Below are 144,179 nucleotides of genomic sequence, written 5' to 3' on the forward strand. Positions count from 1 at the left end.
CTTACTTGAACAAGAAAAATTCAAAACATTTTAGAAGCTCCATAGATCTGAGTGTTTGCTTAGTGTAAGAAACATATGTGCACAATAGATTTGTTTTTATAATTCAAGATCACTGCATATGATTATGTGTGAATTTTGGAATTTCTAGATTGCCTTTTTATAAAATAAAACAAAATTCATGATGAATCCATTCTTTATTAAGCCATAAGGATTTGGATCTGGACACTACTGCATCCTGCATGATATAAAAGAAAAATAACCCAGAGGAAAATTGCAAGGTAAAGCTCTATTTTTGTTGTTCGAGATCTACCCAATCTTCTTACTATTAAATAATGCACCATTGTTCTTCTCCCTCATTTTCCTCAGAGGAGATAGAAGTTAAAAGGGTTAAAAGACTTAGTGAAGATTACACATTTAGTGAATGCCATAACTAGACAATTAGTGAGATGGGACAATTAGGGATAATATTTGTCAAATGTGTCTGGTGTGTGACAACATTTTAAACGTATTTCTATTTAAATGTCACCACTCCCCTATGTGATAGGTGTTATCCCATTTTTGTAGACAAAATATTGAGTCTCAAGATAAGGCACTTTTCCTGTGTCATACAGTAAGTTGTGCAGAGTTGATCTCATTGATTCCAAACCCCATTTTTGCCCATAATCCTATATTTTCAATTAAATAGCAAAGCTAGAATTAAGTAAACCAGGTGCTGCATTATAAAGCCAATAATATTTTATAACTATGCCTACTTGGCAAATTAAGGCACCGGACCAAGTACAATGCCAAAAAGAAGCTACTTCTATTTATATTATAATTACGGTATTCTCTCTTATTCAGAAATCACTTATCCAGAAATAATTAGCTATATGAAAAAGGTCTAAAAGCTAATAAAATTAAAGTTTGTGCCATTTTTAAAATTGAAATATAGTTTATGTACAATATTATGTTAGTGTCAGATGTGTTATATAGTGATTTGACATTTACATACATTCTGAAATGATCATCACAATAAGTCTAGGGACCATCTGTCCCCATACAGAGTTATTATATATTACAGACCATATTCCTTATGCCGTATATTACATTCCTGTGACTTATTTTTTTATATGTATTAGGGCCACACGTGTGGCATATGGAAGTTCCCAGGCTACAGGGCGAATCGGAGCTGCAGCTGCTGGCCTGCGCCACAGCAACATAGCATCCAAGCAGTGTCTGTGACCTACACCAAGGGAGGCCAGGCATTGAACTGGCATCCTCACTGTTACTAGTCAGGTTCATTATAGCTGAGCCACAATGGGAACTCCATGACTTATTTATTTTATAACAGGAGGTTTGTACCTCTTAATCCCTTTCTCCTATTTTCCCCTCTCAACCTTCTCTCCTCTGGCAACCACCATTTTGTTCTCTGTATCTAAGAGTCTGTTTTCATTTGTTTTGTGTGTTTTGTTTTTTAGAATATGAATATAAATGGACCATGTGGTATTTGTCTTTCTCTGTCTGACTTATTTCACTTAGCATAATATCCTCTAGACCCATCCACATTGTCACAAATGGCAGTATTTCATTTTTAAGGCTGAGTAATATTCCATTGTCATATGTGTGTGTGTGTGTGGTGTGTGTTTCTCACATCTTCTTTATCCATTCATCTAAAACCCATGCTTCTTTACAGCATGCTGTGTCCTAATTCTGCTGATTTCTTCTACAGTGTTCCATACTCATATCTTTCTGGAAGACACAGAACAATTTCAGCAGAAACATTTTCATCCAAAGGGTGAATATGTTCCTACACTGTAAACAGAATGAGAATTATATGATTATTGGCAAGGTTGAGAAGATAATGTATCATTTGAGCAACAGGCAGCACTGACTCAGGCCAGACCTAAAACAGGCAGAAAAAGGCAGCTCTGAGTAGAGAGAGCATAGCAAGAATCATCATACAAGTAGAAAAATGTGGACTGGAATTGGCAAATGAGTTGAAAAAGGGCAGTTGTGGGTCCCAAGCATGACTTGGTCTTTGTAATTTTTATCCTGTTCTTTTTCTCCAGATGACTTTCTTTTTTTATATAACATTAAATTCACCATTTCAAAGTGTAAAATTCAATGCTATTTAGTGCATCCACAGTGCTGTGTAACCATTACCACTATCTAGTTCTAGAACTTCATCATCTTACAGAAAATTCATACCCATTAAGCATAGATTCCTTTCTTTGAAAAGTTAAGTTAAAGAATAGCAGTTCAGGCTGGGATAAAAAAATAGCCATTTTTAGCTGTAAAATAGCAAGTGCTCTGCTGAAAAAAAAAAAATCCTCAAGACCATCTCCATATTTCCCAGTCATTCAATTTCTTCCCTCTGCTGCAATATTCAGGGTGGAACTGTCGCTTGAAATCCAGCCCCTAATAGATCAAAGACAGCTATCAAAGAAACAGTTCTCTCTGGTCGGTCCATAGGCCCAGACTGACAGCTGGAATTACTAAATTCCAGGCTTCTTAAACACTCACTCCACTTAAAAAAAAAAAAAAACTATTGAAGTATAGTTGATTTACAACGTTGTGTTAATTTCTGCCATACAGCAAAGGTACTCAGTTATACATATATACTTTTTCATATTCTTTTCCAATATGTTTTATCACAGGATATTGAATATCGCTCCCTGTGCTATAAAAGTAGGACCTTGTTGTTTTATCCATTCCATATTTAACACTTGCATCTGCTAATACCAAACTCCCAGCCCACCCCTCCCCCAACCCCCTCCCCCTTGGCAACCACAAGTCTGTTCTCTATGTCTGTGCATCTGTTTCTATTTCATGGATAAGTTCATTTGTGTCATATTTTATTTTATTTACTTATTTATTTTTATTTATTTATATTTTTAGTGCCGTACCCGCAGCGTATGGAGGTTCCCAGGCTAGGGGTCAAATCAGAGCTGTAGCTGCCTGCCTACACCACAGCCACAGCAATGCGGGATCTGAACCAGGTCTGCGACCTACACCACAGCTCATGGCAACGCTGGATCCTCAGCCCAGGGAACGAGGCCAGGGATCAAACCCGCATCCTCATGGATGCTAGTCAGATTCGTTTCTGCTGAGCTGCAATGGGAACTTCTGTGTCATATTTTAGATTACACCTATAAGTGACATCTTATGATATTTGTCTTTGTCTGACTTACTTCACTTAGTATGATAATCTCTAAATCCATCCACGTTGCTGCAAATGGCATTATTTCATTCTTTTTATGACTGAATGGTAGTCCATTGTGTATATATACCGCATCTTCTTTATCCATTCATCTGTTGCTGGGCATTTAGGTTGCTTCTATGTCTTAGCTATTGTAAATAGCGCTGCTATGAACATAGGGGTGCATGTACCTTTTCGAATGATGGTTTTTCTGGATGTGTGCCGAGGAGTGGGATCGCTGGAGCACATTGCACCTTTAGTTTCTTAAGGAACCTCCATCCTGTTTTTCTTAGTGGCCACACCAATTTATATTCCCACCACCAGTAAACACTCATTCTTGTCGTGAACAAAGAGAATACCATTCAGAACATGATATAAGACTCCATGGGGATTGTGCACTTTGGTCATTAGACCTCCCTTACTACCCAGGCCCATAAAAACCCAGACAAAACTTGGTATGTGTGGGTGGAGTGGGGAGGACGCTCTCGTAGCTATTGCTTAAAAGGAGAGAACAGAAGTTTGTGATGAAATGTTAACACATTGTTTAGTGTTTCTAGACAAAATGAAATAAGGAAAGCACCTAAACTGTTGAAGAAATATTGCACAGCAGTGTACCAGAGGAACAAAAGAGAGCAACAGGATGAGGACAGCTGAGACATTATAGCTTAAGTCTTACAAAAAGTTTAATGTCATGGAAGTTACAACATAGTCGGCTGCAAGTTTTCTTCAGTGGTACAGAGCAATCCCACCTCCCATAGAAAGAGAAAAAGAAACTGATAATTGATTTTCTTCCCCAACAGGCAGGGCTCCATTCACAGGAACTGTGCAGGGTATTGTCTGCAGAAATCCAGCAGATGGTCTGGGTAGAGAGGGAGAATAAGCAAGATGATACGCGGGAATACAAATCAGTCACTGTTATTGCAGCATTGCTTGGAGTTTGATGGGAATGGCAGACGGCAAGAGGTTTTTTATTTTTTTTAGTATTCATTTGATATCTTTCTTTGGGGAACCAATTTATTTTGATATTTTACCTCAAACATCAAAATGATACACAGAAGCAAAGGCTCTCAGCAGGGTTTCTTAGCTTGTCCCCAGAATGGGGTCAGATTCAATCTCCCAGCCTCTCAGGTTACAATTCATTAGAAGGGAGAATAAGACGACTGACAATTTGAGACAAATGGACCAGACATCTAAAAAGAATGAATATTCAACCATTCTGCATACACTTCTTGGAAATTTTCAGTAGGCAGAAGAGAGTAATTTTGACTTTAACATGGCTTCAATAATTTTCTTAGTGGACGACATTGTCTTAAATAGTCCCCTTTTAGAATACCAGCAAAGAGTGCATTTATATCTTCCCAGAAAGAATATGATAGAGGAATGGAGGCCATTCTCCACCTAAGAAAATGGGTGGGCTGTGACACTGCACCGTATGCTGGTTGCTTAGAATTTGTAATACACTTTTTAAAAAGACAATTTACAGAGTAAGTTCACAGGTCAACTTCCAAGCCCAGAATGTAATGCAAAAGTAAATCTGAGGTCCTGGTTTTGGGTCATGAAATAAAGGAATGAGAAAAGAGATGGAAAATAAGAGATTTTTCACCCTCTTTTCAGGGTGAATGATCAGTTCAAGGTAAAATTTGAAAACAAGCAAGATTGGTCTTTGGTTTGGGACACATACCAGTGTCCTCAGAGCCACATAAACTCTATGTCCTCAGACTGCCCTAAATAGTCCCCCTGCCCACTGCTGTGGGATTCCAAGCAGGCCTGACCCGCTTCTAAAAATGCTGCAGGATCCAATATTATCTATTTTATTCACCTCTAATAAAATTGCTTTCCTTTCAGGTAATTCATTTTCTACCCCAAGAAGAAAACAATCTGCTTTAAGTCCCTTTTATTGCACAGATGATCAATAATCCTTTTGTTGTTGTTGGCATCGATGCTTAAATTACTTGAAGAGAATTCGTGTTAACCCAAAGATATCACTAATTAACAGACTTATTTGTGTTACTAACATGAGGTAAAAATATTCCAACAGTGTAAGCCACATTTTTTTTTTCCTGAGCCAGAGACCACCAAACAAGTTAATTATTCCTGAATGATTCTCTCAGGAGACATTTTCTGTAAGTTATTTCTGATGTTTAGTTTCTTCCTCTTTTGTTCCTTTCATATAAAAAAAAAAAAATAGGAGCGTCCCATCGAGGCACAGCGGAAATGGACCATGAGGTTGTGGGTTCCATCCCTGGCCTTGCTCAGTGGGTTAAGGATCCGGCGTTGTGGTGACTGTGGTGTAGGTCACAGATGTGGCTCAGATCTGGCGTTGCTGTGGCTCTGGCATAGGCCGGCGGCTACAGCTCTGATTTGAGCCCTAGCCTGGCAACCTCCATGTGCTGCAGGTGTGGCCCTAGAAAGACAAAAGACAAAAGACCAAAAAAAAAAAAAAAAAAAAAGAAAGAAAAAGAAAATAAAATCCTTTCACAGTGACAGAGCGACTCCTGAGGCAGCCATCAGTGATAACACTGGAACCTGGGACTTATGCAGAGATGAAACAGGGACATGAACGGCAATCCGGATTTGTGAAGTAGGTGTTTTAAAGTGGAGAAACTGACTGTAGCCCCTCTCATGATCAAATGCACTAGTTTTCAAAAATGATCTTAACAATGATAAGAGCTAGACATTCATTCTTGCCTGTCTAAATCCCAATGAAGCATCAGCCTTATAAAATCAGAACACGCAGCATTTGACAATAATAAACTGTAGGATGACAGACTAATTTAATATAGTTCTTGTGTGAAACAGAGTTGTATTTCCTCCAGAGGGGTGATTTGTGCTGGGATGTGCTGGGAAAGTCATAAATTTGCAACATAAACATTAGCACCTAAAAACTTAATTGCAAGGCTAACACAATTCAAAAAGGATGAATAGGAGTTCCCATTGTGTCTCAGTGTGTTAAGAACCCAATATAGTGTCTGTGAGGATGTGGGTTCAGTCCCTGGCCTGGCTCAATGGATTAAGGATCTGACATTGCTGCAAACCGTGGTGTAGGTCAAAGATGCAGCTCGGATCCTACATTGCTGAGGCCATGGTGTAGACCTGCAGCTGCAGTTCTGATTCGACCCCTAGCCCAGGAACTTCCATATGCCACAGGTGCAGCCCTAAAAAGAAAAAAAAAAGAATAATCAATAATAATTTCTAGAAAAATATGATTAAAGTCCATTTACTTAGTGTCCTAACCCTTGGTGAATCTTTAAAACTTTAGTATCAAATAGAAAGTATAGATGAAGAATAACATTAAGCAAGTAAGTATAAATTTACCTATTTGAGAAGCATCAACCAGGAAATAGGCTGGAGAAGTAGATGACCTCTCACCGGTAAGCCATAATGAAAATATTCTCTCCAAGGACCAATGGATTTATTCACTGTGAACTCATTTGTTCCTTAAGCATGGATGGTTTGGGGAGCGTCTCATGCTGCATGGCTTTCCTCTGAGGACAATCCTGCCTGTTGGGTAGTAGATATTTCCCATCCCTTCTCCAGGATGCACTTCCAGAGATTCTAAGCCTATGAAAATAATCTTGCTAATAATGGACAAAATATATTGTGTATTAACTCTGTGCTGGGTTTGGTGGCAATTCTTTTGTGCACATTATTGCATTGAATTCTCATAACCCCCTGAGATAAATGTTTTAACATCTTCATTTTACAGACAAGAAAAATAAGACAGTGAGGATGTGTCAATCCTGAGGTCACACAGCTGGTAAGTGGTAGAACAGAGACTGGGACCCAGATCTGCCAGAGGAAATCCGTGTTCTAAATCTGTGGCCTTAAAAGTGGGTACCCACACCCCAGATGGTGTGCAAGAAGATTCACTAGGATGCTAGACGTTAATAATAAATTGTACATTTAAGTAAAAACGAAAAGCACAAGTTTACCAGAATTTAGTATTATAGGTTGACATAGGAACCCTTACTAGATCCGCATGTCAGGTGGTCAAATAAAATGTGGTACATGACTTATTTCAGGGAACTGTGGGCATCTGACTATGTGGAGAAGGCAGTAGTACCTGTCACTTTGGGCATGTTGCCACATCTTACAACACGTGTGCTCATTTTAGTGCATTTATGGATGACATTATGCACTTTGAATTTTTTTTATTAAAGTACAGTTGATTTACAATGTTTCTTCAATTTCTGTTGCACAGCAAAGTGACCCAATCATACACAGTTCCTTGTTCTGTACAGTAGGAACCCATTGCCCATCCATTCCAAGTGTAACAGTTTGTATCCACCACCTCCAAACTCCCCATCCATCCCACTCCCTCCATCCTACTCCAGCAACCACAAGTCTGCTCTCCATGGCCATGATCTGTGTCTCTATTTTGTAGATAGGATCATTTTTGATTAATTTGAAGAAATTGTTTCTTTTAAGAAAATGTTGTTATAGGTAATATTAAAATGTAAGCACAAACAAGAAAAGATGGGGCTGACAGTTCTAGTATCAGATTTTTTTTATCAGTCATAAAAACAGAGTAAAAATGATGGTATGAGCAGGTTTGATTGGAAGATGGACAAGATTTTTAAAAAATTTTCCTGGATCTGTGTGAAATGCAGATGTATATCCACTATCATTAACAATGAATCCCACTCTAAATGTATGCTGTGTCATGAGCTATTAGCTATGATAGTGTAAGCCATATTGATTAGCAAAACATAAAAAATAAGCACTTTAGGGGAGTTCCCGTCGTGGTGCAGTGGTTAACGAATCTGACTAGGAACCATGAGGTTGAAGGTTCGGTCCCTGCCCTTGCTCAGTGGGTTAATGATCCGGCATTGCCGTGAGCTGTGGTGTAGGTTGCAGACGTGGCTCGGATCCTGTGTTGCTGTGGCTCTGTAGGCCGGCAGCTACAGCTCCGATTCGACCCCTAGCCTGGGAACCTCCATATGCTGCGGGAGCGGCCCAAGAAATGGCAAAAAAGACAAAAAAAAAAAAAAAAAAAAAAAAGCACTTTGAATACTAACACACTAACACATATCCCTACAAATACTTCAATAATGTTTAAAATCATTAACTCCCCATATATTTGAGAACATTTCTCTAAACTTAATCATAACTTTGAATTTTCTTAATATATTTGTCTATGCCTGTGACATCTATATATAGGCATATATATATACAAATTTTTAAAACTGATATGGGTGCATGATCAAAAATGTCTAGAGGTCAGTTTTCTAAATCCCTAATACCATATTGTTTCATTAGGAAAAATGAGGCTTAAAATTGTTCTGCGAAAGGACATTTTAATATTAAGAGAATGAAAACACGGTATAGGAATGTGAATTCTCAATGGACCACTTAAAACTTTTAAACTTTTAGCTTCTCCTTCAGTCTCTTTCATTTTTCTTATTCTCCATAATCTTAAATGTTTTTTAATACAGACTTACATGTCAGAACTATTCAAAACCGTCCTGGAATTAAAGTTTCATTACCCTATCTTCTTGAAGCAGTGCCTTCTGGAGTATTATTTAACATATAATTGAACTTGTATACTATAGTATGTTTGTAAAATCATATTTTACCTTATTGTCTTTACTCATTTATTTCTTGGAGGTTGGTTTTCTGGGTTTCCAACACTATGAAGAACTTACCAGCTGATTTTCTTCAGCAATTGTGAGATAATTAGATATGACTGGTACATTAACACTTTTGTGTTAATATATAAAATATATTTTGAAACACAATCTAGGTCATGTGTAATAATTTCCCTAACACATGACAAAATAAACTGACCTCTTGAGGCAATTTTACCTAACAGTGTTGTGCTGTCATATACCTGGTGGCAGCTCCTTGAACTGCAGCAAAGATGTTTCATGCCAGAACTGATGTACAATTAGCAAGCAGTAAGATGAGCAAAAGACACAGAAATGATATCCAGAACACTGAGAGTAGATAAATCCACTAGCGTAGGACATATGAGGCAAGGAAGTGCAAAACTGGGGAGAACTGGCATCAAGAAGGTCCAGAGATTGACATCAGGCATATATAGTGCCAGGTAAGAAACCCAGAGTCTCAGAAAAGACTGGCAGAAGGCAATAATGATTCAACTTTAGAATTCTGGAATCTGGAGTTCCCGTTGTGGCTCAGTGGTTAACAAATCCGACTAGGAACCATGAAGTTGCGGGTTCGATCCCTGGCCTTGCTCAGTGGGTGAAGGATCCAGCGTTGCCGTGAGCTGTGGTGTAGGTCACAGGCATGGCTTGAATTGCACGTTGCTGTGGCTCTGGCGAAGGCCAGCAGCTACAGCTCCGATTCGACCCCTAGCCTGGGAACCTCCATATGCCATGGGTGTGGCCCTAGAAAAGACAAAAAAAAAAAAAAATTCTAGAATCTGTGGGAAAAACCGCAAAAGGGAAAGAAGTTAATGATCCAAGGACTCTTGAAAATCAAGAGCATGACCCCAATTCAAGAATTGGAAAACAAAGGAAAAGCCTCGTGTCACGTAGTAAGCAAAAACTGAATTCACTGAAAGTAGGGTACATTTTGATAATATTGGTAGCACTTGAGCTAGCTTGATGCTCAGCTGCCAAGCTATGTATCTAAGATCATATATTCCTTATGCTTCAGAGTCAGCAATGGGTTGGGGTTAATTGACCCTAAAGTGGAGACCGATGGGAAGCAGGCTCAGGAAACTATGGTAGGGATTTGCTAATCAGAGGACGTGTCTTGCTAATCATTGCTATGAAGTGATGGCAAATTTTATGGTCCCTTTAGTTTCTATTTTCCAAATTGAATTTCAACTGACTATGTCCAATATAAGTGATTATAACATCAGTCTATATGATGAAATATTATTAGATCTGTCATTGAAATTGTATGCCCTGTTGCACAGGTTGTATTAGTCAGAGTTCTTGAGATAAACAGAGCCAATAGGATATATATTAAAGAACTGGCTCCTATGATTGTAGAGATTGGCAAATCCAAATCTGTAGGGTAGGCTGCCAAGATGTGCATGCAAGGAAGAGATGATATGGCAGCTCAAGTCCTCAGGAAGTCTGTTGGCAGAATTCCCTCTTTCTCAGGAGATGTCAGACTTTTTGCTCTTTTTTTTTTCTTTTTAGGGCTGCATGTACAGCATATGGAAGTTCCCAGGCTAGGGGTTGAATAGGAGTTGCATCTGCTGGCCTGCCAAAGCCACAGCCACAGCAACCAGGGATCTGAGCTGTGTCTGCAACCTACACCACAGCTCATGGCAATGCCAGATCCTTAACCCACTGAGCAAGGCCAGGGATCAAACCCACAATCTCATGGATACTAGTTGGATTCATTACTGCTGAGCCATAATAGGAACTCCACTCTTTTTGCTCTTAAGGCCTTAAACTGATTGGATAAGTCCTGCTTGCCCACTTACACCATGGGGCATAATCTACTTTTTTCAAAATCTACTTTATGTTAAGCTCATCTAAAACATACCTTCACTACAATATGTAGACTGGTGTTTGACCAAACATCTGGGTACCATGGCCTAGTCAAACTGACATATAAAATTAACTATCATCCACGAATTCTTATATGAATTTACTTCAACAAAATTTATTGTTTACTCTTTATCAGACTGTACTAGGTGCTATGAATCAATTCGAACAGGCTGAGACTGGAGGTGGTAATATCAGTTATGGGAATATTGCAAATGTTTCAGGCAACAGTTGAGGCTTGAAATAAGTAGCAAGGGGAATGAGAATGGAGAGAAATGGACAGATAGAACATAATTTGAAAGACAGTGTCAGTAAGACTTAGTGAATAATTAGATTTGGGAGAGGGTAAGGAGGAAGGTGTAGGGACAATTGGATGAATGAAGATGTAATTTATTAGAAGAAGGAACAAATTATGGGAAGATGAATTTATTTTTGAATCTGAGATGCCCTGGCACAACTAGTTGAAGCTGTTCATTGGGTAGATGGATATATGTTTATGCGAATCTGGAGGTCTGGATAAGGATACACACTTAACTAGTTGGTCAGGTCAAGAAATGAAGAATCATCTTTGACCACTACCTTCATCTAAATGAACAAAGATCTATCAGCTCAAAGCTTGAAATCGCTTCTGAATCATATACTTTTTCCTTATGTCACTGCTACCAACCTAGTCTAAATCGCCATCCTTTCTTGCCTGGACTATAGCAAATCTTTCTGCTTCTATGTTTGAACCCCCATCATGGTCTATTATGAATTAGCCACCATGACTTTTAAAATACAGGCCATATCAATGAACTTGGATATGTTCAAGTTCAGATACAGAAAGGAAAGATACAGAAAGGAAAAAAAAATTAACCTGCATGATCTCCATTATATACGGAATCTAAAAAGTTGAATACATAGAAGCAGAGAGTGGAACAGTGGTTGCCAAGGGTGGGGAGGTGAGGGGAATGAGCAGATATTGGTGAGAGAGTACAAAGTTGCAGTCATGTAGGATGAATTAGTCTAGAGGACTAATGTACAGCATGACTCTAGTTAATAATAATATTATATGCTGGAAACTTGCTAAGAGAGTATATTTAGATATTCTCACCGTACAAAAAAATGGTGACTATGTGAGGAGATGATGTGTCCATTATCTTGATTGTAGCAATCATTTCATTCTGTATATGTAAATCAAATAATCATGTTGTATAGCATCAACATATACAATTTTGACTTTTCAAAAGTTGAAAAAATATGTAAACCACATTGTGTCATGCCCTTGAAGAAAATGATAAGGAAGGCTCCCCATTTCACTCAGAGTAAAAGGCCAAGTCCTAATAATGGCCTCCGAGATGATTACCCGACTCTGTTGCCTTACCTAATACTCTCCTCTCATTCACTCTGCTCCCACTGTACTGGTATATTTCTCAAACCTGCCAAGCATGTGCCTGCCTCAGGCCCTTAGTGCTATCTGTTCTTTGTGCCAGGAATATATATCCATCAGTTATCTACACAAATCACGTTGTCATTTCATTTAAGTCTCAGTCCAATGCTAGCTACCTACTAACAATCTTCAGTGGCAACCCTTTGTAAACTAGCACCTTGATCTCTTAACTTGCTTTCTTTTCTTTCCTGTCCTTTTTTCTTTTCTTTTTTAATGGCCACACCCATGACATATAGAAGTTCCCTGGCCAGGGATTGAATCTGGAGCCTCAGCTGCTGACCCACACCACAGCTGTGGCAATGTCTGATCCTTAAACCACTATGCTGAGCGGGGATCGAACCTGCACCTCTGCAGTGACGTGAGCCACTGCAGTCAGATTCTTAACCCACTGTGCCATAGCGGACACTCTGTTTTATTTTCTTGTAGTACTTATCACCAATCAGTATATTTACTGTACCTTCACTAACTAGAATGTAAACTTAAGGAAAGACTTTATTTTGTTTACATCTCCATCTCCAGCATCAGATTCATCGAATATGAATAGTAATTGCAGTCACAAGAATGGATGGATCATATAAAGTGAGTGGAGGCCCCAGTATGGACACTGAAAGAAATCAACATTTAAGAGATAAATAGTCAAAAAACTACCCATTGAAACTGAAAAGTGACCACAAATGTAGAGAAGAGATGCCTAGAACACAAACCAGAGGAAGAAGACAATTTTAAAATGGGAGGAAAACAAATGAAAATAATAAGATACAATAATAGCTTATATTTGCTGTTTTTTGTTTTACTTTTTTATAACGATTTTTATTTTTTCCATTATGCCTGTCACTTTTCTACTGTACAGAATGGTGAACCAGTTACACTTACATGTATACATTCGTTTTTCTCACATTATGATGCTCCATCATAGGTGACTAGATATACTTCCGAGTGCTGTACAGCACGATCTCATTGCTTATCCATTGCAAAGGCAATAGTTTGCATCTATTAACCCCAAATTCCCCATCCATCCCACTCCCTCCCCCTCCCCCTTGGGAACAATAAGTCTGTTCTTCATGTCCATGATTTTATTTTCAGTGGAAAGGTTGTCTGTGTCATATATTAGATTCCAGGTAGAAGTGATATCATATGGTATTTGTCTTTCTCTTCTGACTTACTTCACGTAGTATGAGAGCCTCTAGTTCCATCCATGTTGCTGTGAATGGCATTATTTTGTTCTTTTTTATGGCTGAGTAGTATTCCATGGTGTATATAGACCACTTCTTCTTAATCCATTCAACTGTCCATAGACATTTGGTTGTTTCCATGTCTTGGCTATTGTGAATAGTGCTGCAATGAACATGCAGGTGCATGTGTCTTTTTCAAGGAAGGTTTTGTCCAGATATGTGCCCAAGAGTGGGATTGCTGGGTCATATGGTAGTTCTATGTAGAGTTTTCTAAGGTACCTCCATACTGTTTTGCATAGTGGTTGTACCAATTTACCTTCCCCCCAACAGTGCAGGAGGGTTCCCTTTTCTCCACACCCCCTCCAGCAGTTGTTCTTTGTGGACTTATTAATGATGGCCATTCTGACTGGTGTGAGGTGGTACCTCACGGTAGTTTTGATTTGCATTTCTCTGATAATCAGTGATGTTGAGTAGTTCTTCATGTGCTTATTGGCCATCTGTATATCTTTGGAGAAATGTCTGTTCAGGTCTTTTGCCCATGTTTCAATGGGGTTGTTGGCTTTTTTGCTGTTGCGTTGTGTAAGTTGTTTGTATATTTTGAGATTAAGCCCTTGTCCGTTGCGTCATTTGAAACCATTTTCTCCCATTCTGTAGGTTGTCCTTTTGGTTTCTTTTTGGTTTCCTTGGCTGTGCAAAAGCTTCTCAGTTTGATGAGATCCCATTGGTTTATTTTTGCTTTTGTTTCTGTTGCCTTGGGAGACTGACCTGAGAAAACATTTGTAAGGTTGATATCAGAAACTGTTTTGTCTATGTTCCCTTCTAGGAGTTGGATGGTGTCTTGTCTTACATTTAAGTCTTTCAGCCTTTTTGAGTTTATTTTCGTGCTTGGTGTGAGGGTGTGTTCCAGGTTCACTGATTTACATGCAGCTGTCCAGATTTCCCAGCGACACTTGCTGAAGAGACTGTCTTTTTCCCATTTTATAGTCTTGCCTTCTTGTGGAAGATTAATTGACCGTAGGTGTCTGGTTTATTTCTGGGTTGTCTATTCTGTTCCATTGGTCTGTATGTCTGTTTTGGACCAGCACCACAGTGTCTTGGTGAGTGCGCTTTGTAGTAGTGGCTGAAGTCTGGGAGAGTTATGCCTCCTGCTTGGTTTTGTTCATCAGGATAGCTTTGGCAATTCTGGGTCTTTTGTGGTTCCATATGAATTTTTGGATTGTTTGTTCTAGTTCTGTGAAAAAGGTCCTGGGTAATTGGATAGGGATTTCATGGAGTCTGTAGATTGCTTTGGGTGGTATGGCCATTTTTACAATATTAATTTTTCCAACCCAGGCGCATGGACTATCTTTCCCTTTCTTTGCATCCTCTTTAATTTCCTTGATAAATGTTTTATAGTTCTCAGCATACCAGTCTTTCACCTCCTTGGCCAGGTGTATCCCCAGGTATTTGATTGTTTGGGGTGCAATTTTAGAAGGTATTGTATTTTTGTATTCCTTTTCTAATATTTCATTGTTAGTATACAGAAATGCGACTGACTTCTGAATGTTAATCTTATGTCCTGCTACATTGCTGAAGTGGTTGATGAGTCTGGGTAGCTTTTGGGTTGAGTCCTTAGGGTTTTCTAAGGTGAGTCTCTTGTAGACAGCAGATTGTAGGTTTTTGCTTTCTTTTTTTTTTTTTTTTTTTTTTTTTTTGTCTTTTTAGAGCCTCAGCTGTGGCATATGAAGTTTCCCAGGCCAGGGGTCTAATGGGAGCTGTACCTGCCAGCGTACACCATAGCCACAGCAATGCAGGATCTGAGCAACGTCTGCAATCTTCACCAGAGCTCTCGCCAACGCCGGATCCTTAACCCACTGAGTGAGGCCAGGGGTCAATCCTGCAACCTCATAGTTCCTGGTCAGATTCGTTTCCATTGCTCCACGACTGGAATTCTGGTTTTTGCTTTTTTATCCAATCTGCCGCTCTGTGTCTTTTGATTCAGTCCATTGACATGTAAGGTGATTATTGATAAATATGTATTTATTGCCATTTTAAACCTTGTTTTCCAGTTGACTGTATGTTTCTCTTCCTTTTTTTTTTTTGATTGGATGATTTCCATTTATTTTATGCTTGAATACTTTTCTTTTCAGTTTTTGTGAATGTAATGTTCAGTTTTGATTTGTGGTTTCCCTGTTTTTTATGTATGTTATCCCCTTCCTGTATCTGCTTGCTTTAGCCTGATAGTCATATAGGCTCAAGCACATCATTTAAAAAAAAGACTATATTTTCTTACTTTCCTTCCCTACATTATATGATTTTAAAGTCTTTTTTTTTTTTTAACATCTTCATGTTTAGATCTGTATGCTGGCTTATTTATGTGATTGCTTTCCAATTGTGTTATCCTTCATCCTATTTCGTCTTATTTCTTCTTTTTTTTTAAATTTAGAGAAGCCCTTTCAGTATTTCTTTTAGAATGGGTTTAATATTGCTGTTACTCTTTTAGCTTTTGTTTGTTGCAGAAATTCTTTATTTCCCCTTCTAATTCTTGCTGGATAGAGTATTCTAGGTGCAAAATTTTTTCCTTTCAGCACTTTAAATATATCTTGCGGAGTTCCCATCATGGCGCAGTGGGTTAACGAATCCACTAGGAACCATGAGGTTGCGGGTTCGGTCCCTGCCCTTGCTCAGTGGGTTAACGATCCGGTGTTGCCGTGAGCTGTGGTGTAGGTGCAGACGCAGCTCAGATCCTGCGTTGCCATGGCTCTGGCGTAGGCCGGTGGCTACACCTCCAATTAAACCCCTAGCCTGGGAACCTCCATATGCCGCGGGAGTGGCCCAAAGAAATAGCAAAAATACAAATATATATATATATATATATATATATATCTATCTTGCCACTCCCTTCTGGCCTGTAGTGTTTCTGTAGAGAAATCAGCTGATAGCCTTATGGGGGTTCCCTTATAATTAACACTTTGCTTTTCTTTTGCTGCCTTTAGAATTCTCTCTTTATCTTAACTTTCGCCATTTTTATTATACTACGTCTTGGTGTGGGCCTGTTTGGGTTCAACTTATTTGGGGCCCTCTGTGTTTCCTGTATCTTGATATCAGTATCCTTTAGATTTGGAAAGTTTTTAGCCATAATTTCTTCAAATATGTTATCAATCCCCTTTTCTTTTTCTTCTCCTTCTGGAATTCCTATTATGCATACATTGGCCTGCTGTATATTATCCCATAAGTCTCTTATATTGCTTTCATGTTTTTTCATTTGGTTTTCTGTCTGCCGTCCTGATTGGGTGATTTCCATTACTCTATCTTCCAAGTCACTAATTCATCCCTCTGCATTATTCATTCTGCTCTTTAGTGCCTTTAGCTCAGTTTTCATCTCTGCAAATGAATTTTCTAATTTTTCTTGGCTCCTACATATATTTTCTAAAGATTCCTTTCTAAAGGAATCTGCATTACTGTTCATATCTGCTCTTAATTCCTTCATATTCAGCCTTAATGCCTTCAGTATTTTTGCTATCTCCCTTTTGAACTCAATGTCTGTCAGACTGCAGAGGTCTGTTTCATTGTTTGCTGCTTCACTTGAATTTGCCTGTTCCTTTAACTGGGAAGGGTTTCTGAGCTTCTTCATCTCCCTTATGTTTTTCTTTCTCTGTGAGTTTGGGGAAGCCAAACTGTAATCTTATAAGGCTACTTCTATGCAAGAGTTCCCCTTTGTATTTTTGGGGAGGTTACTATTTATTTTTGGTGTGGGAGTTTGAATATTTGCTCTCTTTCTTTGGTGTGGGCAGGCTGTTATTCCCAGGATGCTCAGTGTGTTTTCAGGGAGAAGGAGGCAATGCGTAGGGCCAGCAGTCAGTGCCTGGTTGCTGGGCTCTCAATAGCAGCAAGGACCTGCAGGAAGGTGGCACAGGCTACTCCTAGTTGCACGGCCCTGGGAAGTGGTAATGAGCTCTAGGCAGATCTACAAAGTGACCAGAGCTTTTGGCAGAAGCAGCAGCAGGATGCGTGAGTTCCCAGGGGAGTGAGAACAAAAATAGCTAGTGTTCAATTGCAATGCCCTCCTCTGAGGTGATTGGAACTGCAGGTGGTGCCTGTTCAGGGACCCCTAGTGGGAGCAGGCCATGAACGTCTCTAGAGTCAGTGATAACTGCGGTGGTTTGCCCCTGCCACCTGTAGACCATGCATGAAGCAACCTGTCTCACTTAGCCCACATAGGAGGTGCTGCACAGGCTGCTGCTGGTGCAGGGTCCTAGGAAGTGACAGAGATCAGGCATGTGGAGCATTTGGCAGTGGCAGAGCAGGGCAGTGTGTTCCCAGGGGTGTGGGAGCAACAACAGTTGGTGTTCAGTCTAAATGCCCTCCTCTGTGGTGCCCTTGAGGTGAATGGGGCTGCAAGTGGTGTCTGTTCACAGACCCCAAGTGGTGGCGAGCCACTCCCACCTCTGGAGCCAGAGATTACTGTGGTGGTTTGCCCCCACCACCTGTAGACCATGCATGAAGCAACCCGTCTCACTTAGCCCCCACAGGCGGTGCTGCACAAGCTGCTCCTAGTTGCAGGTTCTTGGGAAGGGACAGTGATCAAGCATCTGGGTACTGCCCAGAGTGTTTGGCAGTGGCAGCTGCAGGGCCGGTGTGCTCCTAGGGGAGTGAGCGCAACAACAGGTGGTGTTCTGGTTGCAATGTCATCCTTTGTGGTGCTCTCTCAGGTGGTTAGGGCTGCAAGTGGTTCTTGTTCAGGGATCCCCAGTGGCAGTGGGTCACACCCACCTCTGGAGTCAGAGATAACTGTGGTGGTTTGTCCCCGCCACCTGCAGACCACACAAGAAGCACCCTGTCCCACTTAGCCCAAGCAGGATATTCTGCACCAGCTGCTCCTCGTAGGGTCTTGGGAAAGGACAGTGATCAGGCATCCGGGTGCTGCCCAGAGCATTTGGCAGTATTCCCAGGCTTGTGAGAGCAATAGCACGTGGTGCTTGGTTGCAGTGCCCTCTTTTTTTTTTTTTTTTTTTTTTTTTTTTTTTTTTTTGCCGACCCCTGAGGTGAGCAGGGCCTCAGATGGAGCCCTCTCACAGGCCCCCAGTGGCAGCAGGCCACACCTCCCTCTGGCCTCCAAGCCAACCCCCACAATCAGTCCCTGCCACCTGTAGATCATGCAAGAGGCACCACATCGCACTTAGCCCCAGCTGCCTTTAACCCACACAAGAGATTCCTGGCCACCAGTAGCCTGCACAAGAAGCACCTGATCTCCCTTAGCCAGATCAAGTGGCTTCTCACCACTGGTAGCTTGCACCAGAGGTATCCCCTACGAGCCCGCCCCCTGCGAGCGCGAGGGCATGCGCATGCTCCATGCAGAGATTCCTCGGTAGGTCCACCCCTCTTCCTCCCACCCTCCCCAACAATGGCGCCTGGCTTCTCCTGCGGGCCCAGACCTTCTCCCGGGTTCCCTTCGCCCACTCCCCAGCCTGGAGCACACCGCTCCCCCACCCAAGGTACAGCACTCCTTAGCCTCTCAGGCACAGCCAGCCCCAGTCCTCTCCTTGGGACTGACCCCTGGAGCCAGTCTCAGTGCCCAGCCTCTGCCCGTGCGCCTCAGGCTGTGGTGTCTGATGCGGTGTTGCAGAGCATCTCTGCGGCTGGCACTCTCTGCTTTGCCCTCCTCAGTCCAGCTGCTGGGCTTTTCTTGGCGACTTTGAGGTAGGTCCCTTCCTCTCAGCTGATCTCCAGGTGGGTTCCTTTTCACCTTCACACCTCCCTCTCAGGAATGCTAGTCCTGTCCTGCTGCCTTTTCTCTGTCTCTCTTTTTCTTTTGTTCTACCCAGTTAGGTCAAGAGTTTCTTGCCCTTTTTGGAGGTTTAAGTTCTTCTGCCAGCATTCAGTAGATGGTCTGTGCGAGTCCTTTTTACATGTAGATGTTTTTTTGATGTGTTTGTGGGAGAAGGTAGTGACTTCTTACTACGCTGCCATCTTCCAGGTGTTTCTATTTTTGCCGTTTTCAAACTCAGTGACTTGTTATTAAGGCTATATGGATAACTCTGAAAGTAAGTTGACTAAAACTGCATCAAGACCACAGTTAACATTTACAAGTTGTTTATAATTATGTTATAAACTAGAAATATTGGAAAATGTAGTGGTAAAAGAAAATGGCAAAGTATTGGAAGTAAATACTTAGTTTAGATTTATTTTATATTATACTTGGAGTCTTTTCAAGGAGTACACTAGATTCAAGAATACATATTCTTAAAAAATGTATTCTTGAATCTAGTGTACTGTGACATGACTAAGCAAATTGATAAGGTCCATACAATGTTTTATTAGCTATAATTAGAGATTTTTATTATATGATGGCATTCATAAAAACTTGCCCTAAAATCACACATCATTTTGAGAGTAATCTCAGCTCAGAGAGGACCAGGGCATGTGTGTGTGTATGCACTGGAGGAGCCAGTAGAATTCCTAGTTGGTTGGACTGATAAGAGAGGGGTAAGCAATATGTATACGTATAGAGAAGGGACAGTCTGGGGAGCTGACATGCGTCTCAAGGGAAAGAGGCAAGCTCAGGGATATTCCATACTGAGGATTTCCATGCCCTCGAGTTGAGTTTATTTGAAATGGTGTTGGGAATGGTGATGATAGTGGTGGAGGTGGTGAGAGGCAAATGCTCAGGAAGGACAACATTTCCTCGAATATCCTAGGATTGAAATACATTTGACAAATAACATGGTGTGAATTTAAACAGACAATTCTCCAAAGACGACATACACATGGCCAAAAAACACAGGAAAAGATGTTCAACATCACTCATTATTAGAGAAATGCAAATCAAAACCGCTCTGAGGTACCACCTTACACTAGCCAGAATGGCCATCATCCAAAAGTCTACAAACAATAAGTTCTAGAGAGGGGGTGGAGAAAAAGGAACCCTAGTACACTGTTGGTGGGATTGTACAGTGGGGCAACCACTGTGGAAAACAGTGTGGAGATTCCTCAGAAAACTAAACATAGAACTACCATTGGATCCAGCAATCCCACTCCTGGGCATCTATCCAGAGAAAACCATGACTTGCAAAGACACATGTACTCCGATGTTCATTGCAGCACTATTTGCAGTAGCCAAGGCATGGAAACAACCTAAATGTCCATCAGCAGAAGAGGGAATCAAAAAGAGGTAGTACATATACATAATGGAATATTACTCAGCCATTAAAAGGAACGAAATACTGGCATTGTTAGCAACATGGATGGACCTAGAAATGATCATGCTAAGTGAAGTCAGCCGTACATTGAGACACCAACATCAAATGCTTTCCCTGACATGTGGAATCTGAAAAAAGGACAGACTGAACTTCTTTGCAGAATAGATACTGGCTCGCAGACTTTGAAAAACTTATGGTCTCCAAAGGAGACAGTTTTGGGGGTGGGGGGATGTGCTGGGGGTGTGGGATGGAAATGCTATAAAATTGGATTTTGATGATCTTTGTACAACTATAAATGTAATAAAGTTGTTGAATAATAAAAAAACCATGGCATGAATTTAAGGTGTACACCAGGTTAAGTTTTTACACTTCTGTTATGCGATATGATTTTCATTGTAGCCATAATTAGCACCTGTATCACATTACATAGGTACTTTTTGTGACTGGAATTCAGCTGATTTTTTAAAACCATCAAGTGACTGTGACAATAAAAGACGTGTATTGGGATCTGTAAAAAAAAAAAAAAAAATACCGTATAGGTTGGCAAGTAGAAATCAGAATGATCAAGAGAGAACAGTGTTAATCCACAGATAAAGCTAAAAGGAAAATCTTGAACAAGAACCAAGTATTAAAAGCAGAAAACACTGAGAAAGGATTTACACCAAGTCAATTGAGCATAAATAGTAGGTGAGATATTGTACCTGTAATTTGACTATTCCATAGTTAGTTTGCATCCTGTGATTCCCTGTCCTCTAGCAAAATGTCTCATAAACATTTACTAAGACATGATGTAAAAAAACCAAAAATGAAACAAAACAAAAAAAAAACACTGCAATGGTACTGGAGTTCTCTTGTGCTGCAGTGTGTTAGGGATCCAGCCTTGTCATTGGAGCAGTTTGGGTCACTGCTGTGGCATAGATTTGAACCCTGGCCGTGGAACTTCCACATGTCCCAGGCTTGGCCAAAAAGAAAAAAAAAATGGTACCTACTTTTCAGATGGTAGAAGCAGAAAAGTACCTACCGTTAATTGTTCTCTCTGTATATAGTGTATTCTTGATCTTTGAAGGAGATGTAATTGGTTCACTGATCTTCATCAGTCTGATCTTAGTGGGTTAAAATTATGGAACTTTTGTTCTCTCTCATCATTGCTCCCAACTATGCTGCTTCTGATATCTCCTCCATAATAGGTGATAAATGCCTTAAAATTATCTTGACCAGATGCCATGGTTTTCCGGTCACTGGCCAATTTCAGTTATTTTAATAAGTTATCTAATTGAAAAACTCCAATATTGAAAATCATATTGGATTCAGGGCCTTCCTCAGAGTGATATCAGGAGACATCTCTCCACCAGGAAACCTGCCCTCTTCCTCCTCAAATAAAACTCCTACGGGATTGGGAGATAGAAGAGAGAATAAGAGAGACTGTAGGGATCATCTTACATAAATAGTCTTCTGTCAGTTGCTGGTGACTTTTGCTAATAGTCAGGATTTTCTAAGCTCTGTTACACTAGTAAATAACTCCAAAATCTCAGTGGCTCACAGCAAAACCTTTTTCATTGATTTTACAAAGTCTTCTGGGATCTAGGTGACTCTCAGTACACATGCCTCCATATGTTGCCCCAGCATTCCAGGATGCTTCAATCAATATGGCGCCTCAACCATAAATACTTCTAAGAACAACCACTGCAGTGGGGAAAAGTAGGCTGCAGCACCAAACACTGGCAATTAAATTCTTCAATATGGAAGTGATATATGCCACTTCCGCCCACATTTCATTGGTCAGTGCAATTCACTCCACATGGCCACCTCACATAGCTTCAGCGGACAACCGTTCCATGTGTCCCAAGTTAAAAAGGATTTGAATATTGATCAATAATGGTAATGCCTACCACAGACATTTTCGGTTAGTTGGTTGGTTGTGTTTTTTTTTTTGGTTTTCTGGAGAGTGGGCAGTGGAGTATAATCCGTGAGCCTCCTCTTTGGCTGATAATATATACAAATCACAACCCAGCCCCTTCTCTGATTGAGATGTTTCCTCAATTTTTGGCTACCTAGGTAGCTTCACTGTATCTGTCCATCCTGTACCTTATACTCCTTTGTGTGGATTCCAGGGAACTGCTGAGGTCTTTTTCTGTTTACTCCAGTCCTATGGGGTACTGGGTAGTATTGTGTGAGGGTTCTCCTCTTCTTGCCAAAAACACCACACTACATTCCCTCCTTGCTCTGGCAGTATTAGCAAACTCTCTGCCTTCAGACCCTTCTGGGAGAGAAGCAGGCAACATATATATATCTACATATACCACACAAACTCCAGGAGGTATATGTAAAGCTCCCCCATAATCTCCATCACTACCCTCCACTACACTCCTAAGACAGTGCCACAGGCAGGCTATAACAAGCATCATGCCAAAAAATGCAATATTTATCTGCTATGCCTTCAGGGGAAGGAGAAAGAAAAGCTGCTGTAATTTGCCATTAAGGTCTTACTAAATGCTGACTTACCTTTTTGCTCTTATAGACTTTAGGAGTGGCCTGCAGAGGTATTTTAGGCTAAGAGAGTCATTTCAGAGCCTCTAATAACTAAGGGAGATATCTGGCCCAAATTATTGATTAGGCCTTGGAGGTCTTAAAATGTGGAAAGTTTAACCACTCTTAGTTCTCAGCTTTAGGCTGTATAACATTAATTCAAAGGCAAAAAGAAAAGTCACCCTCAATATCCTCTTATGCCTGTAGCCCTTGTTTATATTTTCTTGTATAATACTTGAAGTTTGAAAAAAATAAGTTCTCCCTCACACATTAATAATTTGATATCTAAAAAGTACAAAGGATTACACTTTTGGTAACATTGTAAATGTTGGTTTTAAAATTTTAGAGGAAAAATTTCAAGCCTACAGGAATAAGATGATGCACTCCCTATTCCCATCAACAATATTCAACAATACTTAAGATCTTCCCACACTTGCTTTATCTATCCTTCTTATTGTTATGAGGTTTTTGTTTTTTTTTTGACTGTGTCCATAGCATGCAGAAGTTCCTGGGCCAAGGTTCAAACCCACACCACAGCAGAGACCTCCACCACAGCAGTGACAACACTGGATTCTTAACCCACTAGGCCACCAGGAAACTCCTTTTTTTTATTATTGTTGTTGCTGAAATATTTTAAGTAGATCTTATAACCCACATCATAGTACACCCCTATCTTCAGCGTGCATTCCTGGAAGTAGGAACTTTTTATAAGAAAACAATGAAGTAATTTTCATAGTGGAAAAAAACCAATAATAATTCTGTGATCATCTGTTTCAGTTCTCTATCGCTGTGTGTGGTAGTCAGCATCCAACACAACTCTACATGATCCCCAATTTCTTGTATTCAAACTCTTGGATAGTACCTTCTCACATTGTACCAAAGTTAACTTATGTGACCAATTGCATACAGCAGAACTGATGATATGTCACATCTGAGATTAGGGTAAAAAAAGACTGTGGCTTCTGTCTTGTGTACTCTCTACCTCTTGGGTTACTCACTTTGGGAAAAATAAGCTGCCATGCTGTGAGCTGGCCTATGGAGAGGCCCACATAATGAGAAAGTGAAGCCTCTGGATAACCGACAGAAAGGAGCAGGGCCCTGCCAACAAACGTGAGTGAGTTTGGAAGCAGATTTTCCAACCCTAGCCAAGTTCTGTAATGACTGTAGCCCTGTCCAACAGCTTGACTTCAACCTCATAAGAGACCTTGAGCTAGAAACACTCAGCTAAGCTGTTCCAGGACCCCAAACTCTCAGAAACTGTGATGTGATAAATGTTTCCTGTTTTAAGTTGCTAAATTTTAGAGTAATTTTAAATAGCAGTAGAAAACCAATATACTATATAACACTGCCCCCAAAACTTAGTGGCTTAAGATAACAAAGTTTTATTTATTAATTTTATGAATGTGAAGTGACTGGGCTATTCTGCTGATCTTGCCTGGGCTCGCTCATATGGCTGCATTCAGCTGACAGGTTGTCAAGGGGCTTGACTCATTTGGAACATCTGGGATGGCTGGAATTTTCACTTCACATAGATTTTAATCCTGGTCTTTTTTAATAGCATGTCAACTTTAGGAAAGCATTTTAAGTGATTTAGGGCAGAATTTTCAAAGCTTTCTCTTAGGCTTAGGTTATTCTTACATTCAAGAAGCCCTATGAATACAACGCAAAATAAAATACTAATGAAACTACATCTAGGTGCTGTAAAACTGATGAAAATGATGGAGAAATAGCAAACCTTAAATGTATCCAGAGGAAAATAAAGGCAGATTGCTTCCAGAGGAGTAACATTAGAGGACTGCTGAATACTCAGCAGAAACAATGAAATTTGAAATTATGAAGATCATACTATCTGATCATAGCATTATTGAACTGGATATATTAAAATTCAAATAAATAACTAAGAAATATTCATATATCTAGAATTAAGAAATACAACTATGAATGATCAAATGGTTAAAAAAAAAAAACTAATTGGGAGTTCCTGTTGTGACTCAGCGGGTTAAGAACACAAGGACGCAGATTTGATCCCTGGCCTCATTCAATGGATTAAGGATCCAGTGTTGCCACAAACTGTCACATAAATTGGAGATGTGGCTCTGATTCGACCTTTAGCCTGGGAACTTACATATGACACATGTGTGGCCATTAAAAAAACAAACAAACAAACAACTGATTGTAAGTTTAAAATATTTTGAGCTGAATGAGAAATTTCAACATATCAAAATTTATAAGATACAACCACAGCTGTTTTTAAAATGAAATTAGTAAGAGTGACATCAGTGAGAAGTGTGGAGTAAAGAGTGCTCAATATCCACTCCTTCATAAAAATAACAAGAACCTTGGCAAAAATTGTCAAAATAAACTTTCTCTGAACTCTGGATATTAACCAAATGCTTGCAACAATCACAACAGTGCTTAATCAAGGAAAATGGCTGATGCTCAGTAAGAATAATGAGCTCTGTAGTGTTTTAACTTGAATTATTATCATCCTCTTCTCTCCAGCTCCATGAAAGTTTTGGAAATAAATGGCCCACAATCATGGTAAAAATCAGCAAACTAGTAGTCAAAATGGAATCCTCAAAATGGAGTTTTAAGTTCTTTCAAGTCCTCATTTTTGGAAAATTGTCATTATTTGACCCAAGAGTTACCTAGAACACTCTATAGGTAAGGTTCATCTTTGTTTGATTGGATACATAGATATCCAAGTTCCAATAGCTTTTGTCCTGAAAATATTTGTCTAAAACAAGAAGTAGCAGTTGTTTAAAATCATAGCTGCCTCAGATTATGTTAATAGGTGAAGCAAAAGGCTAAAAGGAAAAATGAACATAGGAGGCTTTAAAAATATTTGACTAATTCCTGGAAATCTTGAAGGCTGTACACATGTAGTACTGTGTATGGACTCAGGATAGCTCAAGGAAGGCCATAAGTTCTCACCTCTGCTAACCTTGAGGTGCTGTATAAGCAGGAAGTGAAGGCTAAGGCAGAGTTGTCAACTGCCTGACTGTCAATACATGCAAAGAGCTTCTAAACAGGTCATGGAGACTCACCAGTTTTGGGCATTTAAGGAAATCTCTGTCAAGTAATTAATTGGCCATTTAGATAACAAAGCAGAGACTTCAGAGGCCAAGCTAAAAAAAAATACATGCTTTATAGAATTAATTCTGGAAACTCACTAAACAAATGACTAAAACAAAAAAATAGTAAAAATAGGCGTTCCCGCCAGTGGTTAACGAATCCGACTAGGAACCATGAGGTTGCGGGTTTGGTCCCTGCCCTTGCTCAGTGGGTTAACGATCCGGCGTTGCCGTGAGCTGTGGTGTAGGTTGCAGATGAGGCTCGGATCCCGCGTTGCTGTGGCTCTGGCGTAGGCCAGTGGCTACAGCTCTGATTCGACCCCTAGCCTGGGAACCTCCATATGCCGCGGGAGTGGCCCAAAGAAATAGCAAAAATAAAAAGACAAAAAAAAATAGTAAAAATAATAAACAGAAAGGGAGGAGAATATGATATCCAAATTACCATATTATAACATTCAAAGTATGCAGTTTCCTATAGGAAAATTATGTGGCATTCAAAGAAACAAGAAAGAATGGCACATTCACAGGAAAAAAAAAAGAAATTAATCAAAACTGCCCTAAGGAAAGCCAAACCTTGGACTTATTAGACAAAGACTAAGTTAACTGTCTTAAGTAGGCTCAAAAATTAAAAGAAACCTTGGGCACAGAACTAGGGGACACCAGGAGAACAGTATATGAAAAATAATATCAATAAAGAGAGAAATTATAAATAGTAACCAAAAGGAAATTCTAGAGCTGAAAAAGAAAACAAATGAAAGGATCATTTTTTATAACCAATCTTCCAAACTGTATTTAATTGGTGAATTTTTTCTATTTATATTTAAAGTGTTGACTGGTATTAAAGGACCCACTTCTATCATTTTGCTATTTGTTTTCTGTATCTCTTATATAGCTTTTGATTCTCAATTCCTCCAACAATGCCTTCTTTCATGTTTGATTTCCTCTAGCATGCCATTTAAATTCCCTCTTCCTTTAATTTTCCTTGTGGTTCCAAGTAGATTGCAGTTAACACCCTAAGTTTATAACAATATATTTTGAATTGATATGAATTTAGCTTCAGCATCATTAACTGCATCTAAACATTTCTGCTTCTTCTTTATCTTGTTTTCATAAATTACATCCTGTTATCATTTGACAATGAACATGGATTTATAATTCTTATTTTATGCATTTGTATTTTAAATCATATAACAAACCAAAAAAAAGTGTTACAAATCAAAAATACAATAATACTGTTTTCCAACCATACCAGTCACTAACCTCCTGCAACCAATTAACAACAATAAAGCTAAAAACAAACAGCAAAATTTATTAGAAATGAAAGAGCACCATATACAAAAATTAAAATAAAAATTAAAATAGATCAAACCTGAATGTGAGAACTAAAATTATAAAACCCTTAGATAAAAACAGGGAAAAATCTTCATGACACTGGATTTGGTGATGATTTCTTGGTGATTTGCTTCACCAAAAGCACAAGCAACAAAAGAAAGAATAGATCAATTGGATTTCATCAAAATTAAAAACTGTGCATCAGTGGACCCTATTAAGAGAGTGAAATGATAACCCACAGAATGGAAGAAGATATCTGCAAATCATAGATCAGATAAGGGATTAATATCCAAAATATATAAATAACTCCTACTACTCAATTACAATAATAAAACAACAACAAAATCCAATACACATGCCAAAAAAAATGTGCAAAGGACTGGAACAGACATTTCTCCAAAGATATACAAATGGTCAATGAGCATATGAAAAGATGTTCAGCATCACTAACGCAAATTAAAACCACAGTGAGCGACCACTTCACATCCCTTAAAATAGCCAGGTTCGAAAACTGAAAATAACATGTTGACAGGGGTGTGGAGAAATTGGAAACCTGTGTACTGTTGGTAAGAATGTAAAGTGGTACAGCCACTGTGGAAAACAGTTTGATGTTTCCTCACAAACATGGAATTACCATATGATCCAGCAGTTCCACATCTAGGTATGTGCCCAAAATAACTGAAAGCAGGGACTCAGAAGATACTTGTGTATCAATATTTTTAAGCAACATTATTTACAGTAGCAAAAATGTAGAAACAACACAAATGTCCATCAACAGATGACTGGATAAGCAAAATGTGGCACATACATAGGATGGAACATTATTCAGCCTTAAAAAGGAATGTAACTCTGATACATGCTACAATATGGATGAACCCTGAAAATACTATGCTAGGTAAACTAAATCAGATACAAATTGACAAGCATTGTATGATTCTGCTTAAATGAGGTAAATCCATAGAGATAGAAAGTAGATAAGAGGTTACCAGGGGCTGGGGGGAGAAAGAATGGGGAGTTACTGTTTAATGGATATGGAACTTCTGTTTGGGGTGATGAAAAGTTTTAGAAGTGGATAGTGGTGATGGTTGCACAATATTGTGGATGTACTTAATGCCGCTGAATTATACACATTTTTAAAAAATGGCTGAAATGATATGTTTTATGTTATGTATATTTTACCACAATAAAGAAAAAAATCCAGGAAAAAAAAAAGAGCAGTTGACAAAACTACATTATTGTGGGATATTTTTCATAAGTTCTAATTGTTGATAGATTAATATATTGAATATTCATAAGATTATAAATTTGAATTATATGATAAATATAATAGATAAATATTTAAATTTTTACACTAACTTTATAACCAGATAGGAAATAATGAGAATGAGAAATTCCTTTTACAATAACAAGACAATATAATCCTTAGAAATTAACACAAGAAGAAATGTATGGAACTTACCTAAAGGACACTATAACAGCTTACTGGGGAAGAATCAACTAAATGGAGAGATGGAAAATTATACCTGGTTAAAAATACTAACTGTCGGAATTCTCTTATGGTGCAACAGGTTAAAAATCCCGCATTGTCACTGCAGTGGCTTAGTCACTGCTGTGCGGTGGGTTTGATCCCTGGCCGGGGAACTTCCACAGGACTCAGGCACGCCCCCCCCCCAAGAAATATTAACTGTCAAATTTACCCACATTAATTTATGAGCTAATGGAAGTTCAATTAAAGTATCAAGTTTCTGAATAAGGGAGGTCAATGAAACCACCAGGTCACGATGCTGGACAGGGTGTACATGTGGACCCTGAAGACCTTCACCTTGGTTGCAAGGTTCAGAGTGGAGAGAGAACCAGATGCTCGAGTCCTTAGTGCCTTGACCTCCCTGGATAATAAAACTGCTGCCCTCTGCTGGCGTTGAAGATGGGCAGTCCCCCAGGAGTACAGAAGTCGGATGAGGATCCCGGGCTCTAATGGGCTCTTGGATAGCTGATCATGTAATTACCCTGTTTGGAGGTCTTCAACCTTGATCTCCCTATTCCTAAGCCTTTGCAGGATTCTGTTATATAAATTGGATGCTTTTGGCTTTTCCCTTGACAGCTTAGGACACAGCTTTCTCCTCTCTGCTAAGTGATGTGCTTTTTATTAGCTCATTTCTGTGCTTTTTAGCTTCCAAAATGTTGCTGTAGTCTTCTTTCTTGTTTTTATTTTATTGTTGTTGTTTGATGTTGGGGAGATGTTGTAGGGGTTTTGTTTGTTTGCTTGAGGGTGTTTTGGGTCCTAGAAGACTTTTTTAAAAAAGAAAATAATTTTACTCTTGTTTTAGTAGGGCTTCAGAAAGGTCCAAAAGTAAATGCATGTGTTGAATCCATCATCTTTACTTCTGACTTAATTTTTATAATTATAAAAACTAATAATACTATATTCATTTTCACACACAACAATACGTGCTCTCTTTTTTATGTGAACAAGTTGCCCTAGCCTCCCACGACAAGGCTGGCTGATGGAATTGGCTGATGAGTGTTCAGTCATGCAGGCAATTTGCCCAAAGCCAAACACATCCTCCTGGCCAGGACCCCCCAGGGCTGTGTCTCTCAAAGAAAGTTATCACCCTACTGGGAAGAAAATTGTCAAACTGTTCTCTAAACATCATGGTAGGCTGGCATCCTCATCCATTTAAATAAAACATTTTAAAGCATAAAAATACAAATAAAAAGTTTTTTGAATGTCAACTTCCTTGGAGATGGAAAAAAAATGTTCGTTTGGAAGAATATATACAGTAGGTTAGACATGGACATAATTTTTAAAAGAAAAAAAGAAGGATGTCCTTATGGATTTTAAAATATATTATAAGGATATATATTTTGGAATTGGTGTTGAAATAGGTGAATAAATTAGAGGAACATATGAGACATTGCTTAAAGATACAAACCAGTATGAGCATTTGGTATTAATTTGTGTAGCAGGTATTTATTGATCTTTTCATATTTGCACATCACTCTCTAGGTACTGGGGATACAAAAACTGAATAAGAAGACAAAAATCTCTGCACACATGAAGCATATGATGATGAAGAAGACAATAAACAAGTATGTAAGTAAATACATAATTTCAGATAGAATTAAGTGCTAAAATGGACCAAGGAGAGTGTGATGGGTTGGAATGACGTTTTATTTTAGATGGAGTGTTCAGGGAAATGTTTTATGAGAGCATAACGTTTAAGTGGAGATTTGACATAAGTAAAGGAGTGATCCATGCTCATTGTCCAGGTAATAGCAAACATTAAATCCTTGTATGGGAATGAGTTTGACATATTCAAAGATTAGAGAAAATGGTGGTGTGGCCAGAGATGAATCTGAGAGACAGGGTGGCATTTTAAGCTAGTAAGACAAGTTTGTATGTTTCAACATACTCAGTGGACACACCTGGGAAAATCATACCACACTAATTCTATAGGAATTAAAAGTTTCTTTTAAATTCTAGAAAAGAAGACAGGTAGACATTGAAATTATCATAGAGTGGGCCCAGAGTTTCTAAGCACTACATCGTAGTTGCAATTCATAAAGGGTAAGACTGATAGATCTGTTTAAATACAATAACACAACTTCTGTAAATCAAACACTGCATAAACAAGTTGAAAACCAAATAAGAGAAAATATTCACAAACATGAATGACACAGACTTCCCATCATTAGTATAGAGTAAGTTAGCACCTACAATTCCATAACTAAAAGCAAGTACACCAATCCAAAACAAAAAGGCAAAGGACCCAATTGATGATAGTACAACGGGACATCAAAATGTGGGAGGAAAAAGTGTAATTTCCCTCTTTGACCATGGACCATGCATAGAGACACCATACATACTGCTAAGCAATAGTTCAAATCAGAACAGTCTTTTTGGAAAAGAGTTTGACAGTAGTATTTACCAAAGACCTTGAGACTAAGAACATATTCCTCTTTTTAAGAAGTAGTAGGAGAAGAAAAGCTGTGAATAATCAAACAGAATTTATAACTGGTCATATTATGTATTTGTTGTGTGACCTTAAGAAAAGTCACATAACTTCTCTGCTTCCATTTCCTCACCTGTACCTATTCACAAGTATAGAGGTAAATATAAATTTTTTTTAAAAAGCCTTTTTAAAATGCTATAGAAATCCAATTTTGTTTTATTATACAGAATTATCCAAGGTTAAAAAAAGAAATGCTTTAAAAATTTTTATATAAAATAGTTCTGATCTTTAATGACCAAAAATATTAGTCATGGTGAATGTTTTTATATAATGGTTGGTCTGGGGATCTTCGTACCTGAAAATATTAAAAGTTAAAATTAAAATCACGAATCCCTTATTACTTGTATAATGTTTAGTTTTCATTTGACCTTTAAAATCTGAAGGCTTTAAACTTCTGTGATTAATTTTAAAACATTATTTAAATTCCCTACCGAGCATGACTTAAAACATTTTTTTCTTTGTCTTTCATAGAATCTGTAATAAAGTGTAACTCTTCTTCAACTCGTTTAGATTTTTTTCTGGGATTTGGTGCCATCATGAGAATTAGGCATTTTATGGTTCAAGATCCTGAAATGACTTTCAAAGAATTTGTCATCTGAGAGTAGTCCATTAAACTTCAGAGAATACAAATTTGATTACATTTGGGACTAACTAAATAAAACCAAACAAAATATGAGCCCCTAAAAAAGAGCTTGAGCAGCAGAAATGCCAGAAAGCTGTGAATCAGCAAAATCCTTGCCTTTCTCCGTTTCACTCTGCCAGAATCAGTGGCACCAGCCTCATTAAAAGAGCCAACAGACAAAACCTTTGATAGAGTGGGATCTCCATCTGCTTGGAAAGCAGCAGGGGCATCTCTGGAGTTTTCAGTACAGTGATATATAGACATTATGCTCTACATTTTCTCTGCCATTTTGTTTTAAAAACTCTATTTCTGAATTATTTAACAGAGTTGTTTGGTTGAGGATTAACTCCTGAATTGCTGTTGGAAAGGATATTCCCATCAGTTTTCCAAAGGTCTGCACCTCTGAAAAGAGTTGTGTGACTGAAAGATGAATCGTCTAGTTGCATCTCTTTGTGCTGATTTTCCCAGACAACCCTGCATGAGGGAGGAGGAAAGGGGAGGGATGAGTAGGTATTGGTTAAGCAGGGGGAAGGAGCGTGAGGATTTTATTAAACATAATTAAAAATAGGAGAAACCAGAAATATGACTTCAGACCTCTGAAATGGAAGAAGATTTTGTCATGAGGAGAGACAGTTTTTCTGGTATGTGCGAGGGGTATGAAATAAGGATTAAGTTCTCAGAAGTGGCAACTAGAATCTCCTGCTAAGAGCCAGAAGGAACTGGCAAGAAAGCTACTGGCTTCTCTTCTTATTCACATCTGTGAGTTCTGTGTTAATTTGCAAATTTGCCTCAAAATAGAATTGTTTTTTCAAGGCTTATAGGTAAAGGTGCAATCTGCTCTCATATTTCCTATTCTAAGATTAAGGCATTTTTAACTTCAGTACTCTTCGTATCCATAATTAAAATGCTTCATAGTTCTAGTTCTGGCTAAACCAGCAGAGGCAATGTCACCCATTTCATAATTTATGAGAATGTTGAAAGATTTGATTCCATTAAATAAGATCATAAAAATCTGCTATCTGAGGTTATGATGCCGTAAAGTTTCAATGTAATTTGAAGGGAATTAAATATGCATCCCTGTTATAGCTAATAGAACATTGGTAGCAACAGTCCTTTGTAGGCTATTAGGAATGAACTTGAATACATCTTACCTTTAGAATTTTGAAACTGAGTGATGTTTCAAAATTCTAAAGGTAAGTCAATTTGTCTCCTGACAAATTGACTAAATTTCTATGATGGATTTGAGGCTTTTTTTTTTAAGTCAAATTATTTTGCTTATGTCCTTTAGTGGAAGGGAATAATATTTTTCTAAAAATGGCAGGATGAATATTGGGAATGAATATTGGGAATAGAAGTCCAGATATGTGAAAAAAATTTTAAAGAACACAAGAAGTGTTCTTCTAAATAAGTATATAGCTCTTGATCCAGGGGCATCGCACACCAGGGTTCTAAGAGATTTTATGGATGAGATTGCTCAACATGTCTCTTGATTGTTGAGAATGGGGAAATACACCAAAAGATTATACCAAAAGATTAGAACAGAGAAATGTCATTCCCATAGTCAATAAGAAAAAGAAAATGAGTCCTTTACAGACCAATGGATATGTGTTCAAATTTGTGCATGAACTGAGAAGGAGTTATGAAGGTATGTAAGCTCTTATTAGAGAAAGCAATGATCCAGCAAATCCACCACGAAGTCACCAAGAAAAATCATAACAGACCATTACTTTTATTGATGAAGGAGATCAGGGAAATTGCATAGACAGAGGCTACCCAGACCACAGTGTTTCACTTCTCTTCCTAGATATTCTTTAGTTACTTTTGACACAATTTACTTCTTTTTTTAAAATTGATAGTCTTTATTTGATTAATCAAAACTTTTTTTTTTTTTTTGCTTTAGGATTATATGACTTTTCTCTTAGGTGAATTGACTTATTAACTTTTTGTTGTTGTTGTCTTTTTGCTATTTCTTGGGCCGCTCCCGCGGCATATGGAGGTTCCCAGGCTAGGGTCCAATCGGAGCTGTAGCCACCGGCCTACACCAGAGCCACAGCAACGCGGGATCTGAGCCGCATCTGCAACCTACACCACAGCTCACAGCAACGCCGGATCCTTAACCACTGAGCAAGGGCAGGGACCGAACCCGCAACCTCATGGTTCCTAGTCGGATTCGTTAACCACTGCGCCACGATGGGAACTCCTGACTTATTAACTTTTTATTTTTTATGTAAAATTTTTAAAAACTGAAATAGAGTTGATGTCAATATTATGTTTCCTGTGTACTACATAATAAGATATTTGCATACATTATGAAACGATCAGCATGATAATCTATTAACCATCTGTCCCCATACAAAATTATTACAATATTATTATCATATTTCTTATGCTGTGTATTACATCCCTGTGACTTATTTATTATATTACTGGAGATCTATACCTTTTAATTCCCTTACCCTATTTCAGCCTTCCACCCATCCCCTCCCTTCTGTCACCAATTTGTTTGTTAATCTGTATCTAAGATTATTTTCATTTTGTATTGTTTGGGTTTTTTTCTACGTATAAGTGAGATCATACAGCATTTTTCTTTGACCTTTTTCACTTAGCATCATACCCTCTAGATCCATCCGTGTTGTCACAAATGGCAAGATTTCATTCCTTTATGGCTGAGTAATATTGCATTGTATATATAACCCACTCATCAATCAATGGACACTTAGGTTGCCTTCACATCTTGGCTATTGTAAATAATGCTGCAATGAACATTGGAGTGCATGTACCTTTTTCAACTAGCGTCTTTGTTTTCTTCAGGTAAATACCCAAAAGTGAAATTGCTGGATCATCATATGGCAGTTCTAGTTTTAATTTTTTGTGGACCCTCCATACTCTTTGCCATAGTGATTGTGAAAATTTACAATCCCACCCTTTTCTCCACATCCTCATCAACACTTTTTTTGTTGTGGTCTTTTTGATGCTAGCCATTCTAACCGGTGTAAGGTGATACCACATAGTGATTTTAACTGGTATTTCTCTGATGATTGGTAATGTTGAGCATCTTTTCATGTGTCTGTCGGCCATGTGTATGCCTTCTTTGGAAAAATGTCTGTTCAAGTCCTCTGCCCATTTTTTAAATCAGGGTGTTTGTTTTTTGATATTGAGTTGTTTGAGTTCTTTGTATATTTTGGGTATTAACTCCTTATGGGATCTATTGTTTGTAAATATTTTCTCCCATTCAGTAGGCTTTTTTGTTTGTCGATGGTTTCCTTGGCTGTGCACAAGCTTTCTAGTTTGATGTAGTCTCATTTTTTAATTGTTGCTTTTGTTTCCCTTGGCTGAGAAGACATCCAAAATATATTGCTATGGAGTTCCCACGTGGCTCAGTGGAAACAAATCTGACCAGTGTCCATGAGGTTGAGGGTTTGATCCCTGGCCTTGCTCAGTGGGTTAAGGATCTGGCTTTGCCATGAGCTGTGGTGTAGGACCCAGATGTGCCTCGGATCCCGCATTGCTATGGCTGTGGTGTAGGCTGGTAGCTGTACAGCTGTAGCTCTGATTTCAACCCCTAGGCTGGGAACTTCCATATGCTGTGGGCGCGGCCCTAAAAAGCTATATATATATATGACCAATGTTGAAGAATGTGCTTCCTGTGTTTTCTTCTAGAGTTTCTATGGTTTCAGGTCTTACATTTAACTCAATCCATTTTAAGTTTATTTTTATTTGTGGTGAAATAGCTCAGTTTAATTCTTTTGTGTGTAGCTGTCCAGTTTTCCAACACCATTTATTGAAGAGGCTCTCTTTTTCCCCATTGTATATTCTCACCTCCTTTGGTAAGGATTAGTTGATTATATTAGTGTGGTGACTGCTTCTTGAAATACTCTTGCTCCACAACTCCACAAAATTTCTTCTACCTCTGACTGCTCCTTGCAACCTTTACAGTCTCTTCTCCCTAAACTTACGTAAACTATACCCTAAATGCTAGTGTTCCTAAGCATTTGATCCTCTGGATGATTTCATTATTTAAATTCCTACCAATTAACTAATGATTCCCAGAGCTCTATCTGAGTCCCAGACCTCTTCTCTTGGATTTGCACAGAGAGCTCAAGATTAACACATCCAAAATGACCTTGACACTTCCCCCTACGTCTGCTCTCCTTTTTGAGTTTCCTATCTCTATGAACGGCATTGCCCAGTTACCAAAGTCAAGAAATTGCACATCATCCTTGACTAGTCTCTTGACAGACTGAATCCAACAAAATACATTTTTAGCAGAGATAACCAGAGGATACTGCACTAGACTTCCCAAACCCCACCCAAAAAAGCAATTCAGCTGTGTAAGGACACATTGCAGGAAGTGTGACTTTGCAGCAATACTTGAAAATGACTTTAAGTGCTTTTAGCTGATTTTTAAATTCATTATACATCACTAGTTTGATATGACTGCTGGAGAAGGTAATACTTTCTTAAGCTGCATCAACAGAAGAAAATCTAGAGTAAGGAACTGATGGGTTTAATCTGCTCTTGATGCTACCCTTGAGTAGTATTGCAGGGTGGTAGGAGTTGCTGTGGAAGAGAGCAGCTGTGCTCATTGACCATGCAAGAAAGGGCAGGAATATTTTACAGGGCAATAAGATCAAATAACCTTCAACAGCCCTTTTAAATTTTATTTTCAATTAATGAGTTACATTTTAACTTAAAAATAATTACATTGAAGGGAAATTCATTTGCATTTTATGTCAATTTCTTAAATTTTTATTTATTTATTCATTTATTTTGGCCACATCTGTGGCATATGGAACTTCCTAGGCCAGAGATTGAACTGGAGTCACAGCTGCAGCCTACACTACAGCTGCAGCAATGCCGGATGCTTAACGCACTGCAGCAGGCCAGGGATGGAACCTGGGCCACCACAGAAACAACACCAGATCACTAACTTGCTGCACCACAGCAGGAACACCTTCATTTTTTATTTTAGATTTTGAAAGTAATCATTGTATTTTGATTTTACTCAGAGGTATATTTGTGTGGCCCAAGTTGCTACTGATAAGAATTTGTGATTTAGGCATTCCTGCTGTGGCACAGTGGGATTGGTAACATCTCGGGAGTGCTGGGACACAGATTCAATACCCGGCCCAGAACAGTAGGTTAAGGATCTGGTGTTGCTGCAGCTGCAGCTTAGGTCACAGCTGTGGCTCAATCTGATCCCTGGCCCAGGAACTCCATATATGCTGAGGGGCAGCCAAAAAAGAAAAAAAAGATTCTGTGGTTTGTTTTCTGTTTTTAGATCCCCAGGAGGACCTCTAAATGCACTATTGAAAGGAAGACAATTACATTCATGATCTTCCTTTCTTAATCCACTTTATCTGAAGGCTGGGTTCAGATCCTGGAGAGGATCTAATCAATATAGACCATTTCTATGTCACCTCGTTTAAGATAGCACAATAAATGGAAGGGGGTTTGGTTTGGAGATAGTCCTGGTTTACTTGCTTTTTATCCTCTTATGAGTCTTAGTTTCCTCATCTGTAAGATAAGGGCTCCTGTACCTGCCTCAAGGGCCATTAGTCTTCAATGAAATGACACAGCTGAAAGGGCCTGGCACATAGTTGGCACTTAACAAACACTGTATTCTTTACTTAATGGTGACAGCAGTACTGCGAGGGATGAACATTGGTCTGGGTTTGTCTTTGGTGCTTTGCCTCCTTCTAAGTTCCTTCTCCTCACACTTTCCTTCCATTCAACCTCCATTTTAAAGACAGCAATTGTCAGAATAATGCAAATGCCTCATATATAGTGTTATTGTACACACATATACTATTTCTACTACAATCAAGGCAACTATTGGACTCTAAAGGAAGGACTGATTATGAAACTCTAAAACATGAGATAAGAAACACTGTGACAGGGTAGAGTTGGGACAAGGGAATTTTAAAAAAAGAAAATGAAGGAAAGAATTTCAATTTGAGTCAATGGATGAAAAGAATCTGTTGTAGGTTATTTAGCATAGGATAAATCTAAAGAAAATGACATTTAATAAGGTTAAATATAGGAATAGCAAACAAGCTTGCCTGGGGCAGTGGGTTAAGGATCCAGCATTGTCACTGCTGTGGCATGGACTCCATTACTGGTCTGGGAACTTCTACATGCCATGGGCCTAGCTTAAAAAAAAAAAAAAAAAAAATGGGGCAGAAGGAAATCCACCAGAAGGCTGCTAGATTCATATAGGCAGGGAATGATGACAGCCTGACTGAGGACATGGCTGTGGAAATGAAGATTGGGGGTCAAGGTAAATAGGATAAGCTCCCCCTAAGGGGGAGATAGAAAGATGAAGTGAATGATTATTTCAGACACTTCCTTCTAACACCTGACAGACTCTGACATGAATGAGGCAGCCTCCTGCAGACATGGTCTGGTCTCTTCTGTTTCCTTTTGCTCTTCTAAAGTCTTTCAGTTTTATCCTTTGTTCTCACTTGAGGGTTTCTGGGAAAGGCAAAAGAGGAAGAAGTAACTCCTTTTTCCTCTTTTTTCTAATTTCAGTGGGTCACCCCATGTGTCACCAGTCAGCCTGACCCTGTTATTTCCAGCACATGGAGTGGCAAGTAGACCAATCAGCCAATATAGGTCAGATTGTATTATGTCTGGCTTGGGGGCAAAACTGCATTGTCCCTAGTACCCAGGAGCTGAGGTCTGATTAATGGTTTCTATATTCAGTGCTGGTCCATGGGGATGAAAAGGATTTGAAGGGCAGGGAGTCCAAAGTAAATTTTGGCTTTGGGATATAGTAAACTTCATTACTTTGTCACTCCATTTTTTATTTTGGGGATTTAAAAAAATTCTTTCTTTAATTTTTTTTTAACATAGAAGGGAGATAAAAAAAAATCCCCTCCAAAAATAGGGGAAAAAAAGGGGAGATACATATGCAGACAGAAAATCAGCATCATGACACAGTATATAAATAGCCTCATTGAAAGCCCAGTTATCACAAAGTAGCATCTAAAATGAATGAAAAAAGCTGGAGGAAATTCTTCCACTAGTATTTATACTTGAGAAAATTATTTTTCTGTTTCCAAAGAGGTAAGCAAATTATGTTGCATACATGGACAGACACTTCATTTGGGGCAGCATTTATTATATAGCCAGCATAGCCACTGGGTCAGAACTTATTTTTAATGATGAGGTCTATAAGTAAAGTTAAGCACTGATATAGGTAATAGATTTGAGTGAAGCTGCTACCACTTCTGCTGCTGCTGCTTGTTCTTTTTCTTCTTCTGCCACTGTTATTTCACGAGTTCTCTTAGCCAAGAAGGGAAGATTTTCTGTTCCCTGTTTTCTCTAGGATGTATGATATGGCCATGAAATAGAATTTCCAGCTTTACGAGAGGAAAAACAATCAAAATAGTAAAAAGCAATGTTTAGGCTTTCACTGAACACCTCGTTATGGAATAAAGATTTATATGTAGAAAATAGTCCACAAACTTAAATATTCCCCCTCAACAAGCCAAAAAGGGTGACAGCCCGAGAGTACTGTAAACATAAGACAACACAAACAGATATATTGCGAAAGAAATTCGGGTTGCTGAGATGACAAATCTCATATCAGTTCTTCTGCGTCTACCTTTGAGGTATACTCTGTATGTTAACCTTCATTTTAATTCATACTGTTGCTGTTCCAGTGTAGATCAGGCAGAAAATTTTTAATTCATTATCTTAGGCAAGAAGCTTCAGATTAAAAGTGACAGAAGCGTGCTCGCCTCAGCAGCACATATACTAAAATTGGAACAATACAGAGAAAATTACCATGTCCCCTGCGCAAGGGTGACACGCAAATTCGTGAAGCGTTCCATATTTTTTTGGAATGGATGGGCATTGGGGCCCTACTGCGCAGCACAGGGAACTGTGTGTGATTGGGTCACTTCATAGTACAACAGAAATTGAAGAAACATTGTAAATCAACCATATTTTAATTTAGAAAAATAAATAAATAAATTCAAAATAAAATGCTAGTAAAAAAAGGTGACTGAAGCCAACTCAAACTAGTGTAAGTAAAAATAAGGAATATTATTAGGATCAAGGTCAAGGATGCCTCCCAGCCTACTTACCTTGCCAATTTTTTTATTCCTTTCCCCACCCCAGTCCATACATTCTATGCTCAAATTCTATTACTTTTCATTTCCCTAGCATAAGATGCAGTGTCTGGCACATACTTGGTGTTCAGTAAATGCTTCCTGACTAAATTATGGGAGCAAGCATAATGTATAGGTATCCTAATAGTTAGTCCAAAGCTTTTTTTTCTATCTTATCCTGCTAGTTATACAGGGAAGGCTTAAGGTTTTATATATTTTTCCTTTCCTATCCTGCCTTGTGTACACTTTGCTGCTTCCTAGTTAGCATGCTTCAATACCACAACAATTCTCTACCTTTTGGGTCTTGGGTTCAATGTTCGTTTGTCTGGGTTTATCAGCTCTACTCAAGCAATTGTGAAGGGTTAGCCTGGAAATAAGTAATGAAACAAGCTCATTTCTTTGATCAAATCATATTGATATATATATTGTTTTTTATGTCTTCTGAATTGGCACTATGTGAAAGCTGTGCTTTTGAAGCAGACATAAGATCATTCTCATTTGAATAAGTCCATGTCTCAAATTGCTCCAGCCCATTTGTTATCCAGGGAGACTATTGGGGAGAGCTGTCTTCTGAACTTGATTTCTACACCTAGTAACCAACTTCTACTACATCCTTTTGAGACTTGCCACTAAGAAAGTCTAGGAGACTTAATGATTTCTTTCTTTCTATTGTAGGAGTTTAATGATCTTGCAAATTATTGACTGACCTCATAATATTAAACTTTTTTACAGGTTGAAGGTGTAAAGTGGAAATGACTTTTAAAAGGCATTTCTTTTCCTGCCTTCACAGCCCCATGACCATGACTAGCCATCACAATTGTGCATGGCAATTCAGGCTGCCCGCTGCACTGTGCTTGGCTCTGCTTCTCTTTCCCTTCCCGCCCAAATGTCTTCTCCCTCCTTCCATTTTTATACAGCATCTTTACCTCCCCAATGTCACTTCCAGCTGTCTTGCCTTTTCTCCTTGTTGCTGCTTCTCAATGTGATGAATGGTGTGTGTGTGTGTCTGTGTGTATATGTATTTGTACATGTTGGGGGAAGCTACAGAACATTTGCATTCCCATATGGGGCAACTGAGGCTCAGAGCTGTGCAGTGACTTGTGTAAGCCAGAGCTGAATGAAACACACCACATTTTTACCTACAGAGGGCATGGCAAATACGTTATGCTAACATGGTGAATGCATCTTTAGATCAAAGGATGTCTCTGAAAATGAAGGTGAGATGAATGCATGATTAGAGACTATGTAAATAGTTATGAGAGCCCCATTTTAAAGCTTGGGCTGAAGGCGTGGAGTGCAGTAAAAATACCTGCGCTCTTTGTGTCCCTGTTAAAATGCCTATACACATGCTTTGATACTGTCATGAACTCTGCACAAATGGCAACTGTCATACTTGGAATTTCCCAGAGAGGACTTTGAGCTTTGTAGAAGATGCTACATATACCCAAACAATGAAGGAACAAATGGGTAAGTAGTGTGACTCTACGTCCTTATTTGCTTAGGATCGTCCTCATTTATGCCTGTTGGCCGGGCATCCCATCTGCTTAGTGTGTTCCTTCAAAGTCCATCATGTCCTGATTGGGACTAAAAAAAATTGTATGATCACTCTATTTATAAGCCACAATGGAATGAGAAACAGAATCCTCAACTTAGCTTCAACTCCTCTAATTCTCCAGAACAGGTTGCGCCTCTAATTGGTATGTCAAGCGCCAAGAAACAATTTATTATTAGTTCTCATAATCATAATGTACTTTATGCATATATAATCCCTTCATTGGAGCTTCAGAGTGCTTTATGAAGCCTCACATTTTTGTAACATTTGTGATATTACTCCCAGATTACCGATGACATCTGTAGCAGAGAGGTTAAATGATCTGTGCAAGGTCACACATCAATTTAGATGGTAGCAAACCTGGAAACATTATGGGCATTATAATTACTTAACACTGTAATAGCCTTTCTCTTTGCAAAGTTATTTCTTGCAACTCTATGAGCTGGGTCAGCTTTATTTCAAATGGGCTATATTTTGAAACAGAACCAGATAAGAGAAGTCTGGCAAATATTGGCAAATATACTCTGTAAAATAATCATGGTCTGCAGACTGAGACACAGTTTCTTTTGGTGAGGATTGATAGTTCTTTGAAGTCTTTCTTCTGAGGGCACCACTACTTGGCCAATGACCATTACCCCTGCTTTACCTAAATAAGAGAGACCTTCAAGTGGAAGTAGATGCAACTTCTTTCTTACACAGATACACCTTTATGCATCCTAGTCCATTCTTACTTCCTGGACATCTACAACTCATCTTTAAAGATGCAGCCATGGAAACCATTCATTTGGTTACCCCAGGCTGAGTTGGGTGCCCTGACTCTATGCTTTGATGGCATGCTTTATCATACCTCTATCCTTGTCTTCATCTCTACAAGCTCCTTGAGAACAGGAGGGTATCTTAGGTGTCTTAGTCATCCCTTTATCTCTGAAGCTTTGTATTCTTTCTAGCGTATAGCAAATGCCCAATAAAGTATTGCTGAATGAATTTAAAGTACCTTTCATGTTGCAAATAAAATGTATTACTTCATGGACTTCAGTCACTTGCACTGTATTTTTATTTTTAATTCATATTATTGCAATCTACTTATTTGTAAAAGCTTAGCATGTGCTTATTTGCCTTGAAGTTGTATATTTTGTATGCTTATGTGAACATTGGATCATTTGCTTAGAAAAGAAATCAGATGAGTTTACCTGACTTTAAAGTTTGTCACACCCTTGGGCCAATTTTAAATTCAAGCTACTTGTCTCAAAAAACTTAGTAATTATTTTCCAAGGGCTCCCAAAATATATATTTTTTAAATCAAGGTAATGAGATGAGAAATTTTGCCTCAATTCACAGTACCACGATTATTTCTGAATCGAGAAGTTATTTAAAAATGATTTCAACTTTAGTCTATATAGACTTTTTCAAAGTAACTACTTAAAACAAAGCTATTTGTTCTATGAGAAAGAAAAGTAGGCATGCATGTTTAATGAGTAAAATATTAGAAGTTAAACATTTCTGGTTTTGTCATAAAGTGATTGGAGTGGAGTTCTTCACATCAGTATCTTTTGAGATATGAAATAATGACCACCTCATTGGCTTTAAGTAGTTTTAACATTTATATGTGCTTAGACTACCTTGGTGTCATTTTCAAAGTTAGATTTAAACTCAAATCTTTGAAAGAAGGTCAGAATTAAAGTTACGGGGGTACTATGAGCTTCAGGGCCAGCAGCCTTAAAGATACATATTTTGTATCCTTTGTTGAAACTTTATTCTACCATAGGATATTGCCTGCTTTTTTATGGCTGTTCATCACTCTTGATATAATGATGCTTACAATCAATTTTGAAAAATAAGTTGACTGACTCTAGTGACTGGAAACTTGGAAACAAATTTCAAAGAGCTAGGGTTATATTTTCTTCCCCTTTTTAGGGCCACACCTGCAGCATATGGAAATTCCTGGGCTAGGGGTTGAATTGGAGCTGCAGTTGCTGGCCTACACGATAGCCACAGCAATGTGGGATCTGAGCTGTGTCTGTGACCTACACCCCAACTCATGGCAACGCCGGATCTTTAACCCACTGTGCAAGGCCAGGGATTGAACCCACATCTTCATGGATACTAGTCAGGTTCACAACCCACAGAGCCACAACAGGAACTCCAATTTTTATTTTATTTTAATTTTTTTTTTTTTTTTTTGCAGAAGCCCATCAGTTGTCACAGGGGAAAAAAAAATCTGTAAGATTTAGAAGTTGATTGTAGTCATGGTATGATCTCACTGAAGAATAGAAATAGAAATTAAATTTTAAGAAGTATGTTATGTATCGTTCTGATATCTGACCCTAAGAATCCTTCTAGGCAGGAAAAAGCAGAACCTTTCCTAATTTGGTCTTGGTAAACCACATATTCACAATATTGCTTTTAATTATGAATTGTCTTGTGACAAGAATAAATTTGTCTAATATAATGAATGTCTAATCTTATTAAATAAGGATCATTTACAGACTGTGATGTCATAAAGCTTAGCTCCAGCAAAGATTTAACCTATTTAAATTGAGCAATATATTTAAATAAATTAGCATGTATATAAATCCTATCAATGTGGATTTGTTATCAAACACGTGGAAAATGAAAAAGTTATTGTTAAGAATGGTAAAGATCAAGTTCCCGTTGTGGCTCAGTGAGTTGAGAACCTGACTAGTGTCTCTGAGGATGTGGGTTCAAACCCTGGCCTCACTCAGTGGGCTACGAATCCGGTGTTGCTGTGAGCTGCAGTGTAGGTTGCAAAAGCAGCTCAGATCCCGCATTGCTGTGGCTGTGGCTGTGGCCAGCAGCTGCAGCTCCGATTCGACCCCTAACCTGGGAAATTCCATATGCCACAGGTGCAGCCTTAACGAAAAAGAAAAAAAAGAAAGAAAAAGAATGGTAAAGAGTCTGAGATTTTGGCCTTCTTGCAAGCAAACAAGTTAGGCTGCTACAATCTGTTGATGCTGCCAGAAGACATGGCGACTCCTGAATCAGAGAAAAAAGACTTTAGTACCCAGGGCACAGCAAACAGGGTGAGCATCATGTTCACCTCAGTTCCCCTTGACCTCCCAACAAGAACCACAGGAGTAGCAGGTGGCCCACACTGGATTTACATCACCCAGGGGAACCTCATGCTTGGGAAGCCCTAATCATCTATAATTGGCTGCACACAAACCTGGCTCAATTTTCTCTAAAGGGAGACATTTTCTTTGTGATACTGGACAGCAAACAAACCTGCCCTTGGCTCTGGAGGGAGCCGCTATCTCTATCTTCCAACAATATTTGCTATACAAAGATCTCTGAAAGGATAGTTCAGAACAAAGGCAATCAGTTTCTCTGTTCACAAAATATACTGAAATGCAATAGACTCGTGGAGAATTGTCTCCCAGCAGTCATTTATTAATCCTATTTTTTTCAAATTGTTATTTTAAAACCTGAAACAGTAGTCCAGGTAACTTGATTCTTATCAGATCTCACCACATAAAGTATTTTTTAAGTTTGTGGGCCCTAGTTGCCTTAGACACGCTGTTTGTCAGTTACACTTTCCATGATGGGTCCCTAGAACATTTAAATCCTTGGATTGCCTTTGGAAGGTCATATAATTCTCCTGAAGGCACAATATGGCTAATGGCTTGTATTAGTGGCTCTGCATGGGCCATTCACTTCCATTCTGATGATGCAGCTGTATAACGGTTTCACTGAATGATTTGAAATCGTTAGTCAAATTGCTTCTTTCAAAGGTCATGTTTACACAACAGCTGACATTTTGAGAAGGCATAAATATGGATGTATGGGTGGAGATGTTAGTTTCTTGATATAGAAATCCATTTGTCTATTGCAGATTTTGACAGCTTTTCTTTTAACAGCCTTGGTTCTGCTGGATCAAAGGCAGTTTTTGATGCAAAAGTCTTTTGATGGGTTGTCAGGGATTTCTGCCTGTTTGGGCCACATGGTCAGCATTCCTCAAACTTATTTAGAGGACACAGAAGCACACTTTATTACTGATCATTTAATTATTTCCATGTGCCATTTTCTCTCTTGCCTTGTGATGGCACATGCTTTTTCTCCTCCTTCCTGGAACTTTCCAGCCCCTTTCACCCCCTCGCCTTGACTATCTTCGATTTATCCTGCTGGTTTCAATTTTAGAATCTCTTCTTCCATGAAAGCTATTCTATTCCTTCAAATCTGAAATAAGTTTCTTTCTTAGACAATTTCATAGATCAACCATGCTTATGTATAAAGCAGCACTTGTCACATTCTCATATATGGTTTTACTTACTTGTCTGGACTTCTTGTTGGCCTTTGAGCTCCTTCACAGTAGGGCATATAGCCATCTTATTTCTGTACCCAGAGTAACTAGCACAGTGCCAGGCACAGAGTAGCTAATGAATAAATTACTGTCGAATTGAAAAGAAATTATGAAGATCCATTTAGATAATGTATACACCTTGAGAGCTTGTTCAACAATCCTATTAGGTGTTCAAAAAAGCTTCCTTGAATTGAATTAAATTGAAGTGGTTATGATCAATTTAGATAATCTATGTAGGGCATCTAGAACAGCAGCTTACACATGCATGTATAATCATTTTAAAACCTTTGTGGGGCCCAAATACTTTAAATTTTAAAGAATTTTAAACTAATTTTGCTTTGAAATTATTCACCTGCAAATCATTTATTTGTGATTGACAGTGATTTCTCTGCAATTATTATGCATATTTGGAAAATTCCTCCATTTTAAATAAGATATAACCCATAAAGTTTTTTTAAGTGCAATTAAAATTTAATGAATACTAAATTTAACAATTAATGAAATTAACTTAATGTTACATTTTGTGGACATTTAATTAAGCATTTAATTATCTTGATTTACAGTTTTTTCTTCTTAACTGGGTGCCAAGAGTTTTTATTTTATTTATTTAGTAAGTTAGTTTTGGCTGTGCCCACAGCATGTGGAAGTTCCCAGGCCAGGGATTGAACCTGGGCCACAGCAGCAACCAGAGCTGCTGCAGTAACAATGCCCAGTCCTTAACCTTCTGTGCCACAAGGGAACTCCCAAGAGTTTTTATTTTTAATGTTGCAAATAGATTTTTGGAGTCCTTGAAAAGCTGATAGGGCCTGGGCACCTGCTTATCATGACTAGTACATAAAATTACTACATACAAAGCACTCAATAAATATTACAAATCAGAAAAAGGGAAGGTGATAGAAAAACAAATGTATGATTTTGACTCCAGGCATTTATGGCTAGAGAAAAAGTGATCTTTATTGACCATACTAATGGAAGACCTTTGAAATTATTTTTTCTATATTGTAAAAGCCTATATATAGTTCACCTAGAGAACTGCTGGAGTTCTTCTTAGATATTTATTGTTTTTCTAAAGTGCTAAGTGTTATCGTTACCTAATGAGCCCAGCCACCCACCTTGATTCTTTATGTAATTGCATCTAGTACAGGTTTATTCTAATATTGGTAGATTCCCAAAGACTATATAAGCACTTAATAAATGTGTGTTACATGAAACAGTGAATTTTACTGTGAGAGTTTGCTGCTCTTGCCATATCCTCAAATATATAAAGTTTTGCAACTATTTTTAAACCAATAAGATAGATGATGGTACAAAAAGATGCAAGTATAAAGGATCCCGTGGGTGAATATTAATTAAAAACCATTAGTATGGTTTCTTTGGTTGATTTTATAATCCTCTTTTATATGAAATCGAATCATGTTCTCAGTGAAATTTATTAACAAAATGGCACACATGGAACACTGGAAATTAACCTCTTATCATATTTTTATGTGTTGGAAAATTAAAGAAGCAAGGGGAAAGGTTAGGCTTTTAGAAATTAATTTCCTCACTATTTTAAATTAGGTCTACAAGAGAATTGTCGCCTGACTTCTCATTGTAGATGAATTACTAATACTAGTGTAGTGCAGTCTAATACTGAACATGCTGTAATACATTTTTGTAACTGAAAATGTGGAGTTTTGTGTAAAAGTCAAGATGATTTTGGTGAAGGATAAAATACTATCAATATCATATCGATTCTTAACTGCAAGTCTATTAACTAAAGGAATCTCTTTCTAGTGTTTGAGAGAAAGGTCACCCGTATTTCTGTGGTGATTTGAGTGAAGTCTTCTTAGGAAATCTCTAAGTGTATTTCTATACTGGGAATCAGTTTAGGAGAGATAGCTCAAGCTGGTAAGTTCCTGCTCCTAAATCCATTATCCTCATTTCACTGAGTTAGACAACATGAAATTCCACCAGTTGGGGATTCACTCAAGTTTCCCACAGCTTCTCTTTAAAAGTGAAAATTCTGGGAGTTCCCTGGTGGCCTACTGGTTAAGGATCCAGCATTGTCACTGCCGCAGCTAGGGTCACTGCTGTGGCGAGGGTTTGATCCCTGGCCTTGGAACTTCCACATGCCATGCTGCAGGCAAGGCCAACAACAACAACAAAAAGAAAAGCTGGTTTCCTTCCTTCCCTCTTCCCCTTCTCTGATGTCTATGTTCTTTTGACCAATAAACATACAGCAAATTCTCTAAAGCTGTATCAACCATATAACCTTGCTATTAAGATAAATCTTACGGGAGTTCCCCAGTGGCTTAGCAGGCTAAGGATCTGGCATTGTTACTGCTGTGGCACAAGTTGGATCCCTGGCCCAGGAGCTTCAGCATGCTGCAAGTGCAGCCAAAAAAAAAAAAAGAAAGAAAGAAAAAAAGTGAAAATACTCGTGAGAGGAACATAAACTTTCAGCTTTTATACTTTACAGTAGCTATCAGTACAATCACATCCACTTAGAACTCAGTTGTGCTACATAAGAGAACTGACAACTTTGAGTATGAAACAAGTTGGTCATTTTACAGCTGGAGCACAGGACGAGATGGGGCCAGTAAGAGTGGAATGATGCATATTTTAATATGTGACTTTAATTTATAAATTATGAGTGATTAAATTTTAATAATTTTATGTTGCTTGCTTTTTTAAGTGAAATGTCAGCTACTTGCATTTGCTTACTATATTTCATTACTGAATTCTGGAATAAACAACCTCGTGTGAAAAAAAAAAAAGAATGGAATGCTGCACGTGCATATGTGGGGTAGGATAGGGGGAAGCTAGTTGGGGGCAACAGCAAGAACCTATTGCCTGAGGAATGAATCACTAGGTGGTAACAACGAAGGGGCATATAGAAGGAAGTAGAAGGTTGACAATGACTGCTTTTGTCTGCTTTGAAATTTTGCTTAGTGTTAGCTCCTTCTTGTATTGCATGGCCCACCTGTATCAAGGGTAGTATCATTGGGACGATAGCTCACATATGTTAAGGGTAAAATAGGCTCTGGTGGGTTAGTGTGGTGGATGTTACGGTCATCAGCCCATCCATTTCACCTCTTTCTCCGTTTCAGGACTGAAACACTCATTTTCCCAGCTTCTGGCAGCATTGGCCAGCTGTTGGCTTCCAGTGTATTTGGTTTGGCCTTGAGCAAATATTATTTCACTCAGATCACCCCCCTGTCCCTAAGGTCAGCTCACATCCCATGCCTCGCCAGTGTGAAGGTATAAAGGCCCTGTCCCCTTGTCTCAATCTGAAATAATTCTGAAGTCAACAGTCCCAGAGCTCCCTGTGGGGATGAGCTGAGGCCTTTCTTGTGACTGCACACAATTCAACTTCTTCCTCTGCCCAGTCTTGCTTTCCTCACTCCTCCATAGATGTTCATCTTATTCCTAAATAAACTTCCAACAGCACATTTATGTCTCAAAGTCCATTTCCTAGTGAACCCAACCTTCAACACTTTGATGTGAGAACTTAACTACTTATAACTGTATTTTTACAGGCAACAGAGTCTTAAGTTCTGAACATTGTATTAAGTATGGATGATCTTTTGACTTGAAATCCATTTGCTCATATTTTGGAAAGACAAACTTACCTATCTTCTAAGAGTATAGAAAACGTTTGTATTAGTGCATTTGATGAACATGGTCAAACTGCTTTGAATGTAAATCTCTGCAAAATTATCCTCATTTGCTCCTAGGCTAAAGTAGTTCCTTTCTTCTATCACTATAGATCTTGCTTCTTTTGTTAGCTCGATTTCCTTTGCGCTTCTCTAATGTATACCGTGCTAACAGCCATAATTACATTTATGGATCAGTATCACACTGATACAAGACGTGCTGTTCAGTAAGCACTTGTCAGCAATTGAATCTTCTTGCCTTCCATTTTTCAATTCTTTCTAAGCCTTCCCCTCTGCTTCCTGCCCCGCTGTACTTCACAAGAATTAAAATAATAAAAATCTTAACTAACATCTGCTCAACCTTGGCTTAAAACCTGAGGTCTAAATATAAATGTATATTGCCATTAGGAAAAGTATAAAGGAAGGAAGGAAGGAAAGAAAGAAGTAGGAGGAAAAGAGAAAAATTTTCCAGAGAGACAAGTTCTGCAATCCAAACACCACACTTAGACTAATTTAATAAAATGTGAGATTATGTACAACAAAAATGTGCATGCTAATTATTTTTCCATTTTGGTTCGCAGTAGGAATTGTAGAGATTGCAAGGAAGAAGAAATATTGAGAGAGCTAGAATGATTTTCTTTTCTCTTTGCGTTAGAAGAAAAAAAAAATGAGTAAAAAGTACCCGAGAGTTTCTTAAATAGGGTTATGTGCTCTCTCATTCTTTTTCTATTCCTTATTAAGAAAAGGCATGGAATGAGCTACATGAGCAAATTAATTCAAATTCATATTAAATTTCATGTATACTCATGTCATCGCCTTGTGTCTACTGGTACTACTTTGAGGAATTCAGCATGTTCTAAGAGTTTAGCTAATTTTCTTTTGAGCACTAGTTTGTTTGGAATTTAATTGCGGGTTGGCTGGCCTGAAAATGACTACATGTCACAAGATGATAATATACTGAAATCTGACATGATCTAGCATGCAGAGAATGCATCAGGTTTATTTGTGAGTTTGGAACCATGGTAATCAACAGACAGGCCAGATGTTTTATGAGCTAAAAATGGGTACCATGGCAGTGTTAGTGAGATTATCTAAGTGAGAACACCTACACTCCCTAGATGTATTGGGGAGTGAGGATGCTTCAGTTACATGTTATTAAGACTGGCACTGAAGGAAAAAAAAATTCCTTCTCAAATCTTTCATCCATAGTACAGCACAGAGGAGTAATTTTCAGTCTGAACTCTGGATGCAATGTAGAGAAGGATAGATATGCTATGGCATTAACTCAAATGAATGGGAGTTTAAGTAGGGCAGAGCAACATAAAGGCAGCAATACATGCATATTCAAATTATCCATCTGCACCATCTACTTACACTTGAGGCATTTCAGCATGCTTATTACTCAGGAACATTTTAATGAGGTGCTCATTCTCTGTACCTGAGCTAATTTACTTCTCCCAAAAGACTATTTTTGATATGATTTTAAAAGAAAAATAAGACAGGGCTGAATATTTCATAGGTCTATTTCAGAGGAAAAACCCCTCTCTCCATGAAACATCTCAATGGGCGTACTTCTGTTATTGGCTAACATGTGAGATTAATGCATGTGTCAATAAAAAGAGACACTTTAATTAGAAATAATGTCATAAGATGGGAAAACACATCTTCAAAATATCACTTTTTATTGTTGGCTTGTTGATGTAGAAAAATAGGAAATGGTAGCTAGTGAGAGAGAAAGGTATAAGTTAAAATAAAGACATAGATCATATCTTCACAAACATTTCATATGTAATACACATTTTCAGAGCATTTGGAAACTAATTAAACCATTATGTTTCTGATTACATTTTTTTTTCTTTTTAGGGCCACACTTGAGGCATATGGAATTCCCAGGCTAGGGGTCAAATAGGAGCTGCAGCTGCCGGCCTACACCACAACCCCGGTAACACCAGAACCAAGTCACGTCTGCAACCTACACCACAGCTCATGCCAAAGCCGGATCTTTAATACACTGAGTGAGGCTAGGGATTGGACCCACATCCTCATGGATATTTTTTTAGTTAGGTTCTTAACCCACTGAGCCACAGTGGGAACTCCCTGATTACATATTTTTAGATAGAGTCAAGAATTTGAAATTTTTACCCCATAGCCTACTGCACCATTACAGGTAGAAACATGACTTTAGGAGGCTGCAAGCTTGAATTTTTGTAACAATTATCAGTTCATGTACAGTAGAATAATTGTATATAATAAATATATTAGTACATCAAAAAATGAGGGATATAAGTATCATTTGTATGTTCAGTTAAAATGCACAGACTTCTAAATTATTTATAATCCACATAGGATAACTTACGACATGTTTCCTTGAATGAAAGCTATACCAATTACATGCATGATTTTTTCTTTCAAAATTTCCATAGATAAGAAGTATTTTCCCATATAATATCAGGTATAATACTAAAGTGTTCCAGACCTCAGCCTCCTTCTCTGTAAAATGGAGGATTTGAAACATATTTCCTTAATCTACTTTCATGTGTAAAAAGTATGTGATCTTTAATCTTGATTTTCTTCAAGACAAATATTATATATCTAATGGATATACCCAGTGTCTTATTAATACTGTTGTTATTTTGATCCCAGTATTACTGTAAGAGACCACACAAAAGGGGCCCCAAAGCACCTCCTAACTTATATCAATATTGATTCAGCAAAGAGAATGCTTTTATAGAAGCAGTATCGTTTGCAGCAGTTCAGAGCCATCAGAACCTTTAACTCCAGTCAGTCTCTCTCTATATATATATATTTTGAGAAAACTCAGCTGACATCTTTATTGCTTTGGATAGGTTTTATATATATAAATGTATATAAACAAATTATATATGTATAATTATATAGGTAGAATTATAGAATTGTAAAGAGTGTTAGAAGTGAATTTAAGGATGATAGATTGGCCATTTCCAATTTTATAGATAAGGAATCTGAGGCTCAGAGATATTAAGTGAATTGCTACAAAGCCATAACTGGCAAACAGGGCTTGTTTGTCTTTTTCAAGACACAAATACCAGGTCCTAGTGGCTTGAGTTTCAATATATTCTAAGAAACATTTCAAATAGTTTGTTTCGCTTACCTTAATTCAGGGGCAACTTACCTACATTGCTAATATCCTTATTCAAGGTATGTTGACAGTTTACTAGCTTTGGCCACTAAAGCATGCTTCAAATTGAGGCAGCAGTGATCTACCAGACAATTGTGTATACTGCATATTTTTCGTACCAGATTATAAAATATATTCTTCATTCATGTATGCATTAAGTGCACATTTATTTTGAGTGCCTATTTTTATAATAAAAAGGTACATACACTTCAGAAGCAAGGAAATTTGCAGCACTGGGCCCCAAATTATAGAGCTAGACTTTAAAGAAAAAAAAAACGCAGTGTGTTTCTAATCACATCTATTTTTATGCTGTGAACACTCTCCTTCTTGTACTATGTCATTAAGACCTTGTGCCTTATAACTTCAAAAGGCGCTTATTGCAAGCAATATTTTACATCTTATTTTACATTTCCTCCCAATTCACCTTCCAAAATACACACATATATCATCACTCTTGGGCACCATCCTGTGGGACAGAAGACACATAGGTGTAATGCTTCTTGCCCAACACCAAAAAGGGATGGCTAAGGAGGTCGTGAGGTCATCTAGAAAAAAAAGTAACAAGAGGAAACAAAACAAATGAACTCTTGTTTTCCTTTCAACAAAGTACCATGGGTATTTTTCTAGCTGCAGAGAGAATCCAAAGCATTAAATAGTTTAGCTCTACTTAAAAAAAAAAATTAAATAAATAAATAAACCTCTTTCAAAATATCTCTCCCTAGGAGGTGTAAAGTTACTCTGACTCCATATTACCAAGGATTGTCAGAGGGCAATTATTCAACTCAATCACAGGGTGTATCCACACTAGTGATTTTACAATGTATCTTCCCAATAAATTTTTCTTTAGAGCTCCCAGAAATTCAAGAATGAGTACAAAAATAATCAAGCCTAAGGCACAGACTATTTTAATAACAGAGGAGCTGTCATTTGTTGAATGCCTATGATGTACCAAGCTTTCTGCTGGGCATTTTCACATATTATCTTCTATCTTTACAGCAAAACCACAAGATTGATATTTTATTTTTATTTCACAATTGAGAAAAGCAGAGGCTGGCAAAGTAAAGTGATCTCCTCTAGGCCACAGTGGTATACCTGAGATTTGAAGCCATGTTCATATTATTCCAAAGTCCATTTTTATTCTACTGGGTAACCTTGTTCTAAATGTATCTAGCTTTGAATATTTTTTTCCTTGGTGGCAAGGAATGAGAAAATTTATTCTCTATTTATCAGCCCTTTAAACTTCTCCGTGACCTTAAGCATCTAAACCTGTCTTTCATAGTCCATTAACTATTCTCCCAGCCTGGGAACCAATTTATCTGGGCCTGGAAATTTGAGCTCCCTTCAAGAAGTCAGGTACTCCCTATCTCCTCACTTACCTTGGATTTCAGTGCCCTTATTATTACATTTGTTCTACTATTTCCAGTTTGAATAACCTTGAATGAGGTGACCAAAACCCATTAGGAGCTTGAACATTTCTGCTTTCTTTCCCATCATGCAGTATTCCCCAATGATTTCCACCTGCCTTCAGTGGATGAAGTGCTACAAACATTATTGACTATCGACCTCAAGCCCTGAAACAATTGACAAGCACTATGATTCACCAACCATGTTCTTTCCTGGGGAACACATCAGAGATAATCCAGCTATTTCAAGGCATTCAATTATTTTCAAAACTTTGAACCCAGGTGATGATATTCTTAACACTGGTAGTATCTTATAGGCACAGAGTATCTAGTTTTTAAATAATTCTAATTTATTTTACAAAATTATAGGCACATTGACTTGTATGCAATGCATTATATATGTTTGTATTTAGGGTGTATTTTTATGAGATGAAATCCTGAAGTTGATTCTAACCAGCAAGTCCTCTCTGGGTCAATCAGTTCACCTTTCCAGAAATATAAACATAAAACATGTTTAGCACCTGAGAAGTTCAGTTTCCCCTTAGGTTATGTTCTAAATAGGTAGTTAGTATGGCTGTTCTAACTCTTCTCCCATCTATCATTGTACTGCCCCTCAGAGAGTAACTCCTTCTAATATATCACAATCTGGATTTTCTCATTACATGAAAAATGTTTTCTCAAGTGTTATTATATTTGATTTCATTATATAAGTCTTTTGAAAATTTTCTTTTGGCCAAATCTTTTTCTTGAGAATGTTAATTTTCTTCCACAGTATAAATCAGTTTGAGAATCATATGCTTCAATAAAGTAAATAGTACAGCAATGAAAATACCAAAGTTTGTACTTGGTACATGAGCAGAAGAAAGATTGTCTAGAAATACAGTAAGAGAGACATGGTATGAGGAAGTTAGACCTCGGAGAGCATCTCATCTTGCAGACAAGGACATTAAGGACAAGGAAGATGAAATGACTCACTCAAGTCACATGGTAAGCTCAATGTTAAGCCATGAAGAGAACACATGTCCTATGAAAGCTGTTTCTCCTACTATATCACTTAGTTTTAACACTCACTGTGCATTTAAAAAATTTTTTTCCATTATACCTGGTTTACAGGGTTCTGTCAGTTTTATACTGTACAGCAAGGTGACCCAGTCACACATACACATAACATTCCTTTTTCTCACATTATCATGCTCCACTATAAGTGACTAGATATAGTTCCCAGTGCTACACAGCAGAATCTCATTGCTTATCCATTCCAAAAGCAATAGTTTGCATCTATCAACCCCAAATTCCCAGTCCATTCCACTCCCTCCCCCTTTCCCTTGGCAACCACAAGTCTGTTCTCCATGTCCATGAGTTTCTTTTCTGTGGAAAGGTTCATTTGTGCTGTATATTAGATTCCAGATAGAAGTGATATCATATGGTATTTGTCTTTCTCTTTCCGACTTACTTCACTTAGTATGAGAGTCTCTAGTCCCTTATGACTGTGCATTTGAATTGCTTGGGGAGCTCTTAGAAATACATATGTCTTGAGACTCATTGCAAAAGATCTCGATTCAATTTGTCTGGAATGAGAATAAGAAACTTGTATTTTTTTAATTTATTTTTTGAAGTTTTATTGAAACATAGGTGATTTACAAGGTTGTGATAAATTCTGCTGTATAGCAAAGTGATTCAGTTATACATATACACACATCCATTCTCTTTCAGATTCTTTTCCCATATAGGTTATAACAGAATATTGGGTAGAGTTCCCTGTGCTATACAGCAGGTCCCCATTGGCCAATCATTCCATATATCTCAGTATGCATATGCCAATCCCAAACCCTCAGTCCATTCCTCCTACCACACACCTGTCCTCTTTGGTAACCATAAGTTTTTCAAAGTCTGTGAGCCTGATTTTGCTCTACAAATAAGTTCATTTGTATCCTTTTTTAAGATTCCATATATAAGTGATATCATATTATATTTGTCTTTCTCTCTCTGACTAATATCACTTGGTATAAGAATCTCTAGGTCCATCCATGTTGCTGCAAATGATATTATTTCATTTTTTTATGGCTGAGTAATAGTCCATTGTGTATATGTACATCATCTTTATCCATTCCTCTGTTGATGGACATTTAGGTTGCTTCCATGTCTTAGCTATTTTTATTTACTAAATCTGCATTTTTAAACACACCCCCAGGCTATTCTACTGTGCAGCAAAAAATAACTACCAAACTATATCCTGGTGTCTCTAAAATTGTAAACATAAATCACTGTCTTTGAGGCTACAATGGAGTTCTCATTAGACTCGTTACAGAGTTCCCATTGCGGCTTAGCTTGGTAAGAACCCAAAATAAGGTCCATGAGGATGCAGGTTTGGTCCCTGGCTTTGCTCAGTGGGTTAAACCTCTGGCGTTGGCTACCAGCTGTGGCATAGGCTGCCGATGCAGCTTAGACCTGGTATTGCCGTGGCTGTGGTATAAGTCTCAGGTGCAGTTCTGATTTGACCCCTAGCCTGGGAACTTCCATAAGCTGCATATCAGCCATTAAAAAGAAAAATATATATATATATCAGGCATTGGTCAAGTGAACTGGAATGCAAGGTTATTACTTTTCTTTGAGAGGAAACCAAATTTTGAGCTCCTTGGGAGAAGAGGCATTGTCTTACTATCATCTCCAGGGAAACTTCTGTAATTCAGGGGCTTCAAAAAGCCGGGAATCAGCCTCACACATCAGATTCTGAATTTGGACAGCAGCAGAGAGTTGAGGGTCAGTGCAAGAGGTAACATGCGACCTTAACAATTGTGGCAAGACCATGAAAAGACAGTTTAAAATTCTGACCACATCCCAAGCTCCTCAAAATGCAGATTGAAAAGTGAGGGATGTGGAGCACTATGGGTGCCCTGTCAGTATTGGCTCAACAACTAAAATTGGGATGATCCTGCATTACAGTCAATTCATAGACTGAACTGTGGGGAGGTCTCGAGGTTAGAATCAAAAGAAAAGAAGACAAGCACCGACTAAGGCTCTATGCTAGTGTGAACCTAAGAAAGCTCACAGGTATAAAGGCTTTTTTCCTTGCCTACTGACTCTTTGAGAAGCTAAATTACAAACATTTTTATGTTCATGATAAGAGGGTGGATGAAGAAGGGCAAGATAAGTTTGGTTTGGTATTTAAATGAGAAATTCCAGATCTTTTACTTCTTCCAAGAGAGAAAAATAAACAAGTATGTGTGGCTTGGGAATTAGAACTTATCTAGACAGCCTTAAATCTTTCTGGAATGCAACAGATAATAACAAACAAAAATATAATTGATCACAATCAAAATCTTAACGAAGAAAAGAGTGAGGGAAGATGTAAAATATTCAACTTTCATATGGTAGGTATGCTAAAGAAGATTTATTAAAAATTTCTTTTTATCTGAATATAGAAACAAATCTTTAGCAAGTAAATTAATTTTTAAAATAACCACAAATTTGATAGTTTTTTAAATTACAAAACTACATTAATAAAGACAGTACATTACTAGCATAAGGATAGATATATAGATCAGTGGGACAAAAATAAACCCATAGATTTATGGCCATTTGATTTTTGACAAAGTCAACAAAACACTTCAATGGAGAAAGAAAAGTCTCGTTACAAATGGTGCCGAGACAACTGGATATCCACAAACAAAAGAATGAAGTTGGACCCTTACCACACCATGTACAAAATGGATTGAAGACTTTAATATAACGGCTAAAACTATAAAACTCTTAGAAAACATATGTGTAGATCTTCATGAATGTGCATTAAGCAATGGTTTCTCAGATACAGCATCAAAGTTAAAATCAACCAAAGGAAAAAACAGATAATAGATGGAACCTTATAAAAATGTAAAACAAATGCATTTCAAAGAATACTGAATAAAGTAAAAATACACTCCCGGAACAGGCAAAAACATTTGCAGATCATATATATGATAGGAGTTTAGTGTTCAGAATATATAAAGACATCTTACAACTCAACAATAATAACACAAATCATCCAATTAAAACACAGGCAAAGGACTTAAATAGATATTTCTCCAAAGATGATCTTTAAATGACCGATAAACACGTGAAGGATGCTAAGCATCATTAGCGATTAGGTAAACACAAATCAAAACTAAAATGAAATACCACTTTAAACTCACTAGGATGGCTAGAATCAAAAGGAAAGACAGTGACACTCATTGGTGAGAATGTGGAGAAATTGAAATCCTCATACATTGCTGAAGGGAATGTAAAATGTGCAACTGCTTTGGAAAACAGTTTAGTAATTGCTGAAAAAGTTAAATATAGAGTTACCAGATGAGCCAACAATTCCATTCCCAAGAAAATTGAAAACTTATGTTCATACCAATATTTTTACACAAATGCTCAAAACAGCATTATTCATAATAGTCAATAAAATGGAAATGACTCAAATGTCCACCAACTGATGGACAAACAAAATGTGGACTATCCTTATGGATTATTATTCAGCAATGTCCTTCAGTTGGAAAAATGAGATATATTTCTCGGCAATGAAAAGGAACGAAGTACTTACAGGTGTATTGAAAATGAAAAAAATTAAATACCTATACATGATCCCACATGGATGCACCTTGAAAACATTAGAAGTGAAAACTGAGTGAAAGAAGACTGTCACAAAAGACCATTTATTGTATAATTTCATTTATATAAAATGTCAGAATAGGCGTATATACAGAAACAGAAAGTAGATCAGTGTTTGACAGGAGTTAGTGGGAAGAGAAGAATGAAGAGTGACTTCTTAGGAGTCCCTTCTGTAGCACAGTGGGTTAAGAATCCGACTGCAGTGGCTCTGGTAGCTGTAGAGGTGTGAGTTCGATCCCCAACCCCGTGCAGTGGGTTAAAGGATCCAGCATTAGCTGTTGCTTGAATTACCTAGCCCAAGGAATTTCCACATGCCATGGATACAGCCATAAAAAGGAAAAAATAAAGAATGACTGTTTTTGAGTATATTTGCTTTTGGAGGTGTTTAAATATTCTGGAATTAGTGGTGATTTTGCACACTCTGCAAATATACTAAAAAATACTGAATCATACACATTAAAAGGTTAAATTTTATGCAATGTGAATTATATCTCAATAAAGATATTATTAAAAATATTGATGGCTCTCTGTAAAACTTGCCAGGAAACATAATGCATTCAGAATGGATCCTTGAATTTTTCATAAACATTTCTTCATCCAAAACATTTGTAATGTTTTCTTTTCACTCATTTGGTCCAAAGGAGTATACATACATACATGTATGTATGTTATACATACATGCATACATTCATACATATGTGTATATATATGTTCATACGTATATATACATACATATGTATATGTGTAACAACAAAGCAAAAAATCCAGCACTTACAGAAACTTAAATGAAAATGAAAGCTTTGTGCAAAAACTGGAAGTATTTTGTTATGAGCCATGGAAAAACCAAACTTGTTCATTTAACTTTTTTTGTTCCAAGGTCCCATTTGTGTTGAAGTGGTTGAGTGTGGTAACATAACTTGCAGTAACAATCATTGGATATTTCAGTGTCCATTTAGAGGAAACTTTTTCTATGTTTAGCCTTTTATCTCAAAATGGAAATGTCAGTGGTACCTCAATTAGCTGGCTTTGTGACGTTTCAGAGATGAAAGCAGAACACACGAAAGAGAAAAAAAAATCTTAGAAATGCAAGGGTTTTTCAGTGTACCGGAAGCTGAACAGGTGCTTACGTGGCGGGGACATGCATGCGTGCACACACACGCACACACGCGCGCGCACGCACACAGACAAAAACAAAGGGGTGAATGCTGAAGACACAAGTCTCAGAAAATGGTGATTTAAAAAGATAACTTGGGAGTTCCCATTGTGGCTCATCAGGCTAAGGACCCAATGCTGTCTCCATGAAGATGTGGGTTTGATTCTTGGCCTCACTCAGTGAGTTAAGGATCTGGCAGTGCCACGAGCTGTGGTGTAGGTCGCAAATGCGGCTTGGATCTGGCGTTGCTGTGACTGTGGCGTAGGCTGGCAGCTGCAGCTCTGATTCAGCCCCTAGCCTGGGAACTTCCATATGCTGCAGGCACAGCCATAAAAGGAAAAAAAAAAAGGATAACTGGCAGAATGGCATATAAATAATGTCAGAGAACTTGAAATATGTATTTCTACCTTTCGGGGGGAACCTGTAATGTTCCCAAAGAGGTTGATCATTGAGCCTCACAGAACAAAGACACAAAACATCAGAAAGTTTCATAAATAACAAGAGCCTATAATTTGCTTTTCGTTCTTACTTTTTAAAACAGAAGGACAGGACATAGGGTATGTTCTTTTCTTAACAGCTTATTGAAGAATAATCAATATGTAATAAGCTGCAATATCTGTATTTAAAGTGTTCAAATTGTTAAGTTTTAGCATATGTTCATACCTGTAAATCCATTACCATAATCAAGATGATAACAAATCAACAAATCCAGCACCCCCAGAAATTTCCCAGTACCCCTTTGTTGTTTTTTGTTTGTTTGTTTTTTGTTTTTTTGTCTTTTTGCCATGTCTTGTACCGCTCCTGCAGCATATGGAGGTTCCCAGGCTAGGGGTCCAATCGGAGCTGTAGCCACCGGCCTACGCCAGAGCCACAGCAACACGGGATCCAAGCCGCATCTGCGTCCTACACCACAGCTCACCGCAACACCGGATTGTTAACCCCCTGAGCAGGGGCAGGGATCGAACCCGCAACCTCATGGTTCCTAGTCGGATTCGTTAGCCACTGCGCCACGACGGAAACTCCCCCAGTACCCCTTTGTAATCCTTCCTTCTTGTCCCTCCCTAGCCACACCACCCCATCCTACCTCCAAAACTCCCTCTCCCTTCCCTTAGCAGCAACTGCTAATCTGCATTTGCCACTGTACATGACTTTGTGTTTTCTAGAATTTTAAATTAATGGAATCTTACAGCCTCCTCTTTCTTTTCTGACTTCTTTTACTTACATTATTTTGAGATTCATATGTATTGTTTCAATAGTTCATTCTTTTTATTGCCTATGTCACAAGTTTTTATTATTTACATTTTTATTATAGTTGATTTACAATGTTGTGCCAATTTCTGCTATAAAGTGACCCAGTCATACATATATACCTACACATTCTTTTTCTCATACTATCTTCCATCATGCTCTATTTCACCTGCTAATTGACATTTGAGTTCTTTTCAGTTTTGAGCTATTGCATATAAAGCTGCTATAAACTAAACATTTGTGTATAAATCTTTGTGTGAAAATGTGCTTTCATTTGTTGATTAATTTTTGAAAACATGCAAACTCTTAACAGGGCAATCAGAATTTATTTTGACTCAGAAATAGTGCATTAAAGGGTTTTTATTTTTACTTCAGGGTGAATTTCTTTCCCTTGAAGTTATAAAATTCTTGCCACAAAATGATAAAACTACTGCTGTTTGAATCACTTCTGTGTAATAATCTGTCAAATCATCAGTACTACAATTATATAGTTGCCTTGTCAACACTTGTAAATTAATGCTTTTTACTTTAGAGCATATTTTATGTTAATGGTAGGTGTCACTGAATTGTCAGTCACCTTTTCTCTATAAACTCTTCATCTCCCTTTTTTCACCCTGAGATGCATAAATTGTAAAGTAAGGCAACATTATTTGAAATAATTCACTTTTTTGCATGGAACCATGAAAGATCCCAAATAGACAACACAATCTTCAGAAAGAATAACAAAGCTGGAGGCATCACACTTCCTGATTTCAAATTACATTACAAAGCTACAGTAGTCAAAACACTACAGTACTGGTATAAAAACACATACATTGTTTACTGGAACAGGCAGAGAGCCCAGAAATAAACCCATGTGTATATAGTCAACTAATTTATGATAAGGACACCAAAAATATGCAGTGGGGAAAGGATAGTCTCTTCATTAATAGTGCTGGAAAAACTGAAATCTCCACATGCAGAAGAATGAAATTGGACCCTTAGACTATTTTTCCATCACAGATCTGTTGGGGTTCATTTCCCACATCTTTTCTTTCTTTTACCATCACAATACATTGTAAGATATTGTCTCAGTCCAGCTGAAATTAATATATTGTGAGAGCTCCTTTGTGACTCTTCATGAGGCTTTGGGTTGCTTGAGACCAAAGATAGCTTCACAATGTTTGCTGAATAGAGGAAGGAGGGAATAGTAAGAACTGTGTTGCTCACACCCTGCATATATTAATGTTGGTATATCTTTAAAGGAAACTCTAGATAGAGCTTTAATAATAACATTTGTTTTATTTTTATATTAGTATATTAATAATATTTAAATTATAATATTTTATATATTATTTCTTTTGAGAAATTTCATATATGTTATGCCATACTAGGCTACAGTTCTCATGAAAATTTCATAGGATAGGTAATAATATTATCATCTTTTTAGAGAATGCTTGAGGCTAGAGAAGTTAAATAGCTTGCTCTTAATCACCTGACTGGGGAAAGGTAGAGTGGGAGTGGAGCTGGAATTTGATGAACTCCAGGGGTCATTCCTGAAGGATGGAGATAATATTTAACGTTTATTTTAGATAAGATATGTTAGGTGCATTATAAAAATTGTCTCAAAATTTAATCATCGCCATACCCCATGAAGTAAGAACAATTATGACCTCCATTTTATATTTCTGAATATTTCCGTAAGGAAACCAAAGTGCAAAGAGGTTTAATAATGTACCCAGTGTTACATACATTAGAAACAAGCAGAAGCCCAGGAAGATAACCTGGGTTTTCTTACCCCTGGTTGAATGTTCCATCTTCTATAACACATCTTATGATCTGTTAAGAGAATTATCTTGCTAAGACATAGATAGCAATCCTTTTTCTTGTGTATTTTGGGATTGGGCTGGGGCTTAGTTCTATGCTTTCTGCCAGAGTAGTAGTGAGAATTCTGGAATTTGAGTTTGGAGAACAAGGAGAGACAAAGTTAAGTAATGTTTTCATTGCTACACAAAGCACATCGAAGTGGTCTACAATTTTCCTTTATTGGACTCAAATTGACATCATTCTCATTTCTGCTTAAAAATCACTATTAGCAGAGAATAAATTCGCCAGCTTTTTAACCAAAATCATCTTAAATATTCAGAAGCCAAACATCTTCCTTCTGCCCACAGTCTTAGAACAAACTAATGTGGCAGGTTAGCAAAATAAAAGAGCACAAAATTAATCAAACCTTAATTTTTCTTGTCATATAATGGGTGATAAGGCAATATTATACTTCAGGCAAAGGTATACCAGTACTTAGGGAACTAGAGTTAGATATGAAGCTGAAAAATATCTAGTAGGAAAGATTAGAGTTTAATCAACAATGATATATGTACATAGAATACCACTGTTGTGGTAGACATTTTTGGTATCTGGTGATAGTTACTAATCAGCTGCAGTCTTGTTTAAAGAGACCTTCCATAATTTGTGCTAATATTAATCTTTAATACTCATGACCTCTAAAGATTTCTCAGAAATTTAAAATTTTTAATTATATTTAAATATGACACAGGATCAGTACCTATGCCATCATATTTGTAAAACACAAAAGTTAGATATAGCGTACAAATTGTTGAAGAAGTTGTGCAGTTCTATTACACTGAGTGTATGTACTAAAATTCCCATTAACAGCCTTTTAAATTCAGAAAGATTTATATTATTTTCAGTTAATGATTTAATGGCAAGTCAAAGATATTATCATTTCCTTTAATTTATCAAATTCTAGTTCTATTTTCTAAGTGTATAATGTATTGGTCTAATACATTTAACATCATTAAGATAATCATATTCATTTACTGCAGTTTCATCAAACATGAAATAATTATTCAAAATTGTTCAGTGTCTGCAACTTGCATTTAAAATTCTCCTTATGTTTAGAATTATGCAAGAAGTATATAACTATTGTACAAATTTAAAAACTCTAAAAATTGTGGGAAGAAGAAAATAAAATCAAGCATTATCCCACAACTCACAGATAACCCATTGTTATTTTTGGTATATTATCTTTTTCAGTTTTTCTATGTTTGTTATGTACTATTATAAAACAGAAGTCTTTCTCCACACATAATTCTGCATCTTTTTTTCTTAACATGATATTATTAAATTTCCCTCCTCCCTCTTTTTCAAACTTCAGTCCACTCTCATCCAGCTTTCCATTATTCCAATGAAACTGATGTCCAAATGGGCACATTTCTATCTTCATCTTTTCCAGTGACTCAAACTGCACTGTCTAATATGGCAGCCACTAGCCACATTTGGCTATTAAAATTTGATTAAAAGAAATTCGGTTACTTGGTCATGGCGGCCACCATTCAAGTATTCCATAGCCACTTATGGCTAGTGGCAACTATGTCCTATAGCACAGATCTGGAATATTTTCATTACTCCAGAAACTTTGGACAGTGTGTCTCAACAGCTTTTGACAAAGCTGTCCACTCCTTCCTTCTCAAGAAATTTTCCCCTCCTGGCTCCTATGGAAATATACTCTCCTGATCTTCCTCTTACTTTACCACTGCCTATTCTTGATCTCCCTTGCTGGGTCCTCTTATTTTCATCATAAAAATATTAGCCTGTCCTAGAGCTTAATCCATAGACCTCTATTCCTTTCACTGTGTACCCTTACCATAGGTGATCATATCAAGTCCCTTGGATTTAAATAACATTTCTAAGCTGGCTACTCTCCAAATTATATCTCCAGCCCTAATCTCTAACCTTGAACTCTGGACATATATCAAATTGTCTACTCACATTTTTTGTCTTCAACTTAATATGTCCAAAATTGTCCTATTTCCAATCCTCCAAAACCAATATTTCCCTAAGAGTCCCCCAGCTCAGTAAATGGTATCACAATCCACCCAGTTAGTCTAAAAATCAAGTCATTTTTATTAATGTCTTTCCCTCTCCTACCTTTTATTTAATAAAAAAAAGAAATACTTAAAGCATGATGAAACAAAATGTTTTTTAAAAGGGATGAGAAAAGTACAATAAAAGGGGCAACAAAAGCAGATGTTGTAGTGTTAATTCTTAAAAAAGTCAAATAGTAGATTGTGTCAAAGCAGTATTTTTTTTTATGACCACAGCAGGGGCATATGGAATTTCCCAGGCCAGGGACTGAATCCCACCTGCAGCTGCAATCTACACCACAGATGTGACAATGCGGGATCCTTAACCCACTGCACTGGCCTGGGATTGAACCCTCACCACCACAATGATCCCAGCCACTTCAGTCAGATTCTTAACCTACTGCACCACAGCGGGAACTCCAAAAGCAGTATTTAATGTTAACAAAACATACAATCTAGGTAGAAAAGAAGCTTCAGATTATATAAAAGGAAACACAAGTGAATGTGCAAGGAGAAAGAGCCAAAAAAGTCAGCCATCAGGGGATGGATTTCTTTTCTCAGGATTTAACAGATCAAGGTAAACAAAACTGTAAGTTTTGTGAATTTAGATAATGTATTCAACTCTCCTGCTTTTTTTTTTTTCTTCTTGGTTTTTAGGCTGCACCCACAGCATATGGAGGTTTCCAGGCTAGGGGTTGAATCAGAGCTGAAGCTGCTGGCCTACACCACAGCCACAGAAATGCAGGATCCGAGCCACATCTGTGACCTATACCACAGCAATGCTGGATCCTTAACCCACTGAGCGAGGCCGGGGATTGAACTCACAACCTCATGGTTCCTAGTCGGGTTCGTTTCCACCGTGCCATAACAGGAACTCCGTCGTTTTAAACTATACAGAATTGTACCAGAAAATACGTATCATATTATATTTAAATATTAAATATTGACAGAAAAAGAAATGTTATATTTTTAAAAATTTTACGCTAACAGCAAAAATTACAAAATATCTCAGAATAAGTTTGGAAAATGCGTAGGAGCTCTGCAAACTGTAAAACATTGTTTTGGTAAATAAAAGACAAAATCCTTAATAAATAAAAATATGTGTACATTATTTGGCAGATGGAGAATTTGACACATAGGTTTAAAATATCATCTCTTAGTGGTAGTCTAGTGGTATAGCTAAGATGATTTTGTGGGGGTTTTAAGGTCGTTTGTTTTTGGAAGTGTCCATGGTATGTGGAAGTTCCCAGGCCAGGGACCAAACCCCAGCCACAGCAGTGACCATGCTGAATCCTTAAACCACTAAGCTGCGAGGGAACTCCCTAAAATAATCTTGAAAATAATGAAGAGACCTTATACTACCAGATTGGAAATATTTATGTACTGTAGAGCTAAAATAAATCAATGTGAAACTGATATAAGAATAGACAAAAACTGTTTATCTATGTAGTCCATGTCTTTATCTATGTGTACGAACTTTATAAAGGTGACATTTCAAATTAGAAAATATGATGAGGCAACTGGTTGCCAAGTCATTCCTAAACATAGAAGTAAAGTATAAAAAACCTTATAGGAAAAGACTAAGAGAACTTACAATTAAATTATTTTCTATATTTAAAAAAATCTCAAGAGTAATTATAGCCACACTCAAAGGTTAGTGAAACCTGGATAATATTTGCAACATATGACACTTACTATGTAGAGTTCTAACAAATAAATGAGACAACTGCAAACATCCCGTTAGAAAAAATGTTTGAAGGACAAGAAAATGAAATTCATGAAAGAAGGAATACCAAAGGTAAACCTATGAAAATAAATCCCCCCAAAACATGTGACAGTATTGCTTGTATAGCTTCTGTATCAAATTGAAATAAATTTCTTCATGATTAAGTTTCCAGGATTGACAAGGAATTGTACATTTTTCATAATTTGCTAGTGAGATTATAACTTACCAGAACGTATAGGTAAGGAAATTAAATAATATGTATGAAAAGTCTTTCAGATACTTGTCAAGGAGTTCCCATCATGGCTCAGCAGGAACTAATCTGACTAGTATTCATGAGGACGCAGGTTCGATCCCTGGCCTTGCTCAGTGGGTTAAGTATCCGGGGTTGCCACGAGCTTTGGTTAAGTTTGCAGACATGGCTCGGATCTGGCGTTGCTGTGGCTGTGGTATAGGCCAGCGACTACAACTCTGATTCGACCCCTAGGTTGGGAACCTCCATATGCTGCAGGTGCGGCCCTAAAAAGACAAAAAAAAAAAAAAAAAAAAAAAAAGACATTTTCCAAATATGAAAACTTTGATTCAGAGATTCCACTTCTATGAAATTATGTTAAAGAAATAATTAGAAATAGGCATAAATTCAATGGAATCTACAGGATAATTCTTTCATTTTCTGTGCAGTATTTTTTCATAGGAAGCACACACACACAAAAGAAGAATTTGCTCAAACAAAGCAAGATCTATCAAGACTTGCTGATTGTCATCAAAATAGGTATCCACATTATTTGTCCCACTCTTTGTCCAGAAATATGAAGACCCAGTGCTCCCTTCAGATATACCGGGGCTCTTCTCATTTCTGCTTCCACCCACAGACTTTACCTCGTGGAACTCTACCTCTCCGGGTACAATATCTATCACAGGCTTCTTGACAAGCTGTATTCTGGCAATTACCATTCCTGTATGAAATAAGAAAAAGAAAAGAGAGAGATAGTGGAATAGTCCTAACCTTGTCCCAGAATGCAGCTTCCTTGAAACAGAGAGAAACCTATTCCACACCAGATCCTTAACCTGCTGAGCCACCAGGGGACTCTGCCTGTTCTGTTCTCTGAATGGTCTATTCCTTAAACATATAGCCGGGGCACATATAACCATGTAGAGATACAGCATGCCTTTTTTTTTTTTTTTTACAGCTTTTATTTGGCGTGCTTAATTTATAAGTCAGCACTTGATTTTTCAAGCAAAGTTTTTAGTAATTGTCAATTAAAAGGATACAAATGAACTTATTTGCAGAACAGAAATAGACTCACAGCCTTTGAAAACAAACTATGGTTACCAAATGGGGCAGGTAGGGTGGGGGGAAGGATGAACTGGGGATTTGGTATTGGCATATGTATGCTGTGGTATATGCAAAGACTGGACAATGGGTACCTATAGCACAGGGAACTCTATCCAATATTCAGACATGATAATATATGTGGGAAAAGACTCTGAAGAAAGGATGTGTGTATATGTATAACTGAGTCCCTTTGTTGTACAGCAGAAATTGTCACATCGTAAATCAACTATACTTGAATAAAATTTTTAAAAATGAAAAAAATTGTTTTAGTTATTATCTTTTTGGAATTCCTTATAAATATTTTTGTGAGAGATTAAAGAGGCTACATCAAGATTTGCTAGCCAAAAGCCATCATAATTTAAAATCATGAACAACTATTGACTTTTTTTCCCCTGAAAACAATCTTTAATATTATCAGAGTAGGTATAATGATTACACAATTGTTAGGCATCTTAACTGTCTTAGAATAGAATATAATTTTTAAACAGTTTCATTGAGATAATCCACATACCATGCAATCCACCCATTTAAATTCTACAATTAAATGTTTATTAGTATATTCACAGAGTTGTGCAACCATCACCACTACTCAATTCCAGAACTTTTTAATCAGTCCAAGAGAAAAACAGTACTCCCTATTTATAAGTACTCCCTGTTAAACAGTACTCCCTATTTATCCCCTATCCCCAATCCAAGTTCTAGGCAGCCATAAACCTTTCTGTCTCTACGAATTTACTTCTTCTGGCCTTTTCATACACATTGAATCACACAATGTATGATCTTTTGTGTCTAGCTTCTTTCATTTAGCACAGTATTTTGAAGATTGATCCCTATATTGGCTTGGATTCATACTTCATGTCTTTTTACTGCTGAATAACATTCCATTGTAGGGATATAAAATATTTATCAGTTGGTGCACATTCAGGTTGTTTCTACTTTTTGGCTATTATGAATAATGTTGCAATGAACATGCATGTATTTGTAGACATGTTTTCATGTCTCTTGGGTATATATGTACAAGTGGAATTGCTGAGTTATATGATAGCTTTATGTTTAACTTTTTGAGGAACTGCCAAATTGTTTTTCACAGTAGCTTCACCAATTTACATCCCCACCAGCATTGTGAGAAGGTTCAATTGCTCCACGTCCTCACCAACATGTATTTTCTTTTTCTTTCTTCTTTCCTTTCTCTTCCTTCCTTCCTTCTTTGTTGTTGTTGTTGTTGTTTTTGCTGCTGTCACATTTTGATTCTAGCCAGGTAGTAGCAATGTTATCTCATTGTCATGGTTTGCCTTTTACTGAAGACTGATGATGTTGACCATTTTTACATGTGTTTCTTGACCGTTCATATATCTTCTCTGGAGAAATGTCTTTTCATGTCAATGGAATAAAATTTTAAAATGGTATAGTATTTATTGTCAGTATGTGTGAAAAGATATCTGGAAAATATTTGAAAAACAAAGCCCCCAGTGCATTACATCTTCTTGTTTTTGTTGCGTTCAGATTGCATTCTGCAGTTCTCTGTGTACTGAGCAAACCTTATCAGAGATAGCATGTGAGCTCATTAGAAAATGTCCTATCTTCACAAAAAGAAGATAAAAAAAGGGGAGTTCCCATCGTGGCTCAGTGGTTAGCAAATCCGACTAGGAACCATGAGGTTGTGGGTTCGATCCCTGGCCTCGCTCAGTGGGTTAAGGATCTGCTGTGGCCGTGAGCTGTGGTGTAGGTCACAGACGTGGCTTGGACCTTGCGTTGCTGTGGCTCTGGCGTAGGCCGGTGGCTGTAGCTCTGGTTAAACCCCTCTCCTGGGAACCTCCATATGCCATGGGTGAGGCCCTAAAAAGACAAAAGACAAAAAAAAAAAAAAAAAAAAGAAAAGAAAATGTCCTATCTTTCATCTTACATTCCTGATTTTATTAGTCTATCATATTAGGATCATTTTATTTGTCTAAATAAAATGCAGGATCAATTTCCTTATTTTTAGAATTTTGAGCTAAGAATACTTTAGATATTATTGTGACTTTAAAATACAAAGTAACTTTAAAACTGATTTATTAAATTCATTTTTAACTCAAGGGGCAACTGGATCTATAGGTAGCAGGATAGTTGTTTTTTTTTTTTTTTTCTGTGTTTTTGATGATCCACTGTGTTAAAGAAGATAGGGGAAATACATGAGACAGATCGATATAATTGTCTTAAATTTACTCAGTGCCTATCTCTTAGGAAAATACCTTATGGCTACTACTTTCTTATTGTAGCCTATTTGTTCTTTCTCCCTCCCTCTGTTGCTGCCAAGCCTAGAGGTCATCTTGTTTGGGCCATGTGCTCGTACTACCCCCAAGTGGCTTCTAATTGACCTACAGCTGGACCTACTAGTAACAAGGAACTTAACCACCTTTAGAAGGGCCTCATTTCATGTTTGCACAGCTTTGACCTAAAAGAGGATTAGTTCCCTACTTCTTCATTCCATCTGATATAGCAAGAGAAAGTGAGGACAGGTTGTTTGAGAGGAAATTCCATTTTGACTGCAACTGTTTACAGCAAGGCCTAGAGGGGAAGTGAAATTTTTTTCTGCCCTTTCTTATATACGCACAACCTTTCAGTGTGCTCTGAACTCTGGCCAATTGGCTCCATGACCCATACTCTCTCTGTCTTCAATTTCGGATTCCTCTCAGACCCATTCGTTTGCCTTCTCTGTCCATCCAGTATCTCTGGCTAATAAGCCAGTAATGGAAGTGCTTTAGAGAGGAGAGGCCATGTCCCCACCATTATTTTTCCAAGCACCTTTCTAGTCTTTTCTCTGTTATCTGTTCTGTGCAATATGAATTTTTTCTCACTAATCAAACAAATTGTATGTCTCCCTAGACATCTCTGCTGATTACTGGGCTCAAATAAGAAATGTAAAATAGGGCCATTTTGATGGTAAATATTAAAGGGTGTGGAGGGAAGTATTCGAAATCACTTTGTGAATTCTTCCTCTGTTATGATGTGATTGGTGGACAGATAGTAGAAAATTCAGTGGTTCATTATTCAAGCTTGTGTCGGTGTGGGTGTAACTGTCTATGCTCTTCTCAATTTGCATTAAGTGTAGAGCACATGTACAAATACTTATTAACTGGAAGATTAATATTTCCTTGTAATAAAAAAGTTTTAATCACAGTCTGGAGGATGGGGAATCTAGGGTCACAAAGATTATTTAAAATAAAAACTTAATTCATATAGAAGTTTGCTGCAGATAGAAATTTCCCTAGTGTGCTGTTATTCTAAGCCTTCCTTCCTGTTCCATAACATTACCTGAAGGTGGCACCCTTTCCACAAACTAATTTCTTAGGACTCTGAATGAAAAGTATGCACTCCCATATTGTCAGCATACACCTAATGCTGAAAAGGTCAAACCACTACAGAAAACCACCTGATATCACAAAAATATATTAAGCAAGAAAATTCAGATACTTTATGCTCATCTCAAAGATGACAACAAAAAGAGAAAATGAGAGAAAATAACTCTCATTCATCACAGAGCTGCATAATCAAACATTTAACAAGAATCAGAACAGATAAACAAAGATGATTATGTCTTAAAAACGAACTTTCCTGCTTTATCACAAAATAAACTAAAATGCTTCAAAACTTCTTCATGCTAATAGGACCTGTGAGCCAAAAGGAGCTGCCAGGGCACAAAGCATGCTGTTTCAAAAGAACAACATCTAAAAGGGAGTTTTAAAGAAGAAATTGTCCTATAATTACCCTTGCGGTTCCCTGCTTAGAATGACCCTTTTCAGAGGTTCCACATCTCCCGAAACAGTTCTAGGCAAAGAGTAACTTTTATCATGTTTCAAAAATGTCTCAGAAATGTCAAGTAGCTCAATTTGTTCCTGGCTTTCCTTGAATTATGTATTTTATAGTCAGTGAAAAAAAATTTTAAAAATCCAAACGTTATCTACTCTTGGAACTAACCCTGGATATAACATGTGTTTTCTCTACTCAGGCCCACACAGGAACAAAATGTCAGAGGCCAGTTTTTAGGATGGAGAGTAGACATTATAACGTTGTACTGCATAGAAGCAAACTTGAAAAGCCATCAAAGTTGTGATTCAGAGTATCCAAAGTTTGAGACCAATCTTCTTGGTAATAATACAAAAGGGAATAAGAGCCTTCTCTGAAAAACTTCAGAGAACTTAGTCACAAATAATTCCCCTAGTTCCTGTAAGAACGTGCAGTTTTATATCCATCATGATTGTGCAGAAGGCCAAACCCTGAAGGAAACTTGACTTGAGACCTTATGGGCCCATTCTGGTTTTGAAATGAATAATTAAGGCTGAGGTAAATGCAGGCCTGTCTTTATCATGGGGAAAAAAACCCTCTATTTCCATTCCATTCCCTTTACTTATGGTTATATATTTAGATCAAGGTTGGCAAACTATAGCCTGGGCAAAACCTGGCTACCACTTATTTATGTTGATAAAATTTTATTGGAACACAGCTGTGCCATTCATTTCTCTATTCTCTGTGGCTGCTTTCACACCACAACAGCATGGTTTAGTAGTTGCAACAGATTCCTTGGCCTGCAAAGCTGAAAATAATTTTTTCTTTTACAATATTCCCAAATTACATGGTTACTTTTATTTCTAAATTGTTCAGTTTTTTTCTTTGTTTTTGCTGTCAGTGCTTTACGGTTCTTTTTTTTTAATTTATTTATTTTTTCCGCTGTACAGCATGGGGACCAAGTTACACTTACATATATACATTTTTTCCCACCCTTTTTTCTGTTGCAGTGTAAGTATCTAGACATAGTTCTCAATGCTACTCAGCAGGATCTCATTGTAAATACATTCCAAGATGTAAATAATTTCTTTTACAGAAAAAGTTCACCAACTCCATACTAGATTGTAATATCCATGCCATGGCAAGTCCTTGGCAGCATAGAATAGATATATTATGTATATTTATATATTATTCACTACTGTATTCCCTTCCCTTAGCACAGTGTTTGGTACATAATTGATGCTCAATAAATATTGGTTAAATGAATGAGCAAATGAATATTACCCTGAGTACATTCAAGCATGCAGTCTTTCTCTCCATGCCCTAGATACAAAAAACTGTTTTACTTCACTGGCTTACATCTTTTAGACACCTGAGTCATGAAGCCCAAGCAAGAAGAGCAGAAGCCAGTCAAGGCTGGAGAAGCAACTGAAGCAATGTTTTAGTATCTGAGTCACATTGTTTGCATAGTCTATTCTTGTACATCTCTCTTAGATTGTGTGATTATGATAAGGATGGTCCTCATTTATGAAGTACTTCGTATCTACCAGGGACTTTGTATTCATTGTCTCAGATAATATTTACAGCCCTATAACATAGGCACTATTATTTTCATTCCCACTTTACATGAGCAATGAAGACTCAAAGGTTAAATAACATGCTAAAGGGAGCAGATATGTAGAGGCAGGATGGGAATCCAGGCAGTGTGATTCCTGAGCCTGGTGTAGAAAAAGCAGAATTCATTGTTTAATAGGAGTGTTTTTGTTTTTGTTTTGTTATGATGGTCAGACTAGTAGCAGGAATTCTCTGATTTGGTCACAGCTCTACAGAAAGTTGTTCTGACCACAAATACCAACTCCCACCCCAACCCCAATCCTTGTGACAAAAAACAAAGAATAGTATCTCTGTACTAAGTTCTCTAAGGGGTAATGCTGATGGAAGACAAGATTGAAGAGATGAAAATTAATAATAACACGTACAGAGACAGTGACACATGCTTTGAAAAAATGTGTGGGCATTAGATTTTGGTCATCTTTGCTAGAGAAGCTTCAATGGAAGAGTGAATCTTGATACCTAACTGTGGGAGGTTAAAAGGGAATGAGTGTACCCAAACCAAAGACATCATGAGAGGGGGAAAAACCAAACAAACTCTAAACCAACATCCTTTATGAATATAGATATAAAAATGTTTAAAAATTCTATAAAACCAAGTTTTGCAACATGCAAAATAGTAGTCACACAACTAAATAGGACTTTTCCCACTAATGCAAGATTGACTCAGCAAACATAAATCAATCAGTGCAATACAGCATATTAATAGCATTAAAAACAATATTCTCAATAGATGCAGGAAAAAAACATTTAACAACGTCCAATACCTTTTTAATCATAAAAACACTTAACAAACCAGGAATAAAGAGGAACTTCTCTAACCTAATAATAGGCATCTATAAAAAACCCAAAGCTAACATCACAAAATGATGACAGAACAAAAGCTTTCTTTCTAGGATCAGGAACAAGACAAGGATGTCCATTTTATCCACTTCTATTCAACATTATACTGAAGTTTCTAGCCAGAGCCTTAGGAAAGAAAAAGAAATAAAAGGCATTCAAAATGGAAAGAAAGAAATAAAACTCTCTACTCACCAATGACATGACCTTAAACACAAAATACCACAAGAAATCCACAAAAACTATTAGAACTAATAAACAAGTTCAGTAAGTTTTGAAGATACAAGATCAATATACACACACAGATTGTACACCTATATACAGTTGCATTGTTTTTTTGTTGTTGTTGTTAAAATTGCATTGTTTTGTGTACAATTATATTGTATTCCAAAGCAACACCTGTACAATGAGAAATCTGAAAATCAATTTAAGAAAACAATTCCATTTAAAATTTAAAAGTAAGAAATACTTAGGAATAAACTTAACCAAGGAGGTATAACACTTATACAATAAAAACTATGAACACATCACTGAAATAAATTAAAGACACATGTAAATATAAAGAGAGCCCATGTTCAAAGACTGAAAGACTAATATTGTTAAGATGATAATATTCTCAAAATTTATCTACAGATTCACAGCAAATCTTGTTGAAACCTCAGCTGCCCTTTTATGTAGAAATAGACAAGCCGATACTAAAGTTCACATGAAAATATGAATAGCCAAGACAATTTGGAAAAAAATCGAGTTTCAAGACTCACACTTCACATTATCAGAATTTAAGCTCCTGTAATCAAGATTGTTTGGTATAGCCATAAGGATAGTGAGTGCTCTCTCTCTCTCTCTCTCTCTCTCTCTCTATATATATATATATATATGTACACTAATTTTTACAGTATATAATTTTAAGTATAGAGATAACCCTACTCATTTTTAATCAATTGATTTTCAACAGGGATGCCAAGACAATTCAGTATGGGTTCAACAAATAATATTGGGACAGCTAGATAACCACATGCAAAAGAATGACTTTGGAACCTTACTACATAATATACAAAATTTGATTCAAATTGTATCAAAGATCTAAATGTAAGAGTTAAAACTATAAAACTCTTAAAAGAAAAAGACACAGACAGGTACAGATTTAGTAATTTTTTTATGATATAACACCAAAAGCACAACCAACCAAAGGAAAAACTAGATAAACTGGAATTCATTAAAATGAAAATTTTTGTGTTTCAAAGACACTATTTTAAAAAGTGAAAATATAATCCACAGAGTGGGAGAAAATATTTGCAAATCAAATATCTGATAAGGATCTGGTATACAGAGTATATAAAGAATTCTTATAATTCAATAAAGAAAATACAAATAATATAATTTTAAAATGGGCATAGGATTTAAATAGATATTTCTCCAAAGCAGATATACAAATATCCAGTAGCATATGAAAAGATGCTCAATTCATTATTTATCAAGGAAATGCAAATCGAAATCACAATGGGATACACTTCATACCTACCAGGTATGTTTATCAAAATGACAGAAAATAACAAACACTGGCAAGGATGTGTAGAAATTGGAACTTTCATACATAGCTGGTGGGTGGTAATGTAAAATTGTGTAGATGCTTGGAAAAGTTTGAATGTTCCTCAAATTTTAAACATAGTTACCGTGTGATACAGCCATTCCACTGCTAGTTATATACCCTAGAGTATTGAAAACATGTATCCACACAAAAACATGTACATAAATACTCATAGTAGCATTATTTACAATAGCCAAAATGTGGAAACATCTCCAATGTAATCAACTGATAAATATATAAACCAAATATAGTATATCCTTAAAGTGGAATATTATTTAACCATAAAAAGAATCAAGTACTGATTTGTGCTACGGCACGGATAAACTTTGAAAACATGCTAAGTGAAAGAAGGCAAATACAAAAGGCCACATATTGTGTGATAGTATTTATGTAAAATGTCCAAATAGGCAATTAGTAGTTGCCAGGCTTAGGCAGGGGAGAGGAGATTGGGAAGTGACTTTTAATGGGTATACAGTTCCTTTTTGGGATGAAGAAAATATTCTAGAGTTGGACAGTGGTGTTGGTTATGAATATACTAAAAATGTATTGAATTGTATAATTTTTAAAGTGGTGAATTTTATAGCATGTGAACTACACCTCAATTTTTGAAAGGGAATGTACTGCAAGGAAATGGGGAAAGTGCACATGTATTGCAAGTTTGATCATCCTGAGGCTAAAACACAGTAGAGAACTAGAGGAATTCCAAGATAGGAGATCAGGGTCAACTATAAATTTACGAAATGAGAAAGCTTAGATATGTTTGAAGATGGAAGGAACCAGTGGAAAAACAGAGCCTAAAAAGTTGGATGGAGTCAGAAAATACAGTTCTAACTTCTTATCTTTAACTACAGCAGAGAATATTAGGGATGCTTAAGTGCATTTGGTTTCCTCTCTGTACATTAGTAGCTTCTGATCCCAAATGGAGAAAAGAGCCAAATGATCCAATTAATCTTTCCACCTGTAATATTTACAATATATGCGCATGACTTAATTTCTTTATAACAAATGCACACAGAAATTTAACAGCTGCTATTCTGTAATAGATATAAAATTGATAGCATCCAAATAAATGAAAATGAGAAGAATGAGTTCAGCTGGGTTTATTAATTTTCAATGTTGAAAGGGAAGGAAAAAGCCCTTGTAAATATCATATGTTGATGCTGCATATGATAAAGGTAACACATTGTTATGTTTTTATTTATTTATTTATTGTCTTTTTTTTTTTTTTTTTTTGCTATTTCTTGGGCCACTCCCGTGGCATATGGAGGTTCCCAGGCTAGGGGTCGAATGGGAGCTGTAGCCACCGGCCTACACCAGAGCCACAGCAACGTAGGATCCAAGCCACGTCTGCAACCTACACCACAGCTCACGGCAACGCCGGATCGTTAACCCACTGAGCAAGGGCAGGGACCGAACCCGCAACCTCATGGTTCCTAGTCGGATTCGTTAACCACTGCGCCACCACGGGAACTCCTGTTATGTTTTTAGAGTAGCAATTTTTCTCATGCCACTTCTCAAAGTATAATCTGTTTGCATTGTAAAGGTTTTTTTCCTAATAACATGGCATTTTTCTTGATTTGCCGTACATCTCTACAGGGATGAGATGAGACCCTCTAGAACAGAAAACTGAATCTAGAGCTAAAAACAGACCTTTGCAAAAGGATAGAGGAAAGCATGGGTGTATACAGGAGGTATATATGTTATTAAACTTCTGTTTGTTTTTCTCCTGTCTGTCGTTTTCTTGCAAGGATGTCTTAGCCTCCTAGAAGGAGAACATTGAAGGGAAAATTATTTTTTCTGTCTTACGTCACTTGGGAAGATTTCTGGGATCTGGTTCTTGTCAAGTCACTAATGTGAAAAGGCAGTATTGGAGATGTACAGGAAAATGCCAGAATACAATGTTTTAGGCTATACCTGTGCTTTCCTCTGGAAATGGCTCATGCTACCACCTGAAATAACTTCTCCAGCTAAAGACAAAAGAAGATGTTGGTAGAGCAGGGGAGCTAGTTACAGGAGGTTATCGGGCAAACATGGTAAACAAGGGTATTGTTGTTTTGCAGATTTAAGTCCTTGCCTTCTCCATTGATAAGAGTTTCTAGAGATTTGGTCATCCTTCTCTTACCTCATCAATGTTCATTTCTCTTAGAAAAGATAACTTCTATCCTGTTTTCAGAGCTTCTCCTGTATCTCCTATCTTAAAAATAGTCAGACAAGGAGTTCCTGTTGTGTGTGGTTCCGTGGGTTAAGATCTCAACAGAGTGTCCGTGAGGATATGGGTTCGATTCCTGGCCTCGTTTAGCAAGTTAAGGATCTGGTGTTACTGCAAGCTGTGGTGTAGGTCACAGATGTGGCTCAGATCCAGCGTTGCTATGGCCGTGGCATAGGCCTGCATCTGCAGCTCTGATTTGGACCCTAGCCTGGGAACTTCTACATGCCACAGGCGTGACCCTGAAAAGAGAAAAAAAAATAGACTAAAATAATCCTTATGCCATAGAGGCATATTTTGAGGTGCCAAATTCCACTTCCCTTTAGTTGAGTGAGTCCTGATTCTGACAGATACTTTGAGAAGAACCTATGATTTGGGATTATTCAAAGGAAAAAAAGTTAACCAATAGATGTTCTTCATATGTTGAATATTTAAGCAAGTCTCCCTTCATTTCATGTTCTTTTAAGGACTTCAGGCAATAGAGAAGTACAAATAGACTAGTGCTCTTGTCTTAGATTAATATGTGCTGCTATCAACAGGGCACTCACTATGAGTGAAAAGATAAACCAGCATTGATTGTATGATTCAACTCTCTTCCTTACCCCCTTTCCAATTATAATCAATTTTAAAAATCTCTGTGTACAGCAGCAGGGAAGGAGAGAGAGAGAGATGGATTTTGCTTGTCACTGGACATCAGGAGATCAATTTAAATGGTGGGCATTCTTGTTCTCTCACCCTATAACAGAGCTGTGTGACAGCACAAAGCAATCTGTATGTGGGTGTGCTGCTATATGCCAGTCCCAAAATAAGCCCAAATAGATTTGAAGCCATAGAATTTCAAAATCTCCAGAAGCTCTGAAACTCAACAGGATTGATTTTTATGAACTTCTGATTAAGAAACGAGTTTCGGAAAACAGATTTCTGTCTAGTTTAGAAGACTCTCTGCTGTTTAACTCTACTCATTTCAGACTAATCGAGTATAGCATTTCACTAATTAAAATCATTTGGAGCTGAAGCGCATTTTCAGAAATTTCGACAGATTGAAAATTCAAGGCATCTAGGAGTTCTCGTCATGGCTTGGCGGTAACGAATCTGACTAGTATCCATGAGAATGAGGGTTCGATCCCTGGCCTCACTCAGTGGTTAAGGATCTGACATTACTGTGAGCTGTGACATAGGTCGCAGAGGCGGCTCGGATCTGGGGTTCCTATGGCTATGGTATAGGCTGGCCCCGACTTGACCCTAGCCTGGGAATTCCCATATGCCACAGGTGCAGCTGTAAAAAGAAAAAAGAAAAATTCAAGGCATCTAACTAAAAATAGAATTACCATTTAATCTAGCAATCCCACTCCTGGGCATCTATCCAGAGAAAACCATGACTCAAAAAGACACATGTACTCCAATGTTCATTGCAGCACTATTTTCAATAGCCAAGACATGGATACAACCTAAATGTCCATTGACAGAGGAGTGGATCAAGAAGATGTGATATATATACACAAAGGAATATTACTCGGCCATTAAAAGGAAAGAAATAACGGCATTTACAGCAATGTGGATGAACCTAGAAATTATCATGCTAAATGAAGTTAGTCAGATGGTGAGATACCAACCTCATATGCTATCACTTACATGTGTACACAGTGAATTTCTTTGCAGAACAGATACTGACTCATAGACTTTGAAAAACTTACAGTTTCCAAATGAAACAGGTTGGGGGTGGGGGGATGGGATGGGGGTTTGGGATGGAAATGCTGTAAAATTGGGTTGTGATTGTTGTACAACTGCAAGTGTAATAAAATTCATTGACTAATTAAAAAATTCAGGAGTTCCCATTGTGGCACAGCAGAAGCAAATCCGACTAGGAACCATGAGGTTGGGGGTTCAGTCCCTGGCTTCACTCAATGGATTAAGGATCTGGCATTGCTGTGAGTTGTGATGTAGTTCGCAGACGTGGCTCAGATCTGGCATTGCTGTGGCCGTGGTGTAGGCCGGCAGCTATAGCTCTGATTAGACCCCTAGCCTGAGAACCTCCATATGCCATGAGTGCGGCCCTAAAAAGACAAAAGACAAAAAAAAAAAAAAAAAAAAAAATTCAAGGCGTCTATACCTTACTATCTTCCTCTATATCCTTAAATTTAGCTCTTCTAATTATATTCTTGAACAGGTTGTTTTCACTTCACTGGTACTTCACCGGTTTTCATTTGTCATTAATAATTGTGGAATTTAGTTTATGCTCTAACTGGAGGTTGGAAAGGGAAGCCTATCAGCTTTTGAGTTTTCAAAATTCTTTGAAGAATTCAAAATTCTTTATTCAATGCCTTTCATTTATCAACTTCTTCTTCTTTCATATCTACCAATCTATCTACCTATCATCATCATCATCTATCATCTAGCTGTCTAGTGCTCTCTTTCCGATGTACAGAATTATAATTTGATATCTATATACATTAAAAAGTGGTCGTCACCATAAGGCTTGTTGCCGTTTGTCCCCATATAGTTGACCTCCTTCACCTACACCCAAATCCCCTTCCCCTCTAGTAACCACTAATCTATTCTCTATATCTATTCATTTGCTTTTGTTTTATTTTGTTTGTTTTGTTTTCCCAGATTTCACACATGAGTGAAACCAAATGGTTATCTGCTTTTGTCTAACATATTTCTCTTGACATAATACCCTCTAGGTCCATTTGTGTTGCCACACATGGTGGCATTTCATTCTTTTTCATGGTTGAGTAACATTCCATTGTATATCTACCACATCTTCTTATCCATTCATCTGTTGATGGACACTTGGGTTGCTTCCATGTCTTGGCTATTGCAAATGAAGCTTCAGTGAACATAAAGGTGCATATACCTTTCAAGTTAGTGTTTTTGTGTTCTTCAGATAAATACTTGTATAGAAGAATGACTGGGTCACATGGTAGTTTTATTCTTAATTTTTTAAGTAATTTCCACGCTGTTTTCCAAAGTGGCTGCACCAATTTACAGTCCCACCAACAGAGTGTGAGGGTTCCCTTTCTTCCACATCCTCTCCAACACATGTTATTTCTTATCTTTCCAATAGTAGCCATTCTAACAGGTGTGGACTGATATTTCATTGTGGTTTTGATTTGCATTTCCCCAATAATTAGTGACAGTAAACATTTTTTTATGTGCCTATTGGCTATCTGTATGTCTTCTTTGGAAAAATGCCTATTCATATCATCTGCCCATTTTAAAATTAGACATATTTTTAATATTGAGTTGTGTAAGTTTTTTATATATTTTGAATATTAATCACTTATCTAACATATTATTTATAAATATCTTCTTCCATTCAGTAGGTTGTCTTGTCATTTTGCTGATGGTTTCCTTTATTGTGCAGAAGCTTTATAGTTTGATGTAGTGCTATTTATTTTTCATTTTGTTTCCCTTGCTTTTAGAGTCAGTTTCACATTGCTGACTGATGCCACTGAAGTTATTGCTTATGTTTTCTTCTAGGAATTTTATGCTTACAGGTCTTACATTCAAGTCTTTAATCCATTTTGGGTTAATTTTTTGTGTATGGTGCAAGATAGTGATTTGATTTTGTTCTTTGCATGAGGCTGTTATTTCTTATCACCATTTATTGAAGAGATTATCCATTCTCCATTGTATGTTTTTTATTCCTTTATCATAAATTAGTTGTTCATATATGTGTGGGTGTATTTCTGGACACTCAATTCTTTTCCATTGATCTATTTTTTTTTGCCAATATCACACTTTTGTTTACTATAGATTTGTAGCATACTTTGAAATCAGGAAGCATGATACTTCCAGCTTTGTTCATCTTTCTCAAGATTATTTTGGCTATCCAGGATATTTTCTGATTTCATATAAAATTTAGAATTATTTGTTCTAGTTCTGTGAAATATGTCATTGGAACTTTGATAGGGATTGCATTGAATCTGTAGATTGCTCTGGGTGGTGTGGACACTTTAATATTAATTCTTCCAATCCACGAACATGGAATTTATTTGATTACATGGAATTTATTCCATTTATTTGTGTCTTCTTAAAGTTTTCATTGTATAGATCTTTCATTTCCTTGGTTAAGTTTTCCTTATGTATTTTATTATTATTATCTTTTTTTTTTTTTTTTAGTGGCCACACCCACAGCATATGGAAGTTCCCAGGCTAGAGGTAGAATTGGAGCCGCAGCTGCTGGCCACAGCCTCAGCTACAACAACACCAGATCCAAGCTGTGTCTGCGACTTATAATGCAACTCACGGCAACTCTGTATGCTTAACCCACTGAGCAGAGCCAGGGATTGAACCCTTATCCTCATGGATACTAGCCAGTTTTGTTACCTCTGAGCCACAATGGGAACTCTGTATTTCATTCTTTTTGATACATTTGTAAATGAGATTGTTTTCTTTATTTCTGTTTCTGATAGTTTCCCATCAATGTATAGAAGTTTGTCATTAGTGTATAAAAATGCATGTGCCCTCCTATTGTGGTGTAAGTTATAAAGCACGATAAAATAAAAACCCACATACCCTCAAATTAAGAACTAGAATATTAGCAACATTTTGCAACTGCCTATCATTCCTTCTCTATCTTTATCCCCTACTTCTTGCATAAGAGGTGACCTTGACCCTAAATTTCATTTAATTTTCTTTTGCCCAACTTTTATTTATACAACCAAATATTTAGTTTTTTATACATTTGAGCTTTACAAATAAGATATGTCTTGCTTTTTTCATTAAGTAGTATATATATACTTTTTTTGTCTTTTTGTCTTTTCTGGGGCTGCACCCACAGCATATGGAGGTTCCCAGGCTAGGGATCTTATCAGAGCTGTAGCCGCTGGCCTACGCCAGAGCCACAGCAACATGGGATCTGAGCCATGTCCTGCAGCCTACACCACAGCTCATGGCAATGCCGGGTCCTTAACCCACTGAACGAGGCCAGGGATCAAACCTGCAACTTCATGGTTCCTAGTCGGATTCATTAAGCACTGAGCCATGATGGGAACTCCTCAAGTAGTATATTTTTAAGATCCGTCTATGTCCTTGTGTATAGAAGTTCTTCACTTATTTTTTGTGCTGTACAGCATTCAGTTTATTAATATGCTACAGTTTGTCTAGTCTGTTGTCAATAGATATCTACATTAGTCTTGGTTTTTGTTTTTTTTACTTTATGAGTAAGCGTGCTGGAAATGTCACTCTGCATATCTCCAGGTGCACATGTGCAAGGGTTTCTCAAACTTAGTTAAGTGTAAGTGAATAGCTGGTCTCTAAAGTATGTATATGTTCAGATTTACAAAATAGCACCAAATTGTTTAAAATACCACCTATGGTGTGGGTACTGTTGTATTTTCTCTAATTTTTACCAGTCTAGTGGGTATAAAATGGCATCTCATCATGGTTATAATTTGGATTTCATTGTTTATACTAATGATATTGAGCATATTTTCATTTTATCTGTCATTCCATTTCTTTATCCATAAAAATTCATGCTAATGTATTTCCCACTATTGCGTTTTTTCTTTTTCTTATTGATTTTTATGTGTTATAAATATATCCAGTACAATAACCATTTTCATTTATATATGTGGCATGTATCTTATCTCAGATAGTGGCTTGTCCCAAGATATGGAAGCAATCTAAATGTCCACCAACAGATGAATGAATAAAGAAGATGTAGTATACACACACACACATAAACACACACAATGCAACAACATGGATGGACCTGGAGAGTATTATGCTTAGTGAAATAAGTCAGACAAAGGCAAATACTGTATGTTATCACATATATGGAATCTATTAAAAAATGAATATTAAAAAAATAGAAAGAGAGTCACAGATATAGAGAAAAAAACTAGAGGTTACCAGTGGCAAAAGAGAAGTGGGAAGGGCAAGATAGAGGTAGGGGGTTAAGAAGTACAAACTACTATATAAAATAAATGAGCTACAAGTATTACATTTTATAGCAAAGGGAATATAGTCAATATTTTATAATGACGTAAAAGGAGTATAATCTATAAAAATATTGAATCACTATGCTGTACACCCAAACAAATATAGTATTGCAAATCAAATATATCTCAATAAAAAAGGTAGTGGCTTTTCTTTTCATTCTCCTTATGATATCATTTGATAAATAAAATTATTAATTTTGATGTAAAATGTACTAATATTCTAACTTTAATATAATCAAGTTTATCAATTTTCAAAAATTATCAGCAGGTTGTGTCTTTTGAAGAAACTTTCCCTACAGTTAGTTGAGAAATTGAGTTCCCTACATTGTCTTCTAAATATTTTTAAATGTTGGCATTCACATTTGAGTCATTAGTAAGTCTGGAACTGATTTTTATGAGTAGTATAACCAGGAATCCAATTTCATGTTTCCATATAGAAAACCAGCTATTATAACATCGATTATTGCATAGCTTCTCCTTCACCCAAAGACCTGCAATGCCAGTATCTCAGCCACATAATAAAGATACATACATTGTTTTGGTCTCTGAGTTCTCTAATCTGTTTCAGTGTTTTATTTCTTTGCATTGTGCCACGTTACCTATTTTCATTAAGTATTGACATATAGTAGGGTATGTCCTCCATCTTTTCCCCTGTCATCAAATATGTTTTAGCTTTCCTTAGCCTTATGTTCATACACTTATACTTGCATGGAGGCACATGCCAGAATCAGCTCATCAAGTGTTGCAAAAATTATTAATGGAATTTTGAACAGAATTGGACTGAATCTTAAATTCAGGAAATTACAATGTTTATGATATTCAATATATCTATCGGTATGGTATAGTCATCCATTTTTAAAATCTTCATTAATGACTGTCAAAATGTCTGTTATTTTTGCAAACAAAGAAAAATAAGTGGAGTTCCCATCATGGCTCAGTGGTTAACGAATCCGACTAGGAACCATGAGGTTGCGGGTTTGATCCCTGGTCTTGCTCAGTGGGTTAAGGATTTGGCGTTGCCGTGAGCTGTGGTGTAGGTCACAGACATGGCTCGGATCCTGCATTGCTGTGGCTCTGGCGTAGGCCAGCAGCTGTAGCTCTGATTAGACCCCTAGCCTGGGAACCTCCATATGCCATGGGTGCAGCCCTAGAAAAAGTCAAAAAGACAAAAAAAAAGCGCAGTTCCCATTGTGGCTCAGCAGTTAACGAACCTGACTAGGATCCATGAAGATGTGGGTTCAATCCCTGGCCTCGCTCAGTGGGTCAAGGATCCGGCGTTGCCGTGAGCTGTGGTGTAGGTCATAGATGCAGCTTGGATTTGGCATTGTTGCGGCTGGGGTGTAGGCTGGCAGCTGTAGCTCTGATTTGACTCCTAGCCTGGGCACTTCCATATGCCGGAAGTGCAGCCCTAAAGAGCAAAAAAAAAAAAAAAAAAGTAAATAAAATAAAATAAAAATAACACAATTACATTAGACCTAGAAATGATACATATGTTGGTTTTTGTGAACAAGTACTTTGAAATAACAATGACTAAATTATTAAAGCACATAGAAGAAACGGGTGGAAAGGGAGAAGAAAAGATGATTACACAGTGAAATGGAATCTATAAAAAATTAAATGGACACTTTAGAACTGATATAAAATGAAGAACTCATTAGAAAGTTTAATAGCATAATACATAGGGCGGTAAACTTGAGGATAAAACAATAGAAATATCTGAATAAAATCATGGGAAAAAAAGAATGGGAAAAAAGCACACAGGACTAGTAGGACATACTACCATGTTTAAATTATATGTGATTATACTATAAATAGAGGATAGAGAAGGAATGGGAAAGAAACAATATTTGTAGAGATAACAGTCAACTTTCCAAATGGGACAAAAAGCTTCATCTCATAGACTCATAATACTCAGCAAACTCCAAGCAGGATAAATGCAAATAAAAAAGTTTTATCATAGTCAAGCTGTAGAAAACTAGTGGTGAAGGCAAAATCTTCAAAGCATCTGGAGAAAAAAGACATGTTACCTTCAAAAGAAGAGCAAAAAGATGGAGAACTGACGTTTCAATAGAAACAATGGAAGTCAAAAGCCAATGCAGTGACATCTTAAAATGCAGAGAAAAGTACTTCTGACATAGAATTCTAAACCTAGGAAAAGTGTCCTCCATAAACAAAGGAAAATATAGGCATTATCATCCAAGCAAAAGATATAAGAATTCACTGGCAACACACCTATATTTAAACAAATACTAAATGAAATTCTTTAGACAGAGTAAATAATACCAGAGAGAAGGAAAGAACAGGAAGGAATAAAGAGCATCCGAAAATGTAAATGTGTAGATAAACTTTTTGACCCACTTTGGTATTATCAAGCTCAACTTGAACTCGAAAGAGTCCTTTAAGTGTAAGGATCTAGTGTACAATAATATTACACTAAAAGTGACTTTTGAAACCATTTAGTCCCATTCACCTTATTGGACAGATATGGTAAATAATTTCACAGATGAATTAGTGACCTAGTTTAATGACTCTAACCTTTAAATTCCAAATGTTTTGAGCTCCAGGCCATTCATTAACTTTTAGTCCTTAAAGTCTCTTGGGAAAAATCTGTTAGTATATATAGCTTCTGATTATTCCACAGCTCCTATGCTGTCCATGCCTGATTAACTCTATAAAGATTTTCTGCACCAAGAAGCTTTAAGACAGTCTCTAATCCTCTTGAATTGTATGGAATGTCAACCTATTGTAATCTTTTGGATCTTCCATGATAGATCTTGTATAGAGTAATTCCACATTTGTAGATGAGTAGGTACTAATCATAGGGTAGATTTCTCAGACAAGTTGAAGGTAGGTAGATATAATATTTTTCTTTAAAAGAGTTTGCATTTGGAGATCAAATCATGTTCTTATGTACTAGTTATAGCAGCTAGCAGAGTATTGAACTATCAAAAACACAGCCTTGGCAACCTGTCCCAACAAGTCCCTAAGACTGGTGAGTGGTACAATTTGATCAGTTAGTACCTAATATTTAGAATATTTGATGCCATACAACATTGGACATGAAGAAACCTTTTTTTTAATCTAGTGGTTTGAATGAAACAATCTTTTGAAAAACAAGTGTTCCATATTTATTCTTATTTTGGATTTGCTAAGTTTTTACACAGTTATTTGATTTTGACCAAATTTCAAACAAAAATAAAAGTTACTTAATTTAACATGGGTTCTTTTTCTCTCATTTTCCTCCACCATGCTCCATCACAAGTTGCCAGTGCTATAAGCAGGATCCCATTGCTTATCCATTCCAAAGGCAATAGTTTGCATCTATTAACCCCAGATTCCCAGTCCACCCCACTCCCTCTCCCTCCCTTTTGGCAACCACAAGTCTGTTTTCCAAGTCCATCAGTTTCTTTTCTGTGGAAAGGTTTATTTGTGCCATATATTAGATTCCAGATAGAAGTGATATCATATGGTATTTGTCTTTCTCTTTCTGACTTACTTCACGTGGTATGAGAGCCTCTAGTTCCATCCATGGTGTTGCAAATGACATTATTTTGTTCTTTTTTTATGGCTAAGTAGTATTCCATTGTGTATATATACCACATCTTCTTAATCCAGTCATCTGTTGATGGACATTTAGGTCGTTTCCATGTCTTGGCTATTGGGAATAGTGCTGCAGTGAACATACGGGTGCATGTATCTTTTTCAAGAAAAGTTTTGTCTGGATATATACCCAAGAGTGGGATTGCTGGGTCATATGGTAGTTCTATATTTAGTTTTCTGAGGTACCTCCATACTCTTTTCCATGGTGGTGGTTCCAATTTACATTCCCACTAAGCATAGAAGGGTCCCCTTTTCTCCACACCCTCGCCAGCCTTTGTTATTTGTGGACTTATTATGTGTTACTGGGTCACTTTGCTGTATAGTAGAAAATTGACAGAACACTGTGAACCAACTATAATGGGAAAAAAATTAAAATCATCAAATAAAAAAATTAATGTATGAATCATTTTACTGTCTTGAAATGAAGTGGTAGCCAATCAGCTTTTCATATGGGCACATCCTCTGTGACTTTGCTGTCCACAGTGCATAGAACCTCTATCCTTTGAAAGGGCTGATTACTATCTTGGAGAGGACACGCACTCTGGTACATTACCTGCTGATATAGCTACCTGCACTTCCATGGTATGGGAAGTAGCTGTTTAGCAGCCAAGGATCTTCTAAATCTGGGAAAGTTGTTTATTGTTTTTTTTTTTTTTGTCAGGGCCACACCCACGGTATATTGAAGTTCCCAGGCTAGGGGTCGCAACAAAGCTACAGCTGCCGGCCTACACCACAGCCACAGCAACACCAGATCCTTAATCCACTGAGTGAGGCCTGGGATTGAACCCGCTTCCTCATGGATTCGAGTTGGGTTCGTTACTGCTGAGCCATGACGGGAACTCTGGAAAAGTCTTTTAGTTTGGTGCTTTTTGTGGTCCAGATCATCAGCCTGGGTGGGATCAATTATCCCTTCATTTAATTATTTATTCCTACACTCTTTATTGAGGAAAATGCATTAGACATAGAGAGGTCATTTTACTTTCATATAAGGAAGCTCTGGATTCAAATACAGGTTCTGCTACTTATCAACTACTTATGAGCTAGTGAGCGAGATTTTGGGTGAACAGCTTAAATACTCAATTTTTCTCTTGGTGAAAATGGAAGTGACTAGTGTAAGGACAAAGAAACTATTGCCTAGTATTTACATTTCTGGAAAGGTAGAGATTAAGAGAGTATCGTATACAAATTTTCAGCCTATGATTCTATGTCTATCGTAGCAGGACTATCTTCTTATCCTATCATTTGAATGAGATAAGAAAGAACCACAGGATTGACAGAAACTGAACATCAATATTCATGATGCTTTTGCATGGAGACCGAGCATTTATGATATTTTCTTAAGCTGTTATGTCTGGTTTATAATGAGTATCCCAGAATAAGCAAACGGCTAGACTTTCAAGTCTCCAAAGAACTATTCAGCTCTATGCATCTGTCTGAATTTAAATAATGAAGCTCTGCATGCACAAAAAGGAAACTCAAGGAAAAGGGAGCTAAGAAAATAGCATGCTTACTTAGAGAGATTTTAAAAAACAATCCTCCTGCTTGTTAAAATCCAGTGTTTGTAAATTCACACAGAGATATGTTGATGCCATAAATGATTACCAGAAGGCCAGTGGAATGAAACCCCCCCTGTGCCCTCGGTTCTAAAAAGGGACAAACTAAAAGGTAAGGTGGGGTTTTTGGTTCTTATTTCTGGGGTGCTTCAGCACTGTCTGCAAACATCAGATCTTTTAAAAATACTAAGAGCTATATTTGAAGTCCAGTTGCATATTCTTTATATATGGGGGGTAGGGGGGTGGGAGGCAGTCAGAGAGAGGCAGAATGAAATGCAAGGGAATGGATACTGTATACAGCATGAAAATATTCTGGCTCCTTAACTCTTGAAAGATCTTGGTTTAAGGTACTGTCTAATCATAAAAGTAGAATTAACTCATAATCAAGACCCTCTCTCTGTGAGACTTTTTAGAAATACTGTTAGGAAATGGACAGTATTTTTTTAAGAATGTTGAGTGTATATTGCATTTTTCAACATTTGCAGAATTTAAGGGCACAGTCAGCCTATGGCAATTTAAAGTTATCTGTAGGTGTGTGGGCAAAGGTTTATTGGTAGTCAGAGCCAGAGAGCCCAATCTGAATGTTTGAGTCCAGAGAAATCATGTTTCTATGAGTCAAGGATCTTATATTCAAGCAAGAAATCACACAGTAGACATTTCCCAGAGTTCTTTCACCTTAGATATTTAATAACAAAAGTCTTAATATCTGGGATTCAGAGTAATATATTCAAAGGGTTCTACCACACACAAAATCTCATTTCCAAGTCTTTATTGCATATGTTACCATTTTCAATATAATAAAATCCAGGACAGTGAAGTAACATATACCTTTCTTCTACCTGTAGCAAAAACTATTTACTGTAACCGTAAATGAAAAATACTTTCTTAGATGCATACAGCTACTCTCTCTTTTAGGCTGAACACTTAGGTAACATGAATATATGGTCTAATGGTTGAGGAAATGTGTGTGTTTGCGTATGTGTAGGTGTAAGATGTTTATAACTTCATATTTTATCGTCATCATTTCTTCTTTTGCTGGATTATTCAAAACCTTAAGATGCTGTATTAGTACTGTCTTTTGGGAAAATGGCCCAAGGCCATCCATACCATATCTAATCACTTTATTGTTTTCATATACATGTTTAGCACTTGTGTTTTCCCACTTAGACACTTCACTTCTTGTGAAAATTCCCTCTCTTCATCTTAACAGAACTCTTGGTTTCTCAGTCCAACCATTTAACTTAACAGACCTTACTGAGCCTTACACTTTTCCAGGCACTGAGGCAGGAGTGGTTAATAAGACATGATCCTATCCTCAAATAGCTAAAAATCAAACTGGAGCAACAAGCACGTAGACATCTAACTAGAACATCAACAAGTAAACAACCATAACTGTCCCAGCACATTCAAGTACAAAATTAAATAGAAAAGTAGATTATCTTATGGAGCAAATTTTAAGAAATACAAAATTTTCTCTCAACACTTATGAATGTTTTTTCCTAGTATGCTTCTTTGTATATTACTGTTAGGTTTTTCTTAGACTCAGATTCTTTGGGGAGTGTGTTCAAGTCTCAGGACTTGAGGCTCATTATCTAATAATTCCACTAGGAGCTGACTTTTCTCAGGTTCTCTTCAATATGTGCATTAGTAGCCCATATTCACTCTTAGAGTTCATTTAGGGAGCTGATAGAAGCCAGTTAACCTGGGCTGTTAGAAGTCAATTAAAATAAAGGTCATTGATTTTCTTGCAAACCTCAGAATCTGCTCAGTGGTCTTCAACATTAACTATAAAATGGAATCACCTCAGGAACTTAAAAAAATACTGATGCCTGCATGCAGCTACAGCTCCGATTTGACCCCTAGCCTGGGAACTTCCATATGCCACAGATGCGGCCCTAAAAAAAAAAAAAGAAAAGAAAAGAAAAGAAAAAGAAAATGAAAAAGAAAAGAAAAGAAAACATCTCCTGGTAAAGAAAAATCAAGGGTATTAGTGTGAAATACTCATTTTTCATCAGAGATTTAAGGTAGTACCTCCTAACACTTTCAAACAGACAAAAGGAGATATAGTTGCAGATATCACTGGCAAATATGATTTGTCACATGTCTATAACTTTTCCCCTGAGCTTTATACTACTTTTCTGATCAATATCTCATTTTCCTGCAATGGCTTTCCTTTGTATACTTCTTAATCATTTGTCAATAAAACAGATTGCTCTGCCTTTTTTTTAGAGAACAAAAACTTTAGAAAATCTTAGCTTCATTTTTTAAATGGTCAATATTTTCTAGAATAAAACAGTATAAAATTGTAAAACTAATCACAACATTGTTTTCATTTTGAACTCTAGCATATAAGTTAAAGAACAATGTGCTAAAAATAACTAATACAACACTTCGTTAATTATGATGTAAACAATGTAAAAAGTAAATGTGTAGAACATTTTTATGCAATTGGAGTTGTTATCAGTTAAAATAGTTCCCATCATGGCTCAGTGATTAACGGATCCCACTAGGAACCATGAGGTTGGGGGTTCGATCCCTGGCCTTGCTCAGTGGGTTAAGGATCCAGCGTTGCCGCGAGCTGTGGTGTAGGTCACAGACATGGCTCGGATCCTGCATTGCTGTGGCTCTGGTGTAGGCCAGCAGCTGTAGCTCTGATTAGACCCCTAGCCTGGGAACCTCCATATGCTGAGGAAGCGGCCCTAGAAAAGGCAAAAAGACAATAAATAAACAAATAAATAAATCAAATAGACTGTTATAACTCTAAAATTTATAACAAAAGCCTCTTGTAACTACAAAGCAAATATATATATTTATATATTTATAAATATATATATATATACACACACACACAAATGAGAAAGGAACCAAAATATACCATTACAAAAATCATCGATTCACAAGAAAGACAGCTAGAGAGGAAGAAAGGAACAAAGAGCCACAAAACAATCAGAGAACAATTAATAAAATGGTGATATTAAGTCTTTACCAATCAAAAATCCCTCTAAATGTAAATGATTTAGATTCTCCAACTAAAAGACGTAGAGTTGCTGAAAGAATTTAAGAAAAACAAGATCCAACTAAATCTTACCTGCAAGAGACTCACTTAAGCTTTAAGGACATTCATAAGTTGAAAAAGAGAAGATGGAAAAATATATTTTATGCAAACTGGAGACAAAAGAGAGCACAGGTTGTAAAGCTTATGTTAAATAAAATAGAATCTAAAGTCAAAAGCTGTAACAAAATACAGAGAAATTTGTTCTATTACAATAGTTCATTCATCAGGAAGGTATAACAAGGGAGTTCCCATTGTGATGCAACAGAAACAAATCCTACTAATATCCACAAGGATGTGGGTTCAATCCCTGGTCTCACTCAGTGGGTCGGGAATCCAGCGTTGCTGTGAGCTGAGGTGTAAGTCACAGACTTGGCTTGGATCCCACATTGCTGTGGTTGTGGTATAGGCTAACCAATTCAATGCCTAGCCTGGGAACTTCCATTTGCCACAGGTGCAGCCCTAAAAAGCAAAAATAAAAGAGTATAACAAGTGTAAATATATACACACCCAATCTCAGAGCACATAACTATATTACACAATTTTTAACAAATATGAAGGCAGAAATAGACAGCAATGCAATTAGTAGTAGGAAACTGCAATATTCCACTTTGAACAAAAGATAGATCATCCTGACAGAAAATTAATAAAAAAATAATGGATTTGAATGTAATTTTAGACCAAATGAACCTAACAGACATAAACAGAATTTTCCATCCAACAGAAGCAGAATGCACATTTTTCTCAAGCAAACACAGAATATTCTCCAAGATAGGTCATATATTATGTCACAAAAGAAGTCTTAACAAATTTAAGAAGATTGAAATCACATCAAGTATCTTTTCTAATCACAGTTTTATGAAACTAGAAATCAATAATAGGAGGAAATCTGAAATATTCACAAATATGTGGAAATTAAACAATATATCTCTGAAAAACCAATAGGTCAAAGGACAAATCAAAAGATATCTTGAGACAAATGAAAATCAAAACATGATATACCAAGTTATCACTTATATCTGGAATCTAATATATGGCACGAATGAATCTTTCCAGAGAAAAGAAACTCATGGACTGGAAGAACAGACTTGTGGTTGTCGAGGGGGAGGGGGAACGGGAGGTAGTGGATGGACTGGGAGGTTGGGGTTAATAGATGCAAACTATTGCATTTGGAGTGGGTAAGCAATGAGATCCTGCTGTATAGCACAGGAAACTATAGCTAGTCACTGGTGATGGAACATGATGGAAGATAATGTGAGAAAAAAGGAGTATGTATATGTATGTATTACTGGGCCACTTTGCTGTACAACAGAAATTGATAGAACACTGTAAATCAGCTGTAACAGAAAACATCAAAATCATAAAAAAATCCATGGCATACCAAAACTAAAGCAGCAAAAGCAGTTCTAAGAGGGAAGCTTATACCAATAAATGCCTACATTAGGAAAAATTTTTCTTCTCAAATAAAAGACGTAACCTTACACCTAAAGCAACTAGAAAAAGAAAAACAAACTAAGCCCAAAGTTAACAGAAGAAAGGAAATAATAAAAAGTACAGCAGAAATAAATGAAATAGAGACTAGACAATAGAGAACAACAAATAAAAAGAGTTTATTGAAAAGATAAACAAAGTTGACAATCAGTTAAAAACTAGACTAAGAAAAAAAAAAGACAATAAAATTAAAGAGAAGACATTACAACTGATACCACAGAAATACAAAGGATTATTAAAGACTACTATGAACAACTATATGCCAACAAATCAGATAGCTTGAAAATGGCTAATGTCCTAAGACATACAACTTACTAAGACTGTATCATGAAGTAACAGGAAATCTGAACAGACCAATATTTAGCAAGGAGATCTGAGTCACTAATCAAAAAAATCTCCCAACAAATAAAAACCCAGGACCAGATGGCTTCACTAGTAAATTCTACCAAATATTTAAAGAAGAATTAATACCAATCTTTCTCAAACTCTTCCAAAAAATGAAAAAGAAGGAATGCTTCCAAATTCATTTTATAAGGCCAGAATTATCTTGATATTGAATCTAGACAAAGACACTAAAAGAAAAGAAAATTAGAGGCCAATATTCCCAATGGACATAAATACAAAAATTCTCAGCAAAATACTGGCATACCTAATTCAAGAGCATGTTAAAAGTGTCATACACCATGATCAAGTGGAATTTATCCCTGGAGTACATGAGTGTTTCAACATACACAAATCAATAAATGTAATGCAGCACATTAAGACAATGAAGGATAAAAATCATACAACCAATTTTAATACATGCAGAAAAAGCATTTGACAAAATTCAACATACTTTCATGATAAAAGATCATCAACAAAATAGGTATGGAAGGAATATACCTCAATGTACCTTAAAATATGCTTGAAATGCTCTACATTTTTGTTTAGGAGAAGCCTCTTTAATAATTGTATGAGTTGGAGTTCTCCAGAGAAACAGATCAATGGGAGATACACACACACACATACAAACACACATGTATATATATAAATAATTGTAATATAAAATATATTAAATGATTTTGCATATATATATATTTAATTATGAGGCAGTAGCTCATGCAGTTTATGGGGGCTGAGAAGTCCCACCATCTGCCAGCTGGAGACCCAACAAAGCTGGTGTTGTAATTCAGGCCAAGTCCAAAGGTCTGATAGCCAGAAGACATGATAGTCAAGGATAGGAAAAGATGGGATGAAATGTCCCACTGCAAGCAGTGAAGCAGGAAGAAAAAAAGGAGGATGCATTCCTCTTTCTGCCGCATTTTGTTCTGTTCAAGCCCTGGATGGATTGGATGATGGCCACCCCCACTGGGAAGAACAATTTACTTTATTGAGCCCACCTATTCAAAGGCTAATCTCATCAGGAGATACCCTCACAAACACACCCAGAAAAAAATGTTTAATCTGGGCACTCTGTGACCAGTCAAGTTGACACATAAAATTAATCACCACAATATTTAATTCAATAAGTAAGCAAAACAATCTCTTATTGGGTGCCTGCTTTCTATGTTTCAGGCAAAATACCCTTCATTTTCCTAGAAGCTCACATCTAGTAAAGGATGCATCTACTCAAACAAATAACTATAGGATTGTGACCAAACCTGTAATACCTGTAATATAGATAGGTACAAAATACCATTAGAACCCAGTTAAGAAAGTATTAATTTAAAAAAAAAGTATTAATTCTTAGTTGGAGTTTGGTGAGAATAGATTACATTAGAAAAGTATAAATTGAAACTTGGTAAGTAGCACTTTGCCCAAAAAACAAGTCAGTAGGAGAAGCATTATAAGAAGAGTATACATATGGTCAAGAATAAATAAATACGAATAGGCATTGAATTTTGGAACAATGGATGAAATCTAAAGAAACTACACATGTGAGAGAAAATGATCGATATTAGCAGGAAAGAGTGAAACAAGATCGTGGAGGTCTCTTAATTTAGATTTGATGGTAAAAGGAAAAAAAATCATGTGAGTGATAAAAAAGCAAGGGAGTGACACTGTCAGATTTGCATTTTAGAAAGATTTGTTTAGCTGAAATTTAGAAAATTAATTGGATAATTCAAGGCTAGAGGTAGACAGACCTGGTAAAATGAAGTTGCAGTAATCCTGGTGAGAGATAATAGTGGCATGGATTATGACAGAGACAAGGATTATGAAGAAGAGAGATCAGATATAGGAGAATTGGGGGGAAGAATTCAAAAAGACTTGGCCATCTTTGGTATTTTCCTTCCCTTAGCACTAAGAGATTTCTTGCTTGATATACTGTTTGGAAGGTAATGCACTCACAAAGGATAGAAAGGGCAGCTAAATGAGGAATAGCTGTGAGGTTTGGCAAAGTCTTGGGGTTGAGGGAAAGACCTGGTAGAGAAAAACAATGAATGTGGTTTTATTCCTGTTGAGTTTGAGATTTTATTATCATTTTATTCAGTTTTCCATTTGGTTTACATAGTGACCATGTTACTACCCTGCTTATAATCCTTCGATGACTCTCCATCACGTAAGTATTAAGTAGTAATTTACACGGCTTATAAATCTTTTCATAATCTGGAATTACCTTTCAAGTATTATATTTCGCCACTTCTCACCTCCCATTCTCCATTATAGCTATATTGAACTATGAAGTTCTAAAATGCGTGCTCTATCTAACCACTGGACATTTTTTTTTACATTATCCCCTGTGACTGGAACATGCTTTCCTGACTCTTTAGCTAACTCCCACTTATCAATTGAGAATAAACATAGACATAATTTTTTTTCCAATTTGACTGGGTACTTGTTTCTAGCTATTTCTATCCTGCAAGTGCATTAGGTTTAGGAACTTTATCCAATTCACTAGCTGTTTATCTCCAGCGCCAAGTATATTCTTTTTTTTTGGCCACAGTGGTGGCATGTGGAAGTTCCTAGGCCAGGGATCGAACCCACACTTCAGCAGTGACCCAAGCCACAGCAGTGACAATGCCAGATCTTTAACTGCTAGGCCACCAGGGAACTCCAGAGTATATTCTTTAAGACATGGAAGATATTGAATAAATAATTGGTGAATAAATGAAATTTATAACAACCATATTGATAGAAAGGTCCTATAATCAATTAGGTAGATCTTTATTTCATAAAATAAATGTATTTAATCATTTTTATTACATATGTCCTAGCTGAAACCTTTAGAGTGGACATCATAACTCAGAGGGCCACTAGATTGAGAAAACTATGGCCAATAGAACTCAGGGGAATACTAGTATTTAAAAGAACAATGGACCATGGTAAGAGTCATAGAAAGAATGTTCAGAAAAGTGTTACAAGGAGGGAAGAGTGTCTCAGAAACCAAGGAAGAAAAGAATCTCAATTGGGTCTATTGCACAAACAAAAATTAGTCAGGAAGAACTGACGAGACTACTTCCTTGGGTAATCTATAAAGTAACAGGGAAAGAAGCTGAGATACAAAGACTTCGGGAGATAATTTTTAAACTTATATTTCTAATGATCCCTATTTTTACATATTTGTGCTCCTGCAGCTTGTTATAAAGTGAAATTGTGAAAAAAATCCAATAAATATTGGCATTTGAGCTGAGCAAAGGAAAGTGATGTATCAACCTTTGTTTGCCATTATGTGTGCATTTCTTTGCACTCTGAGCCACATTATAAATGTGCTCAAAGCCCAACCTGGCTAAATAAAATAAATATACTCAAATACTTTGGGTTTTGCATTCAAATGAATATTTACAAATTTTGTACATAATGGGATCTATGTTGAAGACATTTGTGATTAAATACTCATTGAAAGTTATGTACCTAAAATTCTAGTTGTAGATCATTGTTCCTTTTTGCAAACATCATAAAATAAATTTTAAAGAGAAAGGAAAAGATAATTCACAGTGCCTTATCTGATAGAGCCTTGGTATTCAATTGTACCTCCCAGGCTTATTTCCATGATTAAAAACAAAACACTGTGCTTGTATTACGCAACAGAAGTTAAGTTAGTCAGTAAAAGCATTCACGTCAAAAGGTGTTCACTTGATTAATAATGGATGTTTAATTGATCAGTTGTTTTCTTTTTTTATGTTGTCTTCTTCAAATGATTTGAAACAACAAGCAGACTATGATATATTCCCTCAGAGATTCTTTGCCCTCCAGCCAAAGACTGCCAGGGAACACACCTGTAGTTGAACAAGTTGGATGTACTGGATGTACTACTCATTGTAGTGGGGAGGATGTGCATCCTGGGGAACCATGGTGCATTTCAGTAAGATGGTACTTATTATGGGATTTCAGCTTTGATTAGGTGATTTGGGAGATCGGATGTTGTCAAAAACCAGGGGCAACACTATGATTGTGTGTCAAAAACAAATCTTTAAAGGGAGGGCAGGCTAGGGCAAGGGTGAAACTATATTTGATAAAGAAGTAACATTTTATCTAAGGGAGCATGTATAAAATATTTTGTAGGTGACACAGTGACTTTGTTTTGGTCTATGCTTAGACAAAATAAGTGGTCTTGTTTTGTCTTACTCTGTCATGGTTTCAGAGTGACCTTGTCTGATGTTGCTGTTCTATGAGATTATGTCCAACAGAAAAACAACATGCACAAGCTGTGAGTGCCAGACCAGCTTCCATAAACCCCAAGGCCTAACTTAGTGCCAGTACCCAGATGCCAGGAGCTACATTTTACTTTCTTAAACATGAAAATTACAGAATTGAGGAGTTCCCATGTGGTTCAGCTGGTCACTGAGGATCCAGCATTATCACTGCAATGGCTTAGGGTCACTGCTGTGGCATGGGTTCCATCCGTGGCTTAGGAACTTACACATGCTGCAGGTGAAGACAAAAAAAAAAAAAAATTACAGAATCAAAGATACTGCTCTTAAAATAATTTTAAAGGCCATATGATGAGAATAAAGAGTGACAGAGAAAGGAGTAAACAGGTAACATGGGAGAATCAAACATGATACTGCATAGTGGTTGTTAGAGTATTTGATGGGCATATGAGTCCTGGGGATCCCCATCTCCAAACATCGTACATATGCGAGGGTGGAAAAATTTCCTCTTCTTCCCTTCTAGTTTCTTTGGCTGGTCTAATAATTAAATTGATACAAGACAGATTATCAGGTATACATATGTATATAATATTATATATATACTTGTATATAATTAATATAATTAATTAACAGAAACTATGATTAAATAGACTCACAAGTAGAGACCAGAAGGGGGAGCTCTCGTGCCCTGCAATGATAGCAGATCTCAAAAGGAAGAAGGACTTCTCTTCTTTCCTGCCCAGGACTCAGCCAATGAAAAGCCATGGGCTCTTTGTTTACCCAATTTTTTCACCTCTATGAAAGTGCTCTTCCCTTGCCTTGCACTTGACTCACCATGGTTGCAGACCCTGATTTGCTATTTTCAGCTGATCCCAATAAACTCATATTTGCTTGAGAAATATCTGGTAGTCTATTTGTTTTAGGTCAACAGTATATGCAGAGATTTATGATATTTATTATAAAGAGATGGCTCATGGGTTTATGGGGGCTGGTGAATACAAAATATGCAGTGTGGGCCAGCTGGCTGGAGAGCTGATAGTGCAGATGAAGTCCGAAGGCAGTCTGCTTAATAATTCACAAATTGGAAAGATTAAGCTTGTTGGTAGTAGTAGGTTCTTCTATAGTTATATTTAGCCTGAGAGAAGGAGAAATACTGCTAAAGAGCAGGTTAGGAAAAAAAGAGAAAGTAAGACTTCAATTTAAAAATAATCATGAGTAAACTCTTATTTCTATTATTTGAAATCTATTTAAGCATCTTTGAACACTGTGCTTTTCCTCCCCTGGTAAAGTCTCACATGTAGATGAAGGGGAACAAAATATACTACCCCAAAATATTCCTCTTTGACATATGGATTATCTTGAGCTGGTTATCTTGAGAAACAGTAGACACAGGAGAAGTTCTGAAAACTGAATAGAAGTTACCCTTTTGTAGGAGACATTTATGTTTATAAGGGAAATCTCCTTTTTTTGAGGGTGCCTCCCCTCCCTCTGTGTACCAGGAAGGGGAGAATGACTAAATCTTCAGAGACCTTGCAGAAAAGGCAAACAATTAAATCTCCGTAACAATCATACCCTACCCTTGTTTACTGTGTTTTCCCTGGTAACCTCCCATAACTGATCCTACCCCCACCCCCAATCTTCTTTTGCTTTTGGTTGGAGATGGTATTTAAGGTGATGCTTGGGCCATTTCAGAGAGTTTATCTTTCTGGATATCCCCCATGTATACAGGAGGTAAGCATGTGTTGCCTAAAAGGCAAACGCACAACCTAAGAGCTATGTGTTGAGTTTTATCCAGGGTCTTATTGAGGACTATAGCCAGGGAGACAGTCTCACATTTGCCCTGAGAAACTCCTCTGAGGGGATAAGGGGAGAAGCCTCTTTATATGAGATTTTAGCTATAGAATATGTTCAGTAAAGCATTCCATCTCAGCAAAAGTTTGGTCACAAGGATCAGATATCTCTGTGGTTTTCTATATATGGGAAGATGCAGGAATCTGGGTACCTTAAAACTTTTCCTGAGATATATCTAACTATCTAAGGGGTCTGTTTATCCAAAGCATAGAGTGCCTTATCCTATTTTTTCATCCTGAATTCCTTCCAGGATGCACTATCAGTCAGCAACTGCAGTGGCTAATGACTTAATCATTGTAGAACTGGCTGGTGAGCAACATTCTTTGTTTTACACATGTTGTTAAACTTATGTCTGTTTTTCTCCTGTTACTATCTTCGATTATATGGGGGGGGGGCGATCAGCTAGGACAGTAGAGGGAAAATTATTTTTCATCCCCTCCAAAGGGGTTGCACAAAACTGCCCAGGGTCCTAAGACTTGCCTTAAGGGTCCACACTGACAGACTGAGAAAGATGAATTTGAATGTGCAGTACTACGAGTCCTCTCCAAATTTCCAAATATGTGCTCCAGATTTTACCAAGTCATTTTCCTCAAGAAAAACCAACGCAGACTCACACTTCTTTGCACACTTAATTTGCAGTCAAATAAAACCTAGTTTCAATTCCAGTCTCAGGAGCTCAAACAAACCTAAATGTCAGAATTTGGAGCAGACAAAGATTTATTGCATGGCCAAGCAAGGAGAACGGGTGGCTTATGCTCAAAAACACCAAACTCCCTGATGATTTTTAGGGAGAAGTGTAACTTAGTAGGGCCCTGTGGGGCTCCTAGGCACAAAAGCCTTTGTGTATCCCCTATTTCTTGTTTTGAGGAAATAGTCCTCCTTCAGCCTCCACGGCCTTCCCTGAGCTCCTAGGGGCAGGTTCAGACAGTTGCTGATCAAGAAAGGAAAGGGACTCAAACACACGGAGGAACAGTCAGGAAGCAATAGTACAGCCTTGGGACAGGATCCCTGTTCCCTCTCTAGGGATACACATCATGATGTAGGCATCTTATACACCTAAGAGAAAAGTTACATTCCTTAGGCTTCTTTTAGAAATGAATACTTTAAAACTGAACAGCTTAGAGTCTTTCCTTGTCCTTCTCCCTGGCTTCACTGCACCCTAAACACAATCACATTTAAGCTAAAGATTAGGCACCCTGAGCATAATTGCTTGTGGGTTTAAGATTATTAGCACACATAATAGTTTTCAGGAACTTTCCTAGTTTGTTCTAATCTCTGATCACTATGGCCTTTTCGCAAGTACTGTTATTCTGGGCAATAACCCAGAAGACCACCGTCAGGATCAGGCTGAGATCTCCTGACTCCACCTTCGATGACTAAGATTCCCCCAAAGAAAGAATGCACATCTGCCCCAATCCTGATTCCTAGCTGAAAACTTGTTTTTCTTATTTTTACTATAAAACTTCCTGCAATTCTTCCCAGTGGAGGGCACAGTCTTTAAGCCATTAATCTGCTGTGGCCTCCTTTGCCTGGCAAAGCAATAAAAGCTGTCTTTTTCTCGTTCACCCAAAACTCTGTCTCCATGTTTTTATTCAGCACCTGTGGACGGAGGCTGAGTTTTGGCGACAGAAATTTTGTAGGAAAAATTTGGGGTGAGGTAACAGGATGATGCTCCAGGAATATTGTGCTCAGTCTGAAGTTACCATCCTTCACCTGGATGGGGGCCTTAGTTCCTGAAGAAGAACTCAAGGGTATTGGTATGTATATCCCTTGAGGAAGAACCAGGATCCTGCTTTAATTGCTATGCTATTGGTCTTCCTTTTTTTATTTTTAAATTTTTGTCCATTTTTGGCTGCACCCATGGCATATGGAAGTTCCCTGGATCCTTAACCCACTGCATAGAGCCAGGGATCAAACCAGCAATGCCACAGAGACAAACCAGATCTTTAACTCACTGTGCCACAGCAGGAACTCCCACTATTGTTTCTTGATTGCTCCCCCTGTGTTTCTGCATTCCTTTACTTCCCTAATTAGCAACCATTTGAATCTGCCTTTTGGAAGTCAGGGAAGGTCTTAGGAGGATGAATGAAGCCTATTTTCTACAAATAAGAAATGGGGACACGGAGTTCCAGCTGTGACTCAGTGGTTAACAAACCCGACTAGCATACATGAGGATGCGGGTTCGATTGCTGGCCTCGCTCAGTGGGTTAAGGATCCGGCATTGCCGTGAGCTGTGGTGTAGGTCACAGACGTGGCTTGGATCCCGCATTGCTGTGGCTGTGGCGTAGGCTGGCAGCTACAGCTCCGATTAGACCCCTAGCCTGGGAACCTCCATATGCTATGGGTGCAGCCCTAAAAAGACAAAAAAGAAATGGGGACATGGAAAGGATTTGTACTCAGGAGGTCCCCACAGCATCCTGCTTGGTTTCAGTCTTACAAATTACTCAACCACAATGAGCCTCAGCTCTCTTGTTTATAAAACTGAAATTATATTAATAATCCATATTTCTACATGAGATAAAAATGTAAAATATGTTGGACACAGCCCAAGAAATGACTTCTGCTATTATTATTACTATTCCTATTATTGTTAGTATTATTAAATTATCATGCCCACAGTTTACATTCTGATTATATAATAGAGTGGGTATACTTCATGTCCTTCAGAAAATAATAGACAGTTCTCTCAAAGTCATGTGAGCAAGGATTGTATGCTGATAAATATAGAAAGGTTTCAAAAACTTTAAACACTACAGTTGTGTTTGTATCCTTTAGCTTAAGAAGAATTCCATCTTTCCTGTCCATGAAGGTGAGCCAATGAAATGTTTGCATATAGGAACAGTGGTTTCCAGACAGTGTCACTCTGGATAATTTTTCTTACACAAAAATAAATAAAACATTAAGACTACCAATACTTTAAATAGTTTATGGCTAAGAAAATGTAATCTTTGAAAAACAGACTAGTAGCCTAAATGGTGGCCCATTAATAAAATAAAAGTGTCGAAATAATGCTGCAATAAACATCTGATTTTGAACAATTTGTTTTCCCAGGGAACTCATCAGTATGATTTAAGTATAAAATGCGTCTTTAATGATAACACGTAGTAATCTGGTACATTTGATTAAAAGAGGATTTATTTACACCAGTGGCATTACCTGACCTTTTTTCTTTGTTTGTTTTGTTTAGAAGTATAAAAGACAGATATAGAAATAAAATAAAAATAATTTGGTTTTTGAAATGTTATGATACTCCCCTTCACTACCCAATCCCTGTATCCCTCCACCCACCCACCTCTCCTAAGAATATCAGCAAGAAAAATACTAATCTTGCATGAAATCACAGTCAGCTGCACTTGGAATTCTATGCAAATTTCCATTTGAAACACATAAGAATGGGCTTTCAGAAGGAGAGATAGTTCAGAAGAGGGCAATTCAATCAAGATGGCCATAGACGTCTTCAAAGCAGCACTCTCTGGAAGTATGTTCTTCAATATTTTGAGGAAAAATTATTTCCAACCTTGAATTCTTCATAAACTAACTGAAAGTATAGAATTTTCAGATGTACAAGATCTCAAATAGTTTGCTTCCATTATAGCCCTTTTAAGTAAGCACTCAACCAAAATAAGGAAACAAGCAAGAAACAAATAAATGGGATCCAGAAAGAGAGGATCAGAGACCAAGGCTTAGATAACAAATGGGCCAAACTGAAATAGAATGATGGAGGGTTCCAGTAAATCTCTGGCCAAGAAAGAGATAAAAGTAATAGATTACCAAAGGTATTTGTATGTATTAAGAGGAAATGTACACTTTTGGAGAATTAGTAATATGTATACACATTTTAAAAAGGAAACAAAAGGAATTTAGGGAGATGAAAACTGTAACAGGAAGGACGTAAATAATTCTCAATTCATGAATCAGTTGTGAATCTAATTGAATCATTATATTTATAGCCCGAATGTGATCTAACCATGCCAGTAGACAATATTGGTGGAAAATTTCATAATCAGCCTTGTAGAAGTATTTAGTTTGTAATTATGACTTTAATAATTAATAAAAAATGTAAAATGTCACACAAAGAGTTTAGTTCAGAATTTCTGGGTTTCTACTAACAAGAGTCAAGTAGATTTACAGTAGAGGTCAAAATCACAAAACCTTCTGGTCAGTCTGACTCATGGTGATTCTGCCTTTTATATATCATTTCTATGTGATAAACAGATTTATTTGTGCTTTTATTTGCTTAAGGAAGCAGAAATTAATTTTAAGACAGTTATTGTCTTCTGCCAGGGCCACTTAGCTTTGCCTTTGTTCTTTCCTATATATGTGATAAAATTTCATGTAGAGTGGTTTACATGATTTTTTTCTTACTTGAATTATAAAAAGCATCAATGGAACACTGAAGTATATGTAAATAGAAAGCGCATTTGCATGTTTAAGCACCAGGGAGCCAAGATATACAAACACAAATTCTTTTGTCAATATCAACTTACAACAATCAGAGACACAGATAAGCTGATTATTTAGAAGCCCAACTGGTAATCCTAGGGACACTCTGCGTGCTTGCCCTTTGGTACAAGTAAAGAAATTAGTAAAAATGCCCACACTTGAGGTTTTATGATTTTATATTGAAATATGAAAGTTTAGCCATAGATGAATCTCATATTCTAAGATGAGCATAGGAGGCAAAGAACAGAGAAAATTCTTATTTGCATGATGGAACAAGTTACAACTCTGAATTTGCATGAACAGGGCTAGTCTCAAAGGTAGATATAGTCAATAATTAATTACCCACATGGTGTTATTCACACAACTCACCCAAAATAATTTCCATGTAGCAGTGCAGGAAAAAAAAATCCACGCTAGCAATTAAGTATTGAGTGTTATCCTGTCACATAAAAATCTTTCTAAAAATGAAAGGAGTTGCATAATTATTCCTAATTATGAATGCTTTAATAAGATTTATTTCCTCTCTGACATGAAATATGGATTGGGCAACATGAGGGTACTGGATAGAGAAAATGATATGTAGGGTGGAGGAAGGGGATAGGCAAAATGGATGAAAGAAAAGTGAGAGCAGGGCATTAATAATGTATTTTCCCTAATTTCATGATTTTATTTCCACTTATGTCAAAAAATGATCCCCCCAAAAGATGATAGTATAAATCATTCCAAGATAGATCTTAGGGCCAGTAATAGTACGATACAGACCCACATTTGTTCTATAAAGCCATGTAAAGTCTAGATAGTTGTAAAGTAGCTGCCAACAGTGTCAACCACCAGGAAAATTATTAGTTGGGTTTAATTTTTTTTTTCTAACCATGTTCCTCTAGTCTGTGTCTCTTCCTAATACACAGCCTACAAACATTTTCTAAGTTCTATTTCCCACACCTTGAAGTTACTGCCTTTGCTTAACTAAACTAATCCCTTAAAATATACTATTTCTTTTGCCTTTTCTTCCTCATTCAAATCCTACGCATGCTTGGAAGTTCAAGTCAGTTTGAATTTTCTTTGAGACAGGCAAAGTTTATTCCTGAGAATTAAGCGCTGTTTTGTATTGGACATTGCTATTTCATTTGTGTTAATTCTGTAGGGGATCAAAATTTGCCTCAATTTTTCTACATTCTTTTAGACAGAGGGAAGGTCAAAAGTTCTTCCTGAGTCTTTTGGAACTTGATTGTTTTCAGCTCAAAATAATCCACATGCCAAAGAAACACATTTTGAGCTGGCAAATTTTGCTCCCCTACACAGATAGTGTAACTTGAGTTTCATACTTAAACCAAAATGCTTATGTGGCCTGTACAGTGGTGATATTAACTTATTAACTTATTAGAATGTGGTTATTGATATAAATCAAAGGATAACTGCATGGTATAAAATAGGTATAATATTATTTTCTCAACAAAATATCAGATGTGTATAAATTTTTAACTGGAAGGTACAATTCTAAATTAGGATTTATATAATTAAATAAGAGTTAAAAAGATGGTTAATTGATGTATTAATAATAATACAATTCACTTCCCATTGCAGTTTGCAAAGTTCAAAAGAACTGTTTAATTAAAACTAAATTTAATTTATTTCCAAGAAAATTACATTATGACCTTTTCAGTGATGTTTAACAGATGAGACAAAATGATATTAATATACTTAAGAAACTAATTCCATTTGAATAATTATGTTTTAATAAATGAATAAGCACCATTATGTGCCTGAAAAACTTGATCAAAACTTGTATCATTCTGAATGTCCTAGAAATATGGCTCATTATCTCTCTGCAGGCCTCTTACAGACACATTCTATTGGAAATTCTCACTTCATAAGGAAAAAAAAGTCTCCTAAATCCTCCTGAATTTCATAGAATAAAAAAAAGTCTCCTCTGTCCTACTTTGAGATCCCCCAAAAGCAGTCTCTTGGATTAGTGCACCAGTAGCTTATTAGAGAAGTGATCCCAGGAAGTAATGGTAACGGAGAAGTGAAGTGAGAAAGGGGGAGGAAGAAAGCCAATACAGTGTTTTTGTTGGTAGGTCAGAGTGTGGGTAACTGGTGCTCAGTCTTGCTAGACCCCTCTTGGAACAACCCATTTCAGTTGTTCCTATCAAGAGAGAGGAAGCTGAGGTGTTCATCTTTCAATTCCTGTCCAGCACCAGCTTAAGGGTCTATTCATTTTCCATGGCTAATTTAATAAATCACCACTCATTTAGTGGTTTAAAACAAGACAAATTTATTATTACTGCTGTTGTTATTAATCATCTTACAATTTTGTAGGTCAGAAGTCCAAAATAGTTCTCAGTGAGGTAAAAACAAAATGTCAACTTGGCTGCCTTCCCTTCTCCAGGTTCCAGAGAACATTTCCTTTCACTTCCTTTTGTTTTCTAGTTCTCAGGGCCTTCCTGGACTCAGAGTGCACTTCCACCTTCAAAAGCAGCAGTGTTGGGCTAAGTCCTTTTCATGCTGCTATCTCTCGGGTTCTCTCTCTCCTGCCTCTCTCTTCCACTTATAAGAACTCTTACGTGATTACATTATCCAGATAATCCAGGGAAATCTTCCCATCTCAAGGTTACCTGAGAGAAGCCTTAATTTTCCTTATTGGTGGTACCTAACATATTCATAGGTTCCTAGAATTAAGATGTGGGTATCTTTTTTGGGGGTGGGCATTATCCTGCCTACCAAAAGGTTTGTTCCCCAGTCATTAAGTCTCCATGCTCCTAGCCACAGAACTCTCTCCTAAAGCAGAGAGTTATAGCTACTTGCAGCAAAGTCTCTTGTCATATAAGGGAATGGTGGGTACCAAATGGATATAGGTTGGACACCAATGTTCTCTGATACAAATTCTTTGCCTTAACCGAAACACAGATCTTTTCAAAGAACTCTATTTTTACTTGTGGCCTTGTCAAGTGGATGCTATTAATCCCATGGCCCACAGGCTTCATGTCTTTCTTGTAGTGTTATAACCCATTTATTTTACCCTCTGTCCCTCTTTGCCCAATGCCCAGGTACCGTGGTGTGTAGTAAAGAACATGGACCCAAACCAACCCGTACTTCAATCCCAATTCTTTCACTTATTTAATAGTGCTATTAGGCAAGTTCCTTAATATCCCTGTGTCTCAGTCTTCTCGTCTGTAAAGTCTCAATAATATCTTCCTAAAAGGGAAGATTGTGAGGATGACATAACATATTTAAAGTGGTTAGACATGAGGTTGCGGGTACGATCCCTGCCCTTGCTCAGTGGGTTAACGATCCGGTGTTGCCGTGAGCTGTGGTGTAGGTCGCAGATGTGGCTCGGATCCCATGTTGCTGTGGCTCTGGGGTAGGCTGGCAGCTACAGGTCTGATTCGACCCCTAGCCTGGGAACCTCCATATGCTGTGGGAGCAGTCCAAGAAATGGCAAAAAGACAAAAAAATTAAAAAATTTTAAAAAAAAGTGTTTAGAACATTCCCTACATCAGTAAGAGCTACATTAATGTTTGTCAGATGGTGATGATGCTCTGTCAATCTACAGAATACTCTTTCTTCTTCATCAACTTTCTCTTCCATTCCTAATCCTTTCATATTCTTGGATGACTTTAAAATCCATAAACCAACTTACAGGCCCTTGACTCCCCAAATATTCACAAGTGCTGGATTTCATTCCCATGGCTACATTATGACTTCTGATCCTACTATCAGACTGCAGCCTTCTATTTTTCCAGCTCCTTCTCTTCCATTACATGTGCTCTTTGAAGCTATTGTGATTTTTCTGTCAAATGATTCTTCAACCTTCTCTTAGTTCAGCTCTGAACTCAATATACTCTCTCCCAGCCTGGACTCAATAGTCAGTCACTGAAGTATTCTCTGACTAGCACCCTTAGTTCCTTATCATTTTTTTCCTTTCTATCACACCTAGCATTACAGATCACCACACCTGAAACAATCTTAAAATTAGCCCACCCTGCTCCTGTATCAAAGCTTTGTTGTTGATCACTGTGCAAGTGTTCAGATTACTTTTGCTGCAAAATATTATCAATAATTGCTGAGACTTCAGAGCTTCTTATCAATCTCCTTATGTTTGTTAAAGCATTTCCTCTTATTTTTTTCTGTTTATTTTTATATTTTTGTGTTTTAGGGCCACACCTGAGGCATATGGAGTTTCCCAGGCTAGGGGTTGAATCGGACCTGTAGCTGCTTGCCTACGCCAGAGCCACAGCAACACAGGATCCGAGCCACGTCTGCGACCTACACCAACAGCTCACGGCAACACCGGATCCTTAACCCACTGAGCGAGGCCAGGGATCGAACCCACATCCTCATGGATCCTAGTCAGGTTCGTTAAATGCTGAGCCATGAAGGGAACTCCAATCATTTCCTCTTTTAGTTAACCCACACAATTATTATAATCTTTGTCACTTTCTTCCAGCTTCCTATCCAATATCCTTTCTCCTTACTCTTAGTAGAAGACTTTAACTCCTCTTATCATAGTGATATATCCATTGAGGAAGAATTTCAATTTCTAACCTAGAACTCTCTGCTGCTTTTTATACCCTGTGTATTCTATTGTCCTTCCAGTTTTAGAGGAATGATGATCTCTTCCCTAACTCAAAGCTAACCTTACCACACTAGGTCCCCTCTCCTTCCTCAACCTCAAGGCTGTAGTCTATCAGTTAATCTATGATTTTTCTAAGTAGTCAGCTTTTCCTCCATTTTTCTGATTATTTAAGCATAAGAACACAATTATCTCCTTGTAAGAACAAAACAAAACAGGAGTTCCTGCCATGGTGCAGTAGGTTAAGAATCCTAATGCAGGTTGGATCCCTGGCCCAGTGTAGTGGGTTAAAAGATCTGGCAGCTGCAACTTGGATTCAATCTCGAGCCAGGGAACTTTCATATGCTGCAGGTGCAGCCATAAAAATCTCTATGTACATGTTTTCCTTGTGTAGAGTCAACAGATGTGATCCAGATCAGAGTAGTTGCTCGAAGACTGAACGCATGGACACTGTTGGACAAAAATTATTAAAGAAATGCAAATCAAAACTACAGTGAGGTATCACCTCACACTGGCCAGATCAGCCATCATTTAAAAATCTACAAATAATGGGCGTTCCCGCTGTGGTTGTCTCTGCAGCGGGGTTGGGTTCGATCCCTGGCCTGACACAGTGGGTTAAAGGATCCAGCATTGCCACAGCTGTGGTGTAGGTCATAGTTGTGGCTTGGATTCAGTCCCTCGCCTGGCGACTTCCATATGCCACAGGTGTGGCCATAAGCATTAAAAAAAAAAAAAAAAAAAGAACAAAATAGAATATTGTGTTGCTATTCAACTCTGTCCTAGTGGCAAACAGTCCCTCACTTTCAATTTATTGAAGTTGCAATTAAAAAATTCTTTTACTCATTTTCTTCATCTCAAATTAAACTTTTGTGGGTTTCGAGTATTTAAAATTTTCATTCATTTTTTTCTTTTTTTAATGAATTTATATACCATAATATTCATATTTTTAAAAGTACAGTGGGGTGACTTGTACAGCTACAATTTTTTACAACCATCATGACTATCTTATATCAGAACATTTTAATCACCCCCAAAGAAACCCCCTAACCATTAGCAGTCACTCCTCAATCTGCCATCCCCCACATCTGGCAATCGTTATTATATTTTCTTTTTCTACGAATTTTATTATTGATATTTCAAGTAAGTGGAATCATAATATATGGCCTTTTATGTATGGCTTCTTTCACTTAGCACAATATTTTCAAAATTCATCTCTATATAGAATGAATCAGTACTCCATTCTTTTTTATACCTGAATAATACCCCATTGCATGAATATATCACAATTTGTTTCTTTTTTTTTTTTTTTTTTTTTTTGTCTTTTGTCTTTTGTTGTTGTTGTTGCTATTTCTTGGGCCGCTCCCGCGGCATATGGAGGTTCCCAGGCTAGGGGTTGAATCGGAGCTGTAGCCACCGGCCTACACCAGAGCCGGTGGATCGTTAACCCACTGAGCAAGGGCAGGGACCGAACCCGCAACCTCATGGTTCCTAGTCGGATTCGTTAACCACTGCGCCACGACGGGAACTCCCGCAATTTGTTTCTTAATCCATTAGTTGATAAACATTTGAAATTTTTCCACATTTTAGCTTTTTTTTTTTTTTTTTTGCTTTTTATAGCTGCACCCATAGGATATGGAAGTACCCAGGCTAGGGGTTGAATCGGAGCTGCAGCTGCCAGCCACAGCCACAGCAACACGGGATCCAAGCCACATCTGCGACCTACACCACAGGGTGTTGATAGTTCCTTTTTTTTTTTTTTTTTTTTTTTTGTCTTTTTAGGGTGGCACCTGCGGCATATGGCAGTTTCTAGGCTAGGGGTTGAATTGGAGCTACAGCTGCTGGCCTACACCACAGCCACAGCAACACGGGATCCGAGCTGTGCCTGTGACCTACACCACAGCTCACTGCAACACCAGATCCCTGACCCACTGAGCAAGGCCAGGGATCAAACCTGCATCCTCATGGGTACTAGTTAGATTCGTTTCCACTGCATTACAACAGGAACTCAATCCACATTTTAGCTTTTATGAATAATGCTGAAATGAATATTTTGTATACATTTCTGTATGGACATGTTAATATATATATTCATACTATATATATATTTATTCATACTATACACACACACACACACATGCACACATACGTACATACCAAGGAGTAGAATTACGTCATATGGTAACTGAATATGTAACTTTTTGAGGAACTGCAAAACCTTGGCCCAAAGCAATGCTATCACTTTATATCCCCACCAAAAATATATGAGTATTTCAATTTCTACCCATCCTTGCCAACACATGGTGCTATCTGTTTTTTTGATTCTAGACACCCTAGTGGTTATAAAGTGATAGATAGCTCATTGTGATTTTGATTTGCATTTTCTTAGTGCTTAATGATGTTGACCTTCTTTCTATGTGCCAGTTTACCATTCATACACCTTGTTTGGAGAAATGTGTATTCAAACCTTATGTTTTCTTTTAGTTGGTTCATTTGTCAGTTCTTTCTTTCTGGGACTTCAATATATGAATATTAGCTCTTTCTTTACTGTCTCAAATGTCCTTGAGATTCTGTACATTTTTTTTTCAGTTTACTTCTCTTTGGCTTTCAGATTGGGTAAATTCCATTGATCTGTCCTGGAGTTAACTAATTCTATCCTTTGACCTTTGCTGTTGTACTATGGAGCCCACCCCCAGTTTTTTTGGCTATTACGTTTTTCAGTTATATAATTTCCATTTAGTTCTTTTTTATGACACCTACTTCTTTGATGAGATTTTTTTCCTCCCCACCCCAAGCATGTTAATAATGACTTGTTGACTGTAATATTCTTATACAAAAAAAATGAAATTAGTTATGGACATTATACCTTCACACACACACAAAGATTCAAAATGGGTCACAGACCTACATGTAAAAGGCAAAACTATAAAACTCTGAGAAGGCAACATAGGAGAAAATCTATACAGTCTTGAGTTTGGTGATGACCTTTTAGATAAACACCAAAGACATGACCCATGAAAGAAAGTATTGATAAGTTGGACTTTCCAAACATTAAATATTTCTGCTCTGCCAAAGACACTGTCAAGAGAATGAAAAGATAAGACACAGACAGGGAGAAAATATTTGCAAAAGACATATCTGATAAAGGACTATTATCCAAAACATACAAAAAACTCTTAAAATGCAACAAGAAGAAAACAACCCAATTCAAAAATGGACCAAAGACCTTAACAGACACCTCACCAAAGAAGATACATAATGGTAAGTAAGTAAGCACATGAAAAGTTGTTCCACATTATCTTTTTAATTTTATCAACTAATACTTTATCCTTAATGCCATTAGGAAATTGCAAATTAAAGTAACAATGAGATACCACTGCATACCTGTTAGAATGGCCAAAATCCAGAACACTAACAACACCAAATGCTGGCAAGGATATGGAGCAACAGGAATCCTCATTCACTGCCGATGTTATTGCAGAATGGTACAGCCACTTTGGAAGACAGATTGGCAATTTCTTAAAAAAAAATCTAAATATATTCTTACTACATGTATGATCCAGCAATCACACTCCTTGTATCTAGGTATCTATCCAAGATAGGTTTGTCTACACACCAAACCTGCTCATAAATGTTTATACTAGCTTTATTCAAAATGTCCAGAAATTGGAAACCACCAAGATTTCCTTCAGTAGGTCAATGAATAAACACACTGTGGCATATCCAGACAAAGAAATAGTATTCAGGGAGTTCCCGATGTGGCTCAGCAGAAACAAATCTGACTAGCATCCATGAGGACTCAGGTTCAATCCCTGGCCTTGCTCAGTGGGTTAAGGATCTGGTATTGCCGTGAGCTGTGGTGTAGGTTGCAGACTTGGCTTAGATCCTGCGTTATGCTATGGTGTAGGCCAGCAGCTATAGCTCCGATTCAATCCCTAGCCTGGGAATTTCCATATGCTATGGGTGCGACCCTAAAAAGACAAAAAAAAAAAAAAAAAAAAAAAAAAAAAAGCTATCAAACCCTGAAAAGACATGGAGGAACCTTAAATGCTAAATACTATTGCTAAGCAAAAAAAGCCAATTCTGAAAGGCTATATACTGTATGATTCCAACTATAAGAAACTCTGAAAAAGATAAAACTATAGCAAGGGCAAAAAGATCAGTGATTTTCAGGGCTTAGGGGGAAGGAGAGATAAATAGGCAGAGCACAGAATATTTTTAGGGAAATAAAACCACTCTGCATGATACTATAATGGTAAATACGTGTTGTCATCCATGTGTCCAAACTCATAGAATTTATAATACCAAGAGTGAACCCTAATATAAACTATGGACTTTGGGTGATTATGATGTGTCAGTGTAGGGTCATCAGTTGTAACAACTGTACCACTCTGCTGGGGGATGTTGATAATGGATGATGCTGTGCATATGTGTGGATAAAAAGTATGGAGGAAATCTCTACATTCTGCTCAATAATTCTGTGAACCTAAAACTGTTCTAAAATAAAGTCTACTAAAAAATAATTGTTGAAGCATTTTTAATAAGGGAGGCTTTAAAATTCTTCTCAGAAAACTCCTACATCTGATTCATTTCAGTGTTGGTGTCTATTTATTGTCTAACATCCATGCTGTTATTCTCCTGGCTATTTGTGTTACATGTGATTTTCAAGTGTATCCTGAATATTTTGCATATTATGAGACCCTAGATCTTATTTACTCCATTTTATATCCATTTTAGCAGATGAGATGAGCTGTAGCTTGAGGGCCAAGTGAACGTGTATGTTCAGCTTCCTACTTGGCTCTGCAACTCCACCTTGGGAAAATTAGATCACTGACTCACACTTCCAGATAGAAAATAAGTGAAAGTGGAAGTTCAGCCCCACCCCCACCCCAAACCCTAGTAAAATGGGACATCAGCTTGCAGTGCCATGTTGCCTCAGAGTGAAGGTGTAAACTCAGCTTCCCCTGACCTTGCTGCAAACGGGGTTTATGGCATGGGGGCAGGGGGAGAGGGATGGAGTGATGGGGACAGAGTTTCAACTCCCCTGCCTCACATCACTTCATTCTGCCTTGTTAATGTCTGGTAGGTATGGAGGCTCAACTTCTCACTGAGCTTAACTGACATGGGGATGCAGAAGGGATTGGAATCCCTATTAGCCTCTGTTCATAGAGTCTCGTTCAGTCTTACTGATTCCAGTTGGGGTGGGCCTGCTGGGCCCTGCTGATATGAGAAGGGCAGGGGTGAAGTATAGTTGTGCCTACTCCAGTTCACATTACTTTATTAAGTCTCTTTGTTGCTCACTGGGAGTGGAGGCTTTGATCACTGCTGGACCCTGTAGAAACTACATGGCTTGGGAATTAAGAGTGCTGCTATCTTCTGCCAGATGGGAGATGGAAGTTTATCTCCATGCTTGACTCTGCAGTTATCACTGGTTGGGAAATGAGATTGCTGCTATGGACTTCTGGCAGGGTTGGGAATAGGGCGAAATATCAATTACTACCCACTCAGCCCCCTGAAACTACAGGGGACTAGTGTGTGATTTTTCTGTTGGTGTTTGGCTGGAGTACTCTGAGCATTCCAGAAAGTTTTCTGTTATTGGGCCATATTTTTTCAGGTCCTTTTGCTAAAAGGCACAGATGTTTCTTGGAACATTTTTTGTCTGGTGGCAGTTCCGGGTTGGAGAATTCTATAACACCTTGTCCTTGCTATGTGGGAGGCAATAAGGAAAACCAGAGGAAAACAACCATGTCATTCCCCAAGTCTCAGTGTCCCTAAGCAGCCCATCTATTTTTTTCCAACTTTCAAAATCTCCCTATGATTGTTTACTGTGCTACATCCAGAGGTTTTTAGTAGTATGATGGAGGACATGGGAAGAATAAGGACACTCCATTTTAGTAGAAAGAGAAGTTCCATTTCATATTATTTTAATTAACAAACTTGTCTCCTGAATGACTACTGAATGCAAAGCATCATGCTAAGCGATGTGAAGAAATTCAAGAATGCTAAGTCATGTCTAATCCCTCTAGGGGTTCATAATATATTTAGCAAGATTGAATTTAGTAGCATAAATTGGAATTCAAGTTTTATGTAACTATATGGTGTAAAGTATTAAAACTATCAAAGTACAAAGAATTCAGTGTGGGCTGATGTAGATCAGAGGGAGAGTGCTACTTAAGCTAAGTCATTATATTAAAGGCAATTTCATAACAAAAATTATTGACGTTTTGAAAGGGAATGATAGTCTATCACTATCTGTTCGTTGTGTTGTTTGATTACTTGTTTGCCTGTTTGTTGAATGGCAAAAGTGGCAGAAGTGGGACTTAAAAAAAGTCTAGGAAAGTGAAACAATTTCATCTTGCACCTTCAATTTATGCTTTTATTTGCAAGCCGTTCGTATTACATAAAGCATTCTATCTCCATGTAGTGATACTTGCCATTTCCATTCATAGCCTCCCTACCTACATCCTCCTTCTCTTCCTGCTTCTCTTTCTCTTTCCCTGCTTTTCTTTCTTCCTTCTTTCTATATTCATTCAACAAATATTTGCTGAGATTCTTCTTTTGCTCTGGACAATATTGGAGGCACAGTGTATAAGATCTTTCATTTTTGGAGTTTGTTGACTAGTAAAAGATTAGTAAAGTACACAATTAGCTCCGATACCAAACCATATATTTTTGTAAATACCATATAAGTGATATTACAAATATATGCAGTAGGGATTGGGGGGGTGGGCAAATACAATTTTCTGTTATGCTTTCTGAAAGATCATATATTTTACCCAGAATATATTCCACTCTCCTTTTCTCCCTGCCATCCCTCCTAACCTCTTGGTCCCAACTGTCATATCCATACTTAAATTTGCATTCCAAATGGAGATTAGTAGTCAAGCGAGGCCCATAAATTTAACCCCACATTTCAGTAGTCAAGCGAAACGTTTTTGGAAACACAAAAGGAGGGCCATGGAATACCGAAGGCCAGGTGATGAAAGCTTTTTTCCAAGAAAAGATGGGAGAAATGAGGTGATACATTTTAGCATCATCCCAAATTAATTTATAATTTCTCATTTTATAGTCCAATCACTCAAGTATTTAAAAATCCTTCTATAAAAATTTGGTATGAAATTTTCCATTCAGCCCCGGAGTGAAATTTTTCCTGTATTTGAGAAAAAGTGAAAAGAAAAACAACAGATGTTGAATTATAGGAATAAGAATTTCAGATGGTTTATTTTCTTTGGAATTCATGTAACTTTAGGACAGATCCATTTATTTAAATTACATTTTACAGATGGATTGTCTGAGAGAGATTCCTCCTGGGAGTGGAGCAAAATCAAAGAAGAAGAGAAAAGAAAGAAAGAAAGAAAGAAAGAAAGAAAGAAAGAAAGAAAGAAAGAAAGAAAGAAAGAAGAACAAACAAATAAATCAGAGTTCTCTTCTGCTATGACTTTTCATGCCTTTGAGCAAGATCCTCCCTATAATAGATTGCTTTCTTTAGCCCACCCTTCTACCAAACATAGGAGGGCCTTACCTCCAGTCTGAAAGCACATAGCTTCTCTAATACCCAGCAGAATGAAATTCTCTGTACTCTTGGCAATCAAGTTTTCTTCTAGGCAGTTTGATGCACTGTCATTTTTTTTCTGTATGAGCAGCTCCTTTGATGAGACTCAAGTTCATTTTAGGAAGAAAATACCCTGTGTGCCTTCTATAACAAATAAACCATTTTCCCTTACCTGTTTTTTTTTAAAGTAAAGAATTTTGTGAATGATCCTACTTTCAAGATGGAATTTGCTGGAAGCAATTGTGTAAATTGTATAAATTCCAATCATATTTCCTTATGATTGTTCCCTCCAACTCTTATTTTTCTTGTGTATTCTGGTGTTCTTACTTGTCTTCTTTGGCTTCTCTCTCTTGCTCTCACTGTCCTCTGTCTCTGCTTCTTTCCCTCTGCCCCCCCATTCTCTCCCTCTCTCTTACTTCTACTTTCTGATTCTCACTCTTTTCTACCAACATATTTCTCTTTGTGTTAGTCTTATGTATGATATATACTTCCACTTAATAAATGAGATTTTTATAAGCAATATCCAAAAGACTGTTTCAGTCTTTTTCTGCAATTTGAAATGATGAGGGAGCCCCTTTCAGGAATCTCTGACCTTAGCAACAATATCATATTTTAACCAATCTATCTCTGTCTTTAAATTTTTTTTTTTTTGGTCGCATAAATTTGCTTATTTTCTCTATATCGTTTATCCTTAAGTTATATTTCTAACCAGTATGTAATCCTTAATTTCATTCTTTTTTCCCTCTTAAGTCCATCACATGTTTATTACAAAATATTAAAACTTTTCACTAAAATATGAAAGACTGACTATACACGTGAACAATAGCCAGACCACATATAAAAACAGAACTCTGATCTACTGTCTGCAGCAACCAGCCCAGGAAATCAACCCATTATCTACAGTAATCATCCCAGGAACCAACACACTATCAAAAATCAGACTTGTAGGAAGTCAGGCCACTAACTCTAGCAACCAGTTCAGGAAGCCAAATAATAGTTCTTATAACAATTGACCCCCAAGAGCCAGGATTTGATTCATAACTGATAGCTTCCATAATTTTTGTCCCCACTTCCAACTTAGAACAACCAGAGAAAGCCATTTATGTACTCCAAAGCAATCACATAGGATGCTCTGCTTCTAGTTAGCCCACCTCCAGCTTCCCCATGACAACAGCCTCAAATCAGGACACAACCAGAGCCTTACCTTTTTTCTGCTGTAAGCTGTGCCTCTTTTTTGGAGACTCCAATTACATGTATATTAGGCTGCTTGAAGTTGTCCCTCATCTTACTGAGGCCATTTTCATTGTGTGGAATTCTTTTTTTTTTTTTTTTTGTCTTTTTAGGGCAGCATCCACGGCATGTGGAGGTTCCCAGGCTAGGGGTCTAATCAGAGCTATTGCCAGTGGCCCATGCCAGAGCCACAGCAACGCCAAATCTGAGCCACATCTGCGACCTACACCACAGCTCATGGCAACGCCAGACCCTTAACCCACTGAGCGAGGCCGGGGATCAAACCCGCAACTTCATTGTTCCTAGGCAGATTCGTTTCTGCTGTGCCATGACGGGAACTCCTTGTTTGGAATTCTTTATTCCGTGTTTCCTTGTGAATTTTTTCTTCTATCACTATGCCTTCTAGTTTATTAATCTATCCTTCTGCCATATCTAATCTGTAATTAATCTATCCAATATAGTTTTCATCGTATACAATGTCATTTTTATTTTTGAAAGTTTGATTTCGGTCTTTAAAAAGAATCTTCCAAATGTTATTCTTTGAACATATGAAAAAACAGTAATAATAATCTATTTCTTTGTTAAGCCTAACATTAGTGTCAGTTCAGGAGTGGTCTTGACTATTTTCCTCATTATCATTGAAATTTTCTTGGCTTTTTGTATGCATGGTAATCTTTGACTGAAAGCCAGACATTGCGAATTTTACCTTGTCAGATGCCGGATAATGTGTATTCCTATAAATATTCTAAAGTTTTTTCTGAGACACAGTGAATTTACTTGGAAACTGTTTTATCCTTTTAGATCTTACCATTAGGCTTTCTTAGATGGGACCAGAGAAGTGTTCAGTCTAAGGTTAATTATTCCTGGTTACTGAGGCATGGTCTTTATGTATACTCTACTAAGGTCTCATGAATCATGACGTTTTCTCATCTCTTTCATGGAATTAACTAGTCCCTCCCTGGCACAGTTATTGCTAATCCTTTGGGACGATTATTTTTCCAGTCTCAGGTAGTTTTCTCACATGCATGAACTTAGCAGTTGTCAGCTAAATACTAGCAAGGGGTCACCTGAGATCTTTTGACTTTTCTTTCTGTGAAGCTCTCCACTCTAGTATCCCATCCTATGTAGCTGCCTTGGTCTCCCCACACTCTCAGCTCCACCTCCTCATCGCAGAGAATCCTCTGGGCTATGGTTTGGTTCTGAAATAGCACATGGAGGTCAAAGGATCATACTCTCTAAACACAGAGCATCAGAACAAAACAATTTCTCTTTAGGGTTCCTGGGAGACAGACAACAAGAACTTCAAAGAAGTCCAGTCATGGGCAGAGGGTTGACTAGCAGTGCTGTGCGGGTGAGAACCAAGGCAGAACATTCTAAAGTAACTGTTGCAAAGTTTGACATCTGATAAGGACAAAATTTTTAGCACAGTGGTTTACATATTCTTTCTCCTTCATTCAGAGTCACACTAAATGTGTGTCTTGAATCAGTGTGCCAGAGAGCATGTGAGCAGATTGTCCTTTTGAAAAACCTGCTGCAGAAAACAAAACGGCTCTGACAAAGATGTATTGCTCCCTGAACTGAATGTCAGAATTTTGTATTATGATTTTGATTAAATATAGACTCAGTGTTTATTTCTGTCAGGACTCATCTCTGAAATTACTATGGAAGTCCAAGGGACACCATTCAATGTACAAAATATTTGTTTTCCATACATCTCATTCAAAGCTATATTCAAATGTGTAAAAAGTGTACAAATTTTATTCTGATTTGGAAGATACATGAGTGACTCAGGTGTAATAAATGCATCTGCTCAGTAATCCCCCATTGTCAGATAAAGGAGTATTAAAAAATTATTCATGGTCTACAGAATCTAATCCAAATAATTGAAATAGTATCATCATTTAAGTTAATCTTAAAGCTTAGTACTTAGGGTACAGAAGTCTCAGGAGAAATGGGAGGGCTGCTTTCAGATGTTGAATGGCTGCTGCGTGAAAGAGAACTTAAATTTATTCTGTTTGGCTCAGGAGAGTACAATTCATACCAACAGTTTAAAATTTTAGTGTGTTAAGTTTGGTTTAGTTGGAGACAGAATTTTCTAACAAGATTCTCCCATCTTGTAACAAGTTTCTTCATGTAATAATTATCACTTCTTTCATTCACAGATACTTTACATTTTCAAAGCATTTTTTCATTTTGATTCTTAAAACAATCCAGTGAAGTAGGTAAGGGAAATGGTGCCAGTGCACTGATTTACTTCAGCTTGTGGGAGCCGATTTTGTGCATCTTTTCCCAGATCTGTGTTCAGAGATGTCCTGCTAATAACTTGAAATTGGCCATAATAGGAGTATTAACACCATGCAAATCAACAAACACTACAAATACTTACCAGTCTCCACCTCCCAGCCATTTGTTAAATATTTACAAACATATCATTGAGTAAAGACAAATAAGGAGTCTGAGGCTTAGATAAGTTCAATGACTTCTCCAATGCCTAACAGCAAATAGGTGCTAATTGACTGAATCAGCTATACTATAGGGCAGGGGTCAGAAAGCTACTGACTGTGAGCTTACTCCCTGTGTTTGTGTGACTTTCAAACTAAGAATTTTTTTACATATTAAAAGGTTGTAAAAAAGAGAGTATGCAACGGAACATATATATCATAGGAAAACTTGTGATAGGCAAGCAGACTAAAATATTTATTATTTGACCCACTAAAGTTCTGCTCGTCTAGAGCCTCAGCTCTATCATGCCCCCAGTGGCAAAGACTGCTCCCTGTCCATCTAATTCCATTTTCCACATCTTCTGTAGAAACTGAGCTGTCACTATGGACAACAGTTTGGAGATACCTTAGAAATCTATACATAGAACTTCCATATGACCCCACAATCCCACTCTTGGGTATATATCCGGACAAAACTCTACTTAAAAGAGACACATGCACCCACATGTTTATTGCAGCACTATTCACAATAGCCAAGACATGGAAACAACCCAAATGTCCATCAACAGATGATTGGATTCGGAAGATGTGGTATATATACACAATGGAATACTACTCAGCCATAAAAAAAGAATGACATAATGCCATTTGCAGCAACATGGATGGAGCTAGAGAATCTCATACTGAGTGAAATGAGCCAGAAAGACAAAGACAAATACCATATGATATCACTTATAACTGGAATCTAATATCCAGCACAAATGAACTTCTCCTCAGAAAAGAAAATCATGGACTTGGAGAAAAGACTTGTGGCTGCCTGATGGGAGGGGGAGGGAGTGGGAGGGATCGGGAGCTTGGGCTTATCAGGCACAACTTAGAATAGATTTACAAGGAGATCCTGCTGAGTAGCATTGAGAACTATGTCTAGATACTCATGTTGCAACAGAACAAAGGGTGGGGAAAAAAATGTAATGTATACATGTAAGGATAACTTGATCCCCTTGCTGTACAGTGGGAAAATTAAAAAAAAAAAAAAGAAGAAATTGAACTGTAGCTGGACACTTGAGTGCCTAGCTAAGCTGTAATACCCAGCATCCCTCATGTCTAGGTGTTACTAAATGACCAAGCGGACCCAAAAGGGATGGGCATGGAAGTGATTTTGTGAAATCTGGGTGTCACTTTTTAAAAATGAAGATTGCTCTTGGGATTACTACCCCTTTTCCTTCCTACTTCCTGGAAAATTTGAAGGTTGGAGTAATAATGTTAAAAAAACCTTACTGAAGATGACAAAACTTCCCTATTGATCTGGGCCGCTGGAATCAATTTGTGAAGCAGAGTCCATTTACCCACCCAGGATCTTTTTATGGGAAAAATTTGTTATGTGAGAAAGGAAGAAATTTCTATCTTGTGTTAGACACCATATTTTTGGATCTCTTTGTTATAGCAGCTTAGCCTTTATCCTATACCTCCCTTTTCTCTGCCTGAGGCTCTTGGCTGTGACACCCCACCAACATCGCCCCTGCAAAACTGCCCCTGTTTCCTCTAATCTCCCTAATGATTCTTTAAGCTTAATTACTTTGGCTTAAGGCTAGCAAACAGTGAAGATAATACTTGAAACGTTTTGTGACTTCATTATGATATAAAGTAAATACGTGTGCACTGGAGCTTAAATAAAAGACTCAATATTTTCCTGGGGAGGAAAACATGGAAAATCACTTCAGTTAGCTTTTGATACTGTGCTTTCTTGATATCTATGTTGATGAGTAGAATGAGTATGCTCATACATTGTTATTCCTTACTACTATATTGGGCTTTCTCTGAGAAGATATGTAATTAAACTAGTTTTTGTGAGTTATCTTAAAAGAGAAGCCAATTCAGTGTACAAGAGTTCTCCTTTCTCTACTGCCTCACCAGCATTCGTTATCCCTTGTTTTGTTTTGCTTGTTTTTTTGATAATAGCTATTTTAACAAGTGTGAGGTGATATCTCATTGTGGTTTTGATTTGCATTTCCCTGATGATTTGTGATGCTGAGCATCTTTTCATATACATGTTGGCTACTTGCTTCCTTTCTTTGGAACAGTGTCTATTTAAGTCCTTTACCTTTTTAAAATTTGGTTATTTGCTTTTTTGTTTATTTGGTTTTTGCTGTTGAGTGGTATGAGTTCCTTGTGTATTTTAGATATTAACCCCTTCTTGAATAGGGGGCTTGCAAATATTTTCTCCCATTCCATAAGTTGCCATGTACGCTGTTGGTGAAAAATGTAAACTGGTACAGCCACTATGGAAAAGAGTATGGGGGTTTCTCAAGAAATTATAAAGAGAACTGCCGTATGATCCTGCAATCCCACCTCTGGGTATATATCCAAAGGAAATGAAACCATTATTTCAAAGAGCCATCTGGACTCCCATGTCATTTGTAGCATTGTTTACAATAGCCAAGGTATAGAAACAGCCTAAGTATTCATTGATGAAAAAAAAATGAATCAAGAAAATGTGACTTAGAGTTCCTGTCCTGGTGCAGTGGAAATGAATCTGACTAGGAACCATGCGGTTGCGGGTTTGATCCCTGGCCTCACTCAGTGGGTTAAGGATCTGGGGTTGCCGTAAGCTGTGGTGTAGGTTGCAGATGCAGCTCGGATCCTGCATTGCTGTGGCTGTGGCGTAGGCCAGTGGCTATAGCTCTGATTTGACCCCTAGCCCGGGTACCCCCATATGCCATGGATGTAGCCCTAAAAAAAAAGCAACGATAAATACATAAATTAATTAATTAAAGAAAGAAAATGTGACTAATACGCACAAGGAATATTACTCAACCTTTAAAAAGAAGTAAATCCTGCCATTTCCAACAACATGAATGAACCTGTAGGGCATAGTGCTAAATGAAACAAGCCAGACAGAAAAAGATAAATAGTGCATGGTATTACTAATATGTAGAATCTAAAAATTTTTTTACAATGTCAAACAATGAAATAGAGAGTAGAAAACTGGTTGTCAGGAACTAGAGGGGAGGGGAAATAGGAAGATACTGGCAAAATGGTACAAAATTTCAGCTATAAAATGAATATGGTCTAAAGAGCTAATGTATAACATGATGACAACAATTGATAACAATGTTTTGCTTAATTGTTATTTGCTAAGGGAACAGAACTTAAATGTTCTCAACACAAGAGGAAGGTAAATATGTGAGGTGATGGATATGCTAATTAACTGGTCAGGGGAATCCTTTCACAGTGCATACATATATCAAATCATCATGATGTACCCATTAAACATTTTACAATTTTATGTGTCAATTATACCTCAATAAAGTTGGGAAAAAAGAAAAGTCAATCAGTAGGCACTCTGAATTGCTCCTCTAATTATGAATATGAAAAGGATTTTTGGTCTCAAATGAAATATTCAAGTGCCTTAAAATAGTTTACCATTCCAATCCTACTCTCTGAGACCAATCTGTAAATTACATTACACCAACCTGTAATGGATAAAACATGTCTAAGGTCATGCTTGTTTGGATAAATGGAAAAAGACTTTTTGAAATGAGGAATGCAGTTTCAATTTAATCTATTGAGACACTAAATCAATTGATTGCCCAAGTTGAAAGTGCACTTAGGCCAAACTTATAAATTCAAATCTAGTATTTCTAAGCCTTGCTCTGTCTGTATCTTCTCTCTAGTTCTTGAAAACCATCTTTGTTTTGCTCCCTAGTTTCTAGTTTGGTGGAGCCTATGTGTTTTGTTTAGGTGTCCAATAGCACAGAGGATAGAATCAATAATTCTCTCACTCTCTCACAGACATACACACTCACACACACACACAAACACACATATACTTCTTAAAAGGGCATGAACTGGTCACTAAGGCATTGGAAACCTTTTCACCTTTCATATTCTTCCCCAAACTGGTTATTAAAAGGTATAATTTCTATGATCTGCTAAAAGATTACCTTATTTAAAACTGGACCAGGCTGTTATCAGTAGATTAGATAAAGTACAAGACCAGCTCCATAGAATTGGTCCTCTAGGGTAGCTACCTTCAAATAAGGCTTATCTGGACTTCAAAGAGCTAAACATTAGGCTTGCTTTAATCCAAGATCATTAAGAAAAGCAAGGATAAAATACTCATTTATCCCTTTATTCATTAAAAATCTTTATTTAGGGCTTATTCAGTGACAGAGATTGAGCTAGTACTGGGAAGACAGCAGTGAAAAGAACAGACATGTTTCCTGCCCTCATAGAACTTATCTACTGCTGAAAATAATATTGAACAAATAATGAATTGAGTGTCTTCCTTTCTTTAGCTAACCTCTTTAAAAGTGAAAAAATCTCTGAAAGAGCTGACTCCTCATTGGTTGTAAATTATTCACTCCTTAATTTAAATTATTTGAATCAATTGTGTTTTCTCATGAGAGTAGGGATCAGGAGAGAATGAACACGTACAGTGTTTTGGGGTCAAGGAGATTGAAAATGAGGACAATTTAATATATGCTAAACTTCCTACTGGGAATTGTGGTCACCAGCTAAAATGCCAATGGTGAAGAAATAGATAAAATAAGTGAAGGAAGCTGGCTGTATATAAGCCAAGATGGTGCATGTGCTCAATATGTCTAGATCTTCCAACTTGAAGAGAAGTCAAAAGTCCAGATTGTTGTGTAAAATTTCCCAGTCTTAAAATGCTGGTAGTTAATTCGGAATATGTTTAGCAATTTTTAAAATTTTGTGCTAAACAAAATATATATGTAGCCAGGTTGTGAGCTGGGGTCACCAGTTTGCAATTTCTGTTCTATATCATAGTTAAGAGATTTGTGAAATGAAAGAGGTAAGGAATGGGAATGAAAGAATGATTTTGAAGATAGCAAGGAAAGAAAAGTGATGAGTTGCTAATGGTCTACAAAGCTTCCAAGGTTACATAGGAGAATAGTAACTGAACAGTTTTCTTGAGCAAAGATCTCTCAGGTAATGCAGCTTTGCTAAAGAGGTGCTAAAGGAAATGTTCTCTTCCATAGTCATTACTATTGTTATTTGTGTGTTTATAATTTCATTGCTTCTTATAATAGTGTTATTGTGTGTAGCTTTATCAGTTAAATAGGAGCATCATAAGCCTTATGGCTGTAGTGAACTACAATGTGAGTAAAAAGATTTCTTTTTTTTTCTTTTTTTATTGCTTAAATGAATTTATCACATCTGTAGTTCTATAATGATCATAACAATCCAATTTCACAGGATTTCCATCCCACAACCCAAGCACATCCCCCACCCCTCAAACTGTCTCCTCCGGAGACCATAAGTTTTTCAATGTCTGTGAGTCAGCATCTGTTCTGCAAAGAGGTTCAGTCTGTCCTTTTTTCAGATTCCACATGTCAGTGAAAGCATTTGATGTTGGTGTCTCATTGTATGGCTGACTTCACTTAGCATGATTGTTTCTAGGTCCCTCCATGTTGCTAAAAATGCTGGTATTTCGTTCCTTTTAATGGCTAAGTCATATTCCATTGTGTATATGGACCACATCTTCTTGATCCACTCCTCTGTCAATGGACATTTAGGTTGTTTCCATGTCTTGGCTATTGAAAAGAGTGCTGCAATGAACATTGGAGTACATGTGTCTTTGCAAGTCGTGGTTTTCTCTGGATAGATGCCCAGGAGTGGGATGGCTGGATCCAATGGTAGTTCTATGTTTAGTTTTCTGAGGAATCTCCACACTGTTTTCCACAGTGGTTGCCCCACTGTACAATCCCACCAACAGTGTACTAGGGTTCCTTTTTCTCCACCCCCTTTCCAGCACTTATTGTTTGTAGACTTTTGGATGATGGCCATTCTGGCTGGTGTAAGGTGGTACCTCATTGTGGTTTTGATTTGCATTTCTGTAATAATGAGTGATGTTGAACATCTTTTCCTGTGTTTTTTTGGCCATCTGTATGTCTTCTTTGGAGAACTGTCTGTTTAGATCTTCTGCCCATTTTTTGATGGGGTTGTTTGTTTTTTTGGTATGGAGCTGCAGAAGTTGTTTGTAAATTTTGGAGATCAATCCCTTGTCAGTTGATTCACTTGCAAAGATTTTTCTCCCATTCTGTGGGTTGTCTTTTTGTGTTGTTTAGGGTTTCCTTTGCTGGGCAGAAACTTTGAAGTTTGATTAGGTCCCATTTGTTTATTTTTGTTTTTATTGTCAATACTCTGAGAGGTGGATCTGAGAAGATGTTGCTGTGGTTTATGTCAGAGAGTGTTTGACCTATGTTTTCCTCTAAGAATTTTATAGTGTCTGGTCTTATATCTAGGTCTTTCATCCATTTGGAGTTTATTTATTTTTGTGTATGGTGTTATGGAGTGTTTTAATTTCATTCTTTTCCATGTGGCTGTCCAGTTTTCCCAGCACCACTTATTGAACAAGCTATCCTTTCTCCGTTGTATATTCTTGCCTCCTTTGTCATAGATGAGTTGACTGTAGGTGTGTGGGTTGAATTCTGGGCTTTCTATCCTGTTCCACAGATCTCTATTTTTGTCTTTGTGCCAGTACCGTATGGTTTTGATGACTGTTGCTTTGTAGTATAGTCTGAAGTCAGGGAGCCTGATTCCTCCAGCTCCATTTTTCTTTTTCAGGATGTCTTTGGCTATTCTGGGTCTTTTGTGCTTCCAAACATACTTTAAAATATTTTGTTTGAGTTCTGTGAAAAATGTCCTTGGTAATTTGATAGGGATTGCATTGAATCTGTAGATTGCCTTGGGCAATATAGTCATTTTGATAATATTAACTCTTCCAATCCACGAGCATGGTATATCTTTCCATCTTTTTGTGTCTTTGATTTCTTTCATCAGTGTCTTGTAGTTTTCAGAGTACACGTCTTTTGTCTCTTTAGGTAGGTTTACTCCTAGGTATTTTATTCTTTTGGAAGTGATGGTAAACGGGATTGCTTCCCTAAAAGATTTCAATTGTTTAAGCCACTCAGGTTGTTGTATTTTGTTATGCTAGCAATAGCAAACTAATACAATAACAAAAAATCATTTATTAGAGTGATCCGATCTTACATCCACCTAAATCACTAATGAAGGTAGATAAGTCAGAAAATGTGGGAAAACTTGAGAAATAGAGTACAGGTGGCTGCCAAGGTTTTACCACGAAAGAAGATTTAAATGAAGATGTGGAAATTGCCATCTACACAAATACCCTTCCCATAAGTGGAAACTGCTACTTCTATAAGACCAGAGCCATGCACTTGTTGATGGGCTTGATTTTGCTGTTGATTGGTAAGGCTGTGAGTCAGAAAGATAAACAAGGAGTGGAACAGAAGAGCCGAGACAAAGTAGGATCCTCTAAGCTTCTCTATATCTGTCTATCACTCTATCTAACTTAGCCAAACTTCCTAGCATGTTGGCTTCTGTTTTCCAAATATCCCTCAGACAACTCAAATACAGAACCATATAGGGAAGAGGATTCTTGAAAACATAGCTCTCAAATTTCATTTGGGAGAATTGGAGCCAAGTGCTAACACCATTGCATGCCCAGAACGTATCATCGGCAATGCATTATTTAGTTTCATTTTTGAACTTATAAGCAGTAGCATAATTCATGCACTGGCCTATGACTTGGTCTTTTCACTGAACACTAGGAATCTGAAGTCATCCATGTTTATGAGTGCTGCCAGAGTTACTTTCATTTTATTCATATTTAGTGTGTCATATTCATCCATTCTCCTGCTGAGGTATACTTGGGTTGTTTCTCATCTCCACCTATTGTGAAGAGTAGTAAACAAACAATCCCGTACTTACCTCCTGGCATTCATATTCAATAATTTTTTATGATACAGACATAGATGTGGGATTCATAGGTATGTGCATTTTTGGTTTAGAAGATAATGCCAAATTAATTTTCTAAAGTAGTTTTCCAATTTTGAATCCCAACGGAAGTATATAACATTTCGCATTACTTCATATCTTAAAAAACACTCGGAACACTCAAGCTTTTAAATTTTATTTTTTAGGGCCATACCAATGGCATATGGAAGTTCCCAGGCTAGGGGTTGAATCCGAGCTGCCACTGCCAGCTAAGGCCACAGCCACAGTAATGCCAGACCAAGCCACATCTGTGACCTAGGCCACAGCTTGCAGCAATGCCAGATCCTTAGCCCACTGAGTGAGTGAGGCCAGGTATTGAACCCACATCCTCATAAATACTAGTTGGGTTCATAACCCGCTGGAGCCACGATGGTAACTCCCTAATATTTGAAAACTGGAAGGCATAAAACTGCATTTTATGTGGCTTTAATTTTCAGTTCCTTGATTACTAATGAAAATTACCACCTAATCATATGATTTTTAAGCTTTGTTTTATGTGAAATTCAATTCATATAGTTTGTCCATTTTTCTATTGAGCCACTCATATTTTTCTCTATATTAAATCCTAGGAATTAATTGTTATGCCTATCAATCCCTTTGTAGTTATAGGTGTTGCAAATATCTTCCTTAAATGTTTGACTTGTCTTTAAACATTTTGTGTTTTTGATGAACAGGTACCTTAAACTTAATGCAATCAAATGTATCAGTCCTTTTCTTTATTGAATTTGTATTTTATATATTTGTAAAGAAATCCATTTTTATCTGAGATCATAAAGATAGTCTTCTGTACATTCTCTTAAGAAAGAAGAAGCCTCTTTCAATTTAGGCCAAACATCTGTTACTCAAAACATTGCCATATTAGGTTTTTTTTTATGGCAGCATCCCATGTCCATGTTATAAATATCTTTCAGTTAGTATGGCTGTATGAAAAATTAGCCCAACATTTATAATGTAAAACAATCATTATTATGACTCATAGAATTCAGATAAGGGAAAAGTGGGGATGTTTTTTTTTTTTTTTTTTTTTTTTTTGTCTTTTTAATGCCACACCTGCGGCATTTGGAGGTTCCTAGGCTAGGGGTCCGATTGGAGCTGTAGCCACCAGCCTACACCAGAGCCACAACGACGCAGAATCCGAGCCGTGTCTGAGACCTACACCACAGCTCACGCCAATGCCAAATCCTTAACCCACTGAGCAAGACCAGGAATCAAACCTGCATCCTCATGGATGCTAGTCAAGTTTGTTAACCACTGAGCCACGATGGGAACTCTGGGATGTCTTTTTTCCATGATATTTGAGGCCACAGCTTGAAGACAAGATCACTGGATTTAGAATTTTTTATGCTCTGCTCCAAATAAAGTTGGCTATTCCTACTGCTGTGCAAATATATTTCTGCATCATGGAGGTGAAGGAGTGGTTGTGATAGGAACAGCTCCAGATTAAAACACCATAAACTTCTGCTGTTCTCATCAAGTTTCAGTAATTTTTTTTTCTTTTCACAGCCGTATGTACAGCATATGGAAGTTCCTAGGCTAGGGTTTGAATCAGAGCTGCAGCTGCTTGCCTACACCACAGCTACAGCAACACCGGATCCAAGCACCGTCTGTGACCTACATCACAGCTCACAGTGACACAAGATCCTTAACCTACTGAGTGAGGCCAGGGATGGAACTCACAACCTCATGGATACTAGTTGGGTTTTTAACCGGCCGAGTCACAACAGGAACTCCTCAATAAATTTTAATGAGTAAACACTTTTCAAATTGTTTAATGCCTTTGAGCAATTTCCAGAGTCTTTAAATATTTTTAAAAAACAATTTTGGAGTTCTCATCATGGCTCAGTGGTAACAAACCCAACTAGGATCCATAAGGATGTGGATTCGATCCCTGGCTTTGCTCAGTGGGTTAAGGATCCGACGTTGCCATGAGCTGTGGTGTAGGTTGCAGATGCTGCTCGGATCTTGCATTCCTGTGGCGTTCTGTAGGCTGACAGCTACAGCTCTGATTTGACCCCTAGCCAGGGAACTTCCATATGCTGCATGCAAGGCCCTAAAAAGACAAAAAAAAAAAAAAAAAAGTTTTGTCCAGGAGTTCCCTTGTAGCTCAGCAGGTTACTGCTGTCACTGCTGTGGCTCTGGTTACAGATGTGTTGTGGGTTCTGTCCTGGCCTGGGAACTTCCACATGCTGCTGGTGTGGTAAAATAATAATAATAATAATAATTTTGTCCATTTTCCTCATCGCTTTTTCAGGATAGGATTTGCCAATTTCCTCATTCAACCATTCTGGAAGTCCCTTCTCTATACTTTCTTGACCTTCATTTTTAAAAGATATTTTTGCTTAGTAAAGAATTTGTGCTCCACTGTGTTCTAGCTTGTATTATTTTCAATAAGAAATCTACTGTATTCTTATCTTTGTTCAGGAATAGATAATAAGATTTGTCTTTCCTCCAAATGCTTTGAAGATTTTCTATTTGTTGATGATTTTAGGTAATTTGATTATAGCATAGCTTAGAGTCATTTTCTTCATTTTTCTTGGGCTTAGACTTCATTGAGCTTTTTGAAACTGGAGGTGAATTATTTTTATCAAATTTTGAAAAATTTAGCCCCCGCTTCCTCAAATATTTTTATATTCTCTCACTTTTTCCTCTCTGGGGATTCCAATTCCATACATATTAGGCAGCTCAATTTTCTTTTATACAGTGTACCTATGCCCTATTCATTTTTCCTCTCTGTGCTTCATTTCAGACAGTTTCTACTGTAACATTCACATTCACTAATCATTTATTCTGCAGTGTCTGCTCTGCTGTTAATAGCATTCAGTATTTTTTATCTTAGATATTGGGATTTTTATCTCTAGGAATTCTATTAGAATCTATTGATATTTCTCATGTCTTTGTATAATACAGTATATTCAATTTTTTTCTCTAGATTCTTGAAAACATGGGATGCTGTAATAATAACTATTTTAATGTCTTTGTCGACTAAATCTGTAATCTCTCAGTTCAGAGTCACTTATGATTGATCATGTTTCTTATGTTACTATGTTCCTTATTCTTTGCATGCCTCTTAATTTTGATTAGATAACAGACATTGTGAATTTTGTCTTATTTGGTGCTGAATATGTTCACATTATTAAAATATTCTTGAGATTTATTCTGAGACATGTTAAGTTACATGGAAAAATTGTGATCCTTTTGGATATTACTTTTATCTTTGTCGGGGGATCCTAAAACTGTGTTTAATCTAACATTAGTTTTTCCTGCTACTGACGTATCTTCTGAAAATGCTACCCAGTGCCCTGAATTATGAGATTTTTCACCTTACAGGTGGGAGTAGGCTTTATACTCAGCCTTATGTAAACTCCAGGGATTATTTTCTGTAATTCTTCTATGCGATTCATTCCCCAGCCTCAGGTAGATACCTCACTCCTGTGCACTGATCAGTACTCAGCTAAGTACTCCAGGATATTTCTTGGCTGATCTTGAGTTCTCTCTGTGAAGTTCTTTCCTTGCCACTACATTTCACTTTGAACTCTAGTGGCCTTGCCCCCATCCATCCCCTCTCACCCCCGCTCCCAACTTCCAGCTCTATCTCCTCAACTCAGGGAGACTGTGATGCTCCACCTGAGTCCTGCCCCACCCCCCATCCTATGCTGGAGCTTAGGGATTTACTCCAGGCAGTACTTAACCAGTATTAGAGAACAAATTATTTGTTCCCTGATGCTTGAGGATCACTGCTCACCATCACCCAATGTCCAGTTTTTGGAAAACTGATTTTAATTTTCATGTACTTTGGGTGGTTTATTTGTTGTTTCAGGTGGCAAATTAATGATAAAAAGTAACGCATATTTACCCATATATTCTTCATATTTATGGTTCTGTATTATTTTATGATGTTTTACATTTTGATCTGATGTAACTTTTCCTTCAATCTGAAGAACTTTCCTTAACTATTTTTTGTAATCCATGAACACTTACACTGAGTTATCTCGGCTTTTGTTTGAGTGGAGCTTTTGTTTGTTTTTGTTTTGTCTCTCTTTTTTTTTTTTTTTTTTTTTTTTTTGCTATTTCTTGGGCCGCTCCTGGGGCATATGGAGGTTCCCAGGCTAGGGGTCGAATCGGAGCTGTAGCCACCGGCTTACGCCAGAGCCACAGCAATGCGGGATCCGAGCCGCGTCTGCAACCTACACCACAGCTCACGGCAACGCCGGATCGTTAACCCACTGAGCAAGGGCAGGGACCGAACCCGAAACCTCGTGGTTCCTAGTCGTTAACCACTGCGCCACGACGGGAACTCCTGTTTTGTCTCCTTTTTTAAGAGTATTTTCACTGGTACAGAATTCTAGGCTAATCTGTTTTTTTCTTTCAGTGCTTACACTGAAAGTCTCACTGTGTTCTGGTATGTATCTTTTTTATAATCAAATATCATCAGTCTAAAAAATTTTTCTTTGTGTATTGTGCAGGTTTTCTTTGGTTGATTAAATGATTTTCTCTTTGCTACTGGTTTTCTGTTGTTTGATCATGATATGCTTTGATGTTTTTGTTTTTTTCCCTACTTGATATTTGCTGAAATTCTTGAATCTGTATTTATACTTTTCATCAAACTTGGAAAATTGTAGCCATTACTTTCTTTTTCTTTCTTTCTTTCTTTCTTTCTTTCTTTCTTTCTTTCTTTCTTTCTTTCTTCCTTTCTTCCTTTCTTTCTTCCTTTCTTTCCTTTCTTTCCTTTCTTTCCTTTCCTTCCTTCCTTCATTTTTCTCTCCTTTACTTCTGATATTCCAGTTATACATATGTTAGCCAGATTGCCTGATGCTCTGCTAACTTTGTTCATTATTTTCTCTCGCTGTAGCTAAGCTTAGATAGCTTCTATTTCTGGGTATTAAAGAGTTTATCCTTTATTCTTCAGTATTTAACTTGCTGCTTTTCTCAACCAGTGAATTTTTCATTCTAAATAGTATACTGTTCAGCTCTAGAAAATCCATCTGTAGCACTGACTTCTCTCATTATTTTCATGTGTTTCTTTAATTCCTTGAGTGTATTTATAACATGCATTTAAAATGTTTGCCTATAAATTCTATCGTCTCTCTAACTTCTAGGTCTTTTCCTACTGACTTATTTCCATTCAAGTGGTAGGTCACATTTTCCTGTTTCCTCCACATGTCTATTAGTCTGGATTGGATGCTTGAACAGTGTGAAGTTTGAATTGCCAAATACTAAAATTCATTATCTTGCTTTAGCCAGTGTTAGACTGTGTTCTGACTGGCATTAAATGTAATTTTGGATTAGCTTGACTCTTTTGAAGTCTGTTTTAGGCTTTGTGGCATGGGCATAAGGTGACATTTACTCTAGGGCTAGTTTAGTTGTGTTGCTAAGGTGTGACTCTTGTGGGATTCTACTGCATCATTCAGGTGCATGACAACCCTTCATCCTGGCTGCTTAGAATTAGAATTTCTCACAGCCCTGGGAAAGCTCTGGAAATTGTTCATTTTAGAGCTATCTTATTTTCCTTTACCATAGATCACCTTCCTTGATATTCTGCAGTAGACTCCAGGGGTCACCTATGAATCGTCTAGAAACTTTTCTTTGAATAACTTCCTCTTGTTCACAACTTTTAGGTAGCTCAGCCTTTCCAAATGCCAATATCAATCTTCTCAAATCAAGAAGATCCTGTTCTCTGCTTGGTTTTCCCTCATAATTTTGGTCTAGAAACTGTCTCTAGGTAGAAAGCCAAGATGACCACAGAGCTATGTCCTAGTTCTCCCTTCTTTCTAGGATCACAGTCATTCACCTTTTTTTGTCTAATATCTGAACAGTTTTAAAACATTTTGGCCTAGTTTCCCAGTTGTTTAGGAGGAACTATTCTGTGTTATTTCATCATGCTAGAAGCAGAAAATGGGACTTAATTTTTTTGTTTCTCTTATTAATTGTTTCATTTAAAATTATATTTTCTTATATTTTGATGTCAGTATATAGAAATGAAATTGCGTTTGAATACTACATCCAACAACCATACTTTCCTAAAATAATTCTAATGATTTATCTGTGGTTACTTCTTCAGTTTTCTACATCAACCATTTTTATCACAGGTAAAAAATAAATTTTTGTTTCCGTCTTTCCAAAATTTACACTTTATTTTTTTAAATTGTTTTCTACACTGCTAGAACTGCTGGCCCACAATTACTAGAAATACTGATAGTGAGTTATACTATCATGTTCCTTGATCCTAAAGCCAATACTACCTCCATTTCATCATAGTGTCTGATCTATTGTATAGGTTTTTCTTAAATACTATATATTAGATTGAGGAAGTTTGCTTCTATTCCTTCATGTTTCTCAAATGTGAATAACATGCCTTCCTAGATAACCAGGGGTCAGAAATAAGCTAAAGACCAATTGGTCAGCATGTAAAGACAGGGAGGTACAAACTCTTAATTATACTTACAGTTAACCAAGGCAAGAAAGTTTCAAGAATCAATGAATCAAGTAGATGTACCTTAACAATGCTGTTCTGAATTCCTCAATGAGCTTGAGTGTGATACAAATTTAGTTCCCAGCAGAGTTGTTTACCCCTAGCTTAGGTAGGAATTAGTATGAGGATAGGGATGTTCCTGACCCCCAGGAAGCAGTCATTGTTGGTCAAGAGAGCAATGTCTGGAGGTGAGTTGTGGTAGAATCTAAGAAAATCTTTCCATTTTAGATTGCTAGACAGAATGAGTGCAATTATTGACTTTATTTCCCAGCTGGACAAACTAAACTATTGTAGTAATGCTAGAAACAGATTCCATTCATTGTTCTTTCAGAAAATATTTGTCCTGGAGTTCCCGTCATGGCGCAGTGGTTAACGAATCCGACTAGGAACCATGAGGTTGTGGGTTCGATCCCTGGCCTTGCTCAGTGGGTTAAGGATCCGGCGTTGCCATGAGCTGTGGTGTAGGTCACAGACGTGGCTCGGATCCCGCGTTGCTGTGGCTGTGGCGTAGGCTGGCAGCTACAGCTCCGATTAGACCCCTAGCCTGGGAACCTCCATATGCTGCAGGAGCGGCCCAAGAAATAGCAAAAAAGACAAAAAAAAAAAAAAGAAAGAAAATATTTGTCCTGCTACACAATATGCTGGGAACTGAGAAACCATGGGAAAATTAGATTCATATGGTCTCTATGCTCACAGAGCTTGATGTCTAACAGACTCATGGGAGATTCATGTCTCCAGTTTTCTCTTAGAACTGTTCCATCTCCTTTTAGCAACCTTTTCCTCCCAACCAGATGCCCAGTATTTTCATGGTGTACCACCTGCCAGCCCCAATATAGGACTTTCCCTCCTTCTACCCCCTACTCACAAAATGAATATATGGTGTAATTTTTTTGCAAAGGTTCCCCAAAGTCTTCTGTTCATAGATCATTTAATGTCTTAGTAATAATATTCGCTGTGCCCCAGACCAGACTCTTTCAGTGTATTAAAAAGTTAATTGCAAATAAACTAATAAGTGTGGATGTGCTAACAACTCAGTGGCAAATTGAAAAAAAAAATTATAAACATAATTTGGAAGAAAAATATTTTTATTTTATTCTCAAATAATCATAATTACTTACTAATGGGATACACTTGCCTGCACAACTTTTTAAACTTTTAGAATCAGATTGGACATCACCATTTCCTATTCCACAGTGGTTTTTACACAGCATTTGCTTTTTAAATATAGGAATTGCCCAAATTCCAGTTTGGGAATTGTATAATGTTATCAAAAATAACATAGATCAGTCTAGTGTTGAAATTGTGAAATATCTTGAGCTAATAGTTCATGTGGTGTCTGATACATGTCAAATGTCATACTGTTTCCCTTTAAATTTTAAAATATCCCATAGGACTATTGTGAGTTCACTGTGTCTTCATTGTACCTTGGTGCACAGTTTGGGAACCATATCGTGTGTCCTTTTCCCTTTGTTAGATTAGAGTTGTTTGAGTGTTCCTTAATTTGATGAGTAAATCTGATGAACATCAAGTTGGTAAGGAAGGCCAATGGCTTAATATACTACCATTCCTGGGTACAATGCTTGTTTTAAAAGCAGACTTACTCGCTGTATTCAAAGCAAAAACAAACAAACAAACAAACATATATACCTCTAGGCATTGTACTTGAGTGGTAAGGAGAGAATTTTAGATATGAAGAGAACATTTATGGATTCTCTCATTTACACCAGCTGCTGATTTCATTCTTCAAAAGAAGCAATTCTGTCCAGACTCTTATAAGCAACAGAGAGTGTTCGTATTCCCTGTGAGGATATGTTTAATGTTGGGGTCAGACTGCTGTGTTCAAATCATTGCTCTGTCAGTTACTAACTCTGTGATCTTGCAAGTTACTTAATTTTCTTGTACTTTACTTTCTCCATTTTTAATATAAAGAAAAAAATAGCATTTATTGCATAATCCAGGGAACACGATTAAATGAGATAATGCATGCAGAGCATTTAAAACAGTGGTTGTCCTATTTGCAATAGCCAAGACATAAAACAAACTAAATGTCCATCAACGGAGGAGTGGATAAAACTGTGGTACATATATACAATGGGATATTACTCAGCCATAACAAGAATGAAATAATGCCATTTGCAGCAACATGGATGGACCTAGAGGTTATCATACAAAGTGAAGTAAATCAGAAAAACAAATATCATATATCACTGATGTGGAAACCAAAAAAAAAAAGAAGATACAAATTAACTTATTTACAAAACAGAAACAGACTCACAGGCACAGAAAAGAAATTTATGGTTACCAAAGGGGAAAAAGGTTGGGGGAGGGATAAATTAGGAGATTAGGATTAGCAGATACAAACTACTATATAAAAAGTAGATAGAAAATAAGGTCTTACTGTATAGCACAAGGATATTCAATATCCTATAATAAAATATATTCAATATCCTATAATAAAATATAATGGAAAAGAATATGAAAAAGAATGCATATACATATGGACATGTATAACTGAATTACTTTGCTATACACCAGAAACTTACACAACATTATAAACCAACTATTCAATTAAAAAAATTAAAACAGTGCTTGTTTCAGGTTAAATACTCAATAAGTGTCACTATTATAAACAGTAATAGTAGAGATCAGTGGTCTCCAATGAATGAAAGGTATATGAATGAGTAGATTTTTGTCCTCTATCATTTGCCTAGACCCACTCAGAGAATTATAGGACTATGGGGAATCCATAGTCTTTACCTGTAATTTAGTGATCTTAGCAAGTGGTTCTGGTTATGTGGGTTGTCCTGATTTTTCTGGCTGTGTTGACAGTATCAATTCCTTTTGAGTTAAAGCGACAGTACTGTAAGATATAGATACTGGTGGTTGAAAAGCAGCCATATTTTGTTTCATTCAAAGAGAGAGAGGGAAAGGGCTTATTAAGGGCTGACTGGCATGCAGTGGAAAATAGTGGTTGAGGAGAAAGTAAAAATCTACACGTTTCAAATCCTTGAAAGGGTTTAATTCTAATTGCTCTATCTTTACGTCCTTCTTCCAGGTTACATTAAAACAACAAATCCAAGGGAAGAAAAAAAATAAAAGCAACTTTGTAACTTGAAAGTCTTGAGTGATATGGTGTTTCTATTTTATAATACCCAGGAGCACAGAGAATCATAAAATTTCCATCCACTGATACTGGTTTATTAAAATAGCACACCACTCAAGACAACTGATAATCCCCAGCCTCCTGGATATCCCACTGCATTTTTTTGAAAGAAAATGTTAACCATAAGCCAATTCAAAGTCTTTTTCTCTAGAAGCCTCTAGAGAAGGATTCAGATCTTGTTGAAAAAGAGGTGAGACACCAAAAGAAAGATTCACAAGGGAATAACTTAGTAAAGATGTATATATTGAATGAATGTATTCCTTAGGCTGCCAATAGCAGCCATTTTATCCAAGTTATGTGTGCAAGTTTATGGCTATACACAGTAATGACTAAGAAGCAGGATAATAACGGAATAGGATCAAAGCAGGGGCAGGGGAATATAACAAGAGTCAGATATGTGGGACAAAACCAGTGAGTCAGGAAATGGTGGGAAACCCAGGATAAAGGGGGTTAAACTTTCCTCAAAGCCTGTTTGGAAAAGGTAGAGCATAAATAAGAAAATAACACCAATTAGGTCTGGACACAGGAGGAAGCCGGTTTGGCAGCTGAGGGAGCTGGACGCCTAATAGTAGTTATTTCAAGGAGATTTCTATGAGGGTAGAGGAAATCACTGCTCTGCTGTCAAGGAACTGAGTGGGGCATGGCCTTGAGTATCCAACCAAAATAAACTGGAGTCTTCAGGATTCAGAGACTAAGTATAATCATGGGCAGTGATAGTTACCATCATGAAAACTTAAAAACTGGTAGAAAATTTAGAAATGCTTTAGTTACAACCTCATTTTGTAGATAAGGGAATGGATGCTCAGGAGGTTGAAAAGACTTGATCCAGGATCACATGCAGAGCTGGTGTTAGGGTCAGGTCTCCTAATTTCCACTTTGTGCTCTTTCTTACCGCAGAACCATCTTCAGAAACGAGGAATTGAACTGGCAGTACCAAATACACTATAGCCAACTTCCTCTCTGTTGTTTATTTAGCATGTCTTTGTTCTAGGCTTCTAATTCTTATATAGAAATGCAGTTGCCAAAATGCCTTGCTACGAGCTATACAGATCATCATTCCCAAGGCATATTTCTAGAACTCAACCAGAAGAGTTAAATGTCTTACTTTTCTTTAATCACTTAATATTACCAGAGAACATTTCAGGGACACCATTAGGGAAAACAGAAAAAACGTTTAGCTTCAGAACATTCCAGTTCCAATCACCTCTATCAAGAAAAAAAGATGGAAAATGTCCCCTGCCTCCTTAAAGGCTTGCCCTACTGCCAAAAACTGTTAGACCTTTTTGGGTTAAAGCATCGAAAGATGCTGCTAAAACACAAATAGCTTCTCTGAGAGCAATATATTGACCAAAAAGCACTTAGAAAAAAATTAAGGAAAAGGTGAATGTCAAGAGATGTCAGTTTGGGGAAGAGGGATGTCAAAATGGAGATCAAAGAAGACAAGAGTCTCACTGGATGCATCCTGAAGGCAATGAGCACCTCACGGTGGGAGAAGGGTGACAGAAGCGCAGAGGAGTTGTTAATTTCACACCTTTGTTTCTGAGGAAAGAGGAAAGCATTCCTCATTGTCTCTGAATTTGTTTTGTTTTAAGGCTATTGTATCTAGGACTTGATGAATGACCCCAGACAGATATTTTAAATCAATTTTTTTTTCTGAAACAATTGTCAGTATTTCAGGGAAAAAAGCCCAATATTTCCAAGAAACATTCAAAATACCACAGTTTGTATATCAGAGATAACTGCCACCCATTCCTTCTTCAATGCCTTCACAACCTATCATTATTTTTCATGAAGAAAACTGAGAAGATGCCATGCTAAAAAGCATCACGAATATATTAGCAGAGAATTCCAAGCCAATCACAAACTTATATGTTCTATTGACCTACTTGTGTTCTGGATCATTAAATGCACCTACTGACTACCACAAAAGGGAGTGCTTTCAATTCTCCATGTGAGCATTCACTAGCTCCATTAAAACAAAAGCAGTTTTATGGAAGGTGAACCACCTATGGTGCCTTCTTATAAAGGTTTAAAGGAGATATAAGTTTGTGCATATTGTTCTGTAGTTGGACCAAACTGAGGGCAGTCTCAGGGACAGCCTTTGTGATTAGCCATTCATTGAGTCTTTATAAAAAGGTGGGACACCAGAGTCGCCAGGCTCACCATCTGACTCACTACATAAGACCCAGAGTTTGTTGAGGACTGTCCACATGTCAAGCACTATGCTAAGCCTTTTACACACATCATCTCATCATCTATGTGTAACTTTGGTGTTCTCCGTTTTACTGATGAAGAAACTAAGGTGAAGTAATTTGTCCAAGGTCACACAAGAAAAACAGCGTCAGGGCAGGGATTCATACCCAAGAAGTCCAATTCCAGAGCCTACTGCCTTGGCTTCTAATCTCACTAAAGTAGCATATATACCCACTCTGATACTAGATATAAGATACTGCTTCAACTTGGATCTACTTAGAATGATCTACGTGCTATTACAAAGTTTTAAATAAAGCACTTGGGAGTACTTACTAAAGAGTAATTAATTTCAGCTGAGAAAATTGGGGTGCGTTTAGTAATGTGGAGTTGAGGTGAGCTGCAGTGGATAAAATGAATTTGTTAGATGGGAGATGTATTTCAGGTACAGGAAGTAGCCATGAGTCAAGACATGGAAATAGGAGCATATGCTGCTTGCTTGTTAACTTTTGAGGACAGTGTGGCTGAGGCTTGAGTGTGCAGAGGGCTTCAGTTGGAGACGAGGTTTTTCTTTTTTTTTTTTTTTAAGTACATTGAGACTAGTGGATTAAGGGATGTAAATATTGTTTTCAGCATCTAATCTGAATGATATAGTTAACAAATCACTTTTGGTTTTGGTCAGGAAATGAAGTGATGTGATTTGCGTCTGTAGGGTAGATTAAGACCTATTAAGAGATATTAGCATCCATGTGGAATGTTGAGTGCCTGACACAAGACAATGGCAGTAAGAATAAAAAACAGCATTTTCTTTATTTTTTTTTCTAGTTTTACCTCATAAAATAATGCTGACAAGTTGCTTTCTCTGAGGATAAAACTGTGTCTCTATGTCATCTGCAGTGATTATGCTCAATGTGTATGGCCTTATATTTGAAGGAAGTTTTATTCCTGTCTACTCAGAGTTTAGCTTATAAGAGATAATAAGATAGAATGGAGATCTATTCGTATATTGTTATTTTCAGCTTCAGGACCTCAACTCTGATGCTTTTGAACTTGACTAAAGGATTAAAAATAAAAGCTCTAGGAATAACTTGCAAGTAAAGCCTATATTTTATACCAACAGTTTAACACAAAGTTTGCCCAATACTAAGGGTCTATTAATCATTTTTTTCTTAATGACTGATTAAAAATTATAAACTTTGCTAATGGCTATAGATGGCTTGTAATCATAGGACCTCGAGGTCATAGATTTTCTGGAGCACTTCCAAATGAGGCAGCCAAAGTTCAAAAAAAACCGTTGCAGTTCTTCTCAGGATTCCAGTATATCTGAGCTTTCCTTCTGATTTTTATTGTCAGTTACACTTTTGAGCACAGAATCAGAGCAGGAATAATTCTTCCCTCCTATTATGCACATAGGACCCACAGATGCATTTAAAACTGATCAAAGTTTATAAATTTATTAATGAGTTACAAGTATTTGATCTCTACTAGGTGAACAAACAAATGCCCTAAATCACTAGAACTACCCACTTAAGCCCCATAGGACGCAATGGTGATAAGTCGAATTTAGAGTCAATATATCTCAAGAGAGAAAAACATGCAACTACCGAGAGACTTGTTGGGCAATCGCTGTTTTGTTGGTTGTTTTAGTTGCTTTTTTTAATGACCTGCAAACCCTAACAATGATTGTTACTAGGAAAAGTAATAGGACGTCCTAACAGTTATATATGTTCATTTTCCTTCAGCCTTACATTAGATAATTCTTTTGATTGAAATCGATTGAAGAAAATGAATGCCTCTACTTGGGTCCTGAATAGTCTTATTGTTCTCTAAAGCATAAAAATGATGTCATTTGTAATACCATCTCCAGGCAGCTCCAAATTAAAAAAAGGAAAAGAGACTTTGATTGGTATATACACTGAAGGTTTGTGTTTGGAGCTCTGCAGAAGAAAGAGTTATATGAAGAGGAGGGGAAGACAAGAGTTCAAGAGGTATCCTCTGATGACATTTAAGTAACAGCAAAGTTATTTCTGAAACAACAGGATAAGGGGATGTGTTTCAGATCTGCAGACTAGAATGGAAAAACCTTATGAAAAGTCTAACTCCTGCAGTTCCAGAAAGAAGTACAAGAATTAATTAACTCAATGAAGAGTTCACTCTTCTGAATACTAACTGAGACTTCTCATTTTCTGCTGCTCTAGCTGACAGCTTTCACATTTTGACTCAACTGGTATGTTAATAAACAATATATGGTGAGGTCTTACTTTCATGGGCTTTTCACTGACATGTTGACATGAATTTTCATTATTCTTTTTATTATGCAACCTGAACACACTTTGATTCTTTTCCTTGGATTCAAGCTGACAAGAAAGACTTCGACTGTCTAAATGTAGACTCCCAGAAAAACCTTTGGCAATAGAGGCGCTGAAGGTAGTTAACCTTAATGTATCATTGGAGGGGTTGAGGGGGTGAAGTTGCCTTATAGATGGAAAATGAGAGGAAGTCAGAAAGAGAGATAGAGACAGAGGGAGGGAGAGGGAGAAAGACAGAAAGAAGTAAGGAAGGAAAAGACGGAGGGAGGGGGGAGGAAGGGAGGGAGATTGAGACGGAGAAAGGGAGAAGGAAAAAGAGAAGTGTTAGAACTGCCAGGAGGAAAAGGAGAAGACACTGACTATAGAACTCGAGGGTTTTGTCTGCCTTTGGCAGGAATGTACAGTAGTCAATGAGGAGGATTTCGCCACAGGAAGCAAATTGCTTGTGGATTCTGAAAATTACACAGTACTTATAAAACATTGAACATATCCCTGGTTACAAGTACTTAAGCATGCAATTTGGTACTTCTTAGGGAAAGGTTTGCATTACATAAATTTGTGTTTCAGAGCCTTCTCCCATTCTGGGTGCAGGCTGAATAGCCGAGTGGGAGGTGACATTGCTTTTATATCAATCATTATGCAAATCTGCCTTTGGCTTTGCCTTGGGTTTAAAATATTCTCACGCCTGTAAAAATGATCCTGGTTGGGGAAGTGATGTTTTGCCTAAATAAATGCTCTTCCTCTCAAATCAACCTGCATTCTTCATTAATGGCATGCTTTATTTGAAAGTCAAAAGAGACAAAACGGGTGACAGTGATTGAAATGACAGATTTTATGGACAGTTCCTTTAATATCAGAGCTAGAAGAAACCCGAGACCTACTGAGGTACAGAGCTTGAGGCAGCTTCTCTGAGAGCTCGCAGAAAATTAGTGACAGATGAGACTGAATGCCAGGTCTCACTGCTCCCAGGCCATTGCCTTACAAGCTGTGTCTGTAAAACTGCAAAAGAAAGGAGGTCTTTACCTGCTTTCATTCAAACAGCCCCGTTCTCTCCCTCTTATTTCCCTGTCTCCCTCCCCTAATACAGCATCCTCACTATCTTCCCCTAGATCTATCCTGTCCTAAACAAACAAACAAAAAAAAAGACCTCTTTTGTGAAACCTAACTCCATTCTCTACCCCACACTGATCACAAATTTATACCTTTTGTTCTCAGCACAATATCCAAGTTCTCATTTTTCTGTGTGTTTATGTCCTTAATCATGCAGTACTTTGGAATTATTCTTGATTATTTCATGGGGGTTGTTTTGTCCCTTCAATTTAATTTCCAGCTCTTTAAGGACAGGGGCCATGTTTCTGCTTGCTTAGTAACAACTCCCAATCCCTTGCCAGCCACCCACACACGTTACACAGTACAGACAATTGATATATCTTGTTGTTATAACTAGAGTTTTAAGTGAATCACAGGCATTTTCAAACACATTTTTAAAAATGTGTTGTTTTCCTCTCTGTACTTTTCTCTATTTTTCAAATTCTGTGCAATGACTCTGCATTGCCTTTTAAGTAGAAAATTATATACCATTAAAAAAATTGAGAGGCCCACATTTTGCTTTCTTTAATGATTCCTTTCCTCACAGTTTCAGCTCACACCTTTATTCTGATGCCTCCTAAAATTATAAACTCTCCCTGGACTTTTCAACCAATCGTTTACTTGCTCTTCATACTCTGTGTGTTAAACCTATCCCATTAGAGTGTTTATTCAGTCAGCCAACAAACA

The 144,179-nt window shown here is 37.3% G+C and overlaps 1 protein-coding gene and 1 long non-coding RNA gene across 2 annotated transcripts in view; both read left to right on the forward strand.

The window, feature by feature from the left end:
- LOC110257775 overlaps positions 1-7,380 on the forward strand; it is a 9,377-nt gene extending 1,997 nt beyond the window's left edge. Inside the window, exons 2-3 of the long non-coding RNA XR_002340749.1 lie at positions 149-278; positions 6,885-7,380. This is a non-coding gene — a long non-coding RNA (uncharacterized LOC110257775). The remainder of the gene's footprint in view (positions 1-148; positions 279-6,884) is intronic.
- LOC110257690 lies at positions 17,178-117,290 on the forward strand. Its single transcript, XM_021079864.1, has 5 exons — positions 17,178-17,238; positions 18,273-18,927; positions 30,366-30,452; positions 89,270-89,359; positions 116,508-117,290. The coding sequence occupies exons 1-3, from the start codon at positions 17,178-17,180 to the stop codon at positions 30,385-30,387; spliced, it is 738 nt and encodes a 245-aa protein (XP_020935523.1). The 3' UTR covers positions 30,388-30,452; positions 89,270-89,359; positions 116,508-117,290.

Source organism: Sus scrofa, chromosome X, assembly GCF_000003025.6.
Source record: "Sus scrofa isolate TJ Tabasco breed Duroc chromosome X, Sscrofa11.1, whole genome shotgun sequence".
NCBI classification, from domain to species: Eukaryota; Metazoa; Chordata; class Mammalia; order Artiodactyla; family Suidae; genus Sus; species Sus scrofa.

Bases quoted from the DNA above. Each gene is read 5' to 3' on its own strand.
- LOC110257690 (XM_021079864.1), top strand. From the start codon at position 17,178: ATGAGCTCTAGGCAGATCTACAAAGTGACCAGAGCTTTTGGCAGAAGC. The intron at 17,239-18,272 runs GTGAGTTCCCAG...CCGACCCCTGAG, and splicing joins CAGAAGCAGCAGCAGGATGC to GTGAGCAGGGCCTCAGATGG. The intron at 18,928-30,365 runs GTAGGTCCCTTC...ATCACTCTCTAG, and splicing joins CTTTTCTTGGCGACTTTGAG to GTACTGGGGATACAAAAACT.